At 40.3% G+C, this 144,179-nt stretch overlaps 3 protein-coding genes across 9 annotated transcripts; 2 read left to right on the top strand and 1 right to left on the bottom strand.

Annotated features, from left to right (window-relative positions):
- Positions 1-41,524: 41,524 nt before the first annotated feature.
- On the bottom strand, positions 41,525-58,837 carry Spryd7 (SPRY domain containing 7). 2 transcript variants are annotated; one of them, XM_040740724.1, is made up of 5 exons: positions 58,420-58,837; positions 53,431-53,547; positions 50,347-50,513; positions 46,555-46,657; positions 41,525-41,785 (listed from the first exon to the last, which is right to left on the bottom strand). In XM_040740724.1, the coding sequence occupies exons 1-5, from the start codon at positions 58,523-58,525 to the stop codon at positions 41,622-41,624; spliced, it is 657 nt and encodes a 218-aa protein (XP_040596658.1). In that variant the 5' UTR covers positions 58,526-58,837; the 3' UTR covers positions 41,525-41,621. The 2 variants fall into 2 exon arrangements, with proteins under 2 accessions (XP_040596658.1, XP_040596659.1); XM_040740725.1 differs by lacking the exon at positions 41,525-41,785 and adding an exon at positions 42,484-42,902 and having other exon boundaries at positions 58,420-58,815.
- A 39-nt stretch (positions 58,838-58,876) lies between these two features.
- Positions 58,877-100,305, top strand: Trim13 (tripartite motif containing 13). 6 transcript variants are annotated; one of them, XM_040740723.1, is made up of 4 exons: positions 58,935-58,961; positions 82,535-82,581; positions 92,139-92,239; positions 98,906-100,305. In XM_040740723.1, the coding sequence occupies exon 4, from the start codon at positions 98,912-98,914 to the stop codon at positions 100,133-100,135; it is 1,224 nt and encodes a 407-aa protein (XP_040596657.1). In that variant the 5' UTR covers positions 58,935-58,961; positions 82,535-82,581; positions 92,139-92,239; positions 98,906-98,911; the 3' UTR covers positions 100,136-100,305. The 6 variants fall into 6 exon arrangements, with proteins under 6 accessions (XP_012972660.1, XP_040596657.1, XP_021085892.1 ...); XM_013117206.3 differs by lacking the exon at positions 82,535-82,581 and having other exon boundaries at positions 58,877-58,961; XM_021230233.2 differs by lacking the exon at positions 58,935-58,961 and having other exon boundaries at positions 82,506-82,581.
- An 85-nt stretch (positions 100,306-100,390) lies between these two features.
- Positions 100,391-103,565, top strand: Kcnrg (potassium channel regulator). The gene is given in 5 exon segments (XM_021230232.2): positions 100,391-102,563; positions 102,566-102,712; positions 102,715-102,971; positions 102,973-103,046; positions 103,048-103,565. Coding segments are annotated over 5 exon segments (540 nt in total). The 5' UTR covers positions 100,391-102,529; the 3' UTR covers positions 103,076-103,565.
- The last annotated feature ends 40,614 nt before the right edge of the window (positions 103,566-144,179 follow it).

Below are 144,179 nucleotides of genomic sequence, written 5' to 3'. Positions count from 1 at the left end.
CCGTGGACAAGGACACATGGTGACTTGGAAGGAAAGAGTGCTTATAACAAATGTACTCCTGAGGAACATGAAAGGAAGTCAGGAAACCTCTCTGGAGGAGTCAAAGGAAGAACGTGCCCACACAATTCAGAACTATTCAGTTTCTAAAAGACAGTAGCTTTCCAGTTTGTCAGCCAAGTGTTCACAGGCAACAGGATGTGAATGCTTATTGTAACTACCCACTCAAGATAGTGTCAACCACGCTGATTAAGCCAATTAACCTTTTTAAGTCCCTTTCACTGATGGCCAGAGCAAGAGTGGGCTTCTGCCTCTGGAAAGTCTCTTGGTGCCTAAGCTTTTTAAAATGCAAAACCACACAGACCATAATTTACATCAATGTTACATGAGTGTCACAGAACCTTGAAATCTTCACTCCTGGCAAAGTATAGTTATTATTTTAGACTAACAGGTTAATTCTGGTTAATACATCTGAACCATGGTCAATTCATGAAAATCTCAAACGTGTTGCCAAGGTGGATGTGACGTTAGAGGGAGGAGAGCGTAGAGGATCGAGACCTGTCTAAGCAAACTCAAAATGGAGTCACAAGAGTATGGTGTTACCTTAGTCATTCTGCTTATTACTCAAACAGTATTAGTCCTAGAGTTAGGAAAAATATTTTAAACAAAACACCAAAGTATTAGGTTGATGTGGTAGTACACGAATGTAATTCCAGCACTTGGGAGCTTGGCCTAGAGGATCATGAATTCAAAGTCAGACTGTATTACATAATAAAAAAACTGCTCTGTGTGTGTGTGTGTGTGTGTGTGTGTGAGAGAGAGAGAGAGAGAGAGAGAGAGAGAGAGAGAGAGAGAGAGAGAGAGAGAGAGAGAGAGTTTGGGATGCAGGTTCCAAGGAAAGGAGACACACCTCCCCACTGTCACCCTCCGCAGTCCAAAGAGGTGCCCTAAGGACAGGACCTTGACTGAGGCTGAGCCAGGGTCAGGCTTTGGTGATGAAAAGAGTTCAGTAAAGCAGTAGTTTAGCCTTGTTGAAGGTGTTAACACAGTTGAGAAGGAGAATGAGGAGAAGCCCAGACTTGAGAGTGTGGTCTTTAAATTGGTCCAGGACTTGGGTGGGGTTGGAAGTCACTGTGTTCCTGGTGGCTCCTGAAGGGCGCTTGGCGTGATAACAATCCATAACATGAAAGTCTAGCCCACCAGGGTACAGGTGTTGTGCCCAAATTCTGAACCCCCAAATCACCAAGAGTCCCATTTCTATGCAAAAGCAAAGAGTCTTTTATTGTTTAACAAGCTAACCCCATTAGCTTGGGCCTTTCATCCATTCACCGTCGTGGATGGCTGGAGAAAGCAGAGAAACCATGAAGCAAGGACACTAAAGGGCAGCAGAAGGGGAGTGTCTAGGGTTATGAAACAGTTTTAGGATTGGTGCACTTCCAGGTTTGCATGACCTGCGCTGTGTTGATTGGTCAACTGGTTGTTATGGCCCATAGGCCCTCCCAGGGCGGTTGCTATGTTCTGTTGTGCACTTGAAAGCACAGCTAACTTCTTATTGGTTCCTTGCCACAAGGAGGGCATCTGACCTCCTAGTGACCAGAACAGGAGCAACAAGCTCATGTAAGCACATGTTAACCTGTCATGGCTGCTAAAACGGGGTGGGGGAGTGGGGGGCAGGTGAGTGGGGGTAAGGGAGTAGGGGGTGGGGGCTGGTCACCTCACAGGGAGGTAGGCTGTCTTGCTGTAGACGGTTTTTGTTTGAGATTCTCCTGAAACATCACGGGTTAGGAATGAGGCCTACCCACGCTCTATACTTCCAGGTCTTCAACTAGAGTCATTGCTTCTTCATCTTACATATCTGTACATGTGGAGAATATTAATGCTAGCAGGGGCCTCTGTGGCGAGAGTTAGTTGTGCTGGAGCTCTTGTTTCTCTGCTGGCAGAGGCTTCAGCCACAGTCTGGGATGACAGCTCCCTCCCACCCCTTAACTTCCCTGTCTTTCTGTCTTGCCTCACAGCTAAAAACATAAGCCAGTGGAAGAGGTGGCAGAAGAAGTTTTCACAGATGAGGCAGCACATGACAAACATCCGAAGAGATGTTTACCACACTTAGGAAGCAGGCGGTGTGAGCCAAGACTGGAATAGCCCACAGCCTCACACCCACTCTGCTGGTGGCAATCCCGACAGCCTCTTAATGCCAATTTTTAAAAAATTAATCACACACATTGATTTAATGTGCGTGTGTTTATGTATGTGCTGGGAGACATGCATGCCACATGTAGAGGTCAAAGGACAGCTTGAGGGAGACAGGTTCTTCCTTCCACCCTATAAGTCCCGGTGATTGAACTCAGATTATCAGATTTAGTGTCATGTGTCATGTAGCCAAACTTTAAGAAAAAAAATCTGACATTCACACATGCACATTCATGTGGTATATCAGGGCAAATGTGGAGGTCATAGGACTAATTTGTGAAGTTAGTTTCTCTTTACAGCTTTATGTGGGTGACAAGGATCTCTGCTTAACCATCTTGCAAGTCATCAAGTCATTACAAAACTGTTTGGGACATTTTCTCCTAAATTTGGACATTTACATTCTGATTATGATTTGAGTCTGGTTCCCTCAAAATAAATGTTAAAATATCAACTCCTGGAACTGGATTTGGATAAATGAATCTAAGACAGAAAATTCATTAAATTGAAGTGAATTGAGATCAGCTATGAGGATGGGAAAAAAATAAAGAAAAAAGTAAATTGGGTGGTGGTGGCACACGTCTTTAATCTCTACACTCAGAAGGCAGAGGCAGGTGGATCTCTGTGAATTAAAGGCCGGCCTGGTCTACAGAGCAAATTCTAGGTCAGTCAAGGTTATACAGAGAAACCACTGCCCTCAAAATGTCAAATTTAGTTTCTATGAAAAAGAAAAACCTGGACTATCATGGCCATCTAGAGATGAACAGGCAGCAGTTAGCTTTGACAGGAAGCAATACCAAAAATAAACATTAATCAGGGACTTACCTCAGAGATTTGCAAGATCCAAAAAGAAAACAAAAAACATATAATGATATATAATGATAACAACAAGAAAGGTGGTGGAGGCAGCTTTCCTGGACAGTTTCATGTCAACTTGACACAAGCTGGAGCCATCTGAGAGCAGAGAATCTTAACTGAGAAATTGCCTCCAGAATATCAGACTGTGGGTCAGCCTGTAGAGCATTTTCTTGATTCATGATTGATGTGGGAGGGTCCAACTCAAAGTGTGTGGGGCCACCCCTGGGCTGGTAGTCCTGGGTTCTATAAGAAAGCAGGCTGAAACAATGAATAAATGGGACCTCCTGAAACTGAGAAGCTTCTGTAAAGCAAAGGACACGGTCAACAAGACAAAACGACTCCCTACAGAATAGGAAAAGATCTTTACCATCTGACAGATGACCTATCTCCAAAATATACAAAGAATTCAAAAAGTTATACATGAAAAGACCAAATAACCCATTTAAAAAATGGGGTACAGATCTAAACAGAGAACTCTCAACAGAGGAATCTCAAATGGGTGAAAGATACTTAAGGAAATGCTCAACATCCTTTGTCATCCATGCAAATCAAAACTACTCTGAGATTCCATCTTGCACTGATCAGAATGGCTAAGAACAAAAACACCGATGACAGCTTATGCTAGAGAGGATGTGGATGTGGAGAAAGGGGAACACTCCTCCATTGTTGGTGGGAATGCAAACTTGTACAGCTGCTTTGGAAATAAGTATAGTGGTTTCTCAGAAAATTGGGAATCAATTGACTTCAAGACTCATCAATACTACTTTCTTACATATACCCAAAGGATACACACCCATATCACAAGGACATTTGCTCACCTATGTTCATAGCAGCATTATTCCTAATAGCCAGAACGTGGAAACAACCTAGATGTTCTTCAACTGAAGAATGGATAAAGAAAATGTGGTACATTTACACAACAGAATACTACTCAGTGGTAAAAAAAACAATGACATCCTAAAATTTGCAGGCAAGTGGATGGAACTACAGAACACCATCCTGAGTGAGGTGACCCAGATCCAGAAAGACAAATATAACATGTATTCATCATAAGTGTTATTAGACATAAAGCAAAGGACAACCAAACTACAGACCACAACCACAGAGAACCTAGGTAACAAAGGACCCTAAGAGAGGCATACATGGATCCACCTAGGATAGGGAAAAAGAAAAGATCTCCTGAGTAAATTGAGAACGTGGGGGATAGGGGAGAGGGAAGGATTGGAGAGGAGAGGAGGGAAGGGAAGTGGAGAAAAATGTATAGCTTAATAAAAATAAATTTAAAAAAGAAAGAAAGCAGGATAAACAAGCCATGGGACACAAGGGCAGCACATCCCTTCATGGACTCTGCGTCAGTTCCTGTATCCATCAGTTCCTGCCCTGTTTGAGTCCCTGTCCTGGCTTCCTTCAGTGATGACCTGTGCTGCTGAAGTGTAAGCCAAATCAACCCTTTCCTCCCCAGCTTGCTTTTGTCGTGGTGTTCATCTCAGCAATAGTGGCCCTCAGACTGCAGCTGAGAGGCAGCCCAGCAGTTAGGAGTGCTTATTGCCTTGCCAGTGGGCCTGAGTTTGGTTTCCAGACCCATGTCAGGTGCCTCACAGTTGTCTGTAATTCCAGATCCAGGGAGTCCAATGCCCTGGCCTCTTCCAGCACCTGCAGACAGACAGACAGACAGACAGACACACACACACACACACACACACACACACACACAGATAATTGTTATAAATGAATTTTTTAATATAGGATCTTATTCTATAGCACTGGAGGGCCTGGAATTTTCTATGTAGGCTAGACTTGAGACTCACCTTGAACTGACAGAGATCTGCCTACCTCTGCCTCCAGAGTGGGGAATTAAAGGCTTGCACCACCATGCCAGCCCTAAAAATGAGGTCACTCTTTAAACAAAGTAAAACACACACACACACACACACACACACACACGCATGCATGAGTGTGTGTGAGTGCATGCTTATGCGTGTGTGTGTGTGTGTGTGTGTGTGTGTGTGATATGCATGCATGAGCATATGTTTGTGCTAGAGAACAAGAAATCCTGCCTGTGGCCAAAATGTAATGTTAGTTTTTTTTTCTCTGCAAACATCTCTACTTCTTTCTGGTTTTGGAATTTTGTTAACAAAGCATTTCAGACAGCTCACTTTTCTAAAGCCAATGTGCAGGTGGGATAGACAGCACAAATTGGCTTCAGTTGCACACACTCAGAAAGTTGTAGGGAGCTTCTCACAGTCAGGCATGCCAAGGGCAGCTCATACCCAGGAGAAGAGGTTCCCAGGACAGGAGCACTGAGCTGTCCTTACTCTGGAGTTCCAGGGCAGAAGTTATTATTTTTATTTTATTTTTTAATGCTAGGCAAAATGTTACAGGGAGAGAAAACATCACGTCTCCCAGATTTCTTCTCTCTTCTAAATAAAAGTTCAAACATGACGCTTCAGGAAGTTTGCTTTCTCTCATGCTTGGAGAGTTTGCAGTGGGGAGACTCATTGCTGCTGTTCACAGTAGATGTTCCCACCCTGCAAACGAATAGGAAGTTTTCTCTGCTGAGGTCGCTCTCCTGCTTTGCTTTTGAGTACGACCTGTCTAGAGCTGGGCATTCTTCTGTCTGAGTCCCCAGGAGCTCCTTCCAGCAGAGCCTTTGCTCTTTAAGATACTTGCCCATCAGAGCAGTGCCAAGTATGCTTTGCTGCTGAATTTGGCTCTAGTGGGTAAAGGCTCCAAGAATGTTGATAAAATAGAAGGAAAAGAAATCAGGTCTAAAAAGTTTGAGTGTGTACCCAAATTTATGAGAAGGAAATGTATGACAGTATTGGCAGTCCTCAAAGGAAAGATATGCAAATAACACAGGGAAGGGTCCAAGTCTTCCCTGGCTTCCATCCCTCCAGAGAGCACAACCCGTGAGACACCAACTTGTCAGTGTCTTCTGTCATGCTTCAAAATGATCAGATAGTCCTCACCATTATGAAATATCATTCAATCGAGAACAAAGCCTCGGAAACGGTCTAAAGATTACAGTTCTCACAGCTGCGGAGATGGCTCAGCAGTTGCAAGCACTGGTTAGAGTCCCATCACTCACTTGATGTCTCACAAACACCTGTACCTCCAGTCTCCAGGTACCCAATGCCCTCTTCTGGTCTCCTTGGTACCAGATATGCATGTGGTATAGCCATACACACAGGCAAAACATCTATACACAATAAATAAGTTAATAAATAATTTAAAAAAGATTACAGCTCTCATCTTGCTGTTGCTTAGTTCCATCTCAGGCCCAGAATTATTGCTCACTGCAGCAGAAGAAATGTATTGAGCTAAGCAGCAGACTTCACAGTTGTCCAGGAAGATTGTACAGCCTTGAACATCGACACATCTTCCTAGGGATGGGAGCTCAGACTGACAGGAGTAGCAGCCACAATCAGCAAAGGTGAAGAGGATGCCTCTGCTTTAAGGACAGCTTGGCCTACAGAGGTCTGTAAAGTGGTCTGTACGCTATCATGGTATTACAAGAGCAAATACAAGGGGTGCTTCTAGAATTTTGCCTGGTCTACAAACGGAAACCCTTCAGGTCAAGTAGCCACACACCTGGCCTGAGTACAGTGGACAGTCCTGGCATCTTCTCCAGATCAGACCAGAGTCTCCAAGTTCCTTGAGTAAAGAGGCATATGGGGGCCTTCTAGGGAAGACCCTTATGACTTCCCACAAACCTAGAATTGTGAGTTCAGAATCAAGGAGCTGTGGGTCAAGCTCTTGCTGCTATTGTAACCAATAACACAATTACAGAGGATTTTCACGTCTCCTCCTGGCAACCATGAGCTCTGCTGAGTGTTAGTTTCCAAAGAGAAAAATCTCTCCACTCTGTCTCAGAATGGTATGAGGGGCAGCCACTTGGTCGTTAAGGTTCCTTGTGCTATTGAACCAATAGGCAGAAAGGGTTGGCTGATCTGATTATCTTAGTCACCAAAGAGAAATGTGCACAAAGAGAAGTATGTCTTTCTGGGGTTTCTTTTAATGTTCCCATGCTCAGTAGCCATCATAGAAACAAGCGAATAAAACCCCAAGGCATCAGAGTCCCCAGTTCTCTGAGAGTGAGGGGTTGGGGAAATACAAAATGGGTAATAAAAAGAAAGGAGCTAGAGACAGCGGTAGTAGTCTCATAACCAATTAAAGTAATGAAAACATATTTACATTGCATGTTTTCTCTGTGCTTGTTATATGTACATGCACATGGAGACCAGAGGCTGACATCTCCTTCAATCACTATCCGACTTTACTTTTTTAAACGTCTTTCAGTGAACATGAAGCTCACTAATTCAGCTAACTGGATGGCCAATGAAATTCAGGGTTCCAGCTTCAGGCATCCAATTCTCTCCACTCCACCCAACCATCTTGTTCTTGGGTCTTATATAAGATTAAAAAAATGTTCATCCACACAAACTGTATTGTTCCATTTATACTCAGTCCTGGAAAACAGAAGCTAATGTATGCATGCAGACTACAGATCACTGTCTGTGTAGGGGTCAGGTTGCTTAGAAACAAGCTGAAGGAAGGGCTAGAAAAGCGACAGAGACTTTAGAGATTTTGGATGTGTTCAGCAATCTCCTTTGTGGTAGTGGTTTCTGGTGATATATATTCACCAAAATTTTTCCAAAGGCCTGCTTTAAATCTCTTCAGTTCAGGACACAAAATTAGCATCAACGTGGTTTTTAAGTGGTGAGCTACAAACACTGGTGTGGGTCTCTTCATTTCCTAGAAGAATGTCCTCAATCAACAAATTCTGCCACATAGAAGATCTCTCTTGACCACTTTCCTTCCAGAGGCACCTGAAGGGTCCTCAGTCCAACTGTCTGGGTAGATGCTGTCCTATTGGAAGTTAACGGGCATGTGGGATGGTATAATCACAGACTCCTTTTTGCCAGGTTTAGAGGTTTTTTTGGCACCATGGTACCCTTAAGTCTTTCTTGATTGGTTCTTTGAAGAAAGTTAATGAGCTAGCTGTGCTAGGATTCTTCATGAGCTATGGATGTCGAATCAGGATCCAACTTTGAGGTTTTCTCACCTCAGTGACAGTGTAGGAACATAGTTTGTGTCATTTCCTATAGATGTCACCTCAGACTACATGGTGTAGAAACCAGGTGCAATGTGTCAAGAATGTACCTTCTACTCCTGGGCATTGAGAGTAGGGCAGAGGCTTGCTGCTGTCATAAGCAGTAAGGAAGGTTGGGGCTCTCGTCTTGTCTCATCTCTGTGTTAATGTCTTGTCTCATCTCTGCGTTAATGTCTTGTCTCATCTCTGTGTTACTTTCAGGAGCAGGAATGTATTGGCAAGTTCCATTGCTGTGACAAAATACCCAACAAAGGCAACTTCAAGAAGGAATGGCTTATTTTGGCCCACAGTTTGAGTGTGCATTCCATGAAGATGGGCTGAACACACGGTATCCACAGTCATGAAGAACAGCAAAGAACCCAGTGCTCTGCTTCCTTTCCTATTTACACAGCCTAGGATCTCACTCCCCTCCCCAGTGTTGGCTACATTCAGGGTGGATCTTCCCTTTCCAGTTAAGCCCTTCTGAAAACACCCCTATAGAGTGTGACAGAGATATTCTTCCACAGTTACTCTAAAGCCAGTAGGGTTGACAAGGAATATTGGCAATCAAAGGTACTATGACATTTTTATTTTTGAAAACATAATTATTACTCTTATTTTGTGCATGTGCTTCACTTCCTTCTGTGCATGTATGCTGTGGGCATATCTGGTACCTGCAGAGCCAGAAGAGGAAGCCAGATACCTGAGAGCTGGAATTCAGGATAATTATAAGCCTTCGCATGGTCGCTGGGAACTGAACCCTGATCCTCGGCAAGAAGAGCAAGTGCTCTTAACTGTGGAGCCATCACCTTTCTAGTCCTTTATTTTGAATTTTCTGTGTGTGTGTGTGTGTGTGTGTGTGTGTGTGTGTGTGTGTGTGATGTGCACTCATATATATGCTGTGTGTTCACACACGTGTGGAGGCCTGGCTTAACATGGAGAGTCTTCCTCAATCACTATCACATTATTTGTTGAATTGGGGTCTCTTGGTTGAACTAGAGCTTGCTGATACGGCTAGTCTGGCCAGCCAGCCTGCTCTGGGGAGCACCTGTCTCTGCCTCAGCAAGTGCTGAAATTACAGGCTGTATTCTTACCTGCATTTATGTGGGTGCTGGGGGTCCTCATGGGTGCCGCTTTCCCTGCTTGCCCAATGACACCTTGACTACTATATCCCCCCATAGGGAAGAGCACCTGTCCTTGTATTACAGAAGAGCAGGACATACAGGAAGGAGACTTACCTCTCGGCCCACAGCAGCATTAACCTGCTCACAACCTTATGATCCATGTACCTCTTGGTTAAAAATTCATCCCTCAAGACAGCTGCACTATTGATTAAGCTTTTAATGGTTAAATTCTGAGGAGATAAAAATGCTTAAACCTGAGGTAAGCATGGGACTGTTTCCGGCCCGCCTTCTGTTGCCCTGCTTGGAGGCCTGGGAACTGTGCACAGGGGAACCTGTCCCAGCAGACCAGGCTATCCACAGTCTACCAGTATCCTAGTCCCGCCTCCACCCATGGGAGGAAGTAAGTGTGGGCCTGTTTCTGACCTGCCTTCCGTTGCCCTGCTCTTAGCCTCCTGAGGCCTGGGGACTGCACCCATCCCGGTGGACCAGCCCATCCGGAGTCTGCCAGCATCCTAGTCCCACCTCTACCCAGGGGAGGAGTCCTGCCTCCACCCATGGGAAGAGGAGAGCCATTGGAGTATTGAACCTGCTTGCACCCACTGGAAGAGAACCTTGAACCCATACCCACCAGGAGAGGAAGAGACTCCACCTGTACCCACTGGAAGAAGGAATGGGAACAAGACAATATAAAAACACATTAACAACAGAAAAACCAATATGACACCACTAGAGTCTAGGGACTCTACACCAGTAAGACTTGAACATGTCTTCAAGACAGATGAAGCAGAAGAGAATGACTGTGGGGACACCAGACCTTGAGCAGAAACCCACTTCCCCTTTGGCCTGGGAGCAGGCAGCTGTGTAATGTTTACTGAAAACAATTCAGTGCTTTAAAGCTCTTGATAGGGCTCAGATAAGGGCTTGCTCACTGAGATACCATGACTTTCACACCCCCTATGGCTAGATGCCTCTTCATGTCCCCCCTGTGGTGTCTCCCCGATTCTGGGGCCGGAGATTAAACCACCAGCCAGGAGGGTGAGAAGTCTGGAAAGAATTGTATGGAGATGGATGGCAGAAGTCCTTAAAAAGGGAAGCTCTTTTTTCTTAGAGAGACTTCTCCTGAGAGCTCTTTCCTAAGCAGACTAGGGTCTCCTCCTAAGCTGACTTGGGAAGATAAAGTTTTCTTAAAGCAACCGACCGGTCTCTGTGTCATCTATCCCGACCACCTCGCTACATTCTCGGATGCAGGCCGCACAGCAGGTGCGACAAATGACCTTAAAAACAACTTCATGAAAATGACAGAAGCCCTCAAAGAGGATATGAGAAAATCCCTTAAATAAATAGAAGAAAAAACAAACCAAAAAATGCAAGAAATCAACAAATCTCTTAAAGAAAGTCGAGAAACAAAAATCAAACAGATGAAGGAAACAATTCAAACAGTTCAAGACCTGAAAACGGAAATAGCGACAATAAAAAAGACACAAACTGAGGGAATGCTGGAAATAGAAAAGCTAGGTAAACGATCAGGAACTACAGATGCAAGCATAACAACAGAACACAGGAGATGGAAGAGAGAATCATAGGCAGAAGATACACTAAAGAATAGATTCATCAACCAAAGAAAATCTTAAGTTCAACAAATTCCTAACACAGAATACCCAAGAAATATGGGACACCATGAAAAGCCAAACCTAAGCATAACAGGTATAGAAGAAAGTGAAGACACCCACCTCAAAGGTGCAGAAAATATATTCAACAAAATCATAGAAGAAACTTTCCCAACCTAAAGAAAGACGTGCCAATGAAAGTACAAGAAATTTACAGAAACACCAAAAACTGGACCACAAAAAAGTCCCCTTGCCAAATGGTAATCAAAACCCCAAACATACAGAATAAGGAAAATTAAGAGCAGCAAAGGAAAAAGGCCAAGTAACATATAAAGGCAAACCTATTAGAATTACACATGACTTCTCCATGGAAACTTTGAAAGCAAGAAGGTCCTGGACAGGTATTCTACCAACACTAAGAGACCACGGATGCCAGCCCAGACTACTATACCTACCAAAGCTTTCAATCACTATAGATGGAGAAAACAAGATATTCCATGACAGAACCAGATTTAAACAATACATATGCACTAATCTAGCCCTACAGAAAGTTCTGGAAGGAAAACTCCAACCCAAAGAAGATAACTACACCAACAAAATCATAGGCAATAGATAATCCCACTTTACCAATAGCCAAAAGAAAAAAGGGGGCTGGGCGGCAGTGGCACATGCCTGTAGTCCCATCACTCTGGTGGCAGAGGCAGGCAGACCTCTGTGAGTTCGAGACCAACCTGGTCTACAAGAGCAAGTTCCAGGATAGCCTCCAAAGCCACAGAGAAATGCTGCCTCAAAAAACAAAACAAACAAAAACCAAAAAAAAAAAAAAAGAAAAAGGTGGAAATCCACACACAATACCACCACCAATTCCAAACCAAACAAGAATGAACAATCAATGGTGAGTAACTCATCTATAAAAAGACACAGGCTAATAGAATGGATTTGAGACAGAATCCATCCTTCTGCTGCATACAAGAAACATACCTCAACTTCAAAGACAGTACCTCAGAGTTAAGGGAGTCAAGGGAAAAGATTTTCCAATCAAATGGACCTAAGAGACAAGCAGGTGTAGCAATCCTAATATCTAACAAATTAGACTTTAAACTAAAATCAATCAAAAGAGATGAAGGAGGTAATTTCATATTCATCAAAGAAGAATTCCATCAAGATGACGTCTCAATTATGAACATCTATGCCCCAATTACAAAGGCACCCACCTTTGTAAAAGAAACGTTACTAAAACTCAAATCACACATAAAACCTTGCACACATATAGTGGGAGACTTCAACACCCCACTCTCACCACTAGACAGAAACTTAACAAAGAAACAAAGGAACTAATAGAAGTTATGACCCAATTGGGTTTAACAGACATCTATAGAACATTCCATCCAAACACAAAAGAATATACCTTCTCAGCGCCACATGGAATCTTCTCTAAAATCAATCACATACTCGGCAACATAGCAAACCTCAACAGGTACAAAAAAATTGGAATAAACCCCTGTATCTTTGCGACCCCCAGAGGGGACCCCCGACCTGCAGGGATGAAGTGATGAGGGTTGCTACTAATTTGGTGGGTCTTCACGAGCAGATCCGATCTTAAAAAGCAAACTTCAAGAGGTTAAGGGAAACAGACTCAAGACAACTTTTGCTGATCAAGAGCATTTATTCTTTGGGGTTAAATAGTTTTTATAGGTAGAGCATCTCAGGGGGGGGCGGTACAAGCATGTCAATCAAGTCTCAACTCAAATATACACCAAATAAGGTAAAGACGAAGCTGTAATTTTCCATCAGTTGCATTCCGCAAATGCTTGTCAGCATAAGGCAGGTGCGGGAAATAGGAAGGGGTAAAAAGCATTCAAAGGAACACATTAACCTTTTGCCAACAAAGGCAATTGTTCTATAAGGGTTACTTCCCCCTGGCTAGGCGGGTGGGCTGCCCTGTGTAAATTTAACTTTTGTGGTTAGCTATTTCCTTTGTCTCAAGGGCATGTGTGCCCGCAGTCACGTAGGCAGAAGGCCAAGAAATGGCTGACAGACTCCATTTTGTTCAAGGTTCTTAGCAGTCCCCCCCATATCTTATCAGACCACCATGCTTTAGAATTAGAATTCAACAACAACACAAATTGCAGAAAACCTAAAAACTCATGGAAATTGAATAATGCACAATTGCACCATTCCTGAGTCAAGGAATAAATAAAGAAAGAAATTAAAGACTTCATAGAATTCAATGAGAATGAAGACACAACATACCCAAACTTACCGGACACTTGGAAAGCAGTGCTAAGAGGAAAGTTCATAGCACTAAGTGCCCACATGAAATAGTCACACTAGAGAATTAACAGCACAGCTGAAAGCTCTAGAACAAAAAGATGCAAACCCAACCAGAGGAGTAGACACCAGGAATTAATCAAACTGAGGGCTGAAATCAATAAAGTAGACACTAGGAAAACAATACAAAGAATCAATGTAATGAAGAGTCGTTTCTTCAAGAAAATCAACAAAATAGACAAAACGTTATCAAAACTTACAAAGAGTAAGAGATGAAATGGGGACATAACAATGGACACTGAGGAAATCCAGAGAATCTTCAGGTCATGTACTCCTCAAAATTCAAAAATCTAAAGAAAATGAACAATTTTCTGGATAGATATCCTTTACCAAAATTAAATCAAGAACAGATAAGCAATTTAAATAGGCCTATAACTCCTAATGAAATAGAAACAGTCATCAAAATTCTCCCAACCAAAAAAAGCTCAGGGCCAGATGGTTTCACTGCAGAATTCTACCAGAAATTCAAAGAACAGCTAATACCAATTCTCCTCAAAATATTCCACACAATAGAAGCAGAAGGATCATTGCAAAATTCTTTTTACAAGGCTTCAATTACCTTGGTACCCAAGCCACACAAAGACACAACTAAGAAAGAGAACTGTAGAGTGTAGCCTTCCCTGCCATCTGCCACAGTTGCAGTTCCCAAATAACACACAGGATGCTATATTAATTATGAAGCTGTTGGCTGTTTGCTTGTCTCTTACTGGCTAGCTCTGACTTATGTATTTAACCCATAAGTGTTCATCTAAATATTTCTCTTACTGGAGAAAAGGGTCCAGACCTCTTATTCCTCTGGCGGGCTACCCGTGTCTGCCTGTGTCTTTCTTTCCCAGAATCCTCCTCAACTCCTAGTCCCACCTATCTTGTTTCCCTATTGGCCAACAGTGCTTTATTGACATATACACAGGACTTCCCCATCAGAGAACTACAGACCAATATCCCTCGTAAACATTAATGCAAAAATACTCAGTAAAATACTGGCAAATAGAATCCAAGAACCCATCAGAAAAAGCATCCACCATGATCAAGTAGGCTTCATCCCAGTGATGCAGGGATGGTTCAACATATGAAAATCCATCAATGTAATCTACCATATAAACAAACAGAAAAAGAAAAATCACATGATATTCTCACTAGATGCTGAAAAGGCCTTTGACAAAGTCCATGACCCCTTCACCATAAAGCTCTTGGAGAGATCAGGGATAACAGGAACATACCTGAACATAATAAAAGCAATATACAGCAAACAAACAGCCAACATCAAACTAAAAAATGAAGAGAAACTCAACATGATTCCTCTACAATCAGGAACAAGGCAAGGCTGTCCACTCTCTCCATACCTCTTCAATATTGTACTTGAAGTTCTAGCTAGAGCAATAAGACAACAAAAGGAGATCAAGGGGATACAAGTTGGAAAGGAAGAGGTAAAACTTTCACTATTTGCAGATGATATGATAGTTTACATAAGTAAATCAAAAAAAAAACTACCAGGGAACTCCTACAGCTGATAAACACCTTCAGCAAAGTGACAGGATACAAAATTAACTCAAAAAAATCAGTATCCCTACTATATACAGATGATAAATGCATTGAGAAAGAAATCAGAAAACATCACCCTTTACAATTGCCACAAGCAACATAAAACATCTTGGGGGTAACGCTAACCAAACAAGTGAAAAATCTGTATAGTAAGGACTTTGAGACTTTAAAGAAAGAAATTAAAGAATATACCAGAAAATGGAAAGATCTCCCATGCTCTTGGATGGGTAGGATCAACATAGTAAAAAATGGCAATCTTGCCGAAAGCAATCTACAGACTCAATATAATTCCCATCAAAATCCCAGCACAATTCTTCACAGACCTTGAAAGAACAATTCTCAACTGTATATGGAAAAACAAAAGACCAAGGATAGCCAAATCAATCCTGTACAATAAATGAACTTCCAGAATCATTACCATCCCTGACTTCAAGCTCTATTATAGAGCTATAACCCTGAAAACAGCTAGGTATTGGCACAAAAATAGGCAGGTAGACCAATGGAATTGAATTGAAAACCCTGATATGGGCCCACACACCTATGAACACCTGATTTTTGACAAAGAAGCTAAAATCATACAATGGAAAAAAGAAGGCATCTTCAACAAGTGGTGCTGGCATAAATGGATGCTGGCGTGTAGAAGACTACAGATAGACCCATGTCTATCAACATGCACAAAACTTAAGTCCAAATGGATCAAAGACCTCAACATAAATTCAGCCACACTGAACCCTTTAGAAGAGAAAGTATGAGGTAACCTGGAACAAATTGGTGCATGAGACCACTTCCTGAACATAACACCAGTAGCACAGACACTGAGATCGACAATTACTAAATGGGACCTCCTGAAACTGAGAAGCTTCTGTAAGGCAAAAATCACAGTCATCAAGACAAAACAGCAGCGCACAGAAAGGGTAAAGATTTTCACCAACCTCATATCTGACAGAAGGCTAATTTCCAAAATATACAAATAACTCAAGAAGCAAGTCTCCAAAACACCAAAGGATCCAATCAAAAAGTGATGTACAGAACTAAATAGAGAATTCTCAATAAAGGAATCTAAAATGGATGAAAAACACTTAAGAAAGTGCTCAGTATCCTTAGCCATCAGGGAAATGCATATCAAAACAACTCTGAGACATCATCTTACTCTTGTCAGAATGGCTAAAATCAAAAACACCAAAGACAGTTTATGCTGGAGAAGATATGGAGAAAGTGGAACCCTCCTCCACTGCCGGTAGGAGTGCCAATTCCTACAGCCACTTTGGAAATCAGTATGGTGGTTCCTCAGGAAAATGGGAATCAATCTACCACAAGATCCAGCAATTCTACTCTTAGGCATATACCCAAAAGATGCACATTCATACAAAAGGACATCTGTTCAACTATGTTCATAGAAGCATTATTTGTAATAGCCATAACCTGGAAGCAATCTAGATGTCCCTCAACTGAAAAATGGATAAAGAAAATGTGGTACATTTATACAATGGAGTATTACTACTCAGCGGAAAAAAAAATGGAATCTTGAAATTCTCAGACAAATGGATGGAAATAGAAGAAACTATCCTGAGTAAAGCAACGCAGTCACAAAAAGCATGGTATGTGCTCTCTCACATATGAATTTTATACATTAAGCAAAGGATTACTACCCTACAATCCACACTACCAGAGAAGCTAAGAAACAAGGATTTTCCTAAGAGAGACATACATGGTCCCCCGGAGACGGGGAAAGGGACAAGATCTCCTGAGCTAATTGGGAGCATGGTGAGAGGGGAGAGGGATTCAGGAGAAAGAAGGGGAGAAGAGGAGGGGAGAGGAGGACATGAGGGAGCAGGAAGATTGAGTCAGGGGAAGAATAGAGGAGAGTGAGAAAAGAGATACCATAATAGAGGGAGCCATTATAGGTTTAAAGAGAAATCTAGCACTAAGGAAATGTCCAGAGATCTACAAGGATGACCCCAACTAATAATCTAAGCAATAGTGGAGAGGCTACCTTAAATGCCCTTCCCCTATAATGAGATTGATGACTACCTTATATGCCATCCTAGAGCCTTCATTCAGTGGCTGATGGAAGCAGAGGCAGACACCCACAGCTAAACACTGAACTGAAATCCTAGAAGCCAGTTGCAGAGAAGGAGGAGTGATGAGCAAAGGGGTCAAGACCAGGCTGGAGAAACCCACAGAAACAGCTGACTTGAACAAGGGAGAGCACATGAACCCCAGACTGAGAGCTGGGAAACCAGCGTAGGACTGATCCAGACGCCTTGAACATGGGTGTCAGTCAGTTAGGAGACCTGGGCAATCTATGGGGCCTCTAGCAGTGAATCAGTATTTATCCCTAGTATATGAATGGACTTTGGGATCCCATTCCACATACAGGGATACTCTCTTAGCCTAGAAACATGGGGGAGGGTCTAGGCCCTGCTCCAAATGATATGACAGACTTTGAAGGTCTCTCATAGAAGGCCTCACCCTCCCTGGGGAATAGAAATGGGATGGGATAGGGGATCTGTGGGGGGCAGGAGAGGAGGGGAGGGAAAGGAAACTGGGATTGACATGTAAAACAAACTTGTTTCTAACTTAAATTTTAAAAAATATATAAAAAGCTTAAGCTGATAAATTGAAGCATGAGATCATAGAAAATAGAATTCATACAATTAAGATGGAACAGATGAATTACAGTTATGTGATTAAGAGGTGAACCCCATACAGAATGTTGATAAGGATGCCAGAGTAAGTAAGTAGTACTTGTCTTTGGGTGAGAATGCAAACATCAAATGCTTTTGAGGCACTGCTCATGTTCTATTTTGAAGTGTGTGGTGGTTAAATCTACATATGTACAATATGATCATTAATAAAGATATTTACCATGGGGATCCCTGAAACTGCCATGGTGGGCAAAGTGACATTTGGGGGAGGCAAGAAGGCAGTTTGGTTCACCATGACTCAGGAGCACTTGTGGGTTGAAACTGCCAAAGTCTGACCCCAAATAGTTTGTTTTAGGCACATTTAAGCACAGCACAATTTGGTGAAAACCTATTCTGGTGATTATAATCCAATCCTATGTCCACAACAAAACATACATGAATCCCTTTGAGGAACAAATTCACGTAAACACAGATCAGACGTGACTACATTGAAACTCTCTGCGAAGTTCATAAAGATGGGTTCTGTAGCTTGACTGAGAAGAACAAGCTTATAGTGAGCATCTTGGGGGAAGGTCTGGTGCTAGAAAGACCTCTGGCCACACAGGTAGAGCAAAGGTCACCAGGCTAGTAAACATGTGTGCTCCAGTCTTCTGGGTGGGTGGCAGGTATAGCATCTCTTTCATTGAAAGAACAAGCCTGTATATCAACATCCCAGGTTCTCCTCCTGCTTATCTATGAGCACAAAGACTTCCATGGCTCCTACAGTTTACTTTTAAAACTGGGGTTAACTTAATATGATATAAACTAACAATCAGCCCTTTGAAAGTGGACAATGTGTGAAGACAGTCTCTGTCTAGTTCCGAGATAGTCCCATCATCCCAACAGGAACCCTTCCCACCGAGCAGTCTTTTGCCCTCTCCCGATACTACAATAGGATTTTATTTCAAAATGACAGTTTATGTATTTGGTTTTTTTGTTTGTTCATTTGTTTGGTTATTTTTTCTTTGTTTGTTTTGGTTTTGGTTTTGTCTTTTCAAAACAAGGTTTCTCCGTGTAACCCTGGCTGGAACTCACTCTGTAGACCAGGCTAACCTCAAATTCACAGAGATCCTCTCATGTCTCTCTTGTGGAATGTGGGAAAATGACATAGGAGGAAAATGAATAGCAAGGTCATCTACCACTCAATTCAGCCATCTACTGGTGGGCAGTGGATTCCAGGAGTTCAGCTCAGTGTTTAGCTGTGGGTGTCTGTTTCTGCTTTCACCAGCCACTGGATGAAGGCTCTAGGATGACCTATAAGGTGACAAATGAAGGGAGTGTCCCCAGAGACAGTTATTTCCATGCTCATAGCAGCATTATTGTTTGAAGTAGTCCAAAACTGACAGCAACAAGAGAGTGAATAGTAATCCACCAGATGTGTAGCATGAGCTATGTGTAGCCTGCCCTCTATGATTAACTAGTGGCTAACTCCACACGCTGATCTCCACACAAGCTTTATTTGTTACAGCACAAACAAAATAGCACACACTGGTCTCCAGACGAGCTTAATTTGTTACAGCACAAACAGAACAGCACACACTAATCTCCAGACAAGCTTTATTTGTTACACACAAACAAAATAGCACCACACAGATGCGGTGTAATACTACTCAGCAATAAAAAGAAAGAACTATTAATACATTTAATGTCAGAGAATCTAATAATCGTGCTGAATGAAAGAAGCCAGACTATTGGGAGAACACTATGTCAGAGACAAACACAAACACCTTTTGTGTGTTGTTCCATAAGGTCACAGTTTACCGAACTGCAAGAAATCCCCAAGGTTTAGCATTTTTTTTGAGACAGGGTTAGGGTTACAAATCATGAAACCACTACTAAAATTATGAGGTCTCACTAAGGCAACTTTCTCCTGAGCAGAGCATGCTTAGCAGTGTAAAAGCAGTAGAAATGGCACTCATCTTTTATCCCAACACAGGGGGGGACCTGGATGTCCCTCGCTGACTGAAGTGTAATTTTATGACCTATTAGCCTTGAAAAAGAGGGGGAGTGGGGCAGCTCTGCCATACTCCAGAGTTCACGGAGAAAAGATGATTGACAGGTGGGATGGGAAGTGGAGATGTGGGGGGGGGGCAGATGCACACCTGCAGAACTCATTTGGCAGCAAAGACAATTTCTCCCGCAGTTTTGGTGACAGAAATTTGACATGCAATCCTGCTTTCTTTGGTGATCTGACCAAGGCAAATGCAAGTGCTTTTATTTCTATCTTAATCACTAACATTAACCCTCATATCACACATCACACAGTAAAGATCCCTAAATGCACATACATGGTTTATAAAATTAATACACCCTGGAGAAGCTGTAGCAGGGTTTTAGGAGTTCTAAGAGCTGGCTGAGAGAATCTGCTTTAATAAGATAATGAGGCAGACCTGGCCAGGAGGGAGCTGTGGGATAGAGTGAGTGCCTGGAGTCAGAGTTTGAAAGCAATGCTGCAAAATGCAGCTGTGAGGTTAAAGGTCACGCCAGGGCCTGAGAGGAGGAAACATCTGGTTAGATACAGAAGGACAAGCAAGGCAGGCAGTTGAGTCAGTTACATCAGCACTCAGGGGCCAAACTGAGCAGAGCTCTAGGTAGCTGGGGAGTCCCCTGCTTGGTACTTGACACACACCAGGCATCAGATGATAGGAGATGTTGAACTAGGCTGATCCAGTGTCAGGTGTCCATCATTTTATGAGGTCCAGGGGGGAGTGACACCTTTGTGTGTGTGTGTGTGTGTGTGTGTGTGTGTGTGTGTGTGTGTGTGTTGTCTGATCAGTTCTTGGGCCTTGTTTCCCTGATAAGGTTTTAATATACCAACATGTCCCTACACTCTCAATTCACTCCTCTCCCCCCCCAGTAAAGAATAAGGTGGATCCCTTTTTATTTCAGGCAGTTAGTCATTCATTAGTTCATGCTGGACGGATGATGCCTGATATATGGTGCAGACCACCCAGGACTGCTCCCTTCTCTCTCAAAGCAGAGCCAAAAGCTGATTATAAAATGGGGTCTCCTATGGCAAGGCACAGTCTGAAAACCCACCCCTTTATACAGTATGTTTTATTCAATAACTTGGAGAAGGGGATAGCCTGATCTCAATACAGATCTTTTCCATTTAAAACAAAACAAACTAGTAAACAGGGCTGACTAATAGCTCAGTCAGGACACTGCCATGAAGCATGGGGACCTGAGGTTGGAACCCCAGCTCCCACAAAAAAAATCTGTGCCCTCGCAATCCCAGGATTATGGAGGTGAAGGCAGAGAACCTCTGGAGCTCACTGGCCAGTGAGTGTAGCTGAACTGGTAAGTGCATTAGCACCCGGGAACGCTTGTGCATGCATGCACACACACAATCCACGAACACCTTTACACATACAAGAGTGTGTACACTGTGATTCCTTCTATGAGTTCCATAGAATTAACACTAATCAGTAGTGTCAAGGAGCCGATCAATGGCTATAGGCAGGCAGTTTCATATTTTTCCTAACAAGTATTTCTGAAGGATGGGTTTGATTGCCAGCACTGCATTAACTGGGCATGGTGGTAGACACCTGCAACCCTACTTGGGTAATAACGGAAAGAAGATCAATAGTTCAAGGCTATCCTCAGCTACATAGTGAGTATGAGTCCAGCCTGGGTTAGCTGAGAACCTATCTAAAAAAGATAACATTATTATCATCAGACATCTAGCCAGCATTCAAAAAGTCCAATTATCTCATTCATGTCTGGATGGATTTTCCACAGTTACCTTTAAATATCAAGATTCGGCCCAGTGCACACCTGTAATCACAGCACTCTGGAGGCTGAGATCACCAGAAGTTTCAGGAGATCCTGTCACAAACCAGCAAATGAAACAAATCAAGACTGGAATAAGCACTGTCACTGTGGAGTTGTAGCCTCCCAAGCACCCATGACGCCTCGTCTCTACAGTTCTTTTCTCCATTTAGCTATTAGTGATCAACATGGATGACATGTTCTGTGGGACTTCTAGGGATCTGTCCCTCCTCCCTGGAGGCAGGGGTATTGTTTTCTTCAGCTCTTGAAATTTCCTACCAATCGGGTGAAGCCTGGAAGTCTGCCCAAATTCAGGTTCCATATCTGTGGCAATGTCATAAGGTAGTGGATGTCTGAAGGAACTGATGCCACCCAAAGCAAATATATTTGCTGGACCCTCCCCTCCCTGGTCTGACTCTGGGAAGCCACTGAAGCAGGTCTCTGTGGAAATCCTAATGTGAGGCTGCCTGTAACCCTTTCAACGTATTAAAGTCCTTCATTCCTCTGCTTGATGACTCGAGTCTCATGGGAGTGAAACGCTACAGTTCTTGCTAGACCGTGCCCTTTCAGGTCTGTGGGTACTCTGTCAACACAACCACAGGTCACATATCTGGGCAAAATGTACAAAAATAAGACTTAGCCACAAGCAGCAAACGATTGCGTCTTTTCCGCCCCATCTTCCCTGTCTCGCTGACCCTTGTGTCGGGTGGTGGTGGAGTGGTCAATGAAAGGATGTTCACCTGGGGAATTCTGCTTCTTACTCTTCTCATCATTATGACTAAACACTTGGCACAAACGGCTTAGGGAAGGAAGATTAATTGTGCTCATGCTCTCCCAGGTGTGGGAGTGGTGGGACACAGTGGCTCCCACTGTGACTGGTAGAAGGCAGAGGAGGGGAATCCAAGAAGGGGACAGCATAAGAAAGAACCCCAAGGACACCCCCCAGAGATCCTCTTCCTCTGGGTGGGCCACCCTACCACCTTTAATCATTTTCTAATAATATTGCCATGTTATGACTCCATCAAGCAGTTAATCCATTATTTTGATCAGAGCTCTTATGCTCTTGACTGTCCCTGGATATTCCTCACAAACAGGCCTACAGGAATATTTGCCAATTACATGTTTCTCAATCCAGTCGTGTTGGCATTCAAGATCAGTTAGGATTTCCTGGGATGTAATAGTCCAGATTATACATATATTCATACATACATCATACGTGTGTGCATATATGTGGGAATGCATATGCATGAGACTATATGAGACTGTATATATGAAAATATATCCTATCATATCTGCATTTTCTCAGTGTCCCAACCTTCTCTGACATTCTGGAACCCTAAATTTCCAATGTGTCCTATAACTTTATGAACTCTTATTTCTATTTGGAATTTATCACACACATGTGGCTTTCATGCCTTCATGAGTGGGTTCATTCTTTGCTCTATGCTGCATGGCTGACTGCCAACAGCAGCACTGTGGGCCAACCTAACAGCCTTTTCCCACAAATCCAAGACACCGTGCTCAGAGAGAACCACACAGCGGAGATGAGAGTCCTCTGAATTTCCCGTGACACCAGAAACTGCACCTCAGCTAGCACGACCCTGGCCCTCGTGCTTAAAGAATGGTAATCCAGGGTTCTGGCCATTCCCATCATGCCTTTTACTTTCCCAGACTGTTTCCATTCTTATAAGTTAAGTCACCAACGTTTGCCTGCACGTCTTGTCACTCTGACCAGACACGTAGCAATTTAAGGGAGGAAATGCATACTTGGTTCATAGTTGGAAAGGGTACAGTCCACCACGGCAGGACTTCAGGGCTGGGATGCCGAAGCTTCTTGAGTCTTGGGAACAATGAGTGGAGACAGGACATAAAGCAGAGTCGGTTATAAACCTCAAGGCCTGATCCTTTTCCTTCAGCTGCCAGGCCTGCCAAAGGTCCCACAATTTCTCAAATCAGCACCACCAGATGGGGACCAAAAATTGATACATGAGACCCTGTGTGGACCACAGTGTAAACCCCAAGCCTCCAGCTTCCTTTCTGAGCTTCATATTCTCTCACTGAGGACTAGGACTGGGTGGGTCAGTAAAATCAGAAGGTTTACATAAGACAGAAATGTATTTGCTCCCATGTACAGGGCAGATGGTGAGCAGCGCAGAGCATGAGCGGTAGCTCCATGGTGACAAGGACCTTTTGCATTGTTGATACTGTGTAAAGTACCTGTGTCTGAGATGACACCACCCCTTAAGGTGGCCGCTTCCATTGTCTTCTCCTTCCAGCCATAAGGATGATGTTAGCAAGAAGGCAGATGTCCCGCCCTTTAAGAAAACACCAGGTATATATGCCTGGTGAGAAGAACACAGTAATGCATGACTCTGGACGCAGTAGAGGTTGGCAAACACCCCCATCGCTCATGATCAGCTAAAATCTGAAAATTCTATTTAAGAAAGGGAAAGAAGTGGAGGAGGAAGAAGGAAGAGGAGAGGGAAAAGGAGCAGGGGAAGGAGGAGGAGGAGAAGGAGGAAAAGGAGGAGGAGAAGGAGGAGAAAGGAGACCCATAGAAGTCTCTGGCACAGCACCTAAACATTACTATTCCCTTTACTGAAGTTCTAAGTACTAGAGAGCAAGGTCAAAGTTCAACTTTCACTTTCCTTTTGTTTGAATAGGACTGTCCTCTCCAAAGGCTCCTGTGCTAAAGGCCTGGTCTGCAGCTGGGGCTCTATGAAAGCTTGACAGGGTGGGGTGGGAGGTGTGTGCAGGGGGATGCAACTCAGGACCGGGCTGGAGGAGGCAGGTCTCTGGAAGGAGCATCCCTGATGAGTGGCTGGGACTCAGGTCTTCCTCTGCTGCTCTTCCTGGCTGCCATGAAGTGAACGGCTTGCTCCTCCATATGTTCTCTGCCTCACTGCTGCCCAGCCACCATGGACTCAAACTGAACTAAACCAAACCTTTCTTACTCTCCAGTCTTTCTCTTGGGTATTTTATCACAATAATGGAAAGCTAACATGTTACCAAGTATTAGAGAAGGTACCTGCACCGATGAGCTAGGAAGGTAAGATTGCATCACTAACCCAGTGATTTTTTTTTTTTGTCTTCTTTAAATCCAGTTTTCAGGGGTTGGAGGTGTGGCTCAGTTGGTAGAGGAATGCACGAAGCTTGGAATTTAATCCCCAGCGCAGTATGATTACAGAACTCTGTAATACCAGCACTTGGGAGGTGAAAGCTTGAGAATCAGGAGTTCAAGGTCATCCTCTGCTACACAGTAAGTTTGAGGTTAGCTTGGGAAGCATGAGACCCTCTCTCAAAACAGAACAAAACCTTTCCATTAGTGGACAATGTTTTGGGGACTACAGAAATCACATCTTTCAGTGAACTGCTGAAGCGAGTTGCAGGCTTGTTTGTTTTTCCTTCTCTTCCAAAAACTGAGGGCACTGGCAAAGACCCTCAGCATCTGACTGACCTGGCCTGCACCTGCTGGCATTGCGGCCTTCTTCTCTCTCCCTGCTCCAAACCATCACTCCTTTTGCTCATGCACTTACTAAACACCTTGCACAACATCTTTCTTTGATCTCTCCCCATCAACAGGATGAAGAACACTTGCCTGGCTTGCCGTGTAAGCCCCTCCCCTGCTCCTGGTCTCTTGTTCCATCCACCACTCACTATTCTTTGACCATGATATCTTTATGTACATCATCTTCTCCATTTAGAATGGCCCCATTTTTGAACTGAAATTCTCCTTTTATTTCAGTATAAAACTGCCTGGGTCCAGTCTATATCAGTCCCACACTTCAGAGACCATCTATTCCTGACTGATGTCTTTGGGGCTGTGATCAGAACCAGCCAAACAGCCCTGGGTTGGATCCTGAGTGGGGGAGTGTGGATAAGGGAAAGCTTAGCTACCCAATGACATTAAGGACAAGACAGAGATATATGGTCATCTCAGGAGGGCTCTCAGTCAATGCTGGAGACCATGGTTTATTCAAGCACTCTCTTAAATAGCTTTCCAAGAGTGGGGTACTGACAGAAGACATCTATTATCATGTATAGAACTGATATCAAATATTTCCTTTAATCCTAGAGACAATCCTAGGCCTCAAGTACCCACTAGCCTTCAGGGTGGATGAAGACTTGCCCAGGCCTAGGTCTTTTGTTACACAAACTAGGAGCCATTCCCCACCAAGGCACCTGGAGGTAATCCGTTGGCATCTGAAAGATAATAGTCCTGAACTCTTAGAATTCTTGGCATTACATTTGGGCCCCGACATAAAACAAACATTTCTGTTTGTCAATTCACTACAAGAAAAAGAAACCCTCCTGGGTTCCTCTGGCACTTTCTTTGTGTCATCAGTGGTCTCTCTCTCCATAAAGCTCTTGACCCAAGGAATTTGTGAGTTCTTCAGAGCAAAGAGCCTCCTGTCTTCATCCAACCATCTGCATCCTCAGGATCCGCCCGGTGTGTTGTGGGAATCCGCACGAAGGCAGCCACACGGTGAAGTAGTGATAGAAATGAAGACTTCCTCTCAAAAATGGCTGAGTCGCATTTGCTGTTTGCAGCCAAACTGAACTAAATACCTATTGCAGGCAGCATCCTGAGGGCTTAAGACATACTTGGTACTCCCTTATCCCCTCCAGGCCTGATTAGGTGCCAGAAGGGACGCCATCAAACAATGGTCTGGGGAGAAGTGAGGGTGGATTAGCCACCAGAACTAACCAGGGAGCTTCCTGGCACCTCAGGTTTGCCAGTAGTCAAAGTGCCCTGCTCCTTTCCGTTGCACACTAATTCCTTCTGAGCCATCGTACACATTTTCTTGAGAATGAGGAAGGCTCAAAGACTGGGTACTTGTTTGTTTGTGATGGGTTTTACTACATAGCCCTGGTTGGGTTGGAACTTTAGATACATACATACATACATACATACATACATATGGCTGGCCTTGAATTCAGAGCTCCATCAGCCTCTCAAGCACCACCATGGCCTGAAGGACTTAAAGATCTTATGGGCCCAGACAAGGATGCTGAAGACTCCACTACCCGGCCCCCATCACTAGACTTAAATATCTCACTTCCTGCAGTTCCCAGGCTCCATACTGTCCTATCCATAGACTGGAAGAAGATCAGCTGGTGCCCATCCTTCCCAGCTGTGACTCGGTGATGGAATGGTTCCCGGGTTTTTGCTTCCAGATAAGCAGGTATGATCTAGAGTAACTGCTCTTCTTTACCAATGGGTGTGTGCTGGAGATGGAACCTGCCTTTGCTCATCCAGACCAGGCAGGAGTTCTAATGCTAAACTTAATCCTGAACCAACAACTCTGCTTTAAAGATCCAAAGAAAATAGTTTGTTCCAAGCTGAACTGTGAGTGACTGTGCTCTGGGAAAGTAATTCAAGTCACCCAGAACATCATCAGCTAGACAGGAAGTCAGAGGCAGGGAAAGCTCTTCATTGGGGTCTTGTCAAACCCACTGTGCTGGCTAGTCTTGGGTCAACTTGACACAAGCTAGCGTCATCCGAAAGAAGGGAACCTCAGTTGAGAAAATGCCTTTCTCTATAAGACCCTGCTGTGATATGGGATGTCCTTCTGTATGCTGTGAATATGCATTGCTTTATTGGTTGATGAATAAAGCTATTCTGTCCAATGGCTAGGCAGAATAGCTAGGTGGAAAATCCAAACAGAGTTACAGAAAAAAGGCAGAGTGACGAGACACCATGTAGCTGATGAAGGAGTAACATGCCAGAATATTACCAGTAAGCCACAGCCCCGTGGCAATACACAGATTAATAGAAATGGGTAATTTTATAAGAGAGAGAGCTAGTCAGTAATGTGTCTGAGCCATTGGCCAAACAATTGTAATTGATATTAAACCTCAGAGAACATAAGCAACTGTGGGAACTGATGGGAGAGACCGAAAACTTCCAACTACACTGTTGTAGGGCATTTTCTTAGTTAGTGATTGATGGGGGAGTGTTCAGCCTACTGTAAGTGGTGCTATCCCTTGATGGTGATCCTGGGTTCTATAAGAAAGCAGGCTGAGCAAGCCATGGGGAGCAAGCCATGAGAAGCAAGCACCCCTCCATGACATCTGCATCAGCTCCTGCCCCCAGGATCCTGCCCTGCTTAAGTTGCTGCCTTGATTTCCTTCAAAGATGAACAACAGTGTGGAAGTATAAGCCCAATAAACTCTCTCCTTTCTTATTTCCTATTTTCCTATTTCCTACCAATAAAGTTTACTTTGATTTGGAGGGTGGAACTATGTACTAGCTGGCCAAAATTAGCCACAGAGCTTTTGGAGGACCAAGCAAGTATAGATAGATATAGGAAGTAGTAGGGAGGGGCTTAGAAAGAGGCTCGGCCCTTCTGGCTTGAGTAACAGGAGAAAGAGGAGGTCACTGGTCCCTTCTCTACCAACCACTTCTCTGATCATTCAGGTTCTTACCCAGAAATTTGACTCCTGATTTTTGTTGTTGTTGTTGTTTGTTTGTTTTTCGAGACAGGGTTTTCTCTGTATTGTTTTGGAGCCTGTCCTGGAACTCGCTCAGTAGACCAGGCATGGTCTCGAACTCACAGAGATCCACCTGCCTCTGCCTCCCGAGTGCTGGGATTAAAGGCGTGCACCACCACTGCCTGGCAACTCCTGATTTTTCATTGATAAAGAATAGGTAAACACTTCACTTCCCAACTTGCTTTTTGGTCATGGTGTTTTGTCACAGCTATAGAAACCCCGACTGAGACAGTCAGGAAATCTTTACGAGATGCAGGCATTTCCACATCTTTAGGAATGGTAGAGACTACAGGTCTGCAGGCTGGCTCTCCATGCCAAGAGTTTATCTAGTACCATAAAGGTCAGAGCGGAGCTTGATGGTAACTGTCTATTGAATGGGGTTAATGAGGATCCAAGATGATTTTGACTTCTTCATATTTTTAAACATTTTTTACATTTGTTATCTACTGTATATGTATATACATGCACATGCAGTACAGTGCATGGCATGTCTGGCGGTCAAAGGATAACTTTTGGGAGGTGGATCTCTCCTTCTGGATCCCAGGGATTGAACTCAGGCTATCAGACTTGGTGGCAGGGTGGCAGGGTCCCTTATCTACTGAATCATCTTGCCGGCCCAACTCTGTCTACTAGATCTGCAACATGGTATCTCTCCATTCTCACAATGCCCTAGCCAGCCAGGGGCAAATGGTTTGCAGGCTCCCAGATTCTGATACATCCCCTTGGAGGACTTGGTTCACTCACACTTGCCTTTAATGTGTTCCCTGTTTGCCCCTTCAGAGGAACAGCAGGTGTGGTGATATCTTGTACAAATAAAGCCTATCTGGGGGGTCAGAGAATGGAGCTTTCCACTAGCTAACCATAGAGGCCTGGAGGACTGTACAGACAGACAGGAAGTGAGGTAGCTGGGCAGAAACAGGATATTAGCAGGGAGAAACAGGACATTGCTCTCTTGTCTGCTAAGACGGTTAAGTGTGCTGCCTGCGGCTTGCTCCTTCCTCAGTAAACAGGAAATCGACAGTGAATGCTCTTTAAGGAGCCAGACCCCTCAGGCTAAAAGGATCAGAATCCCCTTAGCTTCTAGGGGATGGAGAACTGTGCTGTGGCCTAACAGCAACCCCTGAGTTTTGCCTCTGATCAGTACCTGGCTTCTCCACAATCTTTGTCACTTAGGCTATACTAAACTAAATTACACAATGTGAAATTTCCTGCCAATGTGAAATTGATGCCAACAAGCAGAGGTCACACCCATCTCCTGCTGAGCATCATTGCCAATGCTCTCAACTTGGAGACGATCAGGAAAAACTAACAAGACTCATAGTGACTCTCTCTCTTATCTCCCTATCTTTCCTGTATTCTCACTCCTGATGAAGCCACCCTCCAGGTTTTTAAGGGCTGCCATTTTTAATATATTGTACTATTTCCTGTCTAACGTTCCTCCCATACATCTTGAGGTCCAGTCATGGCTTGCAGGCCATTTGTCCTAATAAACCTCTTTCTGAAAGGAATGAAGTGTCAGGTGGTTTCTCCTGCAGCCACAGTGCTGCTTTCTTATTCTATCATCAGAGTTAGCAAGATGCTCCATTCTCTGCGGCGCCCGCTGCGCAGCCTGTATCCGAGAATGTGGCGAGGATGTCGGGATTGATGACACAGAGACCAGTCAGTTGCGTTAAGAAATCTTTATGCTCCCCAAGAAGGCTCAAGAGAATTTCCCAAGAAACGCTTCCCTCCAGAAAAACTTCTGCCATTCATACACCCACACACGCACACCCCTTCCTCCTCCTACTGGTGGCTAAATCTCTGACACCAGAGTTGGCAGCAGGGGGCAGGAAGAGGTGGCTAGCCATTAGAAAGATCAAAGTCAGGGTGTTTCAGTGAGCGAGCCCTTATAGAGCCCTTATAGGGAACTTATAGGTCCGGTAAACATTTCTCAGGGCATTGGATTGTTTTTAGTAAACATGTTTTCAGTAAACATTGTCTCCCAGCTGCCTGCTCCCAGGCTGATGGAGAAGTGGGTTTCCGGCCAAGGTCTGTTGTTCCCACAATTCTCTATCTCCTTGCAATGTCCTGTCATAGTGGACACTTGGGAGAGGCTCACTGGTCACTGTCCTCTTACAGGCATGTAGGCCAGGAAGCAACCAGAAACACCACTCTTACTACCCCCTACTCAGGTTAGTGCATTTAACTGTCAAATGGAACAAGTATTCTAGTGGGGAAAAAAAGAAAAAGAAAAAATTCTACTGGATGGGGCTTTAGCAGGACATTCCAGAATCATCCTGAAACCCCCTAGTTGTAAGTGAAGTCTTCACGTTCTGCAGTCCTGAGTATGTGGAGATGAGCTGAGAGCTGCCTAAACTGCCCATTCATCACCCTTTACCCCGCTTCCACACGTCAAAAAGGCAAAGGCTACCCCCAACCTTCCCTAGCGAGTCTACCCACTGCACACAGAAAATGCTGACAATATTTGCCAAATGAAGAATCCTACGGAAACTTACTGTGGGGTGCTGGCAGCCTGTCTCTGGTACTCTCTCATCTGTCATGTCAGGCGGGCAGCCATCTTATCTTTCAGGATCCTATCAGACTGCCAGGAGCTTTGCATTAGTGCTTGGAAATGTTTCCATGATGGCTCTAGAAGCTTCCCTGTGATGGCATTTTCATTATGCTCAAAGAAGTGCCCTCCAAAATCGAAACATAAGAAGACACTTTAGAGTTTGAATCTGAGTTGGTAAAATTCAGCACATGGCAAACCTTTCCCTAAAGATCAGTTTAATGGAAGAAATGATCTAGGAGAAATTTTAATTATAGATGTGGACATGTATTGTAACAAACTTATTTAAAGCTTCTGGATTGTAAGATATTTTCAGACACTGGACAGTCCAGCTGGAGTATGGGAGTACAAATACAAAACCCAAATATGTTCTCCTTACCTGCCTCTGAGCCATCCCTCGGACCAAGAATAACAGTGAGTAATCAGCTGTGTGTATCTGTGCTGACCGAGAGACATCGCACAGACAGAGCACAGGTTTGGAGACTCTGGGCACCACAGGACCAGGTAGAGCACAAGGAATCAAGTGCCATCTCTGATGGTCTTTCCTGGCTCTGCTGTGGCCCCAGTGGTCATGTGAGGGATTGTTTTCTTAGGGTTATGAATCTGTCCATCAAACTGTCAACATTAAAAAAGAAGATACTCCCAACTTCCTAGTTTCTATGGAGACCCTGTAGGAGTTACAGATGGATTTATGTAATCACACAGCAAGGTCAGATGAACCCTAATGGTGCAGCAGATTCTATGTGATAAACATTGGAATTCCTGGAATTTGCTGTGTCACCTTGGGCAACATACCTACCCTCACTCAAGTTACTTTTCTAATTTGTGAAGTGAAGATTTGGAACAAACTGTAGCATGGCTTCTTGCTTCACCATACACTCTCAGAACAGACTAGAAATGTAACTCAATGGTGGGATGTTTGCTTAGCATGTGTGAGGCCTGGGTCTAGTCTCCAGCACTCCAGACAAAACTACTGTCTTTTCCTGCCAGCCTTGGATGGAACAGTTCTGTCCCTTAACACACCATGAAAGTAACATCAGCCTCCAAACATTCCTTTGTATTTGGAGGGGGTGACAGGTACACGAATATTGTTAGGTCTTAGAAACCCAGGACAAATGGTTAAGTGAGGTGCCCGTTTACATAAGCCACTGGCCAGCTCTCCCGACATTATTCCGTATCTGGGGCTCCTCCCAGCATTTCTCACCGTGCCCCCTACCCTAAACCTCTCCCTCTCAGGAGCTGGGTTTCCACTTCCCTTTCCCGATTCTATATAACTCAACCATTTTGGCTCTTGGTGGGCGTCTCCTTTCTTGCTCTCCTTCAGATTTAGTCTGCTGGCTTGGACTCTTCCCTCTGCCTGCTTTCCCCCTCATGGCTACAATAAAATTCTTGCAGGTGCCCATGAAGGCCAGAGAGTGTTGGATCCCCTAGAGTTGTAATTACAGGCCATTGTGAGTCACCTGGCTGAGAACTGGATGTCAATCCCCTGCAAGGGCAGTATGTGTTCTCAGCCACTAGCCATCTCTCTAGCCCTAAGGCATGGTGTTATTTTGTTTACGATCTGGCAAATAAGGCTTGCCTGAAGATCAAAGTGCAAATCTAGCTGTACTAGCTAGCCATAGAGGCCAGTGGTGGCACACACCTTTAATCCCAGTATGCAGGAGATAGAGGCAGACAGATCTCTGTTAGTTCAAGGCCACCCTGGGCTACAGTAAATTGATCCAGCCTAAAAGAAAGAAGAGCTCACACTAAGGTGACCCCAGAACTTGGAGTGACATGGCCTTTAATCCCAGTACTAAGGAGGTGGAGATAGGAAGGCACATGGCTGGGCGGAGAGAGGAATATAAGGCAAGGGGAGACAGGAGCTCATGGCAGTCTGAGGTTTCAGAGAGACAGAAGTAGTCTGAGCAGTCGCTAGTCCGAAGCAGTCAGTCCGAAGCAGTCTGAGGATGCAGTCTGAGGACAGGCTCGCCCCTTTGGTTTGAGCATTGGTAGAGGTGAGAACTCTCTAGTGGCTGACTGTTTTGCTTCTCTGAGTTTCAGCGCCACCCCGATAGCTGATCCTGAGTTTTCATTATTAAGAACAGTTAGAATTTGTGCTACACCAAGATTTGCTACCTTTTTAGTTTCAGGAATTTGGTAACTCTAAGTTCATTCATTCATCAGCGCTTACAGTGGTGAATTCTAATGGCCAATCTGATTGGAATAAGGAAGAACAATGAGGGCATTAGTTCATCATACTGTTTCCTGTGTCTCTCCAGGGAAGATTAGTCAAAGGGGAAGTGCCTGCCTTGAGTGTGGGTGGCAATGTGTCATGGCTGGAGTCCCAGATGGGTAAAGACAGCCAGCCGAGCACCAATATTTCCCTTTGTTTCTGCTTCCCTGAAAGGAGACAAGAGCTTGTGCTCATATGCCATGCCGAGGAGTCTCCTTGCCCCATACCTCCCTCCCAGGATGGATTGAACCCTCAAATACGAGCCAAAATAAGCTCCTCCTTTCTTGTTTCTTGCCTGGTGTGTGGTCATAGCAACAGAAAAGAAATGAATTAATGCACTCATAGGTTCTCATAGATCTGCTCAGAATCCTTTTGAGTCTTGACACTCAGACAAAAAGCTCTGCCTGCCTAATGGCCCGCAATTTCTTCAATCATTTTGATATTTTCCCCCTGGGTTTTCACTGGAAATGCCATAAACAAAGTCCAGAAAAACAAAGTTGGGAAATGTAAGTTTATGTATCGATGCTTATAATGGTTAGTAAGATTCTCTACTTAATTTACAAAATTCATTCCTAATTGTGTTCCATGGATACTTTGGATGGCCATTACAAATTGTACTGTTAGTTTCGGGACCTCCCCCTAAAGTCAGAACACTTGAGAGACCATCTGCGTTACTTCTGCATTGCTCTAACAAAAATACAACTTATAATAAGGAGGAAACTGCTGTAAAATAATCCTTCTGTACACTGTGTGAGTATGTTTCACTATGATTGGGTTAATAAACAAACTGACTGGCCAATAGATAAACAGAATAAAGTTCTTCTGGAAAGCCAAACGGAGAATGATGGGATGAGGAAGGTTAGAGTCAGAGGAGTCACCAGCAAGATGGAAAACAAGTCAGACACACAAGATGGGATAGAGGTAAAAGCCACGAACCTTGGGGCAGAACACAGATTAATAGAAATGGGTTAAGTTGTAAGAGCTAGGTAGTAACAAGCTTGAGGTATTGACTGAGCATTTGTAATTAATATTAACACTGAGTGGTTATTTGGGAAGCTGCTGCAGGACAGCAAAACTTCACCAACAGGAAACACTTAGTTGGGTTCATGGTTTCAGAGGATTCTCATTTTAATGTAGCACACACTGTACCAACTGAACTACCTTCCCAGCCCTTTTTATTTCTTAAAAGTATTTTCCTAACTCAAAACAAGTGATTTCAGGGGGCTTGAGAAATGGATTAGTGGTTAGGAGCCCTGCCTTTTCTTTCAGAGGATGTGGGTTCAATTCCCAGTACCCACACTGTGGCTCACAACTGTCTCTAACTCCAGTTCCAGAGGACCTGACACCCTTACACAGACATGCATGCATGCAAAATACAAACACACATAAAAATAAATAAGTAAACAAAAATCAAATTAAAAAACTGAAGTGGTCTAAAATATTATCAGGTAACAAAGGAGAGATCAGCTAATAAATGAGCCTGTATCTCATCAAAGATAAAATATTTTGGGTCAAATTACTTCATCCTATTTCCTATGCAAGAGGCTTTAGGTTTTCAAAACATGGTTCAGATTTTACATACTGATATTTAACAACTTGTACTTTCATTTACTTATATAACTTGGAAACTATAATCATATTTATGAATGAATTACAGTTACCAAAATTCTTTGAGAAAAGACCATGCTGTGGTAATTTATGAAACACTGTGCATAGCTAATTGATAAATGACTTCATTGTGATGACTTATGAGGAACTACAGATTACACATTTCAACTAATCATGGAATAAGTTTTCCTTTAAATTTCCACATTACTCTTAGATGTTGTGTGATTGTCTACACTGCTAACATTTCATTTTATGCTGTTACTGATTTAGTTCCAATTATTGACAAAAAGTAGGTTGAAAGGAAACTTCATATCTGATCCAGCAAATGGCAGAATGATGATTCTACTATTGTTTTCACTCACTAATGTGAATAGTCCAGTCAGCTCTTACCAGTGTTGCCTGCAGATTTCATAAATAATACCAATTAATATAAGTGACTCTGACACTTGACTATCTATATAAAATACAATTCTACTTCAATTCTCCATCCTACAATGTTACTGTATTATATGTTAACAAAAGAAATGACCAATTTAATGGCACATCAGTTTCACTCACATTTCTGTACTTCTGGCCTGTACATAGATTTACATTAATAAACATGCAGAAGGACTGGAGATACAGCTCAGCAGTTAAGCTGCTCTTGTGGAGGACCTAAGTCAGCTTCCCAGCACCCATGCTGGTTGGTTCACAACCACCCATAACTCAGTTCTAGGTGACCTGATACCCTTCTTTGTCCTTCACAGGCACCTGAACTCACTCACACACAGGTGCACACAGAGAGAGGGGGGGAGAGGGAGAGAGGGAGAGAGAGAGAGACAGAGGGAGAGAGAGAGAGAGAGGGAGGGAGGAAGACGGAGGGAGAGGGGAGGGGAGGGGAGGAGGAAGAGGAGGAGGAGAAGAGGAAGAGGAGGAGGAGGAAGCAGCAGCAGCAGCTACAGTCACTTCCTCTCCCTGCTCTTGACTGTGGATGTGACTTGATGCTTCCAGTTCCTGCCCTGACTATGACCTGCAACTGTAGGCTGAATACCATCCCCCTTTCCTTAAAGCTGCCTTTGTCAGAGTTATTTGTCACAACAGGGAGCAAAACTAGAACAGAAATTGGTAACAAGAGTAACATGTGCCTCTTATGCCACTCGAATAATATTTTGTCTGGCATAGGAGGCATTTGGTACTTTTGGCTAGAAACATTGAAAGCTGGAAGGAGAGCTTAACAGTCATTCCGCAGGGAACTGAGACAACAGTGCAGGGCCAATGCACGAGGTTTCAGAGAGGAAAGGGGAACTGGACTAGTACCCACTCACATGGCATTTTGATCAAGAATCTGGCTGCATCTTGTCTACGTCCTGAGAGCTTGAATGTGATTAAGTACAAAGATGATAGACAGGAAAATTTTATGGTGACAATTTCAAGACAGGTGGTATTTGGGCCAGTGCTGAGAAGCAGCTGTAATTGAGATCAGCACCACTGTAGTGAAACCTCCTTTGCTGTACTGAGATAACAGGAAAGGTGTTCCATGCTGTGGGGATCAGAATTCATACAAAGCAAGAAAATGTAAGCTGAAGGAGTTCCCTGCTCCTCAAAAATAACTGCCTAGGAAAGTGTATCTGTTGGATCAACAAACAGCCAGAAGCTGATACAGCTTTGGTTCAAGGGTATTGGGCAACAACTCCAACAGGCAGCAGAACTTAACCTGACAGTGTCTTAAGCATGAAATATGCAAGGGAAAACAAACATAAGGATGATGGAAACGAAAATGACAATCCAGGCCTTGAGAATGGAATTCAATAAGGCAACAGCAACACTGAAGGGCAATTAAGTCGAAATGAAGATGGAATTGAAAAACCCAGTAACCCAATGAGAAAACTCAAGGAAAAGCCAACACTTAGAATGAATTAAAAAGACAGAATGTCAGGACTGGAAGATATAGTATCTATGCCAAATAAGCAAAGAATATGAAAAATTAAAACACACATACAGGAAAGGAACATAACAGGAAATGTGGGACCCCCATTTAAAAAACAATAAAATCTAAAACAAAATGAAAATGTTTGAATTATAAGTATAGATGAAGGAGAAATTCCCAAGTCAATGGCACTGACCAGAGAGACCATCAACAAGATCATAGAAGAAAACTTCCCCAAACTAAGGAAAAATATTACCCATACAGATACAAGCAGCACATAGAACACCAAACAGACAAGACCAGAAAAGAAAATCCACATGGCATATCATAGCTAAAACACTAAGCATAAAAAGAAAGTGTATTAAAAGCTATAAGAGAAAAAAAACATAAGTCACATATAAAAGAAACCCTTCAAGAGTAACAGATGATTTCTCAATGGAAACCTTGAAAGCCAGAACAGGTTGGAGCAATGTGTTACAAGTCCCAAAAGACTATGAAGACCATCACAGACTAATATAGCCAGCAAAACCTATCTAGCATAAATGAAGGAGAAAGAAAAACTTTCCATGACATAAATACCCTAAACATTTTATATACAACAAACTAAAACCCAAAGAAAACACAGGAAGCAGTCTTTCAGTTGAAAAGAGGAATGAACATAGCAGAGAGACTGTGAAAGAAATATGAAGCCACAATTATTATTACCACTGAAAAGAGAAACACCACCAAAAATCAACACCACCATGACCACAATTAACACACATATTTCAATAACTTTAAATATCAATGACCTCAATTCTCCAACCAAAAGACACAGACTTACTGAATGGATCAGGAAACAAAATCCATTAGTGTTTACAATAAAGACATCTTAGCTTTAAAGATAGGCAAGACCTTAGAGTAAAATGATGAACAATGGTTCTCTAATCAAATGGGATCAGGAAGTAAGCAGGCATTGCTATCCTGATATCTGACAAACCAGACTTCATATTAAAACTAATCGGAAGACATGAAGAGAGATACTTCATTCTTATAAAGGGTACAGTTAACCAAGAAGACATTGCTATCCTAAACATAAACGCACCAAACTCTGATGTACTCAATTCATAGAAAAATCTACTACTGAATTTAAAGACAGATTAGCATCAACTCTTTCTTCCACAAAACTTCTAGAATGATCAACAAATACAGCAATGTGGCAGGATATACAATCAGCTTGCATAAATCAATAGCTTCTCTACACATCACCAACAAGCATATAGAGAAGAACATGGACACACACCCATTCGCAAAAGCATCAAATAAAACAAAATATCTAGGAATAAACCTAACCAGGGAAGTGATAGACCTCTACAATGAAAACTTTAAACCTCTGGGAAAAAAAGGTAGAGAAGACACTAGAAAATGTAAAAGCATCTAATTTTCATACATTGGTAGAATAAATATTGTGAAAATGACCATCTTACCAAGAGCTGTTTACAAAATCAACACAATTCCCAATCACCAAAATACTCTTTTCATTCTTCAAAGAAATAGAAAAATCCACCAAAAAATGCATATAGAATCACAAAAGACCCCAGAGAGTCCAAATGATCCTGAACAACAGTAACACCAAAATAATGCTGGAGGGATTGCAATTCCAGATCATAAGATATATTACAGTGGGACTGCTCTTCTAGAGGTTATGAGTTCAATTCCCAACAATCATGTGGTGGCTCACAACCATCTATAATGAGATCTGGTACAGTCTTCTGGTGTGCAGGAACACACATGCAGGGAGAATACTGTATATATAATAAATAAATAAAATCTTTCTTACAAAGATATATTACAGAACCATAGGAAAAAAAGCAATATGGTACTGGCACAGATATGTAAACCAATGGAAGATCCAAGCATGAGTACATGTAATTTCAGCATTTAATGCAAAAAACATAAGTTGAAGAAAAGAAAGCATCTTCAACAAATGGTGCTGAGAGAACTGAATGTCTACATACAGAATGAAATTAGACCAGCATCATACACAGAAACTAACTCCAATTGGATCAAAGACCTAAAAGTAAAACCTAACACACTGAAACTGTTAGAAGAAAATAGGCGATATCCTCCATGTTACATGCAGTAAGGGGTTTCCTGAGTAGGACTCCACTTACCTAAGAATTAAGGCCAACAACTGACAGGACTTTTATCCCAGTAGTCAGAATGGCAAAGATCAACAAAACAATCAATAAATGCTGAAGAGAATATGGGGAAAAGGGAAGCCCCATCTACTGTTGGGATGGCAAACTGGTGTAGCCACTATGGAAATCAGCATGGAGAGCTCTCAAAAATAATCCTAAAATAAATCTACCATATGATCCAGTTACACCACTCCTTGGCATATGCTCAAAGGACTCTACATCCTACTCTACTGATACTTGCTCAGGCATGTTCACTGCTGCTCTATTCACAATAGCTAGTATATGGATACAACTTAAATGCCCTCAGACAATGAGTGCATAGTGAAAACATGGTACACTATGGGAACACTATTCAGCTGTAAATAAAATGAAATCATTACGTTAGTAGGTTAAATGGATGGAAAGATCAAGCTGAGTAAGGTAACCCAGACCCAGAAAGACAAATTTTGCATGTTCTCACTTATTGGAGGCTCCTAGTTCTAAATCTTCAGATATTAGTACAGTCCTCATTCATTGGTGGAACTTCTCTTTGCAACAGTTGGAGACCATTACAGAAAACTACAATGGAAATGCAGTGTTGTGGAATACAGTCCCAGTGGATATGTATACATTTACAAGACAACTTCCACATCTATGGCTTAGTGAACATTGTTCTCTGAGAGAGAAGGGAGTGAAAAGATTGTAAGTTGGAGGATCAAGGAGTTTGCTGTGGGACTGTGTCTCCTAATAATGTCAGAAGCCACACCCTGAGATTCTCATCAACATGACTGTGTGTTGAACAAGGACAATAGATATGCCAAAGTGAACAAGGGAAAGACCATATGGCCGCATCCCTACACAAAGAACTACAGGCAACTAAGGAATGCTGAGTGTGGGAGAAACAAGTCTTCCCCAAGGAAGAGCACACCAATTGGTTATTCAGCGCCAAGTGGTCAGTGCTGAAAACATGCACAGATGAGTTAGCATTATACAAACTGAGTGGGTAACATAGTTAGGAATATATGTATATATATGTACATATATATATATGCATGTAACAATTAATGAACAATAGGCCATGAATTTGAAAACAAGCAAGGAGGGGTACACGGATTTGGAGAAACAGGAAGGGGGAAAATGATATGATTATATTACAATCTTAAAAATAAAACTGGTAACAAAGATACATTGTATATATACATCTATAAAATTGTCAAAGAATAAATACAGTATTAAAAAAAGAGACCAGAGACCACATCAAGCTGCCAGAAGTCTGGATTGGTGCCTAGCTCAATCATCATCAGAGAGGCTTCCACAGACAGCTAATGGGGGCATTAGGTGAAGAGAAAGCCAAAATTGGAGATCTCAATCAAGTCTCTCCCCTTGGAGTCTGGGGAACCTCGTGGAAGGAGGGGAGGAAGAATTGCAGGAGCCAGTGGGGTGGCAGACACCAGAACATGGCCCACAGACATCAACTAAGTAGGGCTTATAGGGGCTCACAGAGACTTGAAGCAGCAGTCACGGAGCCTGAATGGGTCTGCACTAGATTCTCTGCATAGATGTTGATTTGTCAGCCTTATGTTTTTGTGAGAATAGGAGTATCTCTGACTCTTTGGCCTGCTCTTAGGACATTTTCCTCCTACTGAGTTGCCTGGCCAAGCCTTGATATGAGGGTTTTGTGCCTAGTCTTACTATTGTATCTTGTTAAGCCATTTTCAGTGACTATACCTGGGAGGCCTGCTCTTTTCTGAAGGGATCAGAGGAGTAGATCTGGGGGTTGGGTGAGGTGGGAGGAGTTGAGAGAAAACTGGTTAGAATATTTTGAAAACAATAAATAAAATAAAAAATAATATAATAATTTTAAAAAGTTAGCTTTTAAAATTATAACTAAGAGTTTGGGGCTGGTCAGATGGCTTAGCCATTAAAAGCACTAGATCCACAGCTAAGCACTGAGTCAAACTCCTGGAACCCAGTTGTAGAGAGGGAGCAAAGGGGTCAAGACCAAGCCCACAGAAACAGCTGACCTGAACAAGGGGGAGCTCATGGTCCCCAGACTGACAGCTCAGAAACCAGCATAGGACCAAACCAAACCAAGCCCCCTGAACATAGGTGTCAGTTAGGAGGCCTGGGCAGTCCATGGGTCCTCTGGCAGTGGAACCAGTATTTATCCCTAGTGCACAAATGGACTTTGGGAGCCCATTCCCCCATGGAGGAATACTGTCTCAGCATGGGGGAGGGCCTAGGTCCTGCCCCAAATGATGACAGACTTTGATGATCCCAGATGGAAGACTTTACCCTACCTGGGGAGTGGGTGGGTGGGGGTCAGAGGGGACATGGGAGGGTGGGAGGGAGAGGGAACTGGGATTGATACTTACAATAAGATTGTTTCTAATTTAAATTAACATATTATACATATATAAAGCACTTGCTGTTCTTGCAGAGGATTGGGATCTGGTTGCCTTGACTCACACTGGGCAACTCACAACTGCATGTAACTGTAGCTTGAGGAAATCTGATGCACTCTTTGGACTATTGTGGGTACCTTCGTGCAAGTGCACAAGTGCACACATATACAGGTACACACACACATAAATCAAAAGAAATTAAAAAATATAACTAGAAGTGGGTATAAGGACCATGGAAAGGAGTATACAAAATAGAGAATTCTCTTTTCCACATACTTTTTTTTCTTTTTTTTCCTTTTTGCCGGGAGGGTGTGTGTGTGTCTTTTTTTTTTTTCTCGAGACAGGGTTTCTCTGTGGCTTTGGAGGCTGTCCTGGAACTAGCTCTTGTAGACCAGGCTGGCCTCGAACTCACAGAGATCCACCTGCCTCTGCCTCCCAAGTGCTGGGATTAAAGGCATGCGCCACCAACGCCCGGCCTGTGTGTGTGTCTTTTAAGACAAGGAGAATTACGTAGTCTAGTCTGGCCTTAAATTTGTGAGTCTCCTTCCTTAGTTTCCCAAGTTCTGGGTTACTATTTTGTGTCACTATACCCAATTAAACATGTTCTTTGGGATTTTTTGTTTTGTTTTGTGAATCAAAATTCTTAAAACAGGAAGTCAGATGAAAATAACATGTACCAATCTGAATTCTATATGTCTTCAGAGGTAAAATGTGGGTTTAGTAAATATATGTTTACAAAACACATTATCAACTGTTTGTCTAGCAAATACAAATATACACTGTTCATAACTCAGTAGCTTCTGGGATACAGCCTACCTTAAATGTCTGGAAAATTTACATCATGTAATCCCTCTCCAATCTAGTACGCACAGGTTCCTGAATGCCACCCCTAAGTCTCTGCTTCAGGCGTCTGGGTTGCTTCTGAGAATGTCCCCTCTTCTAATGCTTTCCCCAGTGATCCTGCTGGTGTGAGACACCATGAAAACCACCGCTTCACAGCAAAGGCAGCTATGTTTTATTAAGCGTCCAATAATTAAAGCATTTTATACAAATATCGACTAGTTACAGGCGCTCAGCAAATCAGCATGATTACCCATTGTGTAAGGTGGGAAAACAACCGAGCCCCAAGGCTCTAAGAAACTCAGCAGAGGGCAAGAGATTGGGCAACTGTTCTCTGCATTCCAGCACCCATGCGTCCCTTGCTCCACGAACATGCCATACTACTTGTTGTGATGCACACGGACTCTGTTTATCTGAGAAAAAGAATATATCCAGAGATGTGGTTAGTTCAGAGTGTTGACTAAAGGACAGGGACTCACTGAAGATCAAAGGCTCAGAGTCATCAGGACTCATTCACCTCAAAACTTCTATAATTATTACCATGTAATTAACAAAGCAGAAAAAATGTGTTAAATATAATACTGCATAATCCTTAACAAGTATTTATTATTCCTTACAGCAAACATACAATTAGATTTTTTGGTAGGATCTCCCTACATAGCCCTGGTTGTCCTGGTACTCATATTCACTATACAGACCAGGCTAGCCTCAAAATTACAGTTATCTGTCTGCTGTCTCCCAAGGGCTGTGTGCTGCCACACTTTAGATTGAAAGCATCACAACTCTTTAAATGTCTGTCAGTGTCCTATGCACAATCAACCATTAGCTTGATGGTCTTCAACAAGACGGTCTGATAACTAGAGTCTCACCTTTCAAACAGCAACAGACAGCAGTGACACCACACAGCAAAAGAAGCGGTTTCAGTTTTAAGAAAAGTTGTCCATGAACAGAGGAAATATGTTAGCAAAACTAAACTGCCAGGTATATAAGGTCCTGCCAGCTCAGTTTATCAAAAAGGACAAGAAACACAAAATTATTGGCTTACAGATGTGATGACTCGAGTTCAGAATGACAAATAAATAAATAAATAAATCACTCAATTACACATCACTGTCAAACAAATACTTTATATAAGGAAAATTCCCTTTAAATATTTATATACATGTTACCATGTAATACTGTTAATCAAACCCATGGTTTATTTGTTTAAATAAGATTAAATAAGTGGTCCCAAATGCTGATGTTTTTCTATCACAATGACTAGATAGTTTAAAGCAAACTTCAGTATGGTATAATGAATACATGGGTTCCTTAGATAACAATAAGAAGAGCAATTTTCAGAGTATGTTCTCATCTCTAGGTCAGGGAGAGCTTTATTAAGTGGCAAACACTTTGTAATGATGCAGAGTGCAAGTTTGGAAAACAAACACACTCAGAAGATCTGCTGCTCAAATAATATTTTTTCAAAACCAGGTGGAGGAGTATGATAAAATTCACTGAACTGGCAATCCAAAATTGCACTGTCGTCAACTAGAAGGGAGAAAAAGAAATTAAATTAGAAGGACATTCAAATACACACATAATTAAAAAGCATACTGTTTTCAGGCAAGGATGTAACTCAGTGATAGAGCACCTGCTTAGCAACATTGCTGAGATCTAGCACCACAAAACAGTTTAATTATAAACCATTTTTCTAATGTCATAATATTTTTTCTTTCTTTTGTAAAAAATATTTTCTATTAATTCTGCAAGAATTTAATCAATGTGTTTTGATCTTATTTAAACCCCTCCAGCTCTTCCCAGGTCCAACAACCCTTCTCTACTTGCTTAACTTTGCATCCTTGTTCTTTCTGTTGCTTTTAAAAACGTTAACTTAGTTTTAGTCAAAGACTCACGTATGTATGTGGTGTCTTTAGAAATAAGGTCTTGCTGTCACGTTGTGGAAGGTAACCAAAAGCATTTGCAACAGCCTGCATTGTTTGGAGAGCTATGGAACTTTACTGTCTAACAACTTCAAAAGAGGTAACCCATTTTTGGCATGAGGCTTTTTGTTTTTTAGCCTATGATGTCTACTAGGGGTATAATCATATATTATAAATAGACACCAATTGTCTTATCTCCCTCTTACCTTCACTGAAAAGCAAGAAGAAACACCCAAATAATACATAGACTCTTCCCTGCAGACCTAGTAAAATAAGCCCACACTAATAAATCCTAAGGCAAACTACTATTTGTTACATAGAAGGACATAAAATGAGCTATTCTTTTAAAACAGGATCTCATTGTGCAGCTTTGGCTGGCCTGGAATCCTTGATGATTATGTCATAATATTTTAATTAAAAATTTTTTATGTGCATGGCCATTGGCTTACATGTATGTCTGTGTACCACTGTGCATGCCTGGTGCCTATGGAGGCCAGAAGAGGGCACTGGATCCCCTGGAACTGGAGTTACAGATGGTTGTGAGCTGCCATGTAGGTGCTGGGAACTGAACCAGGTCCTAGCATGAGCAGCAGTTAGTGCTCTTAAACCCTTAATATCATATTAATTGTCAATAAGAGTAAAAACACCTGCCATCTGGGTTATAAAGTCTTCAAAAATTTTTTTTCCAGTGTGTGTGTTCATGTGTGCATGGCATGGTACACACTCAAGAGGTTAGGGGAAACTTGCTGGAATCAGGCTCTCTCCTTGTATCAAGCGGGTCCTGAGGCTCTAACATCACTGTCAGGGTTGGCAGCGAATGCTTTCATCCACTGAACCATCTAGCTGGCCTTGGGTTGTAAAATCTTTAGGTAAAGACACCCACAACAAAATCTGCCAAAAACATATGAAGGAGGTTATCAAAACATTATTAATAATGATCCCAGCCATACACAGTGGTATATGTCTGCAGTCTCAACTATGTGGAAGGCTGAGGCAGGAGGATCTCCTGAGCTCAGGAGGTTGAGGCCATCTGAGGCAATGTGATACGGACTTCATCTCTCCTCTCCTCTCCTCTCCTCTCCTCTCCTCTCTTCTCCCTGCCCCCCTGCACCCCCTCAGGGTTTCTCTGTGTAACAGCCCTGGCTGTTCTGTCCGGGAACTCACTATGTAGACCAGGCTGTGAAAAGACAATATGCAAATTCTGAAGAACTCCATTATCCACACATGGAAAGGGCTCATGAGTCCCCCATCTTTCCCTGAATGCTGAGGAAGGGGAGGTCATTCTTCAGTGGTGTTCCACTGGCAAGTTCTAACTTATCCCAGTAACTAATCCACATCCCATGCTCATGTGAACACTCTGACAAAACTCAATGGGTCACAAAACAGCAACAGAACAAAAGACACGAAAGTAAGAAGTAGAACTGTTGGGAAAAGGGGCTCAGTGGGAAGGGATTACAGAGGGTAATGGGAGTAAAAATGACCAAATGTACTATACATGCACATGAAATCATCAATTAACATAAAAAAGAAGAAAAGCATATACACATTTTGCACACAGATACAGAAGGTAAACAAAAGCCACCAGTTTTGATTATCATTAAGTATTTATCCCCATGACTGCACCGCTTCTCACACACTAGCCTGCCATTATTATAAAGGGTTAGTAATAGCTTTTATTATAACCCAAATCTATGAATTTACATAACTAAGGCAGTATTTCAGACAGTAAACCACAGGCAGAAAAGTCATATATTTATTGATCTGAAGTTGTCAAGATAAGTAGTAAAAGCAGAATAGAATGATAAAGGCATTAGTCATGTTTTTTTTCAAAGAGACAAGGTCTTTCTCTGTGTCTCTGGCTGGTCTGAACTCAGAGACAGAGTAATCTGCCTCTGCCTCCCAAGTGCTGGGATTAAAGGCCTGTGCCACCATGCCTGCCTGAAGACCTTAGATTTTAGAGATAAGTATAAAATGTTTAATAACAAAATAATGTGTCTGACATATGCCTCAAAATAACCCACATAAGGAAAGAAACGCTGGGTGACCAAGTACCTAGGCTCATTATAATATTCTCTTTTCCTCTGTGAAAGTTTGAAAATTTCCATAATAAAAAAATTAAAGGAATTACAAGAATCATTTACACTGCCTGAGTCTTACGAGAGTCACAGAGAATGCGAATCTCTATGCATTTGAGGCCAGCCTGATCTACACAGTGAGTTCCAGGTTAGCCTTCAAAGCTACATGGGGAAACTGTTTTGAAAAACCAAAAAACCAAAAAACCAAAAAACAAAAAACAAAAAACCAAAAAACCAAAAAAACCAAAAAAAAAAAAAAACCAAAAAGAAAAAGTCAACTTATACAGAAATGATAGTTCTTATACATACCCAGTTATCAAAAGCAAAGGCGTTAATCTGAAACTATTCTAAGTTAAAATTTCTCTCAGAAGAATGATTATGTTTAGGTAATTTTATGAAGACAATGAATGCTCAATTCACATAAAATTCCCTAGTTCCAAAATATTTGTTATAATTTCATTTCCTTGTCATCTAATCTTCACTAGTAATTAGTAGAAAAAGCTTTGTAAATTCAGAGAAGTTTGATCTTTCTAGAACATAAAACTACACCATAACGGCTGGAGAGATGGCTTGGTGGTTAAGAGCACTAGCTGTTCTACCAAAGAACCTGGGTTCATTCAGTTCCCAGCACCAACTGGCAGTTCACAGCCATCTGTAACTCCAAGTCTTCTGACATCCTCTAGCACCGGGCACACAGGTGGTGCACAGACACTCAGGCAAAACACAGGTCACATAAAATTATAAACAAACAAACAAATGATATGATAAGAGTACATGGTCATGGATAGTTAACAACAACCATTATATTTAACCAACTTTGTTAATATGTAGGGAATAAAGCTGGGTGGTGGTAACACACACCTTTAACCCCGCATTTGGGAGACAAAAGCAGGCAGATCCCTGTGAATTTGAGGCCAGCCTCGTTTACAAAGTGAGTTCCAGCACGGGTTGTTACACAGAGAAATCCTGTGTGTACACGTACATGCGTGTACACACACACACACACACACACACACACACACACACTAATTATCTTTAATACTGCAGAGATAATGCAATGGTCTGAGTACATTCCATATGAAATGTCCTTATTAGCAACTTCTGAATGATAACTACATAATTAACATAAATACCAAATAACAATTAATATGTATCTATTGACAGATGAGTAACATATTAGCTTACCATATACAACTGGATACACTGTCCCTCGTATACCTGATGCTGGACAATGCATGTTTTTTCCATTCAAATACACATTTAATTCTACATGGTCATATGTGATACCCTAGGAAGGAAAGAAAAATTTTAAAGGATAAAAATAAGCCGGACGGTGGTGGCGCACGCCTTTAATCCCAGCACTCGGGAGGCAGAGGCAGGCGGATCTCTGTGAGTTCGAGGCCGGGCTGGACCGATAGCCTCCAAAACAATACAGAGAAACCCTGTCTCGTAAAAACAAAAACAAACAAACAAACAAAAAAAAAAATAGAAGCGCTGCATAAAACCCTGAATAAGCCAAAGCACTAACGGAGAAGTGAGCAAACAGAAACTAAGTGTGGGATCACAGCAGCTTTATCAGGGCTGACAATCTGGCAGACCACTTTAACTAAAACATTACTAGTGATTATTGGGGAGGGGGACTTAGAATGTAAAATATCAATTAGAGGCAAAACAAAGAGTTTAAATTATAGTATTATATTTGGATAACCTGGATTTTATTATTTAAATAGTAAAAGTAGCCCATATGTCATGAAGACTATAAAGAACTTATAAACCCTGGTCTTTCTCTAGAATGTTATCTAATGGAAAAAACACTGTTCTCCATTAGGGACTACCTGTCACTCTTTTCAAGCTATGAAGAGATGAGATGATACTTGTTTTTTTTTTTTTTAACTTTAGTCATTTTTTTTGGGGGGGGTGTTCGAGACAGGGTTTCTCTGTGGCTTTGGAGGCTGCCCTGGAACTAGCTCTTGTAGATCAGGCTGGTCTCGAACTCAGAGATCCACCTGCCTCTGACTCCCGAGTGCTGGAATTAAAGGTGTGTACCACCACTGCCCAGCTTAACATTAATCATTTTTTAAACTTAGAGATATTATTATTTTTTTATCTGGTTGTGGATGCTCACACATGCAGGTAGGTATCCAAGGAAGCCAGAAAAGGGTATTGAATCCCTTGGGGCTGTAGTTGTAAGCCACCCAACATGGGTACTAGGAAATGAACTCAGGTCTCTAGAAGAACAAGTGCTCTTACTCACAAAGCCATCCCCAGACAAGTTGTTTCTAAGAAATCATACATTTCTCTCTTTTTACTCTGGTCTCATGGTAAAATCAATCTGTACAATTCAATATGAATGAGGCTGAGTATCCAGTTAAAAAGAATAGGTTAAAAGTAAGAAAAAAAAAACAGAATAAAATGCATTGCTGTATACACAAATAACAGCTAAAAAGTGACATTAATCCTATTGTTAAGGTGCTGGAGGTCACTTGAGGCAGCCTGCACTGTGAAGCATTACTGTAGGTATTTCATACTTAGTCATGCTTACAAGACAATTATATCCACTTAACAGATGAAGCAGTTGAAGGGGTAACTTATTTAAGGTTGCACAGCTAGAAAGTGGCAGAACTGAAACTTAACCCATAAGGTTATCTTCAGAACACTATTACTCATTACACCATACACTACTTTTCTTTAAAACTTTGTACAGGCCGGGCGTTGGTGGTGCACACCTTTAATCCCAGCACTCGGGAGGCAGAGGCAGGTAGATCTCTGTGAGTTCGAGGCCATCCTGGTCTATAAAGTGAGTTCCAGGAAAGCCTCCAAAACAATACAGAGAAACCCTGCCTCGAAAAACCAAAAAAAAAAAAAAAAAAAAAAAAAAAACAAAACCAAAAACTTTGTACCATACATGTTGGAATCCCTAGTCAGAAATATGAAATGCTCCAAAACGTGAGACCTTCTGAGCCCCGAGGCTACACTATTATGCCACACATGGAAAATTCAGAAACTGATCCCATATGATGGATCAGAGTCAAAATAAAGGCACACTAATATATATATATATATTGTGCAAATTAGGACAGCAAAGTGGAAAACATACTTGCCACAAAACCTGCATCTGACCCTGGACCCAAATGGTAGGAGAGAACTCTTACAAATTGTCTTCTGATGGCCACCAGTTCTACATGTGATGTGCCTTGAACTCACAAAGATCCGCCTGCCTCTGCCTCCCAAGTGCTGGGATTAAAGGCATGTGCCACCAATGCCCGGCTACAAGTGGCATTCTTAGATCTGTTAATTTGTGATATCAGTCATCTTAATGAATGAAATGGGACAGGAAGACAAAATATACACCAGTTCAGTATTACAATGAAGAAAACATCTGTTTCAATTTCATCTTTTATTATAACTAGATTGACAGCCTCAACTTGACAGCAAAATTCTCTTTTAAGAAATAATCAGGCCAGGCATTGGTGGCACATGCCTTTAATCCCAGCACTCAGGAGGCAGGCGGATCTCTGTGAGTTCCAGGACAGCCTGGTCTACAGAGCTAGTTCCAGGACAGCCTCCAAAAAAACAATACAGAGAAACCCTGTCTCGAAAAATCAAAAAAAAAAAAAAAAAAAAAAAAAAAGAAAGAAAGAAAAAAAAGAAATGCACAATTTAAAATAGTTTATGCTTTTTGTCTCCTTTTCTTTAGCAGGCAACTTATTTCTCTTTTGAGGCAGGATTTTGTTATATAAGTCAGGTTGTCCTGAAACTTGCTGAAACTACAGCACCAACAACAACAAAACCGGAAACAAAAAAGCTTCTATAAGCAAGTTTTGAGATTGTTTTCTTGGATGAGGTCTTACTATGTACTGCTTGACCTGGAACTCACTATGTGAGTAGGCTGTCCTTAAACTCATAGAGACGCCCACCCCTGCCTCTTTGCCTCTGCTTGAGTGCTGGGATTAAAGAAGTGTGTCACCATGTTCTGTTTTAAACCTTGGGATTTTTGAGTTCAGTTTTTTGAAAGGTTCTAAAAGTAGAGACATTTAGTAAGACGAACTTAAACAAGGATCAGTACTTACAGTAAAATGCTGTAAACATTTATTGGGGTGGCTTACACTTTCAGAGTTTTAGTCCATTATCATTATAGTGCAACATGGTGGTGTATAGGCAGGCATGGTGCTGAAGACTCTCAGAGTCCTGCATCTTGACTCAAAGGCAACAGGAAGTGGTCTGAGACACTGGGTGTGGCTTGAGCATATATGAGACCTCGAATCCTGCCTCCATAGTGACATACTTCCTCCAACAAGACCATACCTACTCCAACAAAGCCACACATCCTAAACGTGTCACCCCCAATGAATTTGTGGGGGTAATAACATTCAAACTATCACAGTTCCTAATATTAATAAAAGTGAAATATTTTGAGAGATCTCTGGCTTCAAAAATACCTAATATCCTATAAGATGATCAGAAAAACTTTTAAAATTATGTATCAAGATTTGCCTGTGACTGGGTGTTGGTGGCACATGCCTTTAATCCCAGCACTCAGGAGGCTGAGGCAGGCGGATCTCTGTGAGTTCCAAGCCAGCCTGGTCTACAGAGCGATTTCCAGGACAGCCTCCAAAACAATACAGAGAAACCCTGTCTTGAAAAACTAAAAAAAAAATAAAAAAATAAAAAAGATTTGCCTGTGACAGTAGGATATTGCTTAGAAGCCAATCTGTAAATGATCGTGCTACCTGGAGATATAGGGTCAGTCACCCTCATGTCCTGGTCTGCCAGCAATTCCAGAAAGGACAGGGCAGTGAAGTGGGGTAGCAGTATCTGACAAGTGTTCTCAATGGAAACAGTACTACCTTACTAGACAATCCCAGGACTTTGGATATTTGAAATAAAAATTACAACCCGGCATGTAAAACCATGTCTAGTCAAAACAGCTCAAGTTTAATAATTGACAGTGGACAGGAGCTCTACCAGGACACTCACCACTACATCTCCTTCCTGAGGAAGGTTGTTTGCTGGCAGCCTGTTTTTTTCTTCGTTGTTGTGGTATAGGGCTCCATCATTTCTCATCACCAGACTGTGCATGTCTCGGCCAAGAGGAATCTGGTTCAAGTTAACTTTCTGAGTTGCAACACCTATACCCCAGATTCCTAAAAATACAAGTTTAAATATACCATAAATCTGAATTATAAGAATTATTTTAATTATTTTTCCTCCCCACCCCCTTCCAGTCAGTTCTCACTTTGTAGCTCTGTTGGCTTGGATTTAGAACTTACTACCAGGTTGGCCTCAAATTCAGAGAACTACCTGCCTTGGCTCCCTGAATGCTGTGATGAAAGATATATCCTTAATCCTTAATTAAAGGTATATCCTTGTTTTTGTTCTGTAAAACAAACTTTTTAGACAGCAGATTACAAGGCTAGTGGCTCAGCAGATAAGGTGACAAGCTTTGATCCTTAGAACCCAAGTGAAAGTGGAAGGACAGACCCACAGATTCTGTAAAAGCTGAGCTGACTTTCACATGCCCCACCAGAGTCATATACACACACAATAATAACGTTTCTCTGAAGTAAGCTGCAATGCATACTATGTTCTCTATAGGTAAACTAGGAGGTTAAGAGTTGTATTACTGAGATTTAAGCAATCACAGCTATGTTATCTTGGTCCAAGTAACTTAACTTCCCTATTTCCTCATCTGTTGAGTCTAATAGTACTTACAAGGTGTGGTGGTTTAAATGAGAAGGGCCCCCATAGGCTCATATATTTGAATGCTTGGTCTGCAGTTGGTAGACTGTTTAGGCAGGATTAGGAGGTGTGACCTTGTTGGAGGAGGTGTGTCACTGGGGGCAGGCTTTGAGGTTTCAAAAGCCCACACCAGTCTCTCTGTCTTTGCCTCCTGCCTGTGGATAAGATGTAAGCTCTCAGTACTGCTCCAGCACCATGCCTGCCTGCCTGCCACCATGCTCCACTCCACGATGATCACCCTCCAAAACTGTAAGCAAGTCCCCAGTTAAATACCTACTTTTATAAGTTGCCTTGGTCATAGTCTCTTCACAGCAATAGAACAGTAGCTAAGACACAAGGTAAGGAAAAGATACAGGACTACCCAAACACAGCACTTAGGATAGGTCAAGAAGCTTTTTGAGCAAGTAAAGCACACACTGAGTATTTAAAAAATGCTAGCTATTGCCATTTCTATTTTCTCTTAAGTTTTTTTTTTTAAAGCACTGTAGGGCTAAGGGTAGGAGTACAGATTTGTGGTAGTCTTTGCCTTGGGCCTAATTCTCATCAAAACATACTTTGTCTGTCTGTATGTCTCTCTCTGTCTCTCTCTCTCTGCTCTGCTCTGCTTCTGAGAAATGTGAGATTACTGTCTTTAGTTATATTTATAATGAGTAACAAATATATATGCTATGAATAATAGCAGGAATATTAATACTGGGGATCTAAATCCAGCACTTCATACATGCTAGGTAAGTGCTCTACCACCAGCCTGTATCTTCAGAAGCAGGCATTCTCTTCTCTGGCCAAACAAAATACCTACTGTCCTGGACGTGTTCTCAAGCTGCTACCTTTCAGTTTTCATTAAAATCAAAAGAAATGCTACACATGGAAGGGGGTTTGAATTCTATGCTGTCAATACTCTTTCTGAATTGGTTGAATCCATCAGAAAGTTGCACACATGTCTGGATTTGACTATCTTGACATCAGAAATACTTTGACCTATGTATAGTTCATCTCCCCTAAGAGACAACTATGACAATGACGACAGCAGGTGACAATAATAATCTCATAACATTTGCAGATAGGGTTCTGCAGTCTTCTTACTCCGAAAGAATTGTGTACAGGATTACTAACACTCCAATAACCAACCCATCTGTGCAAGGGATGGCATCATGGAGTATCCCTGACAGAAAAGTCCACATCTAATTTTTTTATTAAGTTTAAGGGTCAAACATTATTTCTCCTTTTTAGAAGAAAATATAGGCTAGAGAGATGGCTCAGCAGTTAAGAGCACTGGCTGTTCTCCAGAGATCCTGAGTTCAATTCCCAGCAATCACAGGGTGGCCCACATCATCTATAGTGGAATCTGATGCTCTCTTCTGTCATAAAGGCATGCATGCAGACAGAGCACTGGCATGCAAAAATAAATAAATAAATCTTTTTAAAAACAGAAGAAGAATATATATTTGAGAAGACAACAGTAATTAGGATAGTTCACAGCCAGTGAGGTAACTTATAATAGCACAGTGGACAGACTTGGATTTACGCTTCACAAAAACAAAAAACAGTATTAAACCACTTTAAGAAACCAGCTTCAGAAGTACCATACTGTCCAGGGAACAAGATTCACTTATTTCATTACAGTCTTCTTACTCTATACTTATGTCACTCAAGATTTCAGTGTTTACTGAAAACAGAACACCAATTTCCCCATATGTAATACTACTACAAGTTATGATCCTTCAAGAAACGCCATAAAATTGCAAAAGAAAAGTCTATGGCTTAGATGTGAAGTGTCCCTCCCAAAGGCCCATGGAAATCCCTACTGGTGGATTCAATCACAGAGAGGTGACTGCATCTGGAGGGTTCTACTTTCTTCAAGGGGTTAACCCTTTGGTGTACTCATAGTATGATGGGAGTATTAGAAGTGGGACTTGTTTGGGAGGAAGGAGGCTATTGAGAGGAAGCCTTCGTAGAGCCTATCTTGTCCCCAGCCTCTTCCATGTCATTACTGTTTCCTGACTCATGAGGTGGGTAACTTTGCAACACCATGATCTTCCCCCATGGTTTTCTGCCTCACTATGGCTGGGAAACAACAGAGCCGGTGACCACGAACCTTAGAAATGAGAACCAAAATAAATTCTTCCTCTTTAACCTGCTTTCTGGGGTGGGGTGTTGCAAAGCTACAGTTTAGCAAACTGACTAATTTAACCTGGATCACAAGAGGGAAGACTTGGGCCCTGTATATAAGAGTTTGGGACTTTTCCTTAATCATCTTCTGAATTTTTTCCTAATCAAAATTATCTTTGGTGATAGTTAAGTACGACTATAAATTATACTAACCAGTAGACTGGATTTTGAACTCAAAGTAGCTTTTGTTCTGATGTAAAGGTGCACTGGCTAAACAGCCTCCAGTGCCACAGATTCTTCTTCCGTTCTTCACAATGACAACATCTGTTCCTAAACAAAACACACAGACATCACAGCACGGTTAATTTGTGTATGTGGAAAAGAGGGGCCAGCAGTGGTGAGAGGGAGGTGTGTGCACGGTGTGGTTATTAAAGGTCAGTATCAAGAGTCTTCCTCCATAGATACCCACCTTATTTTTTGAGATGGAACCTGGAGGTCACTGATTGGTCAGACTGGCTGGTCAGTGAGCCCCTTAGTTTTCAATTACAGACATGTACTGTCATGCTCAGTTTGTTGTGTGGGTGCTGAGGAGTCCAAACACCCAGTACTTTACCCATGAAGCCCCAGGCTCTGTTCAATAATTCAGTCAACAACAGCAAAAAAACAGGAATACTGTAAGTCTTTTCAAATGTGGGTAATATTGATAGATTGTTTTAAATACTTAATTTTCTACTTTTTAAGATACTAATTATATATAATATTCACTTGTATCAAAAAGTCTTTGTGGTGATATTTTGTTTATGATACAATAAAGCTTGCCTGAAGATCAGAATGCAAAGCTAATCACACTAGTTAGCCATAGAGGCCAGGCAGTGGTGGCCCACACCTTTTATCTCAGCAGCTATACAAGTTAGCCATACAAGAGGCCAGGCAGTGGCGGTATACACCTTTAATCCCAGCACTTGGGAGACAGAGGCAGATGGATCTGTGTGAGTTCAAGGACACCCTGGGCTACATGAGAGTAAGTCAGTCTAAAAGAGAAACAGAGCTCACACCTTTGATTCCAGCACTTGGGATGATGCGCCTCTAATCCCAGCACTAAGGAGGTAGAGACAGGAGTGACATGGCTGGGCTGGGGAGGAGACAGGAACTCACTGCAGTCTATGTAGTCTGAGGAGCAGTGCAGTAGAGAGGACACGATTACCCCTTCCATCTGAGCATCGACAGAGGTAAAAACTCTCTAGTGGCTGGCTGCTTTGCTTTTCTGGTGTTCAGCTTTAACCCCCAATATCTCTCTCTGGGTTTTTATTATTCATACTACAAGTCTTTTTCAATTAAGTTGTTTCAAATAAACCAAATTATGTTGAATATTTAAATTATTTGTAAGGGGGTCAATGAGATGGCTTACATGGCAAAGGCACTTTCCACCAAGCTCGATGACCACCTGAGTCTGACCTCAGGAACCCACAAAGTGAACTGACTCCCAGAAGTTCTCCTTGGACTTGACACATAAGTCATGGCATGTGTGTGCCCCATAAATGCACACAAAATAAATAAAATGTAAAACATTTATAAGGTAAAGGGAAGCTAACTCATTTTTTAAATCAATAAACAGATTAGATAAATTAACAATTTTCACTTAAGTCAAGCCTTAAACACTTAAGAAACTTAGTATATTGGTACAATTCCAATTCTAATCAAATGGATTAAGACAATCTATTAAAGACAGCCAAGGGTCTACTATGTAGAAGCCATTATCACCAGTCTAATACTACTGCTCACACTGGAGTGGTCAGGTAAGAGCAAAGGAGTGAGTTCATCTATGCCGGGAAGGGACAGGTTGGCTGAAATGGCTGACACTGAAAAGTACTTAGCTTTACGATCGTAACATGTTCACTAAGAGAGCTTCTGTTAGGCACATGGCAAAAACATAAGCACATGTTTTCTTTGTTTTGAGACAGAGTCTCTCTGTATTGACAGTACTAGCCTCATCTCCTATATGGGAATACAGATATGTGCCACAATGCCCCACTCTAAATAAGATCTTAACATCATTAAACACACTTGATTTTCATAAAAAAATTTAGTTTCATCTCTAACAACTTCATAGATGACAGTAAGAAAAATACTGCTTTTGAAATGAGAACCTATTAGCACCTGTTTCTGAATTTTGGCTTAGGAAAGCAAGTCCATCAGAGATCATGAAGAGCCAGCTCAATTCCTATATGTAAGAAAATTTTAACATTATTAGTACGCATGACTCCCAAAGTCTATGGCCATTATTACCTCCTCACCTGTAATAAAATCATAAGGTAAGCAGACACAAATATTAGGACTAGGTGGCAGTCCTCCAGAATGGTCTAATAAAACTAGACAATAGTAATAAAAGAGTCAGTCCCTACTTAAACAAAACAATCACTCTAAAATGATCGTCTTAAGATCATACAATGCTAACATTAAGTACATTTTTGTTTGTTTATTTAAAGATTTTAAGGGCTGACACATGTCACAAAGCCTGAGGAGACCTGAGTTCGACCCCTGGAACATGCAAGGTAGGAGAAAGCTAACTCCTTTAAGTAGTCCTCTGACAAGCCGGGCGTTGGAACACACCTTTAATCCCAGCACTCGGGAGGCAGAGGCAGGCGGATCTCTGTAAATTCCAGACCAGCCTGGACTACCAAGGGAGTTCCAGGACAGCCTCCAAAGCCACAGAGAAACCCTGTCTCGAAACAAACAAACAAACAAAAAATGTCCTCTGACCTCCATTCTCAAGTGAGTGTGTATGTATGCGGGCGCGGGCGTGTGCATACACACACACACACACACACACACACAGAGTTTTATAAAATGTTAAAACCCAATTTCTGAGCTGGAGAGATGACTCAGCAGTTTCAGACACTTGCCACCAAGTCTAACAACCTTCCATGTGTGGGAAGGAGAATATAGTTCCACATCACAAGTCATGTAAAAGGAAGACAGGCAGGTCCTTCAGGCAGGAACCTGGAAGCAGGAACTGAAGCAGAGGCCATGGAGGAGCTCTGCTTACTGGCTTGCTCCTACCTATTTGCTCAACCTGCTTTCTTATGCAACCTGGGACAACCTGTCCAGGGATGGCATCACCTTGCCATGGGCTGGGACCATCCACAACAATCATTGGTCAAAAAACAAGCAATCTGGATGGAAGCATTTTTTCAACTAAAGATCTTCCCAAGTAATTTTAGCTTATGTCAAGCTGCCAAAAATAAGTAACAATAACAAAATGCAAACAGAACAAGTACTGTCCCTTTCAAAATAGCTACCTTGAAAGGCATCTGTTTCTGAAAGACTAATTTACAATTAAAGGAATCAATGAAAATATTTACAAAACTCCAACATGGCTTTAAGTAATGCAACATCACTGTTTGTATATGTTCTTAAAAAAAAAAGCAGGAAAGCAGGTTGGACGTGGTGGGATACACCTGTAGTCATAGATATATGAAAGGCTGAGATGGTAGGGTGCCTTGAGTCCAGGAGTCATACACAATCTGAGCAGTATAGAGACTGCTCCCCTTTAAAGACAAAACAACAACAAAAAAAACCAGGCATGAATCAAACAAAAAGGCCCAAACATATTCTTTAGATTGTGTGCTATCATTTTCAATATCCAAATACATACAGCATGTTTCCAACTTAAGATCAATTCATGTTTGAATCACTCTTCTAACTCAGCACGCCTTTCTTTTTATTGTGGTTCTCATGCCAAGCTTTTCAGTGTTTGAAGAATTTGAATTTATTAGGAGACAAGTTAAAAAAAAAACTTCCACAGAAGGAAAGAAATTGGGAGATGTTATCACTGTACTACACTCAGTACCTGAGCGTGCTAGACAGCACTGGAGAAAGGGAAACAGAAGAATGATACAAGGTATTAGTTCTTCCTACAGAAGACAGAGACCAAAGATAAAGAATGTTCTACAGAACCCACAGCACAGCAGGGGCTGTCTTGTCACATTTGTTCAGTGAGTGAGTAAACTAAATAGAAATGTTTCCTGAAAGAAAGTACAAGGTCTGAACATCCACTGTCTATAGTGATGGGTAAGAAAGAATTTAGCAGGGCAGTGGTGTTGCACACCTTTGATCCCACCATTTGGGAGGCAGAAGCAGGTGGGTCTCCATGAGTTCAAGGCCAGCCTCGTCTACAGATCCAGTTCCAGGACAGCCAAGGCTACACAGAGAGACTGGAAAAAAAAAGAAAAAAGAAAAAAAAGAAACAAACGGAGTTTAAAGGTATTTAAGTACTGAGGTTCTGTACTACACTAGAGACTTAAGAATTAAAGCACTGTAAATTTGTACTGGTATTGTACAAGGTACCAAACAGTGACTGTTACTGCAATAGAAAGTAGAATACGAAATTTTCCAGAATTGCAGATTATCTGTGCAGAAGAGAGTTTTGCTATAAATCTTAAGAATGTATGTGTTACACTGTCCTTTAGACAATGAGTTATTTGGGGAAATCAAAAGTTTATTGTATAATCCACAAAAAAGACGGTACTCTGATATAATCATATGGGAAATCTCTCCGGCCTGGACAATATTCCAGAAGCCTGGAAATGTATGGGGGGGGGGGTTAATCTAAAAGGGAAGTAATAGTATGTGGGAAAAGATGCTACAGAGGGTGTGGATGAGAAGTTATTAAGTCATTGGCAACTGGAAAGAAAAAACGTGGACGAGAAGGAGCAAAGTGCTGTTCTGTTTTGCAATCGCTTGATCCGATGGCAAGAGGGAGTCAGATGAAATTACAGCGATCCCAACAGTGACTAAGTAGTCCGGCAATGGCGATTCTCGTGGAAGTGGTGTGTTAGGATCCGAGGTGCTACCCCTGGCTTCTGCGACCGGCCTTGTTTGGACTTCAGGAAGTGAGGGGGGAAATTACTCCCCCAGAAGAAGCTTCAGCCTATATCTGACAGTGCTGACGGCAGAATTCTGCCAACACAGAGTGACACCCGACACCCGGACACGGATGGCGGGCGCCCCCGCGTTCCTCACCTGGGAGCACCTGACTCCTCAGGAGGAGCCGGAGTCAGCCTCCCTCTGACGCTGACACGGCCCCGGCCTAGTGGCCGCAGGCAGCCAGGCCACCGGGTGTCCCGGCGGCTGCGTGGTCACGAGGTCCCGCCCCCTTCCCGCGGCCCCCAGGGCCGTTGGGTCCGGTCGAGAGGCCCTTACCCATGTGCTGCGTGTCCAGCTGTACGGCCGGCATCTCCTTGAGAGGAATGTGGCCGGTCCCGCCGTCCCTGCAGCAACGCAGGCAACACCACGCCGACGCGGACATGGCGCAGCTCCACAGCCCCGCCACTCCGCCCGCGCCCGAGGGTTTTGGGGTCGCGGCAGCTCCGCAACCCGCACAGAAATGCCTGGGGCGGGGAGGCGAAGCCGAGGCTGAGGCAAAACCCCCGGCGAAGAAGCGAGGACCGCCCGATGGGGCGGGGCGGGGCGGTGGCGGGAGGTGGGCGGGGCCAGCTGCTGACTGATTAACAGGGGGCGTGGCGGGCGGGCAGGGCGGCGGCGGGGGGCTGAGCGGCAGTGGCCTGACTTACTGGGAGAGGGCGGGGCCCGTGGCCTGACGGATGGGAGAGGGCGGGGGCTGCTGTATTTCCGGAGGTAGGCGGGGCCAGTGGCCTGACGGACTTAGGGCGGGAGGGGCGGCGTGCGCCTGCGTACTGAGGCGTTCCCCTCTGCGGCCTCGCGGCCGTCCCTAGCACTAACAGGTGAGCAGATGGGAGTCGCTCGGGCTCTCCGGCTTCTCCGGACTCTCAGAGGTTGTGATTCTGTTGGTTTGTTTTTTAGAAGGGGCCTTGCTGTGCTGTCCAGGGTCTGGAACTCGCGGCCACCATGGTAGCTCCATACATAGTAGCTCCGTGCGGACTTGGTGTTCAGTACTGGTAGCTGGGCGCAAGGTGTGTGCCCAGGGTGTGTGTGTGTGTGTACTTGTAGCTGCAGCTGCCGGGTGTGTGTGTGTGTGTGCGCGCGTGCGTGTGTGTGTGTGTGTGTGTGTGTGTGTGTGTGTGTGTGTGTGTTGCGGCTCCACAGTGATTTCTTTTTTAGGATGGATTGACAGTTGCAGATCTGCTTTGGGGAAGGAGGTAATAAAACGCCCGGGTTTTTTCGTGTGTGTGTGTGTGTGTGTGTGTGTAAAACTCGGCGAGCGCTCGGCTCTCTCACCTGCCACGCTGACTCGGACCCACGGCCCTGTGGACTGCACTGTGGATGTGCGGCTGGGATCTCCGTTGGTGTCGCAACACTTTCCCTGCAAAGGCGCTCATCGCTGGGCTTGTTGCTGTGCGGACCTAGGATTCGCAGGCGGCCACCCACAGAGGGCGGGGGACAGGGCCGGAGGACACCTTTTTAGAAAGTCGCCAGATAGATGTGCATGAGTTCAGGCGCTCTCTTGCCACGGCGAGGTCAGAGGACAACTTTCGGAAATAGGTTTTCTTTTCCCGCCTTGGGGATCCGGGGATGGAATTGAGGCTTTCGGGCGGGCTTGCTTGAGCCGGAGAGCCATCTTGCCGCCCCTGATAGGCCACTGCCATGCTCAGGTCTCTTGGGCACCGAGGATTACTAGAGGTGTGAAAGGAATACCAGGACGCTGTGAAGAAAACCCGGAGTTCTTCCTAGGGTTTGCTGCTTCCTGGTGCCACATAGAAGGCCCCAGTGGTGGTCACCTCATCCCCCTTATCACTTAGATTACCCTTCAGACACCGTCAGGTGACCAAAAGAATCAGGCTCAAACTCCTGTGCCAGATGATGCTTCTACCCTGAAAGTTTTCCCAGGCTCTCTCAAATCCCCGGGGAAACTGAACATAAATTCTCAGTTTTATTTATTTTTGAGACCGGGTTTCTCTGTGTAACCGTTCTGGCTGTCCCTGGATCTCACTCTGTAGGCCATGCTGGCCTCAAACTCATAGAAATCTGCCTGCCTCTGAACTGGAATTAAAGTCCTGCACCACCACGCCCTGGCAAATTCCCAAGTCTTGTTTTGTTTCTCGAGACAGGGTATCTCTGTATTGTTTTGGAGGCTGTACTGGAACTCACTCTGTAGACCAGGCTGGCCTCGAACTCACAGAGATCTGCCTGCCTCTGCCTCCTGAGTGCTGGGATCAAAGGCGTGCACCACCACCCCAATTCTTAAGAAATGGTTTTCCCATACATAACTGTTTAGTCATCTGAGTATAAATATCCTTTATGGAGATATTTATTCATAGAATGAGGGAAATTTTCAGGCTTTGGTCTGTTTTCTATTTATAAAAATACTTTCATTGTAATACTAAGAAAACTGTCCAAGGCTTGTACTTTGAGATTTAGTTACCACAGAATTAATATCCAGAGTAATTGCTAAAATTATTGAGGGCTACCCTGCCTTTCACTGCCTATATATCTTTCAAGTACTCTCTTGGTGATCAACACACACACACACACACACACACACACACACACACAGAATCCTTGCAAGATTTCAAGGCAGATACTGCTCCCCACTTTATAGGTGAAGAAATAGACTTAGATTAAATGACTGTGCAATTTCACAGTGGTATAAAATATACACAGTAGGGTTAAAAGCCTGTATTTACTTCTCCAGATGTTGTTGCTTCTGGAATTATGAAGTTGGAACTTACAATTCAAACTACAACCCTCTGGAAATGTTCATTTTAAAAGGCAGGTCTGCACTTCATCTTCTGTGTGTTTTATTAGTCTCCACTTTAGCTAATCTGCCAGAATAAAATTGTTTTATAAACTGAACTTGTTTGCTTAGAAGTGTTATTAAAAGTTGTACATTTACAGAGAAACCCTGTCTAGAAAAAAAAGCAAAAAAAGTAGTATGTGTATTAGATAGGTAATAATCTGTCACATCTTCTATTAAAAACTGTTAACTAGCTGTGAATAGTCCACTAATGTTGAGAGGCAGAAATCCCATAGTCTTTCCTGGCTGGAAAAAAATTTGTTAGGGCGTTGCCCAACATACTATACCCTTAACTATCGAAACTCAGGTGTACTCAGCAGGATGAAGCAAGCAAAACTGCCTGGAGCAGACTTTCCAGTCTTGGCAGATTGAATGGCGATGAGCTCATAGACTTTCTTATATCTGACTTCTATTCTTTTTATTACTTTCAAAGGTATTACTAGTTCTTTTTGAAAATCAGGTGTTTTGACAGTCTTCACCATCACTTTCAATAACAATTACAAATAAAATCTACAAAAATGTTTCCAGCAGTTAGAAAGTTGTTCATCTAAGTCAAAAGCAGTAACAAAGAATGATAACCAGGCAAAAAAATTCTATCTGTCTCTGTCTGTCTGATGTGTGCCCCTAACAGGTGAACTGATAGGATAATAGTGTACAGCATGTGGCTGAAAGTCTAATTTAAACATACGCAGGGTTTTCTCTGATGGGTTTTGTGGAAGGTAAACAGATATCTATTGAGTTCCACACTCTGTACTGGGCCATACAAAATGTTTTCATCATTTATCAGTTTTTAACTTTGTGGGCTAATCCAAACTATGTTTTAGATTCTTAAACATTACAAATAGTAACAAACAAACCCCTACTTCTGTAAACTAGCATGTTTCTGGTGTCTGTGACCCGTTTCACACTTATGTTTTGGAGTAAGGTTAGCTGACCTTTATCTAGTGCTTCGATTGTTAGGCACTGATGAAGTGCTCTCTGTAAACTAACCCTTATAACAGCCCCTTAAGGGGGAGCTATTCTTTATTACACAGATGAGGAGTCTGGGAAGCACACCCAAAGCCCGTTCCCTGAGCTTAGCACTGCATTCAGACCATGCAGCGTGGCTTTCCTGCCTTTATTCCTAGTCACCTTTCAGACTGTCTCCCCTACGGTACACATTCTATCACTGGGCGGTGGTGGTGCATTGTCTTTAATCCCAGCAGTTGGGAGGCAGAGGCAGATGAATCTCTGAGTTCAAAGCCAGCCTGGTGTACAAAGTGAGTTTCAGGACAGTCAGGACTACACAGAGAAACTCTGTCTCAAAAGAGAAAAAAATGCATTCTATCATTGTTTGAATATGAAATGTACCCCCACAGTCTTACACTCCTGCCCCCAAGTTGGGTACTCCATTTTGGGAGTGTGTAGAGTCTTTGAGACTTCACCTAGCCAACAGGTGGGCTGCTGTGGGAGGCACTTGAAGGTTCCAGCTAGAGCTGTTCTTTTCCTCCTGTCCTCGGACTCCTGCCACCACAGATGGAGCTGCCCAGGCCTGTACCTTCTGTGTCCTCCTGAACCATTAGCAAACTAAATCCTTTCACTCTGAGTTGTGCCTGTCAGAGATCTTGTCACAGCAACATAGGAGGTGGCTAGTATGACATTTTTTTATCTCTTCAAGTCTTTACCCCAAATATTGACATTTAAATTTATCTGGTTAATTATTCTCATTTAATTCAAATATATAGTGATACACACACACACATATATATATATCAAAAATATAAATTTGACTTTTGGTTGTGAGCCTAGCCTTTAATAACTGTGCCAGCTCTCCAGTCCTAAAATATAAATTTTAAAATGAAAATTTTTGCTGCAGTGAATTACTATCATTAATTGGCTTGAAAGTGCCAATTAACAGCACCATTGAACACTACTCATTCTTCACAGGATGTCTTTAAAGGTTACTTAGATTTTTAAATGCTAAACCACTAAGAAAGGTTGGTGGCTTGGAAAATCCAAAGATTAATCACTAGGAATAAAAGAGAAGATTGGGTAAAAACAAAGGAATTTGAAAAGGGCACAGAAAAATTAGAGGGTATCATAAAATGTTTTTAGTATAAAAAATAAGAAAGCAATTCATGGGGGATGTCCTTCTGTATATATGTTTCTCTTATTGGTTAATGAATAAAACACTGATTAGCCAATAGAGGAAGGAAGATAGGCGGGGCTAGGAGATGAGGAGAATGCTGGGGAGAGAGGAGAGAGAGGCTGAGAAGAGACACCATGCTGCCCAAGGAGTAGTATGCCAGATTATGGGTAAACCACAGCCTCGTGGCAATACATAGATTAATAGAAATGAGTTAATAATTAAGACAGAGCTAGCCAATAAGAAGCAAACTCTAGCTAACAGTTTTATAATTAATATAGTGTCCGTGTGTTTATTTGGGACCAGGCCAAACAGAAACCTCCATCTTCAAGCAATAGCAAAGACTCTTTAAGGAAGGCCCTATGAAGTTTTTTATAATTTCATTTACTCAAGACTTTAAACTATCTTCCCTCCAGTGGAAGGTAAAGCAGGTTGTTACAAACCAAAGAGAACTGTGACATCCCTGCCCAGCCACCAGTGCCTTTATTCTAAATCGGCTGCCTCTTAATGTCTTTCTTACCATTTTTTGCTGAGCACTGTTTCTAGAATAAGACTCATGAACAGACTATTGAGGAGACAGAAGGGAAGTGTGGTGGGTAGTCTTGGTTGTCAACTTAACTACATCTAGAATGATCTACAGTCTAGAAATTGGGGAATACCTGTAAGAGATTTTTTGCTAGGTTAGAAGTGGATGAGTCCACTTCTAGTCCAGACCTTTGAGGTGGAAAATACAGGCCTTTCACCCAGATCTTGAAGCCCGAAGACATGCCTTTAATCTGAGCCATACCTTCTGCATACAAGCAAGAGAAGAAAGGAGGTTTGTTCCTGCCTTACTAACACATCCATTCCTTCACTGGCATTAGAACCTACTTCTTTGGGATCCCAGCATATACTGAAGACCAGATGAGACATCCAGCCTTGTGGACTGAGCAACTACTGGATTATTGTACTTTCTGTTCACAGCCCTTGTTGGATTAGCTGGACTGCAGCTTGTAAGGTGTTCCAATAAATCCCCTTTATATATATAGACAGAGATTCATTCTATAAGTTCTGTTACTCTAGAGAACTGTGACTAGTACAGGAAGCAAAGTAAAATAATTCCAGAGTTGGTTTTACATTCAAAGAAGAGATAAAGGTGATTAGGTGGGGCTCAGTAACGCTGATTCTCAGATCCGCATTCCTTGTCTATGGGTAGAGGAGGTTTCAAACTGTGGCTTGCCTGCAAAGGGCAGATAATGTTCTGGACAGCTTTCATAACAGATAAAACAGCATATATAATCTAGCATTTCAGGGAAATCTACAAATGCGCCAAATAATCAAGGGTTTCCCTAAGTAACTCAAATATTCAAGTGACATATTTTTGACCTACTTTAGGACGAGAGAGCAAGAGGTCACTATGTCCATGTGTGTAACCTAGTACTTAAAAAGCTGAGACAGCCTGGGCTACATAGCAAGATCCTGTCTCAAAAAATGTTCTTTTGATATTTGCAAACCAAAACCAAGCAAGAAAACAAAAAACTTCTTGGTGGATATATAATATTTACAACAAAACAAAATTATGCATAGATGAATAAGATTGTGAAAAAAATCTTAAAATGTCTCTAATAACAAAGAAGGGCGTGTGTATTATAAGTTAAAAGCATATCAAACAAAGCTAATTTAAGATATGTAACAATGTCACCATCTATAATTCTATTTTTGGAAATGTAAAAAAAATACAGATTATCCAAATTATGAGGGTTATCAGAAGCCTGGTTTTGTTCTGAGAAGAAACTGTCATGTGTTAGTGGAGACACTTGTCTGTTGTAGATGCGCTGGATAGGGAAGTGCAGTTTTGTGAAACTGTGGTCACTACATTCTTATAGCCTGAGTCAGAGAATGTGAGACTACCGGAAATTGCTGAATGTGTATTAAACTGTTTTGATGCACAAGGCCCTAGGTTTGATCTGTAGTATTCCAAAGGCAGAACACAACAGAACCATAACTCTTACCATGTTTGAAGCACCCAGGCACTGCCAACAGTGGAGAGATGCTCTGGGGATTGACAAGAGCTTTAATGTGGTGAGCGGGACTGCCAAGAACGGATGCTATTAAAGCTTCTTATTTTTCTCGTCCTCATCCTCTTCCTCACTGCTGCTGGTCTGGTGTTCTTGTTGTTTGTTTGTTTTTGAGGAGGTCTCTCTATGTAGCCCTCGTTTGCCTGGAACTCGTTATGCAGACAAGAATGGCCTCATAGCTATCTGCCTGCAGCTGTGTCCCACATTCGAAGAACTTTTCAGTGGCAGAGTGCTTGCCCAGCATGCTCTTGGTCCAGTTTCCAGTAACACATTTTTCTATTCTAAAATTTAGTCACATGCTTTAGTAATTATTGTATAGCCTGAGTGGAGATGTAGCTCAGTGGTCAAGTTCTTGCCAATCATGGTTGGAGCACTAGGACTGGATAAACAATAACAAAACGGTATGCAAGGGGCCCACTAAAGAAACTGCCAACATGACCACTTTGTAACATGAATTAATAAAAGACCCAGAGACTGATATTGGGGTTCAAACTTCAAGCTGACTGTCAGACTGTTACCTCTCCTAAGCATGACTGGAGAATGAATGCCTCCTACTAATGGCTTGCTCCTGTCTTTTACACCCCTCTAGTGATGGGATTAGAGGTGTGAGCTATAGTTCTCTTTTAGACTGATTCATTCTTGTGTAGATCTGGGTGGCCTTGGACTCAGAGATTCATCTACCTCTTAATCCTGAGTCCTAGGATTAAAGGTGTGTATCACCACTGCCAGGTCTCTATAGCTTGAGGCTGACTTTGCTTTTCTGAATCTTTAGTCAAGCTTTAATAAATCATAAATAATATATCACTACACCACTCTATTATGGGGAAGGTTTTTACTGTAAGAGAGAGAAAATATCCAGAGGCACTTGGAGGAGTCCGGAGCACAGAAAGGAAGGCAGACTGGAAAGGAAAGGATAGTGGAGATACCAAGAGACAGAGCACAGTAAGAGCAGAGACAGACGAATCATGTGAATTAAAAGGATGAATAGCTGGGCAGAGGGACTTCTTTGGGGACTGAAAACCCGTTTCAGTTCCTGAGGAATGCTGGCTTTTATCTAACTGCCAGAAATTCTTCCATAGTCTAGCTAGAGCTCATTTATGAATACATGGACTTCCTGAGACCTAACAGAAACCCCAGGGCTTCTGATTTTTAGAAGTAATGGCTAGTAGTTAATGTAGACATCTGTAGGGCCGTGGACAGTATTGTGGGCTCACCCCTACAGACATCAGTTTCCATTAAACGTGTAGTACAGTCTATAAAAAGAGAAGGGAAGAGAAAGGAAGACACTTGAAGTTTCCTACTTTTTGAGGAAAAAAAATGAACTGCACTTTTTCTATCTTAATTCGTTGTTGCCTATTGTGATCACTTAATAAATTATTTACTTTAGAAGGAAAACACTGAGTACTCTGTGAGGGGGCAGCAGGCTGAGCAGTAGCTAGAGTGCTCACCTGTAGCAGTGGTAAGTGTTAAATGAAGTCATGAAGCCCTAGATAACTAAACATGTTTCATTTCATCTTGTATAGCAAAGTAGCATGTGAGCAGATTCTTAGAGACTATATTAAACACACTGAGACAAGTTGCTATATAAAGGAATCCTGTATACAGAAAAATTAACAAAAAAAAAGATTTCATTGAGACACAGTCCCCATGCTACAGAATTGAACCTGATTTCCAGTATTGTCATAGAGTAGCATACCAGGTACTCTCAGCCTCCAAGACTCTACCCATCAGTAGTTACTCCCTATTTTCCCTACTCTAGCCCCAAGTAACCACCAATATACTTCCAAACTCAGAAGTTTAGATCTTTCTTGAACATTTCATATAGTCTTTTAAATACTTGCTTATTATTATAATGTTTTCATGTTTTTTTTCTTCGTTGTAGCATGGCTCCTTCCTGTTTATATTCAAGTAATATTCTACTGCATGTAAAGACCACATTTTTGTTTCTCTATTGTATATTCAAGTTTCTACTTTGGGGTAAATATGAATAATATTGCTATGAGCATTCGTCATATAGGTTTTTGAGTGAACGTATGTTTAAGTTTTCTGGATCATATACCTAAGAGCTGAATTGCTGAGTCATGGTATTTTATATATAAATGTTTGGAGATCTGCAGAACTATCTTTCTAGTGTAGTTGCATTATCTATAATCCCACGAATGACTTATGGAGTTTCACTCTCTCTGTATGGTTGCTAATGCTTATTATCATCTTTTTTTACAATTTTAGTCACCTTGGTAGCTATCCAAGAGTATCTCATTGTGGATTTGCCTTTCCCAAGTGACCAATAACACTAAGTAGCTTTTCATGTACTGACCAGCTATTCATATATCTTTGGAATAATTTCTATTTGGGCCTTTTTTTTCTTTATGTATTTTCTTTATGTACTATGTAGCTCTTGCTGGCCTGGAACTTGCTACAGGTGTGTACCACCACACTGGCTATTCAGATCTTTAGACATTTAAAAACTGGGTTAAATTTTGTTCTTAAGTGGCAATAGTATTTTTGTTTTGTTTTGTTTTTGAAACAGGGTCTTATGGATCTGAGGCTAGCTTCTAATATATCTAAAAGGTGGAGGAATAATAAGTTTTATTCTGATATATACTTTCTTTTGCCTTTAAACTCCAGGATTGTCCTGGCTAGTTTTTTGTCAACTTGATAGAAGCTGACAAAACCAGGGGTTACATGGAGAAACCCTGTCTTGAGAAAAAAAACAAAACAAGCAAGCAAACAAACAAACAAAAAAAGAGCCCCGTATTACTGAGGCAAAAACTTGTGGGAGTATTTCCTCAAGGTCAGCACACAGAAGCTGTGGCCCAGAGTAAGCCAAGGCTGCCGCTCAAGCATAAGAGTCTCCCGCATGGCACTGATTTGAAAAGCATGAAGGGTCTTGAATAGTCACTGAGGCTTGGCACTCTGAGGGTCCAAAAGAGGCCTGTAGCTTGAGGCTTTTGTGTGCCCTGCCCAGTCCCGAAGCCACTTATAAAAAATCACTCAGAAGCTTAATACTGATTATAATTGTTTGACCAGTGGCTCAGGCTTATTTCTGGCTAGCTCTTACATTTCAAGCGACCCATTTCTATCAATCTATCTATTGCCACATGCCCCTTGGGTTACCCGTAATGCTCACACATCTTTCTCCTTTGGTGGCTGAATGGCATCTCCTCGACTCTGCTTTCTTTTTTCCTTTATCTCTGCTTGAATTTCCTGCCTGACTATATTCTGCCTTGCCATAAGCCAAAGCAGCCTTGTTCATCAACCAATAATAGCAACACACATTTGCAGCGTGCAGAAGGACCTCCCACATCAGAGACCACTGGTGAAGACAGCAACCTCTGTTGTAGTGGAAACCCAGGATTTAAGGTATCAAAGACAGAAGTTGAGGCTTGATACCATGCGGCAGAGTCAGAGTCCCTGAAGAGAACCCAGGAGAGGCTGTTGGCAAATTGCAAAACCTGTTTCAAATGTTTAAGAGAAAGTCATCCTTACAATTTTGTTTCTCTAGAACCACTCCTGGTACTACAACTGTATTAATCAAGTAATAGCAAAATGTAAGGTGAGTTTAAGACTGTTAGACAAATTCAGGTAATGAACCTGCTTTTATGCACAACTTACAGTAGTCTAAAGTGACACTTTTTTTAAAATTAATTTTTAAATTTAAATAAAAACAATCTTATTTTTAAATACCAATCCCAGTTCTCTCTCCCTCCAGTCTTCCCATTTCCTCCACAATCTCCCCATCCACTCCTCAGGGAGGGTGAGGCCTCCCATGGGGGATCATCAAAGTCTGTCACATCATTTGGGGCGGGGCCTATGCCCTCCCCTGTGTATCTAGGCTGAGAGTATCCCTCCATAGGGAAAGGGCTCCCAAAGCCCATTTGTGCACTAGGGATAAATACTGGTTCCACTGCCAGTGGCTCCATAGACTGTCCAGGTCCCCCAACTGACACCCATCTTCAGGGGGCCTGGTTCAGTCTTATGCTGCTTCCCCAGCTGAAAAGTGATACTTCTAAAGCAGCATTAAGTTGTGTGTATATGTGTATACATATATATGCTTATATATGTATGTTTGTGTGAATATACATTATGTGCATTTATGTGTGGTATATGTGTGTGTTCTATAATCTGTAGGAAATGAGAAATTGTTGAATAATTTTATTGGCTTCTTCCACTGCCCACCCCAATACTAAGGAGTGACTCCACATTCAAGATGGGTTTCCCCGCCTCAGTTAGTCCTTTCTAAAAATGTTGTCATAGTTGGATCTGTGTGTTTTCATAGTGAGACTAAACAAGCCAACATGGCAAAGAAAGCTAGCCACTGAAGGAGCTCTTTCAGTTACTGTTTTATTGCTGTGGAGACACCAGGACCACAGCAGCTTAGAGAAGAGTTTATACAGTTTCAGAGTGAGTGAGTCCATGCCCATCACGGCGGTGGGCATGGAAGCAGACAGGCAGGAGTGGGACTGCAGCAATAGCTAAGAGCTTCCATGTTGAGACAACACCATCAAGCAGACACAGGACTAACTAACGCTCTTGACACCTTAGAGCTCACCCCCAGAGACACACCTCCTAATCCTTCCCAACCAGTTCACCAGCTGTTGACCAACATCCAATACATGAGCCTGGGAGAGTCTTCTCATTTAAACCACCACAGTGGCATTTCACATTCACAAAGAGTCCCACTGATGTAACAATCTGAACATAAAAAGTGGCGAATGAGAGGAATTGATGGAAACATGAAGTTTATAAACTCCTGTGTGTTACTGTTCATAATGATACTGAAAAAGAGTCACTGCGCACAAAGACTGTTGTTAGGGCATCAGCTTGTTATTTGTTTTGCGGTTGCTGGATTTTGTTTGTTTGCTTGCTTGTTTTTGGTGCTGGAGATTAAACTCAGGGTCTTGTGTGTACTAGGCAAGTACACGTCCACTGGGCAACCTCCCTAGTCCTCACCACTGTTGAAGAAGCCATGTTTCCTGCCTTTCTATTAAAATGTTTTTCAGGCAGGGCTAACTCCAGGGGATGTGAGGCTCTGGGTAAATACTTTGATGGGACCCTGTCTATATAACATAGAACATATAATACAAAATCCATGGGCCCACATGAGGGATAGCAATGTATTTATGAAGATGAAGAACAATTGATAGGTAATAGGTACTTATATATTTTATTCCTAGTTAATATATATGAAGAAATTGGGGGTGGGGCTTTGAGACAGGATCTTGCTATAAAGGTCTTCCAACTCACTAGTCCAGGCTGGCCTGGAACATGCAATCCTCTTGCCTCAGTCTCCCAATTGCTGGGATTGTAGGTGTGCCACCATACTGAGCTTTCTTGTAGATATTCTGGTTAGAGGCCAAATGATACTTTAATAATTCATTAAAGTATTTTCTATAAAGAAACATTAATAAAACAATAGCTCTTTTTATAATTTCATGAAGGATATTCTGTGCTTACTTAATAAATATTATTCAATACAAAATAGTATTATTACTGGGCTGGAGAGATGGCTCAGAGGTTAAGAGCACTGGCTGATCCTCCAGAGGTCCTGAATTCAATTCCCAGCAACCGCATGGCAGCTCACATCTATAATGAGATCTGGTGCCCTCTTCTGGCATACAGGCATACATGCAGGCAGATCACTGTATACATAATAAATAAATACATCTTAAAAAATAGTATTACAGCCGGGCGTTGGTGGCGCATGCCTAAATCCAGCACTCGGGAGGCAGAGGCAGGCGGATCTCTGTGAGTTCAAGGCCAGCCTGGTCTACAGAGCGAGTTCCAGGACAGCCTCCAAAGCCACAGAGAAACCCTGTCTCGAAAAACCAAAAAAAAAAAAAAAAATAGTATTACATCAATACATGCATTTGCATAATGTAGATATTCACTTAGAGTAAAAAATAAGAAAGAAGTGTCAAACTGGGAGGAGCAAGAAGTTGCATTTCTTCCAGTGCACTGAGCTATCTGACTTAGGGTCACATAAAACATAAATCCTTCCAAAAGAGACACTCTGTTTGCATGGAAACTGGTAATCCATACAGTAGAATACTAATTGGCAATGAAGAGACAGATTAATTCACCTGATATATGTGAATCTTAAAGGTATCAAGACCATTTTAGGGGCTGGAGATGGGAATATGGGTTCATTGTCCTATTTTTTGTATGTGATTGAAATTTTTCAAAATGAAAGTATTAAAATGGTATTTTAATGACATCATAATGTCTAGGGGTCGCACAGATGTAACAGCTGAAGTTCCATGTTCTAAAGCCAGAAACTGCACCTTAAATGAAGACAAGTATGTTAGTGTAAATAATTTTGTTATTTTATGAGGGATGGTCAGGAAACATTTTTTAATGATTTCTAATACAACTTTAGGAGAAATGGCCCATTGCTCTTGAGAATTTAACTTGCCTGAGTAGTAGAAAAATCGCAGAAAACACCCCTACCCAGGAGCCAGCTCCTCATAGCCTGAGTGGGCAAGCGGACGATGGGAGCGGAGCACTCGCTGGAGGACAGGAGTGGAGCACTCGCAGGAGGACGGGGTGTGCTTCCTTCTGAGTGTTGGTCAGTGGAGGGTGGGGAGGGGGAGGGCTCCGCTAAAGCTGAGGGCTCACACTTGTCTTTCCTGTAATCTGACACTCTCTCTCTAAGTAAGGTCTGAGAACAGCAGTCAGCTATTTGCCTTGATCTAGTGACTTCAGGTTATTTCTTAAGACAATGTTGTCTGTTTGCCTCTAATGTGACACTAACTGTGAATTCCCCTAGATGTTTAAAACTTTACTCCAAACACAATGAAATTTCAAAACTTTGTTGTCCTCCTACACAAGAGCATGCCTTCTTAAAAGTTAGGGAAGGGCTGGGTTGTGGTTCTGTGCAAGAGCACTAGCCTAGCCAACTCTAGGTTTGATCCTTAGCACTGCCCAAATGCATGGATGGATAGATGGATGGATGGATAGATGGATAAAATTACAGGGATTTTCAGATGTGATAGTAATACCATTCAGTGTCTTATCAGGGATTTGGAATACACAGATACAAACATTTATTATGACTTGAGAGTTTACACTTAAGAGTTACACAATTAGGTATATATAAATATAATTTTAGAAGAAATAATTAGCACATGTTTAGCTTTAATTTATAACATACATAATTATTTAGGGAAATGTCTGTTGGTGATTATAATTTACTTTTGAATGTGTAAAAATAATACGAATTGATGAATGCAGAGGGAAATTAATAGATATGATGATTCAAAAAGAATTACATTTATAGGCTAGATGGTAGGCACAATAAAAATCCTTCAGCTATGCCTGTTTGTAACTTTTTGTTTGTTGGTCTTGAGACAGGGTCTTGTGTAGTCCAACCTGACCTTGAACTTACTATATAGCCAAGGATAACCTTGAATTCCTGATCCTCTTGCCTGTGCTGCCCAGGTGTTGGGATGTCATGTGTGTATGACTGAGCCGGGCTTGTGTTTGCAAATTTTCATTTAAGTGTTGGGAAAAGATCTAGAAATATGCTGTCACCTTGGGTGAGCAGGAAGAAGAGGTCATGGAAGCTTGTAGACTGTCTTCTGCTTACAAGGACTCTGGACATTCTATACTTCGTGAATTCCAAGTGCTGGTCTCTTATGACAAGTATAGTTACCTTCTCCCCTTCTCTGGGTTTTCTGGTTTAATCTACTGGTTGTTAATGGTCAAGTAGCTCTTGACCATTAACAGGATCTTGGGTATGTGTTAGGGGTACAGTTCTCTTTGTATTCCCATAGAGCCTCTGTCTATGGCTTATCCAGTGAGTAGTACCACTGACTCCTTAGAACCGGAGACATGCTGGTTTCTACATCTTTGAATGAAGCTGTGACAGACAAAGCCATTTTTTAAACTAAATTTATTTTATTTGGGGCTGGAGAGATGTCTCAGTGGATAAGAGCACATTCTGTTCTTGCAAAAGACCTGAGTTCAGTCCTCAGCGTCTAGTTATGTATCTAGAACTGCTTGTGATGCCAGCTCCAGCATATCCAATGTCCTCTTCTGGCCTCTACGAGCATCTGCACATACTTGTGTTTATGTGTGTGTGCCTGCTTGTCTGTATGTGCACCACCTGATTCCCTGTTCACCAACCAAGAGCCCTTCTGACTCCCAGGATGCTATCTGAAAAGTATTCCTTGAGTATGTCTGGTCTCTGTGCTATGGTGGCTTCTCAAGCAGCTAACAAAGTCTCTGTGACTGACTGCTTTGTGAACTACAGAGGTTTAGCTCTAGGAAGAACAGTTCTGGTATCCTTTTCCTGCATAAAGGAGACTAATGACAGCTTCTTAAAATGCCAAGTCAACTCTGAATCTTCATGAACCTTTACACCTCTATTCTTCTGTACTCATTTGAATGACCCACCCCATTTCAAGCCTGGATAAAATGAAAGGTTTGGGTTCACCACCAAAGGAAAATAGAAAGGTATCTTTGGTGTTTTGGATAGAGGGTTTTGTTTTTGTTTGGCAATAGGTCTCAGCTAAGGAATAGGTAAGTGTTTTTAGGGGCAGGAAGCCACTGGCTACAAACACTTGGTTTTAGCAGCATATGGCTAGCTGCTCTGGGGCTGATCAGTGTGCAGGTTGCTGCACTGTGAGTTGTGGTATTTGAATGGAATGGAGCTTCATAATCTCATAGGGAGTGGCACTATCAGAAGGTGTGACTTTGTTGGAGGAAGTGTGCCACTGTGGAGGTGGGCTTTGAGGTTTCCAATGCTCAGAATACTGCCCAGTTTCAGCCTACTTCCTGTTGCCTGCAAGATGTAGGGCTCTCAGCTACTGCTCCAGCACCATGCCTGCCTGCGTAATGCCATGCTCCCCACCATGGCGATGATAATGGACTGAGCCACCCCAATCAAATGTTTGCCTGAGTTACTGTGGTCATGGTGTCTCTTCACAGCAATAGAAACCCTAGGACAGGTGTGTTCCACCTCCTCCTGCTGACCCTGACCTCTGTGCATCACCTACTGGGTGTGCTGTGGGAGTCTCTGACAGACTGCTTTATGTTTTACCTTACACTCTTTCATAATCCCTGCCTTCTTAAGCATATGCATTTCTTACATTTGAATTGTAAATTTAAGATGCTTCTGAGTAGTGCAATCCATAACAATATGTATCTTCACTTTTCTATTTCCCAATACTCTCCCTCCTTCCTTTCTTCTTTTTACTTTAGGTATCTATATTTACCACTCCTAGTTTTTCAGCCCTCTCCTTCCTTCCTACTTTAACGATGCTTGGACTGGATATGTCCCATAACACCAAACGACCTTTTAGGGCTGGGGAGCTTTCATTTGTATTTGTATACTCAACCCTACCTGCCTTCCTAGCTTTGGGAGCCATAAGTCACTGTTGCTTGAATGCAAAATGCAAATTCTTTGCTCTCCCAGGCCCCTTGCTGGCCAAGTGTGTGCTTGTGGGCAGCAGAGGGCGCACTTGCACCAGTAGCAGAGTAGTTACTTGAGCATGTTAAATCCAACTGACGGAAGAAGCTGTCCAGAAATTTAGTGTAAAGCTTCACAACTGCATCAGTGTACATAGCAAACACAAATTGTGGTTGGTCTAAAAGACACAAGATCCTTTTTTGTTTTGTTTTTTGAGACAGGGTTTCTCTGTATTGTTTTGGAGGCTGGCCTCGAACTCACAGAGATCTGCCTGTCTCTGCCTCCCGAGTGCTGGGATTAAAGGTGTGCGTCACCACTGTCCAGCTAAGACACAAGATCTTTATAGGACTGATTATCTTAGAGACAGAAAGCCATGACATCTCACAAAGTGCAATATAAAGTTTCCAGGTCACTCTCCCTGGAGATTTTAATTTTTAAATTGGAAAGTTCTTGACATTGTCTTAATGAACCCCTTCATCTTGCAGAGGAATCTGGGGTAACTCAAAAATATGTGGCTACAAAATAAAAAAGAAAGAAGCTGCTCTCTGAAGTGGGGAGAGGGGGTTAGCAGGAGAAAAGGCCACTCAGTCCCCCATTGCTGTTTCTGTATATATGTGCATTTATGTAGAAAGATTTAGGACCTGGATCCCAGCATCAGTACTGAAATACGAATGTGTGTGTGTGTTTTATATATTCAGATGTGTAATTTTCAGGACCTTATCCAGTGGTTCCCTGCCTTCCTAACACTGTGATCCTTTAATACAGTTCCTCATGTGGTGGTGACAATCAACCCTGAATTATTTTGTTGCTGCTTCATCACTGTAATTTTGCTACTGTTATGAGTCATAGTGTAAATACTCTGGAGATAGAGGTGTGTTGAAGGGGTCACGATCCACAGGTTGAGAAGCCATTCGCTCTATCTGGCTACAGTTGTGATTTGTCTTAAACTTTCTGTGCCTTTATCTCCTTCCTGTCTATGAGGTTAACAATTACCCACTTCACTGGATTATTTTTAAAGGTTAAATGAGTTAATCGTTGTAAAACTGTGTCATGTGACAAGACTTCCTGGAGAGAAGCGACACTTGTGTCTACTCGTCCTAGATAGGCAGCCCATGACAGTCCAAAGCACGGATACAAAAGTCCAACTTGCTGAATCAATGAGTTTTATGGGGTTACTTACAGGAATGTGTGAGATGGGTTACTTAAAGGAGCAGCTACTACTCAAAGACAGATTAGCACAAAAGCCCACCCCAGCATGGCTGACAGCTCAAAGGCAGAATAGCACCAAAAGACACCCCAGCATGAGTGACAGCTCACAAAGCTGGGAACCTAGAGAACACTGCTCAGTTTGCAGGTAGCTCAACAGGTTGGAGAGTGTTCCAGGTGACTCAGTTGGTCTAACCCTCATCGAGGCTGCTTGGAGGGTTCTCTGCTTCTCTCAGACAGCTGGACTCTGATAGAGACTCTTTGGCTTTACTGCTTATTCTTGGAAGGGAGGGGCCTAGTGAATCTGGTCAGTTCCAGGAACGAAGCAATTTTGAGTTGTTTATTATCCTGCTTTCATGCTGGATAGAGTGTTTCAATCTCGGAGGAAAATGGCTACACAACAGCTATCAGGACAGTGATATTATTATCATTATTATTATTAATTGACTACCAAATAAAACACACAAAACTTTGGGAAGACACTATTTTAATCAATACAGTCATTATTCCAAGGATACTGTTTAACTTGAATATATGGTCAAGAGAATGCCATGGGAATTCAGCCCATGAGAGGCCCACAAGAGCACACATCCTAGAACTAGGGACTTCAGATTCAGGGGCTCAACTCCAAGGCTCTCCTAATCAGACTGAAGTAGCTCAAAGATAGGCCACAGAGGCAGTGATTTGGTTGGTATTAGAAGTCCTATATGGGCCGGGCATTGGTGGCGCACGCCTTTAATCCCAGCACTAGGGAGGCAGAGGCAGGCAGATCTCTGTGAGTTCCAGGCCAGCCCGGTCTACAGAGCTAGTTCCAGGACAGCCTCCAAAACAATACAGAGAAACCCTGTCTCCAAAAACCAAAGAGAGAGAGAGAGAGAGAGAGAGAGAGAGAGAGAGAGAGAGAGAGAGAGAGAGAGAGAGAGAGAGAGAGAGAGAGAGATGAGTTTTAGCCTGAGTGGGGGAGTCAGAAGCAGCCTGCTGGGAAGGAATGGGATAGGACAGAGAGAGTGCTAGAAGGAAATGACTCAGAATTCTTTGGAAAGCAAGGGCAGTGAGGCTGGAGATTAAGGGGACTTAAATAGGACAGGTGTGGTGGATTGTATAGGTATCTATAGACTCATTTGTTTGAATGTTTGACCCAAGGGGAGTGATACTATTAGGAGGTGTGGCCTTGATGGAACAAATGTGTTACTGTGGAGACAGGCTTTGAGGTCTCATATATGCTCAAGTCATGCTCAGTGTGACAGTTCACTTCCTGCTGTCTGCAGATCAAGATGTAGGATTCTCGGCTCCTTCTCCAACACCTGTGTACCTGCTTGCCACCATAGACTAAACCTCTGAGCCTGTAAGCCAGCCCAAATTAAATGTTTTCCTTTATATAAGAGTTGCCACCGGGCGTTGGTGGCGCACACCTTTAATCCCAGCACTTGGGAGGCAGAGGCAGGTGGATCTCTGTGAGTTCGAGACCAGCCTGGACTATGAAGCGAGTTCCAGGACAGCCTCCAAAGGCACAGAGAAACCCTGTCTCGAAAAACAAAAAAAACAAACAAAAAAAGAGTTGCCATGGTTATGGTGTCTCTTCATAGCAATAAAAACCCTAACTAAGACAACAGGTTATAAGAACCCTTTCTACCAGGCAGTGGTGGTACACACCTTTAATCTCAGTATTCGGGAGGCAGAGGCAGGCGGGGATCTCTGTGAATTCAAGGCTAGCCTGGCAAAGGAGGATCTCTGTGAGTTCAAGGCCAGCCTGGTCTACAGAGTTGAGTAGTTCCAGGACAGGCTCCAAAGCTTCACAGAGAAACCTGTCTCAACAAAGAACCCTTTGTGCCAGTTGGAAGAGAAGGCCCTGTGCCATGACCTGACCTTTCCTGACATACCTGTGATGTCCAGGAACCACCTAAGGAACTTATTAAAATCTTGTAAGGATTCTGATTTTTTTTTTTTTTTTTTTTGGTTTTTCGAGGCAGGGTTTCTCTGTGGCTTTGGAGGCTGTCCTGGAACTAGCTCTTTTAGACCAGGCGGGTCTAGAACTCATGGAGATCCGCCTGCCTCTGCCTCCCGAATGCTGGGATTAATGGCATGCACCACCACTGCCCGGCAGGATTCTGATTCTCTAGAGCCAGAATTCTTTCTCCAAGGCTGCCTTGCCACAGTCTACGAGGAGGTTACTGGTTCTTAGACTCCTGTTGTCCTACCTCACAACAGAGAGAACTGAACAATAGAGGCCACTGCCAGGGATTCCACCATGAAACAAATATGTGAAGGCCTTGCAGCACAGATTCAGGCCTGCCTTTCCAAGGTCCCAAGTAGTAAATAGCATAGCAGGAGTCTTAGCGTGTACAGGAGTCTTTAACTGCCATTAAACAGCAGGTTGCTAGTGAAAGGTCAGCTGTTTCTGTGGGTTTCCTGTTGGGGCCCATAAAGATGGGTGCACTTCATCTTGCCTCAAGGTCAGAGAGTTCAAAACTGTCTTTAATAAGCCAAATGACCTAATGGTCTAATGCTCAGCTACTGCAGGATGTTTCAGCCTTGGTAGGAAATGTCTTATCTAAATAACAACAGATTTGAGCTCAAGTGTGTTTATTCTTGACCCTGAAGGCCAGATAACAGGTGTGGCTACCAAGTGTAGCGCCCGTAAGAGCTATCGAAACACTTAAGGATTCAGTCGAAGAGCCTGGGGATTGAAATGAAGACAAAAGGCAGTGGCTCATTCTTGTAAGGAGAATGGCATTTATTGTAACAAGAGTGGGGCATTATGTACTAGTTAGCAGGCACGGTGGTGGAAAACTACCAAGGTCAGAAGCACACATTCCCAGGGCCTTCTGGTAATAAGGATGGGTGGATAATAGAAACTTGAATTCAGACAATAAGGATGGGCAGAAAACAGGAACTTGCATACAGGTCTAATTGGAAGGAGGGGAACAGGATATGCTCACTCCTAGTCACAAACTGGTTAGCAGTCCAACAACCAAATGCCTGGAGGATTAACGGAAGAAAGTCTGTTTGTTTCTCTTTTGGTTGGGTACTTAAGAATGTTGAAGAATAAACTAGAGGCATTCAGTATTCACTAGATCCCTTCTGACTCTCTCTTGTGTCTTTGTCTTTCTCTTAATGTCTATGCCTACCCTTTTTTCAATCCACACTCCCCCTCTCAGGTATGAACCAGGCAAGTCAGTTGGCTCCAACGGTAGCCCCACAAACACAGCATCGCACACTTTCCCCATTCTGGTCTTGACCCTTTGCTTATGTTATCACTCCTGTCTCTCTTCTACTGGTCTCTGGGAGCTCAGCCCAGCGGTTAGTTGTAGATCTCTGCATCTGCTTCCATCAGTTACTGGATGAGGTTCTATGATGGTAGTCCTCAATCTGACTATAGGGGAAGGCCACTTCAGGAACCCACTCCACTATTGCTTAGAGTTTTATCTGGAGTCATCCTAGTGCCAGGTTTCTGGATAGCCCTGTAATGGCTCCCTCTATCAAGATATTTCTTTCCTTGCTCTCCCTCTCTGTCCCTTTCCCAACTTGACCATCCCGTTCCCTCATGTTCTCCTCCCCACTCTTCTTTCCTCCCCTCTCCTATTCCTTCTTCCTCTCTTCCTTTATACTTTCCCTCCTCCCTCCCACACTTCCAATTTACTCTGGAGATCTTGTCTTTTCCCCTGTGTAGGCAGATCCATGTATATTTCTCTTAGGGTCCTCTTTGTTACCTAGCTTCTCTGGGGTTGTGGACTGTATGCTGGTTATCCTTTGCGTTTTGCCTAATATTCACTTATGACTAAGTATATACCATATTTGTCTTTCTGAGTCTGGGTTACCTCACTCAGGATTTTTTTTTCTAGTTCCGCCCATTAGCCTGCAAATTTCAAGATGTCATTTTTTTTTCCACTGAGTATTACTCCATTTGTAAATGTACACATTTTCTTTATCCATTCTTCAGTTGAGGTGCATCTAGGTTATTTCCAGATTCTGGTTATTATGAATAATGCTGCTATGAACATGTACTTGTGATATGAGTATGTATCCTTTGGGTATATATCCAAAAATTATATTCCTGGGTCTTGAGATAGATTGATTACCAATTTTCTGAGAAACCGCCATAATGATTTCCAAAATGGCTATATAAGATTACACTCCTACCAGCAATGGAGAAATGTTCCCCTTTCCCCACATCCTCTCTAGCAAAACTGTCATCAGTGTTTTTGTTCTTAGCCATTCTGACACGTGTAAGATGGTATTTCAGAGTTGTTTTCATTTGCTTTTCTCTGATGGCTAAGAATATTGAACAATTCCTTAAATGTCTTTCAGTCATTTGAGTTTATTCTGTTGAGAATGCTCTGTTTAGCTCTGTGCCCCATTTTTAAATGGGATTATTTGGTATTTTGATGTCTAGTTTATTGAGTTCTTTGTATAATTTGGAAATCAGCCCTCTGTCAGATGTGGGGTTGGTGAATATCTTTTCCCACTCTGTAGGGAGCCATTTCATCTTGTTGACCGTGTCCTGTGCCTTATAGAAGCTTCTCAGTTTCAGGAGGTCCCATTTATTAATTATCGATCTCAGTGTCTGTGCTACTGGTGTTTTATTTAGGAAGTTGTCTCCTGTGCCTATGTGTTCAAATGTACTTCCCACTTTCTCTTCTATGAGGTTCAGTGTGATTGGATTTATGTTGAGGTCTTTGATCCACTTGGACTTGAGTTTTGTGCATGACATAGATATGGATCTATCTGCAGTCTTCTACTTGTCCACCTCTACCAACTAGAGCTCTTAAATAGAGAAGACGGGCAGGGCAAGAAGAAGTGTGCATAAATAAGCAGTCCTGCTGAAGTTGTGGATACTTGGCAGGTGATTGATTCAAAGAGGTTGTTTCTGTCATCACTTGGGGGGGGCAGTTTGGTTCCCATAGGATGACTGCTGCTGTTTGGGTGATCTGTCTGTGAGGTTGTGCTTCTCCAGACTGCAAAGTAAGTGCAGGCCTGAAGACCCTGAGGCACCTTCTCAGTGTCTGGAGTAGGACCTTGTAAAACAGATATAAAATGTCTGAGTTACTCTCTGTGCAATCAGCCTAGAAGAAGGATGAGCTAGGACAGGCAGCCCAGCTTTCAGAAGCACAAATCAGTGGTCACCATGCTATAGGCAGGTGACTGACTCTAAATAGAGACAGAAAATGAAGGCAGCCATGTCAGGTTTTCAGCCTTGTGGGTTCCTGTGAGGAATCAGCACTTTCCAGTCAAGGCTGTTTCTAACTGCTGTTTTCAAAGGATTTGAGAGGGCAGGGCAATTACAAGAAGGGATCATAGATTTATTGACTCCCTCTACTACATCTCTGGGACTGAAAAGAAAAATGACTGCTTTCATTGTAGTGGGGGCCCAGATCTCCAATAGTCGGGGAGATTGGGTGAAGCAGAGAAGATTCTAAGGGCCAGACATGGTAGCTGGTATCTGTAATCCTGGAGAGAGGAGCTGAAGCAGGAGGATTAAGAGTTTGAGGACAGCCTGGACAGTAATGTGAGACCCTGTCTCAGAAAGAGGCAGGGTAAGCCCTTCAAGGATCTTCTTTCAGAAAGAAAGAATGGAAGAGAAGATAGGTCTCTCAAGAGCCCAAATACTGCTGTAAGTCCACACAGGCAACAGTGGGGAGGTTTGAAACTTCCAGGGTTACCCAGTCAAGCTCTTGCCAAGCTAGATGGCCTCCTGAGAAGCAGCGAATGGCAGCACACGCTGCAAGTTATTGCACTAACTTTAGAACAGTGTTCAGGGGGAAATGAGGACAAGCCAGTGCAGCCAGGGAGGGCTGGGTGATGGAGCTCAGAAGCCAGCCATCCTGTGGGGAACTGGACGATGTTCTGTGTTAGCTTTTACCTACTCGATGCAGCGGATACCTGTTTTCAAGTCTCATTATCATTTCAGATGCACTTTATCTTATATTTTGGTTGATTTTTTTTAATCAGCAAAAGTTTGTAATTTCAGCTTTTAGTTATTCCTCCTAAGTGCTGAATGAACAAATATGACCTGAAAGAGCCTGCAGAGTCTTCTGAAATATGAGCAGGCCTTTATTTATCTGTGTGAAAGTTAAATGTCTGAAACTACTGTTGAATGCAGTAGGAATGTACTCCCCAGGAGGAGAGGACACACATAACAGCAGAGAGCTATTCTCGCCTCAGATGAGTGGGATGAGTGTCTCTGTTAGTCCTGTTTACTGAAGAAGGGGAGACACCTTTCTCTTTGGGGGAACAATGGCTATGGAAGATTTTCTACGTCCTTTCTCACAGCAACCAATCTCATCAAGATTCAGGATTGAGGCCCAACCCGGAAGATGTCATTAACTCTTCTCTTAGGCCCCAACCAACTTCCTAACAAGTCCTGTCAGTTGCCACCTCAAAATACAACTTGAAAGCTTGAGCTTCCTCTCAGTCCAGATCAATCCTTCCTTCTCTTTCTTGCTGCTCCCCAAGCTGCTCCTCCATGCTGCCCTCAGCAGCATCTGCCCTCCAGTGCGGCCAGAGAGGCCTTTCAAACTGTAAATCTGATCAGATGCTCTGATGTCTTCCTTCGAATGCACAGTGAAACCGGTCACCAGTAACAGGACGGCCGGGTGAGAGACACAGCTCTCTGCTGTCTGGTGGCCTGAGAAGCCCATGCAATCTTTTAGGCCCTCCAATCAAGTAGAGCTGGATCCTTGGCTTGGACACAGTATAAAGTGTGAAGTATGTTGGGGTTTATTAAGATTTTTTTTCAGGTATTTATTTTTATTTTCCTTATATGTTTGTTTGGCCTGATGTGTCTGCGCACCACATGTATGCAGGATCCCCAAGAAGTAAGAAGGAGGCATCAGAATCCCTGGAACTGGAGGTACAGAGGGCTCTGAGTGGTCATGAGGGTGCTGGGAAGCAAACCTAGGTCTTATGCAAGGGCATCAGTTGCTCTTAACTGCTAAGCCATCTCTCTAGCCCCCCTAAAAACATGTTTACTATAGATTTAAGCATGAAGACTGGGAGAAAGAAGCCTTGGGAAGAAGGTGAAATGTCGGAGCCTGGTGTGGGCTTCTCTGGGACAGAGGCTTATAAAGGATTTGAGGCACTTGTCTTCAGTGATTTGTTAGGAACCTAAATGACATCAAGGGTGGTTCTAGAGGTGTGCCTGGTAGAGTTACAACTGCTAGAGCAACACTCTAGGTCACAGGGATGCAGAAAGGAGACAGCTCCACTGGAAGCAGTCTCGGGCTTCACAATGTGTTCAGCAGGTAAAGCTACTTGCTACATAAGCCTGGCAGCCTGAGAACTTGTATGAAGCTGGGAAGAGAAAATTGACTACACAGTTGCAAAATTCCCAGAAAATCCCTGGGGAAAGGAGTGAGGGCCCACTCAAGGTTGTGTGCATCTAGGCATTAAACCTGGTTCATTGGTATTTTAATATAAAATACCTATATATGAAAGAAATATCTGTCAACAACCTTCACAACAAATGATAATTGTATGATTATATGGATTTTTTCTAATCTACTACTGTTCTTTCTTAATTGACAAAGTTTCCGTGCAATATGTTTTAATTATGTTCCCTCCCCAAGTTACTCCCAGCTATCTCTCACCTTCCTACCCACCCAACTTTATGTTGGTTTTTTCCTCTCTTAAAAAAACCAGACAAATCAAACAAACACATACAAACCACTAGGAGAACTCAAAAACAGAAATCAAAAGAAATAAGTTAAAGAAAAATAAGATTAAAAAAATGACCCCAAAAGCATATGAGACAAAAAATCTACAGAAATACCACTGAGTTCATTTTGTGTTGACCATCTCCTGCAGGACATAGGGTCTGCCCTCAAGTCAATATACCCAGTGAGATTCCATTGCAGAAAATGGAGTTTTCCTTTATGAGTGGGTGTCAATTGCAGACAGCTTCTTGGTTGCGGTGGGACACCTTGTCTACTTCCCGCTGTGCTAGGACCTGTATAGGCCTTTTGTGTGCTTGCCATAGTCTCTGTGAGTTCATATGTGGATGAGTCCTGTTGTGTCTGGAAGACACGGTTTCCTTGGAGTCATCCATCACCTCTGACTCTTTTTTTTGTTTGTTTTGTTTTTTACGAGACAGGGTTTCTCTGTATTGTTTTGGAGGCTGTCGGTCCAGCCTGGCCTCAAACTCACAGAGATCTGCCTGCCTCTGCCTCCCAAGTGCTGGGATTAAAGGCATGCGCCACCACCGCCCGGCTCACCTCTGACTCTTAGTCTTTCTACTTCTTCTTCTGCATAGACCCCTGAGCTTGGGGAGGGCTTTGATGAAAACATTCCATTTTGGACTGAGTGCTCCAAAGTCTCTCACTCTCCACATTGTCCAGCTGTGGGTCTCTGTGTTAGTTGCATCTATTGCAAGAAGAAGCTTCTCTGATGAGGGCTGAGTAGAGCACTAATCTCTGGACATACCAGACTGTCATTAGGAGTCATTCTATTGTTATGTTCCTGAGGAACCACCATACTGATTTCCATAGTGGCTGTACATGTTTCACTCCCACCAGCAATGGATAAGTGTTGTTTCCTTTTCCCCACATCCTTACCAGGATGTGATGTCATTTGTTTTAGTGACCTTGGCCATTCTGACTAGTGTGAGATAAAATCCCAAACTAGTTTTAATTTACATTTCTAGGATGACTAATGATGTTGAACATTTCTTTAAGTGTTTTTCAGCCACTTGTGTTTTATTTTGAGAATTCTGTTTAGTTCTGTACCCTATTTTTAAATTGGGTTATTTGTTTTTCTTGATGTTCATTTTTTTTAGTTCTTTATATATTATAGATACTAATCATCGGCAAGATGTTTAATTGGTAAAGTTCTTTTCTCATTCTATAGGCTGCTGTTTTGCCTGAATGATGGTGTTCTTTCCCATACAGAAGCTTTTCAGTTGCATGAAGTCTTAGTGTCAGTGCTACCAGTATCCTGCTAAGAAACCCCTTTCTTGTGCCAATGAGCTCAAGACAGTTCCCTACTTTCTCTTCTGTCAAATTCAGGGTATATTGTCTTATGTTGAAGATTGATCCATTTGGAGTTGAGTTTTGTGCAGGGTGATAAGTATGCAGTTTTTTCAGATACTTCTACATGCAGCCGTCCAGGTTGACAAGAACCATTTGGTGAAGATGTATATTTTTTTCTTTGTAAGAAAAAAAGAAAGCTGGTGTCCATAGGTGTGTTGACTTATGTGTTGGTCTTTAATTACAGTGATCTGTGCATCTGTTTTTATGTATATACTATAGTATTTTTATTACCATAGCTTTGTAGTAAACTTGGAATCTGGGATGGTGATACCTCCGTTAGTTCTTTTATTATTCAGGAATGTTTATGCTATCCTGTTTTTTTCTGTGTGTGTGTATGTTTCCAAGGGGAGTTGAAAATTGTTTTATCAATTTCAGTGAAGAATTGTGTTAGAATTTTGTTGGGGCTTGTGTTGAATCTGTAGATTTCTTTTAGTAAGATGGCCATTTTCATGTATTAATCCTACTGATCCATGAGGATGGAGGATCTTTCTATCTGGTGTCTTCAATGTCTTAAAGTTTTTATTATATAAATCTTTCACTTGCTTGGTTAGAGTTATTCCAAGATAGTTTTTGAGGCTATTTTAAAAGGTGTTATTTCCCTCATTTCTTTATCAGCATGCTTATCTCTTATATAAGAAGGCTACTGAGCCGGGCGTTGGTGGCGCACGCCTTTAATCCCAGCACTCGGGAGGCAGAGGCAGGTGGATCTCTGTGAGTTCCAGGCCAGCCTGGTCTACAGAGTGAGTTCCAGGACAGCCTCCAAAACAATGCAGAGAAATCCTGTCTCAAAAAACCAAAAAAAAAAAAAAAAAAAAAAAAAAAAGTAGGCTACTGATTTCTGTGAGGTAATTTTGTATCCTGCTACTTTGATGCAAGAGTTATCAGCTATTGAAGTTTCCTGGTGGGATTTTTAGGGCCTTTTATGATCTTATCATCTGCAAATAAAGAACCTAGATTAGAAGATTAATGTAGCATGAATTCTAATTGGTCTTAATAATAAAAACTCAGTGTCAGCTATCAGGGGCTAAAAGCGGAAGGATCAGAGAAGCGGTGTGGGAAGCCACAGAGTTCTTACCTCTACAAACCTCAGATTGCTTTCGTCTCTACGAATCCCCACGCTGACTTTTCTCTATGAAACCTCAGACTGACCCCTGAGCTCCTGTCTTCTCCTGTCTTATATTTTTCTCTCTGCCTAGCCATATCACTTCTGTCTCCACCTCGCTAGTGCTGGGATTAAAGGCATTTCATCCCAGTTGCTGGGCTCACCTTTGTGTGAGCTTTGTTTCTCTTTTAAACAGATTCAATCTCATGTAGCCCAAGGTAGCCTTGAACTAACAGAGATCCCTCTGCCTCTCCTGAGTGTTGGGATTAAAAGTGTACCACCACTGCCTGGCCTCTGTGGCTAAGAAATGTGGTTTAGCTCTACACTCTGATCTTCAGGCAAGCTTTACTTGTTATAGCAAAAACAAAATATCACCACAGATTAAGGCTGCAACCACCCCTGCTCCCTGGCCTGCTAGGACATCTTCAGCTTCCTCTGGGGTGAGTGTGGGTGACTTGAAGGCTGCTCTTACTGCAGTGAAAGCCTACTCCAGGTGCTGTTTGCCATGTGCTGTCAGCTGGATGCACTCGAGTCCTGTCTCTGTAGACTTGGCTGCTTCCTTTGGAAGTGGCTCTTCCTTATAAGAGGTTTCAGAGGCCAGAGCCGAGTGCTACAGCTGCAGAAAGCACATTTCTCCTTCCAGATTGAAGATGAAAACCATGACTATTCCGAGGATTGCTTCCATATTGAAACTGACCAACTTAGTTAAGTTCTATACATAGAGGAGGCTGAGTAGCAGGTGGGAAAGTGGAATTCGGGAAGGAGGAATAAGTGGTAAAATCATTAAGGAAGAAACTTCTGGATTACATCATTAGAATCTATTAGCATTTATGATCCAGATCTTATTCTTAATTCTTTTTATTTGATATAACAAGACATACATTAAGAGTAATATACCAAGAGTTAAAATAGTCAAGAATACTGCCTGGCCTAATGGAGTGAAAGTAACATATAAAGGAAACAGGCATTTAAGGAACTACAATTTACACTTAAAAAAATAAATAAAACAATTAGATTGAGAAGATAGAGAGAGTTTTGTTCTCAGTGCCCGCACAAGGCCAGCCTGGTCTACATGAGCTCTAGACTAGAACAGGCTACATGATGAGACTGTCTGAATCAAGCAATCAATCAATCAAAAACTAAACTCCGTAAGAGACAAGACTATCTGTCCCCTGTCATGTATTGTAGTCACATGCACTCCATGACTCCCTCTAATGCTGAACCATGATGTGGAAGTATAAACTGAAATAAGCGGGTTTGGTGGCACACACCTTTAATCCCAGCACTCAGGAGGCAGAGACCCTGTCTCGAAAAAACAAAAAAACAAACAAACAAAAAGCTGAAATACACCCTTTTCCTCCCCAAATTGCTTTTGGTCATGGTGTTTATCACAGCAATAGAAATGCAACTAAGGCTGGGTGCTGGTGGTGCACACCTTTAATCCCAGCACTCGGGAGGCAGAGGCAGGTGGAACTCTGTGAGTTCCAGGCCAGCCTGGTCTATAAAGCAAGTTCCAGGATAGGCTCCAAAGCTACAGAGAAACCCTGTCTGGAAAAACAAAGCAAAACAAAAACAAAAAAGAAAGAAAGAAAGGGAGGGAGGGAAGGAGGGAGAACTGCAATTAGGACACATAAGGATTTGGCATTTTGTTGTTGTTTTCTTGTTTTTAATTTTCCGAATGTTTTTGTATCTTGGAATTCTCAGTGGCCTTTGCCTCCCTCTTCTTTTACCCTGAGGGCAACTAACAAGAGATCATCTTGCTTATACTGGGGTATGCAAACAACCAGTTAGGTTTTCATTTTAGTTTTTCTTTTGTCCAGCTTGATCTTACAGTTATAACTACATGTGAAATGGCTAGCTCTAACTCTTTCTTTTTTTTTTTTTTTTTTGGTTTTACGAGACAGAGTTTCTCTGTATTGTTTTGGAGGCTGTCGGTCCAGCCCGGCCTTGAACTCACAGAGATCTGCCTGTCTCTGCCTCCCGAGTGCTGGGATTGGGATTAAAGGCGTGCGCCACCACCACCCGGCTAGTCTAACTCTTAGACAAAAAAAAAAAAAAAACCCAAAAACTAGTCTTTAAAATTTAAATATCTTAATTCTTATCTGAGGATACTGATTTGATCTGTTGTTCTATATTGGTATTATACCAGATTTCACTTGGAAAAGTGGAAAACTACACTGTAGAAGAAATTAGAGAAGAATATAGTATTCTTCTTTTTTCTTTTTTTCCGAGACAGGGTTTCTCTGTCTTGTTTTGGAGGTTGTCCTGGAACTTGCTCTGTAGACAGGGCTGGCCTCCAACTCACAGAGATATGCCTGCCTCTGCCTCCCGAGTGCTGGGATTAAAGGTGTGCACCACCAACGCCTGGCTAAATATAGTATTCTTTAAATTTCATTAAACAAGGTTATCTTTTATTACTATGACAATACAAATAACAGTGATAGAAACAAGAGCTCAGCCTATTAGAAGTTAGAACTTTATAGTGCTTAGAGACACAACCAAAACTTATTTCTTATTTTAATGCTTAGAATTGGAAATGGGGTTTGAGGAGTCACTTCACGCCTGGTGCCTGAGAAGTTCAAAAATGGCTGTCAGATACCCCTGGAACTGGAGTTACAGATAGATGGTTGTAAGCCACTATGTGGGTGTAGGCATCAAACCTTGTCCTCTGTAAGAGCAATAGTGCTCTAAACTGCTGAGCCATCTCTCCAGCTATGTATCACCGAAGAAAAGATTTTTAAAATTTAAATTTAAGAACTCATGCTAACTCCCCCAAAGGATGTTCTAGGACCATTAGCCACCGCTACTGATTTTTACCAAAGTTGTCATATTGATTATTGTGATGGCTGTTCTTGGTTGTCAACTTGACTGTATCTGGAATGAACTACAATCCAGAGATGGAGGGCCCACCTGTGATCCGGATTTTGAGACAGGAAGACAACAACACACACCTTTGATCCAGATCTTGAGATAGGAAGACATACCTTTAATCTGGGCCATACCTTCTGTTGGAATTCTATGTAAGGACAATTCCGGCTGGCCCTCACCTTGACAGCACATCTATTCCTTCACTAGCACTGGAGTCTACTTCATCTGGATTCCAGGATACATGGAAGACCACTGAGACACCCAGCTTGATGGGACTAACAACTACTAGATTCTTGGGCTTTGTATTCATAGCTAGCCACTGTTGGATTAGCTGGACTGTAGTTTATAAGTCATTCCAGTAAATCATACACACACATACACATACATACATACACACACATACACACACAGTGAGGGAGTCATTCCACACGTTCTGACTCTAGCGAACCTTGACTAATACAATTATCTTTTGCTGTTATTTTACCCATTTAGTTGGTATATTGGACATGTGACCAAGCTACTGAGCCTGTTTGGACAATTGGGGTTGGAATTTTTCCCCCCTTAAAATTTTACTTTACTATAAACCAAAAGGAAGCAAGACCAATTTAACAACTTTTGTTTACCTGGCACCTGCAAACTAATTTAGCATTGAATAAATGATATAAAAAACCATAAACATATTGATTGTTCAAATAGGCACAATCATATATAAGGATAGATTTTTTTATATTATCAGTTTTATATGAGGAATGTATATATGTGCATATATATATTAGAACCTCAGCCACCACTGAGTTTATTAAGGAAAGGACAGTACTCTGGGCTGGGTCAGGGGAGGTGGCTCTGTTGCTGACTCATGCAGTCCCTTGGGGCCGGCCTTTACTATAAACACTATGATGCCCTATATGTCGCCATATGTTGCTGTCTCTCTTCTGCTATTCTCCCAGGAAGGGCATTCATATTCCGTGTCTTGTCTCTATGTCCTTAATCATCCCTTGCTTATGGAATACAGAATGGCCTGTGTGATTGAGTAGGCCAAGAGGCTTTCCAAACGGTTTCCCCTGCTGGGACCTCTAGGCAAGTACAGCTCGCTGCAGCCCTTGTCTGTAGTGAGCTTGTCATGTCATGTTAATACTTCACAGTCACGTCCCCATGTCTAGTCTCAGTTCCAGACATGGATTTTTCTTTTTCCAAAGCCACCAGTAACATAACTGTAAGATTTTAGTCATTTTTAAAGTGCAATTTCCTTCTTTTTGTATTTTTAATTTTTAATTTAAGAAGAATACATCTGTGTATGTACATATTCCTGGGGTGCCTCGTGGTGTTTTGATGGATATACACACATCAGTAAGTACACCATTCTCCTTAAGCATTTATGGTAACAGTCTCCACCCTTTGAAGTTCACACTGTGTCACTGTTCTCTGCAGTCTCAGGCTAGAGGGACAGAGCTCGGCTCCTTATTGTCATCATTGAGTCTACCCTCAGCCCTGGGCATTCTGCTTCTTTTCCTACTTTATGCTCCTTCTCCTGTTTCTTCTCTCAGGTTCTAAGATTATTCCCAAGCCTACCCAGCAGATAGTCATTATGACTTTTAAATCTTTGCCACATAAGTGAATTTTAAGACTATATCAATGCTTTGTTTTGCACATGATTATCAGTGATAAAGAATTGCTTTCCTCATGATTATTGGTGATTTATATTTTTATAGATTTATTTTTAAAAACTTGGACTTGGTTTTGTCAACCATTTAGAAAATTTTGATATATACTATATATTTATTCCATTTGAGTTTATCTTTTTTCTTTTACAAATTTGCTTTCCTTTCTTTTTTGTTTAAATTGCTAAAGTAATAGATTCTGAATGCAATTTTTTAAAATGTGTGTCTCACTATTTAGATCTGACAGGTCTCAAACTCAGAAATGTGCCTGCCTCTGCCTCCTGAGTGCTGGGATTAAAGGAGGTGTACCCCCATGACTATATTTAAACATAAGAAACAGATCAGGTGGTAGTGGTGTACACCTTTAATCCCAGCACTCAGCAGAGACAGGCAGATGTGAGTTCAAGGCCAGTATGGTCTACAGATCAAAACTACTGTTCTAGGACAGCTAGGTCTACTCTTGTCTTTTTGTTTGTTTGTTTTGGAGACTATCCTGGCACTCACTCTGTAGACCAGATTGGCCTTGAACTCAGAGATCCACCTGTTTCTGCCTCCCCAGTGCTGGGATTAAAGGCCCGCTCTTGCTGTCATTCAGGAGACCAACTCAGGGCCTGAAATCGCTGGAAGCACTCTATCACTGAGCCACACCCTCATCCTCAAGCCTCCAAGCCCTGGGATCAAAGGCGTGTGCCACTATGCCCTGCTGCCAGCATATTTTGTGCTGGTCTGGGATGAAGTTTTCTTTTTGCATTGACATTTTTGGTACTGTAGAAAAGAACATGTGCATGGAATTTGATGTTCTCCGAGCTGCCTCTTGTTTTTCCGCCTTGTAGAAAATGTTCGTTTAAAGGATAAGCTCTTGATTCCACTGTACTGTGCTCTCATGAGGACTAAGCTAGAAATTATAGGGATTGTTCTGCAAAGTGGTGCAGCCTGGGATCCACACAACGGCGTGGGACGTGGAATGAAGAGGGCATTTTTATTGACTCGAACGCGCACTTTTTCCAAATTTGCCCTCCTAAAGCCAAGCAGGAGTGAACGTGCTTCTCTGGCACACTCGCCCTACACTACCTCATTTCCTCAGGCTTTCAAGTTTGGATAGGAGCCACTTTTTTCATTCTTTGTAACCACAATGACGTCCCCACTCCGGAGGCGGGCATTAAAATAGTCAGGGTAGTTGCTACCTGCAGATATTTAAAAAAACAAAAGTTCTTTCTTGCCCCCGCGGGGAACCGCAGTAGTGTTTTTTCCTACAATTGGGTCCGCAGGCCCTGAGAGGCAGGCAAAGTGGTGTGGAGGGTTGGGCTTTGTTTTTGTTGTTCTCCCCTAAGGCTAGGACCGGCAACAAAAACCACAACAATCCAAACCCACCTCCTGTCGGGTCACTGAAGCACTTCCCCGTGGTGGGGCGACCAGGACGCTGCGCAGGCGCAGGGCGGAGGGCGATAGAGGGCGTGGTCACCTTGTCCTTTTTGCAGCCTCGCTGCCGGGCCGCAGCCGGCAGAAGTGAGCGGCGCTCGCAGCGGCGGACACCTGCGTGGGCGGAGGCAGGCAGCCCGCTTGGCGGCAGTGGCCCGGTGTGGCCGCCAGGAAGGTCCGCGCGCCGCTGGGGAGGCGCCCTGACTAGGAAGCCAAGGCACCGCGAGCTGGCTTTTTTTTTTGGAGGGAAGTGTTGGGAGGGAAGATTGAAAAAAATTTTAAATGGAGGGTAAACAATGCAGATCTCTGAATAACACTCGTTCTCCTTTCTCTACAGCATTCTCTAGTTTTACAGTCAAGACGTGGGCGATAAACAAAAATCGGCTTTCCCAGAGAAATAGTGACGTTGCCGAAAGCACCTGCTTGCCCCGGACAGAGGTAAACATTAGTATATTCCTTTATGTCTGGTATTTATGAAGGAAAATGTCAGATTTTATTAGTCTTAGGACCATTCCAGATCGGACTACAGAGAATATGCGCACATCCACCCTCCGTCAGTAATAGGTGGTCCTTTGTTCTTTGCATATTTCAAAACTCAAGACAGAATCCATGCTGCCCGTTGCTTTCTTTGGCAATTACTATACATAATATAATATACTTATGCTGTAAAGGAAAAAAAGGGATATGGCAGCATTTTCTTTTGTGGTTTGTCTAAGTTTTGCAGTTGTGGGGCTGTAGAAGGCAAGTTCCTTGCTCTTCTCTAGACCTTTGCATGTGGGGTACTGTAAAAAGAGTGCCATTATATAGGCATTCGTGCTGCTTAGAATTCGATGCACTTTTGGCAGATTATGCCTCTTTCATATTTTTGTTTTATTTGGTGCTGGGGAAAGAACCCAGGACACCAGCCAAGTACCCTACCATTGAAGTACACCCCTGACCTACTTAATACTGAGTATCAGTTTGACACAGCCTAGGGTCACCTAAAAACAGCCCCAGTCTAATTGTTTTTCAGGTTGGTCTGTGGTTATGTCTGTGAGGGACTGTCTTAATTCACAAAGAAGGGGAGGGCCCAGCACATTGTGGGCAGCCCTACCCCTAGGCAGATTAACTTGGGCACCATAAGAAAGCCAGCTAAGAACGAGCCTGTTGTGGACCAGAGCACAGCCAACAAGCAGTCCATGTGGATTTTTGATGGTGTCTGTTGTACTTTACTGAATGTGAGTGGGTTCCAAGGTAGAAGGCAATGTTGTGTAGAATAAAAAGCTGTTTTGCCTTGAGTTCCTGCCCTGACTTACCTCGGTGATGGGCTGTGACCTGGAAATGGCTAGTTGCTTTTGGTCAGTGTTTTATCATAGTGATAGAAGGCTCAGAAGATACATTTCTTCAGGCCTCCTTCCTCCCCTAGTACTTACTTTTTTTTTTTTTTGGTTTTTTCGAGACAGGGTTTCCCTGTGGCTTTGGAGGCTGTCCTGGAACTCGCTCGGTAGACCAGGCTGGTCTCGAACTCACAGTGATCCGCCTGCCTCTGCCTCCCGAGTGCTGGGATTAAAGGCTTGCGCCACCAACGCCCGGCTAGTACTTACTTAATTTACCTATTTCTTTATCTACTTTGGTACCAGTTGACTTAATTATGGACACATCTTTTTATAATACACTTTCATCTGTGTGCTTATGTTTTGGTGGTGCTGGAAATTGTTCACACTATGCAGGTGGTTCCCTCAGCCCTGCCCTGTGCATGTGTGGCAGGGGACCAGGCCTCCTGAGGTCATGCTTCATGTATCTGGTGCCCAATGATTTTGCTTTGGAGTCATTGGCCAGGAGAATTAAACCCATTTGAGTCCTATTCTCACCCTCTAATAGAGCACCTTAAATATGTATTTATAATTTACATAGTATTTGTATACTACTTAAAGTTTGTTATGAAATTTGTATTTATTTTTCAGAAATATAAAGATAGCAATAAAAAGATCCTCATTTTATGAAAACCATAGAGTTTTAGAAGATATTTTTAGAAGTTTATGAAACATTGTTTTATAAATAAAGATACAATTATCGCTTTGTTCCCAGGAAGCTAAGCCAGTACCATCAACATGCTAAGTATATGGTCTGCCATTTGCCATACTTTCAGCTGCTGGAATATGAAATTACTTTCTTTTTTCTTTTTTCTTTTTTCTTTTTTCTTTTTTTTTTTTTTTTTGGTGTCTCAAGACAGGGTTTCTCTGTGGCTTTGGAGGCTGTCCTGGAACTCGATCTGGAGACCAGGTTGGTCTCGAACTCACAGATCCACCTGCCTCTGCCTTACCAGTCCTGGGATTAAAGGCGTGTGCCACCAACGCCCGACTTTTTTTTTTCCTTTTGGTGACAACTCCCTGCATAGACTAGGCTGACTTTGAACAGATCTGCCTGCCTCTGTAATCCTGAGTACTGGGATTGGATTAAAGGTGTGTAGCGCTATGCCTGGGTTAGATACTGAATTCTTGACTGACTTTCTGGATAGTGCTGCATCCTACAACTTTGAAAACTCAAGGTCTATACTTCGGTGGCGGAAGGGCAAAGTAAATTGGGCTCCATGTTTTTACTTATGAACTTAAGGGGACTAGCTACTTTGGTTTTGAGTCTATAACTTACAGTTCATTCCTACCCTTTTGTTCTCAAGATGTATAGAATACTTAGATGTATACTAATGGGAACTTATTTAAATTGTTTTAAATTTTAAATCCAGGTGAGTATTCTAATTGCTGGGATTAAAGACATGTATCATCATGCCCAGAAATACACACCCTCTTTAGAAAGAGGCTTGGTCATCTTTACAGTTTTAAAATGGCTCAGCCAGCAAAGGGTTTGCTATCACTGTTGGCAGGACCTGAGTTCCAGCTACAGGATTCACATGGTAGATGAGGAGAACCAACTCCCATAAAGTGCCCTCTTATCTCAGTACATGTGCAACACACACACACACACACACACATTTATTAAAATAGGCTCATTCCTTGATCCAGTATTGCCTCTATGGGAACTATTTAAGGAAATGGTCAGAAATTAAGAGGTTTTAATTAAAACTTGCTATAAAGCTGTTGAACAGAACCATTCTAAAAACAAAATGACAATTAGAAAGCATATCTGTAAAGTGAGCTATCATATGTTTGAAGAACAGCTACTGATAGGAAAAATGTATATTTGTAAGTAAAAACAGTCACAAAATTGCATCATGCTTAATATTAAATAACAAGAAACAAAGGTGGTCAGGATGAAAAGAGAGGGTACCATAGGCAAAGAAACTTAGGGAATATGGAGAATGTAGTAACGGGACCAAAAGTTTTAAGGCAATCAAATAAAAATATAAAATGTAAAGTAGAAATAGAAACATAAGAAAAAAAAGAAAAGAAAAAAGAAAAAAAAAGGTCACTTCTCAATTCACTAGTTAATCTTATTTTCAAATCACATACTATATACTTACTATTTACTATGAGATTGCCCTAATATATACTAACTATTGAATCTACTTTGGGGCATGCTAATACAGTACCTGCTATCCCAACATTCAGTAGCCTGAAGCAAGGGAATTTTTGTGGCTACCACACTACATAGCAAGATCCTTCCTCAAAAATGCAAAAAGTCAAGCTGGGCAATGATGAACACCTTTAATCACTTAGGAGGCAGTCTGGGGTCCACCTGGTCTACAGACGAGTTGCAGGACAGCCAGGACTACACACACTAAAAAAGAAAAAAGGAAAGAAAAATCGACCAGGCGCCAGTCAGCCCAGCCAAGTCAGTGAGTTTCAGCTTCAGTAAGACCCTCTACAAGAAGTAAAGGTGGGGGAGGACTGAGAGAGATGCCTGGAGATGACTTTGGCCTGTAGCGAGTCTTTCTCTGTCCTACTAGTCAGCTCCTGAATAATGACATGGAGACTTATTAAAAATGAAAGCTTGGCCTTAGTTTCGACTTGTTTTCCGAGACAGGGTTTCTCTGTGTTGTTTTGGAGGCTGTGGGTCCAGCCTGGCTTCAAACTCACAGATATCCGCCTGCCTCTGCCTCCCGAGTGCTGGGATTGGGATTAAAGGCATGCTCCACCACCACCCAGCATTCGACTTGTTTTTAAGTAGCTCTTATAACTGAAATAACCCATTTCTATTAATCTACATTCTGTCAAGTACTATATGTATATCCTGCTTCTTCTGTGTCTCCAGGCATCTCTTGAGTACCTAGATTCATCTCTGACTCTTTTCTGTGCAGCCTATACCTCCTGCCTATTGCTGTTCACATCTTTATTAAATCAATCACAGCAATGTATCTTCACACAGTACAAATATCTCACAACATTGGCCCCTGACAGGCACTTGCATGTGTACCTGCACACATACACACAGAATTACTGAGGCTGGGCATACGTGGGCTGACTGATAGACTCTGCTCAGCATGTCCCTACCTCCAACCCCAAATTATTATCTGATGGCCATAGAGTACAATCCTACTTTATTATTTTGGTAGTATTTGTATCCCTGAGTAAACTTGAATAAGAACTACGGATTAGCTGGCACTTGGGAGGCAGAGGCAGGAAGATCTCTGAGTTCAAGGCTAGCCTGGTGTACAGAGTGAGTTCCAGAGAAACCCTGTCTGGAAAAAAAGAGGAAGAGAGGAGGGAGGAAAGGAAGAAAAGAACATTGAGAAAGTGTTTTCTATATTAACAATCAGCACCCTCAAAGACTGAGGATCCCAAGAGCTTTGAGATATGTATGTATGTATATATGTTTGTATGTATTCTAGTTGCTTGCTATATTAGAAATGAAAACTGAGGACTTGAGGACTTTAAAACACATTAACTCATTTAAAATAACACTGGTAAAATCATTGTTACCAAATAATTCAGTAAAAATACCCCCAACCCCCCTTTGTGATAAAAGTGGCATTCTTTATGTATCTATAGCTTTGTCTTTGGCGGAGTCTCGGGGCCCTTGTGTATGTAAAGTTACTTTTTACCAACTCCTGAGCTATATCCTAGCCATGGATGCTTATATTATTGAAAACAATTGTTCTAATTACTTTGACACATACAAAAAAATTGGCATTATACGGATTTGTGGTTGGTAAAGGATGTAGTATTTTAGTAACTTTTGAGATAACTTTCTCTTCAATACTGTGCCAAACCTCAACAAATAGTTTTTTTTATCATGCTGTAGTATATGAGATCATTTATTATGAGCCTGCTTGTCTGTTACTTTTTTATTATTATTTTTTGTTTTTTGAGACAGGGTTTCTCTGTGTAACAGCCCTAGCTGTCTGGGAACTTACTGTGTAGACCAGGCTGGCCTTGAACTCACAGAGATCTGCCTGCCTCTGCCTCCCAAGTGCTAGGATTAAAGGCGTGCACCACCATCTGCCTGGCTTGTTACTTTTTTATGTTTTATTTCTGTAGTGTTAGGAATTGAACTCAGGGTCTTGGCAAGTGTTCTACCAGTGAGCTACACTTCAGCTCTTTCTAATATTTTAAAAGTCTTCTCTACTGAATGATTTATAATATTGACTGAAAAAGCACTAGTTCAGCCAGGCTTGGTGGCACATGCCTTTAATCCCAGCACCCAGGAGGCAGAGACAGGCAGATCTCTGTGAGTTCAAGGCCAGCCTGGTCTACAATAGCTAGTTCCAGGACAGCTGCCAAAGCCACAGAGAAATCCTGTCTCAAAAAAAAAAAAAAAAAGAAAAAGCACTAGTTCATTGTTTTGTAGACCTCCAAATATTGACATATTTCATTTTATAGTAGCCTTCACGTTTATTAACTTCACCATTTTTCAGAATCTTTAATGGGAAGAGTAGATACATTTTGCAAAAAAAATACAAATTTTAACTGTTTTCATTGTCAGAAAGTACTATTCTGTAAGTAGCAAGCTCATTTTACTCATTTTCAAGATGTCTATCAGCTGCCTAAATCTGCATAGTGCTAGCTTACAGTGTTTTCCTAATAAAAACAGCTGGCTTCTCCTGTAGCTTAGTCACGTGAGCTGCTCCCTTTAGACAACTTTTGTTGGCATGCATGAGTGCTTCTGTATGTAGTTCTTATTTTGCCACACATTTTTAAAAGACGTGCATACAAGAAGCAGGATTTGACAAAATGAGTAATCTTTGCTTCATCAGGACTTTATTATTGTTTTTGAAATAGGGTCTCATAGTTCAGATGGGGAGGAACTTGCTTTATAGCTACATTGCTTTGAACTCATATCCTTCCTTCTCTGTCTTTTTTCGAGACAGGCCTTTGTCTTTCTGAGTGATGGGGTTGTGGGTGTGTGGTTTAGTCAGCCTGGCTCAGAGCACTCCTTCCCTTGCCCTCCTGTGTGCTCCTGAGGAACACTGAGTAGTGGCACAGCTCGGTGCTTCTTACAGCTTGATTCCTGTTAAAGTTCCAGCAGAGTATACCTCCTGTTGCTCTTGGCTTCACTAATTCTCTGAAAGAGGGACATTTTAAGTTTCTGCCCCTCATAGAGAGAATTACTGCGGCAGTATAAAGGATGAATTTGGTTGTTTAAAAATCACCAATTAAAAAAAAGTCCCCCCAAACAGCAAAAAATCTACCTCATTTAATTCCCTAGGCAAGGTTGAATTTCAGTTCTTTTGTGTTTTTTTAAAACTAGGATTCTCTTAAATAATTGTAATTATGTAATTGTAATATGCCAATTTCCAGTAAAAGTTGGACTAGAGTTCACGCTTGGATTTATGTTGTGCTTCTTTCTGTCTTTAAGTAGCATACCATTTCATACTTGTGGGCCCAAAGTAAAGAGCCCATTCTATTACAGACACTGGTACTCTTTGTTTCTGACATCAAGTAGTCAGCTCTGTTTAAAACAATGTTGGGTCCTGTTGGCTCAGTTTGCAGTTGTCCCAGTCCTAACCCTGTCTTAGCAAAGGCTGTTGTTGGGAAACCCTCACAAAGGCCTTGTGTACAGGAGTGTGTTCTTGTTGCAGAGATAAATATGTGTTAGTATGCATGCCTTCCCCAATTTTCTTCCCTGTATGCTGTGATTATGTCAGTAGGAGATGGTTCTATGGGGAAGATGGTGTGTTGTGATTATTACAGAGGCTCACCAGATCTCAACATTTCTTTTTCTGTGCAGGATGTGATGGAGCTGCTTGAGGAAGACCTCACATGTCCAATTTGCTGCAGTTTGTTTGATGATCCCCGAGTTTTGCCCTGCTCACACAACTTCTGCAAAAAATGTTTAGAAGGGCTCTTAGAGGGGAATGTGCGGAATTCATTGTGGAGACCTTCTCCATTCAAATGTCCTACTTGCCGTAAGGAAACTTCAGCAACTGGAGTCAATAGTCTACAAGTTAATTACTCCCTAAAGGGTATTGTGGAGAAATATAACAAAATCAAAGTTTCTCCCAAAATGCCAGTGTGCAAAGGACATTTGGGACAGCCTCTCAACATTTTCTGTGTAACTGATATGCAGCTTATTTGTGGGATCTGTGCTACTTGTGGCGATCACAATAAGCATGTTTTCTCTTCTATTGAAGATGCCTATGCTCAGGAAAGGGATGCCTTTGAGTCTCTCTTTCAGAGTTTTGAGACTTGGCGCCGGGGAGATGCTCTTTCCCACTTGGACACTTTGGAAACAAACAAAAGGAAATCCCTACAGTTACTCACTAAAGATTCAGATAAAGTAAAGGAGTTTTTTGAGAAATTACAACACACATTAGATCAAAAGAAGAATGAAATCCTGTCTGACTTTGAGACTATGAAGCTTGCAGTTATGCAAGCCTATGACCCAGAGATCAACAAACTCAACACTATTTTACAGGAGCAGCGGATGGCCTTTAACATTGCTGAGGCTTTTAAAGATGTGTCAGAACCTATTATATTTTTGCAACAGATGCAAGAGTTCAGGGAGAAAATCAAAGTAATCAAGGAAACTCCTTTGCCACCCTCTAACTTGCCCACAAGCCCTTTAATGAAGAACTTTGATACCAGTCAGTGGGAAGGAATTAAACTAGTCGATGTGGATAAACTTTCTTTGCCTCAAGACACAGGCATGTTCATTAGCAAGATTCCCTGGCGCTCCTACCAGTTTTTCATGGTGGTAGTTCTGCTGGGTCTCCTCATATTCTTTGGTCCTACCATATTCCTGGAGTGGTCTCCATTTGATGAATTGGCAGCTTGGAAAGACTATCTTTCAAGTGTCAGTTCTTACCTGCCTAAATCAGCTGATTTTGTAGAACAGTCTGTTTTTTTCTGGGAACAGATCACAGATGGGTTTTTCATTTTTAGTGAAAAAGTCAAAAATTTTAGTTTGGTGGCACTGAACACTGTGGCAGAATTTGTGTGCAAATATAAACTGCTATAAAATCTTTGAACGACACAGTTGTTTCTTGATGGAATTGTTAGAGAACACAGCAATGATTCAGATCTGGTCAAGATTCCAATCCAGTGTGTTTCTTTTAAAAGTATGCCTTTAATGTCTTTTATATGTTCCCCAAATATCAGCATAAAGATAAAAGTGTTTAGTAGTTTCAACCCTTTCCTTCCTTTGTTAAGGGAGTTTTGTTTTGTTTTTTTTGGGGGGGGGGTTTTCGAGACAGGATTTCTCTGTGTAGCTTTGGAGGCTGCCCTGGCATTCACTCTGTAGACCAGGCTGGCCTCAAACTCAGAGATCCACCTGCCTCTACCTCCCAAGTGCTGGGATTAAAGGCGTGTACCACCGACACCCAGCTGTAAAGGGAGTTTTAAAGTAAGTACTTGCTGGGGCTGGAGAGGTTGAGTTAAATTCCCAGCAACCACATGGTGGCTCACAACCATCTGTAATGAGATCTGGTGCCCTCTTTGGGTATGTAGGCAGAACACTGAATGTGAAATAAATAAATCTTTAAAAAAAAGTACTTGCCCCTTAGTATTGACTGAGTTTGTCCTGTAATAATGGCATATGAGTATACCTTATTTACTCAGGGCTTTCTTGATCCTGGGACTTTGAGACCAGCCTGGGCAAGAAGTAAGCAAGCAAGAAGTAAGCACAGGCGATTTAACATTGCTTCCCTGGCATAGGAAGCACATGAGCCAGTACCTCATTGGCACAGGTAATGTAGTGCTGAATCATCAAGCTTACCGTGAAAGGAGCAAAGTAACTTTTCTGTCTGAATACATTGGATTCCCAAGTTTGTTTAGAGGCTGTTTCTCATGACAGTATAAATGTTGTAATTTTGGAAACCAAATCTCCCCTATTTTTGACAAACCTGACCTGGTAGTCCTACCTCAAGCCCCCCAAGTATTGGCATTACAGTGAGCTTGTTCTTGTGAACTTTTCACTAAAGGTAGCTGTGTATACTTGAAGGCAGGAATTGGGAAACCCGGTTTTTAACTGGTACCTAATGCTGTGTTTGTGCTCACAGCAATTGTACAGCCAACCCAATTCACTGGTGTGGACTCATCTTGAATCTGACAGCATAAGAGACAAATTGTTAGCATGCATAGATAAAGCCATCAGGTGAAGACTCAATGTCCTCTGCTCATAAGAGAAAGATGGCCACAGGACAGAGTATATTTTTTCAAGAACCTTAGAATTCAAATGAGCACAAACCTTAAAGCTGCTTTTAGTCACCTTGCTTCTGTTATGGGAAAATGGGCTCTTTTTTTTTTTTTTTTGGTTTTACGAGACAGGGTTTCTCTATTGTTTTGGAGGCTATCGGTCCAGCCCGGCCTCGAACTCACAGAGATCCGCCTGCCTCTGCCTCCCAAGTGCTGGGATTAAAGGTGTGCGCCACCACCGCCCGGCAAAAATGGGCTCTTGAAAGAAAGCCCATTAAGTGAAATTGGGTTTTAGGGAGCAGTGTCTTCACCCTTTGGTTTGATTTAGAAGAACTAAAGTGATCAGGAATGAGAAAAAGCAGTAACAGAAAATGTGGGCAGTGGTAGCACATACGTTTAATTCCAGCACTTGGGAGGCAGGGAAAGGTGGATCTCTGTGAGGCCAGCTTGGTTTACGGAGTGAGTTCGAGGATAGCCAAGGCTACACACAGACTATGTCTTGGTGAAAAGGGGCTGAAGTGGTGGTTCAGGTTCCCAACACCCACATGGCTGCTCACACCTACCTGTAACTCCAGTTCCAGGGGATTTGACATACTCACATAAACACATGTAGGCAAAACACCAAGCATATAAAATAAAAGCACAGTGTATTTCTCAGCTACCAGCTATGAGATGGTCCAGATGAAGGTAAGGTAAGGGTTATTCTTAGCATAATTCATGATCTAGCTATATTTCTAAGGAGTTCTAAAATCATATTTTCTATAAGTCTTACCTCAGCCATGAGGGCTTGGCAAATGTTTGTGGAGAGAGTAGTTTTCTGTTTGAAACACAGATTTATGTTAGGATTTCATGGAGAATGATCTCTTCAGTGCTAGAGATAGAACTCTGCCTCACATATGTTAGGCAAGTACTCTACCCCTGAACCATTTTTTTCTTCCTTGTTTTAGTGGATTACAGTAAAGGGATCTATTTGACATGAGAGCTATATTGACATTCTGTTTCACTTATTGTTTCCATTTTATACACTGAAAGTTCAGTTCCCAAGCAACTAGCACTTACAAACATAGCTATGGATACACTGTTTGTCTTGGTATTTAGGTCTAGTTTTCTACTTCCCTATTTCTTAATCATATAAAACATTCATGGTAGTAGGTTGAATTAGAGGGTTTCTATAAGTCTATGTTAATGGTTTGTAGCCTCTAATGAGAAGCTAGGAAGAATGTGTAGTCAGGACCTGGTCACTCTGAATGTGGGAAGATATTCTCAAGACTATCCTCTCAGTTGGCAGGCGTGTTAGATGGCAGAGACCAAGAAGAGATCAAGACCGTTGATGGCTAGATTTTTGTGGATAGAGATGGTGCTTTGTTTACTTTCATTTTAGATTTTCTGAGAAATCATGAGCTTTACCCTATCTTAGGCTTCAGAGAGAAGCTCTTTTCTATGAACTTGACTCTCTTATTGATCACTTAAGCCAGCACCTGCTACAATCAAGACCTGCTGGCATGGATGTGCATTTCCTAAACAGAAATACTCAAGCCTACTTCAGGGTGTTTAGCTCTTGTAGCAAAACAATCAAACTGCTAACTAGGAGGATTACAGTGTTTGTAGAGCAACCTACAACACTGCCAGAGCAGTGACCCCTTCCCTCCTCAGATGACTCTACTTCCGCTGCCTCCACAAAGACTTTCTCACCATGACCTGGTTTTCCGCTGTGGCTCTGATGGCACTATTGACAACCACAGGAGGCAGGTATTTCGAGTGCTGAAGCACCTCTTTTATTCCAGTTTTCTAACATTTTATCTCAAAGCTTAAAGTTCTTTATGCCTAAAGCTCTTCCTGGCCAAAAAAAAATGTTTATTCAGACTAATGTTTTGTCCAGCTAGAACAAGTAGCTATTTTCTAAACTTGGGCACTTTGAGACTAAGAAGGAATTGTGGGATAGGTAATAAACCAAGACTGCCCAGGGAAAATAGAAACTAGTGTAGTTATAAGAGGAACTCATTCTGTAGATTGTATTCCACTGCTAATGAATGACTTGGAATGAATCAACTTATTTCTGGCTTGAACATTGGAGAGGTTCAGTGGTATGACTGGATTCCCTCACACACTATGCATTTATTCTTCTAGACATTAAAAATGATGGCTGCTTTTTTATTTTTATTTTTTGGTTTCTTAAGACAGGGTTTCTCTGTATTGTTTTGGAGGTTGTCCTGGAAGTTGCTCTGGAGACCAGGCTGTCCTGGAATTCACAGAGATCTGCCTGCCTCTGCCTCCCGAGTGCTGGGATTAAAGGCGTGTGCCACCAACACCTGGCTTGCTCTTTTATTTTTATTTATTTATTTTTTGAGACAAGGTCTAATTACGTAGCTATGGCTGGCCTGGAACTCTCACTACCTCTGCCTCCTGAGTGCTGGGATTGAAAATGAGCACCACCACTGCACCTGCCTGGTCTCTTGCTCTTGGCTGGATCCTAAGGCGGATCTCTGCCCTACAGTTAGGGACATACTACCTCATCCCGTTAAAAATGTCTTAATGCTCTGTGTGATTATTACCAACTGGGAAAGCGGTTTTTAACTTTTAGGAAGGAAAAGAACTTTTTTCGTCTTCTTTCCTTACAGCATTTAAAAGCAATCACTTTTGAGAGATAGGCATATTTTAGAGTTCTTAGCCTTTACAGTAGCTATCAGGAAGGAGTCCAATAATTATGTCTCCCACAACACATCCCTTCGTCTCAGCTACCAACTGGAGGACAAAGAGCAGTACAGCCAAGTATGACAATAAATCTATATAATTATTTCCTGATCTTCCAAAGAAGCTGAAATGTCATTTTAGAAATGGTTATCAATCAATTAAGCCATGAAGAACATCCAAGGTCCTGTTGTTACCAAACTGCTTTAAACTCTGTTCTTTATTTTCATTGGGGGAGGAAGTACTTAAATAAGAGGAATAATGGAATTTTTATTGTTTTAAATTTCAATTAAATGATAATGATCTTTTTGGCATTTTTCAGAAAGTTAAAAACCTAAGGAAAAAATGATATCCTCAATTTTAGGAAGACACATGATAGATGAAAAGATGTCTTGGAAATATTAAATGTTCTTTTAAAATTTAGATTTTGGAAGAACTAATTATAATCTTAAAAAACAGTGTTAGAAACTGAAATTGGACCATTCTTGTATATACATATCAGGTGACTCCCCCCTCTTTTGTTACATGTTTCATAAACAGCATAGATTTTTTTTTGCAACTTTAAATCTGAGAAAGGCATAATTAATTTCCATCACAGATAATTTTAGTTCAGAGCTATTTCTTTAGTTCCAATTTTTATAGGGTCTCATGTGACCCTGGCTTGCCTAGAACTTCTGATTCACTTGTATTTGCCTCCTGAATGCTAAGATTATAGGCATATGATACCTGACCCAGCTACTATGTGGTGATATATTTGGTTAAGTTTGGAATTCTTCTTGTGTTTAATTTACATAGTGCCAGTTTCAGAATAGAGATATATAGTCTATTTAAAGTGATATGAAAATAAGTGGTGATTGGGTGAAAACTCTGGGCATAACTACTTTTGAATTTATAACTAATTATTTGTGATTTTTGCTAGTCTTTGGTCTGAATCTGTCTATTCAGATGTATTTTTGATGATGGATATGATAGAATAAGCCTGGCTTCCAAGCTTCTTCAGCATGTTTTTAGCATTCTAAGTTGCTTGGTTATTCTCTCTTGGGCCCCTGGCTTGCATCTTTAGACATCCATTCATGTGACAACACACTACTTAGTTCAATTTATGGTCTCAGGATTCAAGAGTTTCTTTTGTACTCATTTTCTGATTTTTTGTTTTCAGATTAAACTAGGCCTTAACTTTTAAAAAATAAGGTGTGGTGATGGAACGCACTGGAAGAGTAGTTGCCTGACATGCACTGGGAGACACCCTGGGTTCTACCTGCAGCACTGGAGAGAAGTGCAGAGTTTCCGTTAGGTCATCCTTTTCTTATGCTTTGAAATCCCTTTCAGTTTGGCTTCACAGGGAGTCATTCGTAGTAGTTTTGCTTGCCTCAATGGTTTATTGAAGTACATTCTACTTTTTTTTTAAACCACCTATTACTTTCTATTTGTATCTTAATACTTTCATTATATTCTGTAATTTTGTGACAACTGTTTCTAGACTGTATAATTTAGATCCACACTTGGGAATAGATGAAATGCTTTACTACTGTTAATAATTTGTATCAAACACAATAAACTTTTTTTGAGATGTGCTTTGTAGTTTGATAATTTTTAGTTATTAACTGTTTTCTTTTCCAGTAATGATTTCCTGTACATGACCTTCAGTAACCATTTCAGCATGACCTCAGTTAATAATGATTAGAAGCCAGGCAATGGTGGCTCACGCCATTAATCCCAGCCTCAGGAGGCAGAGGCAGGTGGATCTCTGTGAGTTCCAGGCCAGCCTGGTCTACAGAACTATACAAAGAAACCCTATCTCAAAAGGGGGAAAAAAAAAACTAGGAATGTGCTCAAACATCATTTTACACTTATGAGACTACACAGCTTTGGTGTCTGCCTGGAACCAACCAACATTTTTAGAACAAAGAGTGGGAAGACACAAAGGTATCCTTGATGACAGCTATTCTTTGTGCTATACTGCCATTATTAAAGCAAACATGGGTATTTTCTTTTTTTGTTTTTTTCGAGACAGGGTTTCTCTGTATTGCTTTGGAGCCTGTCCTGGAACTCACTCGGTAGACCAGGCTGGTCACAGTCTCTATTTTAATATTTAGAGTTATTGATTTGAATTTGAAAAGGAAATCTGTTAAAAAATGTCGTGAGCCCGGCATGGAGGCATAGGCCTTTAATCTCAGCACCTGGGAAGCAGGGGCAAGCAGATCTCTGAGTCTGAGGTCGGCCTGTTCTATATAATGAGTTACAGGACAGCCAGGGATAAAAAGTAAGACTCTGTCTCAAGAAAAAAAAAAAAAAAAGATCCAAGCCTGTAATCCTAGCATTTTGTCTGAGGTAGAGAACCATGAGTTTGAGGCCTGTAAGATTTCAAACCTGGAACAAATGGTTTAGGTATCTATTTAACATATCAAAATGAATGCTGGCCAGTAAGTTCTCCCAGCAACCCTCAGTCTCTACCTGTTACAGGGTCCTCCTGGCTGTCATACCCTACCCCGTACTCTAAACTTCTCCAACCCAGGGTTAGGCTGCCCTTCCCTATATAACCCAGCCATTTTGGCTATCTGGTCCTTTTTGTCTACTTCCTTTGGGCCTCCTGGCTGCTCTACCTGGTTCCTCTGTGTCCACTCTCCCTTCTCCAACCCCCTTCTCACATGGTTCGGAGTCACGTGCATTCTGAACTCTCCCGGATGTCCCTGCCTCTAGCTAAGTTCACCCTTTTATCTGTGATAAACTCTCTCCTCTATTGTACCTAGGAGCAATCATGTTCCTTTCCTTTCTATTTATTTTTTTCATTCAGGGTCCTCGTGGGCCTCTGTGTACAAACCCTGTCTTAAAAAAACCAAAGAGAGCCAGGTGGTGGTGGCGCACGCCTTTAATCCCAGCACTCGGGAGGCAGAGGCAGGTGGATCTCTGAGTTCGTGGCCGGGCTGGACCGACAGCCTCCAAAACAACACAGAGAAACCCTGTCTCGTAAAAACAAAACAAAACAAAACAAAACAAAACAAACAAAAAAAACCCAAAGAGAGGTATGATGCCTTTATCTGAGGTTGTAAATAAGTTTATATGTGTAGATGTATTAGTTATTAAAGGAATGCTTTGTGATTAAATACTTCTTTGTATGTCTCATATACATATCCATAAAGCCTGATAACCAAAAATTGGCAAATAGAACAAATGTCTTCGGTTTGCTGATTGATACTTTATCAAAGAAAGAGTTTTATCTGGTCAGCAGTAGAATACCAGCCTTTGGAGACAAAAAGTGAATGCTACATCTTTGAAAGGATAAAAAGTCCTCAAGTCCTTGGGGGGGAATAAAACACCAAAACCAGAAACTACCACCCTCCCAGCATCATCTCAAAGGTGACACTGCTAGAGAGACAGTAAAGGGAAAATGCTCTTCTTGTTTGGAAGTTCCATACCTGGAGCATGTATGTCAGCCAGAGTTGTACTTAGTTTGACTTTGGCTATTCTCTCCTATCTGCCATCTTACTGCTGGGCAACCAGGTCCCAGCAGTGCTCAAAGCTGCCCTGCGTGCTCTGTCTGAACAGCACACACCTTGCTCCTTCAAAGCCTTGGAGCTCACAGCTTTTAAAAATGGGCTGTGGACTTGGACTGTGTCTGATCCCAGTTTAGTCATTTATTAGCTATGTGACTTAAGGCACTTAACATTTCTGTGTTTCACCTTTATCTATTAACTAGGGATCCCCTCTTAGGTTATGAGTGTGGTGGTCAAAGGGAACAAAGTTCTTACTATGTTGCCTGGTGTGTGGTAGGTACTCAGTAACTTCACAATGATACTGGTCACAGGTCACTTAATTTCAAGCCCAGCTCTTCTGAGGCCTTGCTTTCTCCTTGCCCTTTTGTTTATTTGCAGTGTCAGGGATTAATGTAACTATCCCTGTTATTCATGAGAATCAGCACAAACAAAAAGTAAAGCTGAAGTTTGTCAGATGCAAATAGGACAGAAGAAAAGTCAGACACCAGCAAACTAGGTAATTCTCAAGTTTGTCCTAAACAGTTTTCTGCTACTCGTTCACTTGGTCTCACATGTGTTTTAAAGACAGCTCAAATTGGTCTCCATTTTATCACAAGGTAAGGACTCTTTGTAGATATAGCTTGAATGTTTAACTCAAGAGTAAAATTAAGTGCTAATAGCACCTTTAAGATAACTTTTACAGGAAGAATTTCCAATCAATTTTATGTTATTGAGGTTCAAGAATAATCAGAAGCTAAAATTATTCAATGCCTAGTCAGAAATAAAATTAGATGATGGAAAGAAACTTTAACACAAGAAAATACAATTGGCCCATGCACCTATTAATGGTGCCACTATGATGATTATACATTAGATGTATTGATAGTATGTGGGATTTTTTAGATCATGGTATTCAGGGCAATGATGTATATACAGAGGCATGCACATAAATAAAAATAAATATTTAAAAGATAAAATAAGAGTTCATTGGTCCCCATATGAAAATGTTTTGAAATCTTTTGTTCTACACAAGAATATTGACTTTCCTGCAGCATCTGTAGACTACCCCATTTTATTCAAACTGTGTGTAATGTTTGTTTCTTTTTCTGAAAGACCCATATCTAGATATTCCAGTTAGTGTCCTACTCAATACAGAGTAAATCACAGGAGTTCACTGAGATGACAGATGTTTCCAGATGGGATAAATGCTAAAATAATGAATTCTGCTCACTCTGAAAACACACTTTCCCTAATGAATAACATAGAATATTCCTTTACACTGTGCGAATATGTCACTGTGATTGGTTTAATAAAGAAGCTGACTGGCCAATAGCTGGACAGGAAATGGTTAGATGGGAGAACCAGACTAAGGAGACTGGGAACAAGGTCAGAGTCGGGAATCATAGGCAGATGTAGAGAGAAGAAAGTTGATTGTGTTGTGCTAAAAGAAGGCATATGTGGCAGAGATAGATAAAAAATATGGTTTAACTTAAAATGTAAGAGTTAGCTAATAACAAGCCTAGGCTATCAGCCTAGACATTTATTAAGTCTCTGCCTTTATTGGGCAGCCGGTGGTCCTGACAAAAACTCCACATACAAGTAATATATATTTTAAAATTATCGTCACCTCTCCTTTTAAAAGGTACTGAATTATAATCTCACGAATTTAGAGAAACCATTTGAAATGCTTAATTTAATTCACTGCCCATATTATAAATTGTGCTAAGGGACAATAATTTTGTCCTATAGAGTAAGCTTCTTCAGTGCTGAGAATAGTGCTTAGCACACAGTAGATATCAATAAATATTTATTGAGCCAGGCAGTGGTGGTGCATGCCTTTAATCCCAGACTTGGGAAGCAGAGGCAGGAGGAACTCTGTGGGTTCAAGACCAGTCTGGACTACAAGAGCTAGTTCCAGGACAGCCTCCAAAGCCACAGAGAAACCCTCTCTCAAAAAACCAAAAAAGAAAAAAAATATTGAACAAATGCATATTTCCATAGATATTATATCAGCTCATTAAAATTCTATTTCTCATCTCAAAATTGTCATTTGCAAATATGACTAAGAACACATTAATAACTGCTTAAATATTTCCTGTTTTAGCCCTTGCTAAATTGAGAGGGAACATTGTCTTTTAGTTTTTGTTTTTTAAGATTTATTAGGTATACACTGTTCTGTCTGCACACCAGAAGAGGGCACCAGATCTCATTGTAGGTGATTGTGAACCACCATGTGGTTGCTGGGAATGGAACTTAGGACCTCTGGAAGAGCAGCTAGTGCTGTTAACCTCTGAGTCATCTCTCCAGCCCGGTCTTTTAGTTTTAAGTCTAATCAGCAAACAGCATAAAAAAAAAAATCAAACAGCATTATATGCATTATATGCACTAGCCAAATCACATGCATAGCAAAAATTTATCAAAGGTATTGTACTATAAAGTGTACTACTAGCAAGAAAAGTACACCAAACCCATTCTTTCCTAAACTAAGACAGAGAAAACTAGAATGGCTTGTCCAATATTTGTTTTTGTTTTGGTTGTTTATCAAGGCAGGGTTTCTCTGTATTGTTTTGGAGGCCTAATGTTTGTTTTCTGATAAGACATTTATTTTAGGTTATACTGGTATTGTTTGTTTTGGTTTGTTGAGATAGGGTCGAACATAGGTGAGACTGATGCTACTGCCTTCACCTTCAAGTGGTAGGAAAGTTGTATTTGTAATATGGTAAGAATTGGGTTTTATGTTCATTACACATATTTTTTGAAAAGCCTATTCCTGTTGGTTTAGATTTGATATTAAAGGTGGTTGACATATACTCAGGTGTCAAACCAATAAATAGTTTCTGTGGCAAAAGAAAAAGTCTCCTTGCTATCTTGATTTGCTTTATGACTTGTTTTGTTTAAAACCATGGATACTACACACCTCCTCTCCACAAAAAGTGCAGGGGGAAGAAATGGCCAAACTGCTTAGACCATGTGGAGAAGGAACTAAAACTGGAAACAGAAAGACACTGTACAAGACAATGTCTGACAACAGTTCACTTGGTATACAGGATAGGTGCCACATGAGATAACCCCCTCAGTACAAAACTGTAAGTAATCTGCAGTACTTTTAGGGAGATTGGACAGTTACCAGTAGAGAGTCTTTGGGGCTAGGAATGCGACTCAGCTGGCAAAACGCCTAACAAACACAAAGCCCCTAGTTTGATCACTATCACCATATAAAACTGGCTGTGTTGGTACATGCCTAGAATTCTGGCACTTGAAGAGATAGTGTTAGGGCTGGGTGTTGGTGGCTATTGCCTTTAATCCCAGCACTTGGGAGTTCGAGGCCAGCCTGGTCTACAGAGCGAGTTCCAGGACAGTCTCCAAAACAATACAGAGAAACCCTGTCTGGAAAAACAAAACAAAAACAAAACAAAAAAGGTAGCGTTAGAAGGAAGAAAAGTTCGGCTCATCCGCAGCTATATGAGTATGAAATTAAACTGGATTATAGGGAAACACTGCCATGCACACACAAAAAGGCTTTGTGGTGAGAGGGTTTCACTTTATAGCTTTGGCTGGTCTGGGACTCAGTTATGTCAACAAAACTGTCCTGAATTTGGTCTTATGGCAAAGAAACTTGGTATGAGTATTGTAGGATCCTAGTAGTGAAGAAAATCTAAACCAAATAGTAGCAGTAAGAATGGAAATGATCATGAGGCAAGGTGATGCTTGCCTGTAATCATGAGGCATGGGGATGCTTGCTTGTAATCCTAGCCATTAGGAAGCAGGCAGGAATACCACAAATTTGAAGCCCATCTGGATTATATAGTGAGATCTGGTATCCAAAAAGAAAATTCATCGTGGAAGAATAACTGTAACATTTCAAGAAAAAAAAAGTGGAACATATGATTGCTAAGATAAAAGGGAAGTATAAAAATCACATTTTTATTTTGGAAGGCGGTGTTAATATTATTGAAGGGTGACACGCTTATGAGGAACCATCTGAAAGACTGTGAGCTCCTTTTTTTTACAATATTACATTTGAACTGATAGGCATTTAGTCAAAAATGCTTTGATTAAAAGTCATTGGCTTTACCAAGACAAGACTGTGAAATTCAGGCTAAAGAGGCAAATTTGGCAATTATTCACATAAAGCCATTAAAAGTAGACAATTTCACTGAAGCTCTTTAGTGAGGACAATGAATCCTTTTCTTTAAAAAAATGTGTACAGTTAAAAGGGATGATTCAGAGGTTTAGCACGCTTGTCATTCTTGCAGAAGATCAGGGTTCAGTTCCCAACACTCACATGGTGGCTCACAAGCATCTGTAACTCCAGCTCCAGGGGATTTGATGCCCTCTTCTGATCTCTGAGGGCACCAAGCAAGCATGTGATACACAGACATACACAGGCAAAATCCTCATAATATAAAAAATTTTCAATAAAATTTAAGTTATATCTATATAAACAAGCTATTTTGTTTGGCATAACATACTACTTAGTATTCCCCAAACTGAATTAAAATACCTTCTTTTTTCCTAAGAGGGTCCCATCTCAAAGTCTGTTATTTGTAGAAAAATCCCTACCCTTTTGTCAGTTTGGAGGGTCAGTGGCTGAAATGTGCTAATACTATTGAACTTTACCTTCTTCTTTAACAAAACAAATATTTTCCCAGTATTAGACAGAAGGAAAGAAATTGAGGAATTAAAATCTAAATTTGGTTAGTTCAAATGTTACAAAAATTTGCATAGCTTTAATTTCTCAAAAGAAAAGCCAAATAATGGAAACTGGGGAAGTGTACCAATCTCCAGTTTATTTAAAAAACAAAGATATGGCATCCTGACCAAAGAGCTGTAACAAAAAAATAGATTTAGCTGGGCATAGTAGCTCATACTTTTAATCCCGGTACTCAGGAGGCAGAGGCAAGTGGAGCTCTGTGAGTTGAGTCCAGCCTGTTATACAAAGCAAGTACCAAGGCAGCCAGGGTTGTTACAAAGAGAAACTCTGTCTGGGGTTTACAAACAGAAATTTGAAAACCAGGAAGAGAAGTTGTTCAAGACTACAACTGTGGAATTTCTTTTTTCTTTTTGGTTTTTCAAGACAGGGTTTCTCTGTGGTTTTGGAGGCTGTCCTGGAACCAGCTCTTGTAGACCAGGCTGGTCTCGAACTCACAGAGATCTGCCTGCCTCTGCCTCCGGAGTGCAACTGTAGCATTTCAAAAGTTTAGCAAAAAATTCCAGAAGATGGTCAAAAAGAGATTTAGATAATTGACTTGTTAAATATTTTTCTCTATCAAAAACAGGTTTTAAAAAAGCTCAATTATCTAAAGCAAGATGCCAGATTTTTGTGACTGAAAAGATGACTCAGTAGTTAACTGTAGTTCCAGGGGAATCCAGTGTCTTCTTCTGACCTCATGACACTAGGAACGCACATGGTACCCAGACATACATGCCAGCAAAACACTCATATATATAAAAAAGTAAATCTTGTGCTTTAACCTCCCAAGAAGCTAGTGTGATAGGCTGGTGACAGGCTTTTTCCACTTTGTTTTTTTGAGACAGGGTTTCTCTGTGTAGACCTGGCTGTCCTGGAACTCACTTTGTAGACTAGACTGGCCTGGAAGAGATCGACCTGCCTCTGCCTCCCAAGTGCTGGGATTAAAGGTGTGCACCACCATTGCCCAGGATTTCAGCCACTTCTTACAAGCTGATTTTTTTTTTCTTTCAAAGCATCACATCTTGGCTTCTGAAGGGCTGCATGCAATCCTGAAATGAGGGCATCTTATGCAAAAGTAAAGTCTCAAAGTGTCAATCCTCATTTCTCTACTTCCCAGGGCCCACTTTCTTTGTTCAAACTGCAGTGTAAGTTTACATGCCTTGATTCCTGTTTAACGTACTTCACCCATCAGTCTCACTGCAGACACTGCTCATCTCCCACCTCCTTTAAGTTCAAATCCAATTTCCCTTGAGCTATTAGTCATGTTACATTCCATTAATCTGGTTTTGTAAGGTTTCTTATTTACATAGATCATCTTTTATAGACAAACAGTGAAATATTGGGTGTAAAATATGCCCATAATAAAGATTATCTTGCTTGAAAAATGTTAACAGAAACCTTGCAAGGTATTTTGTAGTATTTTAGTAAATTTGGTTATTTTTGAGACAGCACTGCATTATGTAGAATTCATTGGCGGGTCTGGAGCCTGCTATGTGCACAAAAATGGCCTTGAGTTCACAGAGATACTTACTGCTTCAGTCCTGTTGTATTTAGTATTTCATTTTGGTCTTTTGAGACAGTATAGTGCTATGTGTAGCCTAGGCTGTCCTTGAATTTGTGATCCTCTTGTCTCAGCTCTGAGTGCCTAAGATTACAGTTGAGTTCTACCGTATCATCACACCTTTAGCGCAACTTTTGATGGAAACAAAACTACATTCATTTTAATAGAATCTGAAACACCAAGTTACCACATCCTCAAATTGTTTCAATAAAAATACTCTCCTTTTCCATCACATAGAAAAGCCATAGTCAAAATTAGTAGTCATCCTTTCTGTTTAGTGCTACTGGGGATTGAACATAGAGGCCTCTATCACTAAATTATATATAAGGTGCTTTATTTTGAAACTAAGTCATGCTAAATTGCCTAGCTGAGCCTTGGACTTGTTTTTGTAACTCATCCAAGAATTGAACTTCAGATAGTCCTATCTTAAACTATTAAGTAGCAGGGATTCTAGGTCACTGACAATAGTCATTTATTTGGAGCAATTTTGCAACCAATAAATTTTAACTGAAGTGCTTGTAATTAGAAATCTTTAGTGTGCATCTTTCAAATGAATTGTGAAATTAATACAATTATGATTGAAACAAAGTGAATTTTTGCTTTAAGGAGTAGAATTCTTCAAGTTGAACCTTTATTTATCCTCAAATTAGTGACTCACATGGGGGGGGCACAAGGTCTCCTGTATCTGAGGTCTCAAACTTGGTATGTATCTGATGATCATAAAGCAGCTCCTCCTCAATTACTGGGATTATAGCTATGTACCACTAGGCCCAGCTTAGTGAAATGCTAAAAATTAAACCTCCAGCTTCTTCCATGCTAGCCAGGCACTTTATCAACTGAATTACAGCCCCAGCTTGTATTCTTTTTAAAAAGGTCAAAATAGTCAATCAAGTGTGGTGGTGTACACCTTTAATCCCAGCACTCAGGAGGCAAAGGCAAGGTAGACCTCTAAGTTCCAGGCCATCAGGAGTTTCAGTGGGATACTGTTTTATTCTTTTTTTAAAGTGATCAAATACAATTCTTAAAGTTTCTATACATGCATAATACTTTATAAGGGTTTATAGTAAGGTCTTATTCATAAAACTAATAGTACTTTAAGATGGTGCACTAAAATTACTGGAAATTCTATTACTGCATTAGACACCTGAAGGTTAAATACTGAATGTAAACTTCAGTTAACTGCACTGCACATTCCTAATAATCAAATATTTTATCTGATAAAAATTTTAAATTATTTAGCTTTTTTCTTTTACATGATTTTGTTTTGAGACAGGATCCAGTTTTGCTGACTAAAAAAAAAAAAAATCACAATTCATCTACCTCTGCTCCAGAGTATTCGAATTACAGGTGTACACTAGCAACAGTTTGTTCTCATTTTGGTACCTATTCTCCTAGGTGCAGTAGAGATCATCTTTCTCTTTTGTTAAAAAAAATAATCAAATGCAAGTGTTGTATAATGGCCAACTTAAAATTCCAGAATTGCACAGTGACATTGAATTTTCCATGTATCTTCAAGTTTAGCATACTTTTAAGTATCATGTTATTATATTAAATATTAATGTGGTTTTTGGAAGTGGATCCTTGTCTAAAACTACAAAAATATCAGGACATGACAGTTTAACTTCTCAAATTTGGTTACGCTTCCTAGTTAGCCAGCAGCACAGCCAATTTCGAAGTCCACACTGAACTCTAGGATAGAAAAGTTTAAACTTTGTTTACATTGTTATTCCCTGGAAAAGCTACAAAGCCAACTAAGTATTTCTTTAGCAAATTACTTTCTACAAATATGACTTTTTAGTGCTTGGGAATAAATCCAGGGTCTTGTTCATGTAAGGCAAGTATCCTACTACTGAGCTACAACTTCAAGCCCCAAATGACTTTTTATTGTATTATGCCCATTCCTCTTATTTTTATGTCCTTCCTTACTAGTGAGAAATTTCAAACTTCTCATACATGCTCAATTATTATCTTAATGAAATACATTCTGGTGACATTAAAGAGACTAGTAACACAGACAACTGCCTTTGAACAAAGTAACTTGTTAGATCAAAGAATAATATACATATTGCTGAATGAAAATGGAAACTACATTACCTGGGACCTTAAAAATGAAAGTAACTTACTGATCATTATGTATAGAATAATGGGCATTTGTTGTTTCACTTTACATATTATTCTGCGGATTCCTTAATTAATCTTAACTCCAATTTTCTCTAAACCTAGAATAGCTTTTCCCTCCAAAGGAACAAACAATAGTTGAAAATAGTATGAAATAAGTTAATTTAAAAACCTCATTTTAATATTTTTGTAAAAATTTTCATGTTTTCAGTTATGAGCAATTAAAAGCAAAAATACCGATTAAAGTAAATTTGAAAAGAAGTTACGGTTATGACTAATACAATTTCAAAACTCATGACTTGCCTTTTAAAGTTACTGTTAAACATTTGAGTATTAGGCATTAATATCTACTATGTATGAAATATAACATATATTCTTTTCCCTATGTATTAAAGAACTGTTAGAATTATTACATAGTAATTTACAGAATGAATCTATTACATACATGAAAATCAAAGCAGAACATTATCTTATTACAATGATTACAATAACAATCACTGTACTGGTCTGCTCTTGGAGATCTGACAGGATATGCCCTCAGCTGCAGCCACTAAGAGCACCACCTGTGCATATTCACTATATTCCCTTTTTAATGGGCCCTGCCCACCTTCCATCCTCCTTTCCTCTTGTCTGTCCACCTCTCCCCCTTTCCTCTCTCCTCTCTCCTGCTGCTCCTGTTTCCAGAAGCCAGTCTCCCACACTTCCCTTTCCCCTTTTTATGATCCCTTTCCCTAATTAAAGAAACAAAACAAAAAACCCCAAAACAAAACCCTCTGCTTGAATCCTGTCCCATGCCATCCCTCTCCCTCTCTGCTTTTAAATGACAGCAATAACAAGTATAATTTGGGAGTAATCAACTATAAAGAAAAGCCATATGAAATCAAACCAAGATATTTCATTTATAAGTAGAGTGAGCCTTTTTTCATAATAAAGTTTATGAAATGATAAAAAAGCAGAGTGATTAAGGTTAGAGCATCAGTGAATTTGTACAGCAGGGTCCTAAAACAAAAGCAGAGTCCAGAAATGAGATTATTTCTAAATGCAGGGCAAACATGAGTGCTATATACAGATTGAGGCTGGTAAGATCCAAACTTGGGACTTTGGGGTTGGTCAAGCAGGTTAAAGAACATAAATGAGGAGCTGGAGAGATGGCTCAGAGGTTGAGAGCACTGACTGACTGCTCTTCCAGAGGTACTGACTGGATTCAATTCCCAGCAACTACATGGTGGCTCACAACCATCTGTAATGAAATCTGGTGCCCTCTTTCGGCCTGCAGGCACACATGCAGGCTGAACACTGTATACATAAGAAATAAATAAATCTTAAAAAAAAATGAGTATTGAGGAGCCACATTGTACTGCTGCAAAACTGTTTCTTGGTGAGGCAAACAGAATTTCTGGTTTCATTGTTATGAAAAAGTTCATTAGCCTAAGCAAGCTTGACTCAAGAGTATAAAGCTGTTTTAATAGAGAAGCCACAAAGTCAATCAGGATGAAATGAAAAACGCCAGCCTACTTAAATATATTAATACTCTTAAAGTACTTAATCTTGAGGTGGAAGAAAAACTGGCATTCCTTCTCTTCAAAGTGCTTCAACATTTCAGAAAGAACATCTGTGAATACATTTTATTCTGCTATACTTTTCTGAAGGATTAAAATAGATACATATTTCCACAGATCCTCTTAGTTCTGTGAATTTGCCATTTCTATGAGAAATAAAACTCTTATAAGTCTTATTCCACACATGTCATTTCTTTAATCTTGTCTTTCTAAATTGTGATGTTGGTGACCTAAAATTTTACTTAATTGAGGCCTGATAACGCTAATGAAAAATCATTTTTGGATATCTGATCAACAAGTTGTCCTTATTTGGCTAGCCACTGTATTCTTGTGAATAACAGAATGAACATATTTTCTGATGGTGCATAGAATTAAAAGCCCTATTCATAACACTGATCATCAAATGAACTAAGATACCCTAGGTTCAAGACAATTCCTCTAACAGGCTAGTAGAAGAAAAATACAGAAGCATATTATCATATTATGACATAGTAAGCAGGATTAAAAGTAGTTGCACAATAGATAAGGTGGCCTTTCTGAATCAACACCCAAGAAAATTTCTATAGGTTATGTAGGACTTAGCATTTAGAATTACTATAAAAGGCAGAATGAAAGCAATTAAGATTTTTTAGAAAATGATTTGTAAGTGCAGATTTTGTATACATTGTTGTCTGCACTCCAGAAGAGAGCACCAGATGTCATTATAGATGGTTGTGAGCTGCCATGTGGTTGCTGGTAATTGAACTCAGGATCGCTGAAAGAGCAGCCTTTTAACCTCTTTTAAGCTCTTAGACATCTCTCTAGGCCCAAAATGCTCTAGGCACCACAGTTAGCCTTTTGTCCCCAGTTTCTTTTGAACCTGGCAACAAGTATTTAAAATCCTTACAAAGTTTTCTTGAGTTATAGCAACACAGAACTTCTAGAGAGAACAAGTTGTTATATTTAAAAGCACTGCAAAGTTCTCTTGAGTTACACCAACAAAGCACTTCCCAGAAGGAACAAGTTATTGATTGTATTTTCCTTTTTCAGAACTCAGCCCAATCTCAAACCTGTGCTCTTCCTGCTAAGTACTTTCAAATACTAGGATTACAGATGTGCACCAATGTGGCCAAGTTATCCATTTATATAACTACAAAGTGCTTACAAATTTTGGAGACTTCTAAGAAAGTAAGAATCACTAATTAAACAACTTTTATGCTATTAAGGATTGCAAAGATTTACTTTTGGGTTCTTTTCTTAAAGGAGACTAACTTGAAATTCAATTTAAAATTGATTTTTTTAGGGGCTGGTAAGATGGCTCAGCAGGTAAAAGCAACTGATGCCAAGCCTGACAACCTGAGTTATTTAGGGATTCACACGGGAAGTTGTTCTGTAACCTCCACTTTCTCACTGGCATGAGAACAACAGAACATGCTTGGAGAACTTACAGTAATAAATAAGTAAATAAAGTTAAATTGAAGCTAATTTGAAGTTATTTGTCTAGTTCTAATAGCTAATTCTTAATTATCACTCTTAAAATTCCTCCACCGGCAGGGCGTTGGTGGTGCATGCCTTTAATCCCAGCACTCGGGAGGCAGAGGCAGGCGGATCTCTGTGAGTTCAAGGCCACCCTGGTCTCCAGAGCAAGTTCCAGGACAGCCTCCGAAGCAATATAGAGAAACCCTGTCTCAAAAAACCAAAAACAAAACAATAAACATAAAAAAATTCCTCCACAGTAATTCCCTTTCTATAAATTTCCAAAGTAGGGGTGATTGTGTGGTAACAACACTACTTCAAATGATTTTAAGTTTCAAGGATTTCTCTCTTCCTTCCAAAATCATTTATAATAAAAAATAAGACCTTTTTCATTCCTAATAAAAATTCTCTTGCTCATAGTAAACCAGTGATAAAACTAATGAATCTGTTTCATAATCTTGGATTTATTTACCAACAATTTGCTCATTTACCTATACTTCAAAATGTTGCACAGTATATTAACTTGAAAAACTTTACAAATGCTTCCAATTGTTCCATTATAAGCAAAACAAATACACAGGAATCACTTGAGATCTACACATTCAGATAGCAATTTGTTCGGACCATGAGAGGAATAGTTAACTGCATGGTAATGAAGAAATACTTGGTATACAAGAGTTGGCTTTGATTTAAAAATGTACCAGAGATAGGAGACTAGCAAAATGGCATATTTAGTAAAGGTACTAGCTGTATGACATTGGTGACCTGAGTTTGATCCCTGGAACTTTTGTAAACACTGAAGGAGAGAGCTGATGGCACAAAGTTTGTCCCCTGAGGTCCACATAGATGTTGCAATATACATGCTCACACATAATAATAATAAGGAAAGGGGGAGCTTTAAAAATAAAAAGCTTAGAATTAATCATCTGAGGGAAAGAAATGTAACAATTTAGGATGATGCAAGATCATGATGCAGACTTTGAATTCCACTTTGTCGGAAAAACCAGGGGTATTTATGGCAGATGATAAATTTTTTAGATTAAAACAGATGCAAAGAAATACTTGGTTGAGATGCTGCTGAAAAGGGGGTGAGAAGTAACTGGGAACTACTACAGCAACTCCAACACTGGAGGAATTAAAGGTGGCTGTTGACAAACATGAACAAATGTTGTGTTTCTTGGAATCATTTACTCTGATTGTTGCTAAACTGACGAAGAGGAAAACAATTTGAGAGCCAACAAAGTACTATTAATAAAAACCTGGTTAATCACTCATTTAAATGCCAACCACTTCTCTCTCTCTCTCTCTTTTTTTGAGACAGGGTTTCTCTGTATTTTTTTTTTTTTTTTTTTGGTTTTTCGAGACAGGGTTTCTCTGTCTCAGGTTTTGGAGGCTGTCCTGGAACTTGCTCTGTAGAGCAGGCTGGCCTGGAAGTCACAGAGATTCGCTTGCCTCTGCCTCCCGAGTGCTGGGATTAAAGGCAAGCACCACCAACACCCAGCCCAATCCCTTCTCTTAATTGTGTGAGATGGAGGTTCTTGAGTCAGAATAAAAACACTGGCTGCTCTTCCAGAAGACCTGGGTTCAATTCCCAGCACCCAAATCCCTGCTCATAACTGTTTGCAACTCTAGTTCCAGGGGATCTGACACCCTCACACACATACATGCAAGCAAGCAAAACACCAATGCACATAAAATAAATCTATAAAACAAAACAAGCAAACTAAAACCATTCCCTTCCATCTGCAAAATCCAAACAGGCTGGGGCATACACAATTGTCTAGGTTGTATTAAAGTACTAAAAACTGAATTTTATATTAAGTCAAAAACTACTCTAACAACAGACTTCTAAATATATCATAGTCCATAGCTTGAATGTGGTCAGAGGTGACTTGTTTGCTTTCTGTACCTTGCAGGTAGGTCCCAGGGACTCAATTTACTCAGGTTATTGGGATTGACTTTGCAGGAATCTTTAGTAACAGAACCATCGCACCAGTCCCAACTTCTAAAATGTTTAAATGTTAAGTATAACTCTCCATTTTGTCTCATACACATAATCTGCTGTTCATGTACACACCACAAATGTATTAGTTTCAAAAATCTTTACATTTGCTATTTCAACTACTCAGAGGCTCTTCTCCTGGATACCTTATATGGTTTTACTATTCAAATGTCAACTGTAGGAGGCTTCCCTCAAACATACCTTTAAAAGTATATTTTCAAATATACTTCCAAATAACAGTAACTATACCACTTCTATCTTGCCTACTTCATTTTTTTCCACAGAACATAGAATTGCCAATTTTTTTGTCCTTCACCCCAGTATTCATTCACTATCCACCAGTACTGTAAAATCCATGAAAGCAAGGGATTTTATCTGCTTGGCTTTGTGATGACCTCTAATATTGAAATAGAATAAGCTTATGTCTCTCAGCACATAAATGGTACAAATCTCATCATACCACCTAGGCTGTATTTGAACTCACAGAATTCCACTTGCTCTGCCTTGAGAGCCAACTTTAAAGGTGTGTGCAATCATGCCTGGGTATTTTTTGTTTTTTCTCTTTTTGGTTTAATGAGACAAAGCTGGGATTACATGTGGGTACCACATCTGGCTTCAAATATATTTTTAGTGCTATCTGACAAATATCTAACATTTTTATACCACCACAAATGAAAATATAAATTGATATAAACTTATTAAAATCCACAAATTCTCTAAAGAAACAACATAAACAGCATGATACTAGACTTCATTGATTCACACTAAAATGGCATTTTAAACTTTGCATATGGAACATTTACATAAGCACTCCTAAATATAAGACCAAATGTCAAAGTAAATGAAAGTACAATTTTCTAGAGATTTAATAAAATCACCAAAAGCAAATGGGAGAGTGGGGAGAAACCTCATTAAAGGATGATGCATAGGACACATCAATAAGTTAAAGCTGAGGCACACTTAGCACAAAATAGTTTCAATCGTTTTCTTTTTGGTATTGGGATGTTTTAGTAGTAGAGCCCTTTTGGAGGTCCCGAGTTCAACTCCCAAGAAGTAGAACGAACAAGCAAGCAAGCAAGGAAGCAAGCAAACACTAAGGGGGAAAAAAAAAAAAAGGAAAAAGGAGAACAGAGAAAAGTGAAATGCCTGGGATCCCTTAAATTTCTGATGGATGAGCAATCTGTGTATTAAAGGGTTCAACATATTAGAAATAAACATGTTTTAAGCTATCTTCTCTTTGGTAGATGGAATGTACTGACGATGGCCATTCATTTCTTCTCCAAGATATACTAAGTAGCTAAATCTAGAACTAAATCTTTAAAAAAAATTTAGACTATTTTCTTCTCTATTTAATGAGAAACAACACTTAAACAATTTTATTTTAATTTATTCATTTATTTTTGTTTTAAATAGTATGTTAACTTGTAAAATTGTGTGCAAAACATTAGAGCACAAAATACCTATATGTAATTATTTCTTCTTTGAAAGGTGACTATATTATTAATGTAGATGGGTATAACTTTAATTTTGCTACCTCTGGTAATTTTTTATGATCTAACAAATAAAGCTTGCCTGAAGATCAGAGTGCAAAGATAGCCACACTAGGCCAGTCAGTGGTGGTACATAGCTTTAATCCCAGCACTTGGGAGACAGAAGCAGAGGGATGTTACTTCAAGGCCACCCTGAGCTACACAAGACTGAATTTGTCGCCGGGTATAGGTGGCTCACGCCTTTAATCCCAGCACTCGGGAGACAGAGGCAGGTGAATCTCTGTGAGTTCAAGGCCAGCCTGGTCTACAGAGCAAATTCCAGGACTGCCTCCAAAACGATACAGAGAAACCATATTGGAAAAAAAAAAAAGACTGAATTTGTCTAAAAGGGAAATAGAGCTCACATCTTCGATGCCAGTCTTTAATCCCAGCACTAAGGGGTAGAGACAGGAGTGACATAGCTGGGCAGAGAGAGGTGCAGTCCTAGAACAGTGCAGTTTAGGCAGTGTGAGGATGCAGTGGTCTCAGGACAGGATCGATCTTTGGTCTGAGCATAGGTAGAGGTGAGAACTGCCTAGTAGCTTGCTGTTTTGCTTCTGTCATCTTTAATTCCAATATCTGAATCTGAGCTTTTATTATTGAAAACAATTAGAATTCATGCTATAGCTACAATTTATGTCTTAAAATTAGTTACAAAGATGGAAATTAACTCTAGATTTCCAAACAAGTACAAATATACTTAAAATATATGCTTAAATGTATATTTTGGTATATACTGGCTATTTCTTCTCTATGAAAAGAAGTTATGTACAAGTAATGCTTAGTGATTTTTTTTTTTCTTTCTTTCTGAGACAAGTTTCTCTGTAGCTTTGGAGCCTGTCCTGAAACTTACTCTGTAGACCAGGCTGGCCTCGAACTTGCAGAGACCCATCTGACTCTGTCTCCTGAGTGCTGGGATTAAAGGCATGTGTCATCACCACCTGGTGCTTAGTGGCTTTTCTACTGCTGTGAAGAGACACCATGACCAAGACAAACTTATATGAGAAAGTGTTCAATTTGGGGCTTACAATTTCAGAGGGTTAGAGTCCATGACCATCACAACAACAAGCAGACTGGCAGGGCACTGGAACAGTAGCTGATAACTCTTTATGTGCAAGCAGCAGCCAGAGAGGGAGCTAACCTCAGACTTCAAAGCCAGGTCCCTAGTGACATACCTCCTCTCCTATGCCACACCTATAATTCCTAACAGTTCCACCAAATGAGGACCAAGTGTTCAAACACATGACCCTATGAGGCCATTCTTGTTCAAAATACCACAAGTCCCTGTCCACCCCCTTGAATCAAGGATCAAACAAACAGCACATGTTATATCACCAGGTTACAACCTAGTCTGATTAAACTGAGATTTCTTTGGTTCTTATTGGTGTGTTGGTTAGGCTGAGTTGGAGCTGAAGATGACTTCCAACTCCTGATGGTCTTCTTGCATCCACTTCCCAAATGCTGATATCGTAGGGATGTGTCACTATTGTCTTTCTGGACATATTGCTTAAAAATTACTTTAACCATTTTTAGAACTGAAAACAAGAATTAAAAATTTAATGTAACTATACTAGTCACAAACAGTCCTTCTTTACATCTGAAATATAAATATGCATCAACGAATGTAAAATGCAGGCTTCTTTTTCTTGCCATTTGGAAGAAATCTTAACCTGACACTTTTAGGATTATACATATACAAAAGAAATCTAATTTCAGGATTATTGTGGAAAAAATTGGACAAACTATAAACTTATTCAGTGAATACTTCTAAGCATGTTTTAATAGAACAAATTATGTATCTGTAATTATTTCATAATTGTTTTTCATACAATGGTTAAAATGAAAAAGGCTGAGTTCAGTGATTAAGACAAAACTTTATTACGATTTCTATGGAGATCAAAGAATAATTTTGTAGAGCTGGTTCTCTCATTTCGTTTTTATGTTGATTACAAGGATCAAACTCCAAACTGCCATGCTTACCTCGGTCCACAATGATTTGCAAAAGAACCAACATTATTTTCATGTAAAAGGTAGCATTCAAATTCTAGCCACAATATGTATCTCTTACTGCTTTAGTTACAGACAGCTCCACCAGAAAGTGATTGCTCTTAAATGGGGGTCTTATAATTAACTACATAAATTAGTTACAACTAATTTAATTTTGCCTTTAAATTAGAATTGAGTAGTAGTTCCTTTGAATACAATTCCTAAAAAATACCTCTGAAATACTTTTAGGATTTCCACAGCATATAATACTAATTAGAATCCATTAAGAACTTTTCATTTGAAAAGGTTAAGACTTAAAAAAAAAAAAAGTAAGATGTTCCTTGTAGGAAATAACGAGTTAACATTTTTAATAATTACTTAAACACTCCAAATAAGGAATACAGGATAGTAAAAAGAACATTTCCTTTGTACTGTAATTAAAATATTCTGACTATATTTACATTTATAAAATTAATAACTAAACTACAACTTAGCCTAAATCTGAAGTTAAATATTAATAAGGTACAGAAGCCCTTCATACTTTGACTTGTTAAAAAAACTTCTGCTAAGAGCCAGGCAGTGGTGGTGCATATCGTTAATTTCAGCACTCGCGAGGCAGGGGCAGGCAGATCTCTGGTAGTCCGAGGCCAGCCTAGTCTACAGAGTTAAGTGCCAGGACAGGCTCCAAAGCTACACAGAAAAACCCTGTCTCTAAAAACTAAAACCAAAACAAACTTCTGCTAAGAACTTAAGAAAATGTTTTAGTAAAAATAAGAAAAACAGTAATTATTGTAAAGTTAGAAGACATAAGAACCTAGTATATTATTTTTTGCAAACTAAACTGGGTTGTTTCCTCAGTTACCCAATGAAAAGATTGGTCATCTCTAAGGATTTTCCTACAATTAAAGTTTAAAATTCAACAAGTTATTTTAATTTTAATGTCTTTCCTCCTTCATTTAAAATGAAATATTTAGACACATTATACCAAAGATTATCTTCTAAATTCTGTTCAAAATCTGCAATATTTTATACTTTATCTAAGATAAAGAAAACTTCAAGAGGAAAATTAATATTTTCTATCTGAAGTAATAATCTGAATTCAAATTCATATAGAATATAAAACACATTAAAAATAAAATAAATTCTATGGTGCTTCTAAATTCAAGAAACTTTTAATGGAAATGTGGGGAAGAGATCTCAGGACTCATCTGTACGAGGTATATATATACTCTACCCCTGTAGTTCAGAGACTCTTGAAGATATCCAATAGTTAAAATTATTCTTAAATCACAGTTACAGTCAGTGCTCCATCTGTGGATTCAACTAACCATAGACTGAAAACATTCAGTGGCCAGGTGTGGTGGTCCACACCTCTAGTTAAAGCACGTGGGAAGTAGTGGCAGGAGGATCTCTGTGTGTTCCAGGCCAGCCTTGTCCATATAGTAAGACCCTGTCTCAAAACATCAATCCAATGAAAAAAAGATTTTGGGTGGGTCTGCATTTGTACAGGTTTTTTTCTTGTCCTTATGGGAATAAGCTAAATAATACAATTTATCTGTGTCACATTACATTGCATTACACAGTAAAAGCAATTAGAGATGAGTGTAAGTATAAGGGTGTATGCACTGGTCACAAGCAGACATTATACCATTTTTTCTTTGAGACAGGGTTTCTCTATGCAGGACATTATACCATTTTATTTTTTTTTATTTTTTTTATTTTTATCATTTTTTATTTTAATTTTAAATAGCTTGTTTTACATGTCAATCCCAGTTCCCCCTCCCTCCCATCCTCCCGTACTCCCCTTCCCCCCCCCCCCCCTCCCACCCTATTGCCAAATCCTTCCACATAGGGGATATCTAGAGTCTGTCATTTTACTCTTGGTAGGGTCCAGGCACTCCCCTAAGAGTCCAGGCTGAGAGAGCATCTCTCTTTGTGCTATAGGCACATGAAGACAGTTTGTATACCAGGGATAGACACTGATCCACAGCTCAGGGCCCCATAGGTTGTCCAGGCCTTCTCACTGACACTCACATTTGGGGGGTCCAGATCAGTCCCATGCTGGCCTCCCCACTGTCGGTCTGGGGCATTATACCATTTTAAATAGGGCACTCAAGCATGTGCAAATCTGAGTATCCATAGAAGTTCCAGAACGAATTCCTTATAGACACAGAAATAATTACATGCTTTTTTTTTAAGACAAGATTCTCATATAGTTCTTAGACTTGTTTTGTGGCTGAGGATGACCTTAAATCTGATTCTCCTGCTTCCGTTTCCCCGAGTGCTGGGTTTACAGATGTGTGTATGTAGTGGTTAGGTTGGAACCCATGGCTTTGTGCATGCTAGGCAGAAGCATTCTACCAACTGAGCTACATTCCCATCCTCCAGTTACACAGTATTAACAGATACAATACATGTGGAAAGCTATTACTAACATTATTACAGAATTATACTAAAAAAAAAAACAGTAATATAGAAAATGCAATCAAAAACTTGAAACACACCAGCAACATCCATATACATTAAATTACAGTTGTAGAGTATGGCCAACCTTACTTCAGCAGCACAGTTAATACTGGAGATAATTTCAGAATCTTAACGCCAATATTTACGTGCTGCTAAGGCACTGCTGACATTGCTATCACAGAAGCTATGAATAAAAAACATGTATTTTCTTCAGAAGATCAGATCCTTGTATTTTGAGGCAGCACAATATGGCCTGCACCTTTTCAAAATCCACAAACCATTATGTGCTGCTACTTTACTCCAAGGTTTTTTGTTTTTGAAAACACAATAGCACCTAAATAATAATTTACAAAGAGTTTTCTTAGGAAAAAGCAGAATACATAAGATTCCTGTTTGAAAACACTGGTAAATGCATAATTTTATAAGCTTTGAGTAAAATAAAATTTATGTTCATATTATAATTTTAATAGAAGTCTACTGTATACTTAATCCTGTGCTGTAATTTATAGTCATCATAAAAATGAGGAAAGCAAGCTATTTTCTAGGCCAACTTAATAAGAATATGATTTAGTAACTAGAAAAACTTTTGAATGTATTTAACAAAAGAAGCTGTCATAAAAGTTGCTTTTTACCTTATTAAATGCAGCACACCTTTCAAAGTTCAAGTTATATAAGACTTTTATGTTTAAGGAAAAACATGAAACACACAAGAACTCAGTTTCAAGAAATTTTACCAACAAAATACTTAGAGACTAAAAGTAACTTCATACTAAATGCAATTATGTGTGTATGTACACACAGTCTCAAAATATATTATATAGCTCCCCCCAATTATACACAAACCCTCAAGATTTATCTCCATAGTGGAATGGTTACTGTAAATCCAGTGTCATTTAATATATATTACCCAGAATAGCATGTCAATTTGGTTTCCTAAAAGGATATAGAACAGGAATCCTGTAGCTCAAGCCTAAGTGACCATTTGTTTGTTTCTCATTAAAATGGCTATTCCTTTAAAAGCACACTATCATAGGACAAATTTGTACAAACAAACCATGAAACTTTCATCTCTAGTTGTTTATAGGAATCACAGTCATAGTCCATTCAGTCTAATTGTTTATAAGCACAGTCATATTCCATTAAGTTTTATATTTCCTCTACTATTAAAATGTATATAGATCACTTTTGTGCATAAGCAACTATTGTTTCACCCATTTCTCTGAAGTTTTAACACAATTTTAAACATCTACTCAAGATATATCTATACATACTTCAGTTTATCAGAGTCCTAGTTTGCTTTCCATCGTTGTGAAAAACAACTTGGGAAGGAAAGGGTTTTTTTCACCTTACAACCTACATCATGAATTCAGGGCAGGAACTTAAATCAGGAACCAGGAGGCAGGAACTGAAAGCAAAGGCCACAGAGAATGCTGCATACTGGCTTTTACTGCTTTCTTTCTTATACCACCCAGGATCATCTAACCAGTAGTGAGGCTGCCCACAGGGGGTTGGACCCTCCCACATCAAGCATTAATCAAGAAAACACTCACTAGACATGTGCAGAGGACAATCTGATGAAGGCAATTCCACAATGGAGAGTTCCCCCTTTCTAAATGTCAGCTTATAAGTTGCCAAACTAACCAGTACAATCGGTTACATGAAATTTTAGGTTCTTAAACCTATCTCATTACATTTTAAACATACATGGCTATTTTTCACTTACATATTTTATTGAACACCTACTCATGTTACCATTATCCCAATTGTTATACTATAGTTGGTACAGTAAATAGTGCACGAAATATAGTTTCTCTTTAGAAAAGATTTAGAATGATCTAAATTATCAGCCACAACATCATGAACGAACTGTTCAAAACCACATGCTGATTTAAGGCAATGGTAACTCATCCTTATAATACCAGCACTTGGAAGATAAAGGAATGATGATCAAGATTTCAAGGTCATCCTCGGCTACATAGTAAGTCTAAGAGCATCCTGAGCTACATGAGACATTGTTATTTACACACAGACACACACCACCCCCTATATAGTGTTCTTTGTCCCTGTATAGCATATATACATTAAATGATTATTCCAATGTCAAATGAATGATTTCAAAATCAAGTCAATCTTTTGTGTGTAAAATCTATTGTTAAACCAAGACAGTCAAACTTGAAACAGAATGAGGATACACATTCATGTTCATGTTTCATAAATAATAAAAAGAAATTCACAACAAGAAATGGAGAGATGGCTCAGAGGTTGAGAGCACTTGCTGCTCTTCCAGAGGTCCTGAGTTCGATTCCCAGCATCCAAATGGTGGCTCACAGCCATCTGTCGTGAGATCTGGTGCCCTCTTCTGACTTGCAGGAATGTATGCAGGCAGAACACTGTATACATAATAAATAAATCTTTAAAAAGAAATGCCCTATATTTCTAAAAACTGGTCAAACATATGTAACAAAATTTAGCACTTTATGCGTTTTAAGGATTTCTGTTTTTGTGGCATTAAGTGCATCCATATTCCAAACACCATCAACCCTATTACTTGAAAATTTTCACTTCCAATGGATATATCTTACTCACAAAACACCAAGTGTCCATTCCTCCTACTCTTAGTCCTAAGAAATGAACTTTCTGTCCTGTCTCCTGAATTTGCCATATCCTACAACTGAAGTCGAGAGCAATTTATACTTGAGTTGTTTCACTTATACAAATTTTAAAAGATTTACTCTAAAGCCATGTAGTAGAATCTTTTTGTAATTCCTGGGTGTAAAGGTATGTGTTACCATAACCAACTTACCATGTTCCACCAAGTGCTGGAGATTGAACTGAGGTTTTCTTGCTTACACAGCAAGCACTTCATTACTTTCTAGCTCTACTTAAAACAAAAAAACAAAACCCTTTATTTGTGATTTGTGCCTGTCTCTGTATGTACCATGTATAGGCAGGCAGTGCCTGAGGTCAGAATCAGATGTCTAACCCTGAACTACAGTTATAGGAGGTTGTGAGCCACTGATGTGTATGCTGGGAAAGCAGGGTCTGCTACAAGAGCAGGAAGTGCTCTAAGCTTCTAAGCTATTTCTTCAACCCTTTTTATAATTTATATATGTGTGCATCACTGTAGACAAGTGGAAGTCAAAAGACAACCTTAGACATTTGCCTCACCTTCTACCCTGCTTGAGATAGGGTCTCTTGTTTGATGTTACCATGTGTGTCTGGCTTATGTGGGTTCTAGGGATCCAAACCCAGGTCCTCTGTGTAACAAGCACTTTATTCATTGAGGCATTTCCTCAGGCCCCACTTTTAGTCTCATTTTGGAGCTTTATGGAATTTTTCTTTGTAAATGTGTTCTTTTGAGACAGGATCCTATTCAATCAACCCAGGGTGGCCTGAAACTTGCAATCCTGCCTCAGCCCTGCCCCCCAACCTGGCTCTATAGGCATGAGACACCATCTCTGGGGACGATATTTCTCTATGCCTCAGTTTCCTCTGTGTGTGTGTGTGTGTTTAAACTAAATTTATTTGTGTGTAGGTATGAATGTCACCAACATGCACATGTATGGAGGTTAAAGAATGTCTCATGGGAGTTGGCTCTTTTCTACTAATTAATTAATTAGTTAATGTGTTTTTGAGACAGGGCTCCTCTATGTAGCCTTGGTTGTCCTGGAACTTGCCCCATAGACCAAACTGGCTTCAAACTCAAGAGATCTGCCTGCCTCTGCCTTCTTGTGCCTCTGGGATTAAAAGCGTGCACCACCACAGGCCAGCAACTTTAAGTTACCTTAGAGGAGTTTCACTTTCAGACTTTTTGTTGAGTCTTTGACTTATTTGAAATGAATTTTTATGCATGGTAATAAGGTCTAACTAAAGTCTTTCTTGTATGATTACCCAATTTTCCTGACACTATTAAAAGGCTGTATTTTCCCTTTAATAAGGGACTTACTCTAACTCTTGAAAAACTATTTTTACTATTTCATTTCATACCAAATTTTCCATTCAAACTGAACTAGCTATGTAGCAATCTACTTCTAGTGTATCCCAGGCCAGTGCTCCATTTCTGTACCTTAGGTCACTTGAAATATCACACTGTCTTTAAGTCCTCAATTCTCTGTCTTCAAGTGTACCAGCTCAAAGAAAAGGTATGAAAATTACTGTATTGGAATAAAGATAAAAGTTACTAAAAAGATTTTATTCTGTATCTTTATACAATGGCTATAGTTTCAAATTTAGTGGTTTATATTCAGGCCCAAGGACCCTTAATTTTCTTTGCTGGTTTTTGATATAGCTCAGCATTTTACTTACTCCAAAATAAGTAACTACTTTTTTTTATGTTTGGTATACACTCCCAGGAAACAGTCCCTTTTAAAGAAACTACTTACTTAAGATAAGTAAAATTTCCTCCTTAGTAGCATGCCAAACAGCAGTTTATACTACAAGATATTTGTATCACAAATAAATTAAAAATAACAAAATTTTCAGTCCATCTATACACAAAATTAATTTTTACTAAAAGCAAAAAATTTCATCACTTGCCATATCATCAACTCTAACTTTCTCAGTAATGAAAACATTCCTTTTCCCTCTCTAATATTAACCCCCGTATGTATATTATTTGTAATTCAACAACTGACAATACTTTAAAAACTGATGATTGTGTATCACTATTTTCTTGCTAACCCGACGTATTTCCTACATGGGAAGTAGTTCTATCTTATTTTTTTCCTAGCATAGCGTTGAGTAGGTTTCCTGATTTAGGAAGTAACTGGTTTCTGTCATCATTAGATTACAGGATTATCAATACTGACAGAACTGAATGTGAATTTTTCTTCATATTTTGTTTCTTTTCTTTTTTCTTTCTTTCTTTTTTTTTTGGTTTTACGAGACAGGGTTTCTCTGTATGGTTTTGGAGGCTGTCGGTCCAGCCCGGCCTCAAACTCACTGAGATCCGCCTGCCTCTGCCTCCGAGTGCTGGGATTAAAGGCGTGCGCCACCACCGCCCGGCTCATATTTTGTTTCTTTATTAGGTCAGTATCTTTTCTGTTTTATATTTAAAAAGATAGGCATAATATTCTTTTTTTGCTTTGTGTTTCAAGACAGGGTTTCTTTGTGTAGCCTTGGCTGTCCTGGGACTCACTCTGTAGATGAGGCTGGCCTCGAACTCACAAAGATCTGCCCACCTCTGCCTCCCCAGTGCTGGGATTATAGGTGTGTACCACCTCTTCCTGGTGTAATATTCTTAAATGTAGACAACAATGTGCACTCCAAGATTTTAAACTATCAATGATACATATTTTTAAATTATTTTTTCTGTGAATGTATATGTGCAAGTATGCCATAAGTGTTTGGGTGCTTGCAGAAAAGAAAGCGCTGGTTCCCCTTGAGCTAGAAATACTGTTTGTTGTGAGCTGCCTGATGTAGGCTGCTGTAGGTTATGGGAACCAGATATGGGCCCTCTGGAAGAGCAGCAAATGCTCTTAGCCAAAGCAAATCTCTCCAGCACCTCAAATAATATTTTAAATTTGTATAACATTTATGTAGCGAAAATGCAGTGGGGGAAATAAAAAATCACTTACAAAAAGAAAAAGCAAGAGTACTGTAACATTTTGAATTTCTTAAGCAACAAACATTTTCTGTTAGAACTTTAAACTGGAAAATAAACTTAAAATTTCTTTATGCAACTGGGAAAATGAGTAGAAAATACTACCATTATTCAAATGAGAGGACTTAACACATTAGCACCATTATGCCACTTCTAGGACATCCACATTCCACAGATGGAGGGTTAGGGAGGTAAAGTGCTTGTCTAGATTCCTTTAAGGCTCTGGGTTCCATCTCTAGCACTGCAAGAAAACAGAAATTAAAAAAAAAAAAAAAGAAGAAGAAAAAGCCACCACCAACAAAAAACCCTTCTTATACACTATCTGTAAAATAACTTAAAAGAAATTATTGTGTTAAAAGAAAAAATGGTATTAAATAAATAGTAAAAGAGAAAGGTAGACACAGGCACACAAAACCACATAGGCTCGTGTAAAGTGGGCCATAGTAGGAGACTACAGTAGGTAGGAGCATGGTATCAACTGGAAAACCGTCATTTTTAATAAGTTAAAGGCAGGCTGACGCTGGCTTCCAAGGGTTCAATTAAGGAACCCAAGTCGGGACTGCATAGGATTCTCTAGGGTTTTACAAATGTTTTCATTCTAATTTCCCAGAGATAAAAACATGCAGGAAAAAAATTTACAAGAAAAAACAAACAAACAAACAAAAAACAATCTGTAGCATTTTGCTACTAGCAAAACAAAGTTATCAGTATTTATTTATCTTCCCTCTCGTGTGACTGGCTGATCATCTGTAATCATAAGGTCATCTAACACACACAGGTTTTGGATTACTAGTGCAATGTGTGAGACAATGGAAGAGAAGCATCTGAAGCACTAACTTTCATTTAAACGGGGTCACCTAACCCTTAACACCATTAGGAACAGAAATTTCTGAGGGTTTTTTTTTTGAGAGATGCAAAATTTACCTCAAGAAGTAGATGGAAATGAATCTTTTGTTAATTTCAGAGTCTGGAATACTTTCATAGAAATAATTATCTGTGTACATTTAACATGACTTATTAATTTGTCAGTTTTTTCTAGAGATTAGAGATATATAAATTTCAGTGAATCTGCTAGAATCATTCTGTTGTAATTTATAATTTTCCAAATTTAAATGAGTCAGGAAAAAATTTAATGTGTGCAAATGTGTGTAAGTGTATGAATATGTGCTCGAGCATGCAAGACAGGAAAGGGATTGCTTTGGCCGTTTTTCCTATTTCCTGAAGTTTTAAAAAGCTAAACGTAAAAAGTGTCTCATAAAGAAGTTTCAAATTAATGCAAAAACAAAAAATATTTCAAGAGGCTACTATAAGATCAATAAACTTGAATAATGAGAGATGGATGGCTCCCTGGTTTAGAGTACTTCTTGCTCTTGTAGATACCAGGGTTCCTAGCACCCATATGGTGGCTCACAACCAACATCCTAGAACTCCAAATCCAGGGTATCCATTGCCTTCTTCTGGCCCAAGCACAGTACACATATATACATGCAGTAAACAAACATAAAATAAAAATATGTAAGCTTTAAAAAAAGATCTTTACTTATTTGTAAACTCTGGAGGAATGATTTAATATTGTGCTTCTCAGACTTGCAGATAACAGGGCCTTTCTACAAAACACTTTCCACACTAGTAAAGTTGCCTATGGCAATGAAATCATTCTTGTTCTAAACTAAATTAAAATCAAACATCAATGAATAGAGAGCTGAGGAGAGATTACGTTATTCTAGGATAGACAGAAAAATAAAGTGAATGGAAACATGACAGCAAGCCACTGAGGAGGGACCTGGAAGCCAATACTTACAAAATAATTGTTGGGCTACTTAGAGGGCTGTTCTAGTAATATCTTCTTTTTACCATTGTTAAACCTAGGGAAAAAGAGTGAAGACTTTAAAATTTGAGCTTATTACATATGCAAAAACGTTTTCAACTGATGCCAGCAATCACTGTTTTCTGATTCTTACACATTACATAATAATCACAGATTACAATTTACTAGAAGTTAGTCTTTGTAATTTCAATCCAGTGCATTGTCATTAAGTCTGTAAAATGTGCTTTCTCATTAAAACTACTTTCTGAATATTTAAAACTAGAGTATGTCAAGTGTAGCTAAAACTGATGCTTTAAGTGTCTAACTTGGAGTATGCTGAATTCTGAGGACATCTTCTCTCCATTCACAGCACACACAACCCCCACACACAAAGTCTACACACTTCCCTATTACAAGAACTCTAATACAATGTAGAAAACCACAAAGAGCTTAAAATGCAGTGAAAAAAAATCAGTGGGAATAAAACATTATGCTATGACCACAACAAAAGAAAATATTGCTCAGAAATTGCCTGAAGCAAAAACTAAGTGAAAGTAGTGATAAAGAAATTGTTTATATGGCTGCACTTTACTTAAAGATAAAGGATTCAGAGACCTTGAAGCATAGCAGGAAAATATACTACAGATCAGTCTTTACAACATCCTAGTAACTTCAGTTAGTCACAATATTTTACTTCTGTGAGACATTCTATACTGTGTTCCTATTATTGGAAACAGTCTTGTTAATATGGCCCAGCCTGGCCTTAAACTTGGGATCCCCTTGCCTCGTCTTCCCAAGTGCTGGGATTACTGGAATATGCAAACAGAACTACACACAAGTACTTATTGAAAGAATATACAAAATCTTTATGCTTTTACCAGAGCATTCCAAGTGTATATTTATTGCAGATTACTTTCTCACAAAAGGGTGCATTTCTTTTTATTTCAAAATAATCTATTTCAAAATTCACCAATTCCCCCTTCAATAATGCCAACATGAATTCCATACTTCAACATGAATCTCCACCCCAAATTCAGCTCCACTGAACTTTTAAAACAATATCCCAAATATACATGAGATCCTGATATGCCAAGCCCTGGTCTCATTCCTTTAAGATGTAACTACAATCTTGAATTTAGTATTCATTTCCTATGCAAGTTTTTTACACTATAACTACAAATTTAACTGTTATATACATACATTGTTCTCCTCAAAGGTTAATTTTTTGCTGAGTACAGTCATCCAGAATAATATACACAACTCTTATTTTAATGGCTATGCAGTATGACTATGTCACATTATATAATGGGGAGTCTATTACAAGTTCAACTGTATTATTATGACATTGCCAAGAGCTCCAAACTAGAGAAAACCTTGTATTTTCGCCAACATTTGAAAATACATTTAAGAAAAATAGCTACTTCTGTGTAAAAAATGAACGTTTTTATCTTACTTTTGACATCTATTGTATGCATGGGTGCCTTTATCTGTGCACTATTTGCATGGCTGGTACCCACAGAGGTCAGAAGAAGGTGTTGGATTTCCTAGAACTAGGGCTATAGCTGCCATGTGGGTTCAGGGAACTGAACCTGGGTCCTCTGCAGGAGCAGTAAGTGCTCTCTCTTAGCAGCTGAGCCATTTCTCCAGCCAACCGCTCTCAAGTGTGTGTAACATTAACATAGGGCCAAAATTTGTTCCAAAACATTTCACAAAAATAAAAGTTCTGAAAACAGATTGTTCTTCATAAGACTAAGGAAATACCAACACTTACAAGTGCTGTAGAAATGATAAGATTCCTAATTAGATACTGAACTTTATTAGATCCAAGATAACCAATAGCTGGGATATGGTGGATGAGCCAGATGTCATGGTTTGGTATGAACAATCCTTTCCGCCCTGCCACTACCCCACCTTTGTGGTGCTCCGTTAAAACAAAGAGGGGGGATCCTTTAGAGCGGGTAAAAAGCATAAATTCTGGCCATCTAGGACCACAATTTTGATTAAGTAGGTCAGGAAAAATGCTTTATTTTAGCTCATTCTAGTAGTCAGTCCACAGACATTCAGCAGGAATCAATCAGGGTGGCAGGTATTTTCAACAGAGGATTATGCATCTAACTTTTAGGTTAAGCATGTACAATATTAGTATGCCTATCTGTCAAATTATATCAACATATTAAAAACAGTAGTAGCCTAAAAAAGCAATTTCAATTTATAATTTCCTAATACCAGAATAGACTGTGGTCAATTATTAATTCAGATAAATAAACACACAATGTGACAAAAGCCATTTTTGATAGTAATACCAAAGAAATGATATTCTGAGTTTACTATGACTGGTAAAACAAACATTAAGCATGGAGATGGATCAGAAGTGACTTTAGGGCTGGAGAGATGGCCCAGCCATTAAAGGTCAGGCTCACAACCAAAAATATAAGAAGCGATTTTAATGACGATAACCAAGGAGCAATGATGGTTATCTTTTAAAAATACATCGGCAAATGTCAGACTTTAAATTAGGGCACTGACTAACACAAAACTAAACGTCACTTTTAGTTTTCTACCAAAGTCTACCAATGAAACCAGAACTTTAAAGAGATCCAATATTCACTTATCTAGAACTGCAATTACACAGATAAAAGGGGAGAATAACATATGCAGGTAATGAAAGTTTGAGAAAATAGAAGTATACGCGTCTATAAAACTATATTACTTGAAATTACAAAGTAATTTCTAAAAGATGTAGAATTTGACATGGTATGTTTTTAAGAACTCATAAAAGTATGACTAGAAATATAAAATAGTTTAAAGGTTTTCATCTATGGCCTATGTTGGTTCCGATTACTGACAACATGAAGTATAGAATGTTTTTATTATAGTGAAACTAACAATAATTCAGCCTTCTTTATATGAGGTTATAAAAGGAAAATAATATTCCCTCAAAGTGGAAGAAATATTCCTGTATGGCCACAACTTTTCTTTCTCACATATGTATCTGAATTTGTGGCATCAGCAACCTAATTACTAGTAAGTTTTCCTATTCTATTAGCTTAAAAGTAAAAAGTATGGAATAGCAAACATACTTGTAAAAATTTTCAACTTTATCTATAACAGGTGAAACTTCCTGAAGCAGAGGCAGGCGGATCTCTGAGTTTGAAGTCTGCCTGGTCTACAGAGCGAGTTCCAGGACAGGCTCCAAAGCAAAAATAGAGAAACCCTGTCTTGAAAAACCAAAATAAATAAACAAACAAACAAAAACAAATATAACAGCACTGAGTAACCAGTTTAAAAAAAAGTCCATGAACCACAAATATTTACTGTCCTCTTAAGGGCACACTGGGAAGAAAGTATCTTTCAAAGAGACTAGTCTGCAAACCACATATGGAAAACCTTTCCACTTGGGTGCAAAGCTATTACTATACACTGAGCACTCTGCAGAACAGCCAGCTGACAAGCAGCAGTGACCACCCAAATCCACTTCTTTTTTTTTTTTTCGAGACAGGGTTTCTCTGTGGCTTTGGAGGCTGTCCTGGAACTAGCTCTTGTAGACCAGGCTGGCCTCGAACCCAACTTCACTTCTTATAAAGGACAAGAACAACTGCTATGGTGGTGACACTTGCTTCTTCACCACTGATGCTCCTACTATTTAAAAAGCATATGCAACTACCTCCAAGAAGTGCTTCAGAACAATTCACTTGCCAAGTCCACTTGTATCATTATTTAAGAAGGAATTTAAAAAGGGTAAGGTGGACAGGAAAGACAAAATTAATAATTTGGTTAGAGAGGGAACCTACAACGTTATCTAAAGAAGCTAATAACACATAACAATTTCAGCTTTTAAGGCTACATTTAACTATTCAGTTACCAAAACTCTCTGAAGAGTTTTAAGCATCTGTCAAGACTGAATGCAGACTTCCCTAGTTGTACAAATTCCAATCAAGAAATAAATTGCACTTTTGCTCACAAAATATCCCTGATTCCCTCCCAGGCATCATGTACTGAATCACTATCATGTGTTGACTTAGGTACTATTAGAAAAACAAAACAAAACAGAACAATAACAATCCCCCCCCCCACCCTCCCAAAACAAGCAAACAAACCAACAAAAGCCCCAAACCCTGAGACTCTAGCACTGGGTATAGAGCTCAGTGGTAGAGAGTCTGTTAGTAGAAGACCTTTGGTTCAATCTCTAGAACAGCAAATAATAAACAAAGTATTAAGGATTCAGACAATGATTCCTCACCCCTTAGAGTTCAGGAATTGTTCTGGGGCTGTGGCATGCCCAGCCAAGTACTCTACCAAGATACAATACTTCCTAGACCTAGCCTAAAAGAGTTAACAAAAACCACAACTAAGGCTGGCAATATGGCTCAGTGGGTAGGGGTGCCTGCTATGCAGGCCTGACAATCTACGAGTTTCAACCCTGGAACACACTGAGGTGAAGGGAGAGACTCTATACAAGGCTGCTTTCTGAACTCTCTGCATACACCACCCCATCATATACACAATAATAAAATAAAATTTTAAAAATCACAACTAATCAAAAATTTCTAGATGTAATCTATCTTAAAAGTATATTATGTGTATTAGAGGTAAAGCCTTAGTTAAGCCAAAAATATTAATGCTTATTCTGTTAAAATGCTTTAAATATAATAAAATGTTGTCTACAGATCTAAAACTTTAAATGCAAGTCATCTTTCAACCCTTTAAGCATTGCCTCAGAAATATATAAAACAAAATTTGGATGTTATTAAAAAAAAAAGCCAAGTGTTGGTGGCACACGCCTTTAATCCCAGCACTTGGGAGGTAGAGGCAAGCAGATCTCTGTGAGTTCGAAGCCAGCCTGGTCTCCACAGCATGTTCCAGGACAGGCTCCAAATCAGTACAGAGATACCTGTCTCGAAAAAAGGAAAAAAAAAAAAAAAAAAATCAACACAGGTTAGAACTAGACATTAAATTTAATAATAACTAGTCTTGAATGTTAGTTTTAAGTTTAAAAAATTAAAAAATGTTAAATAGTGACAATATAGTATTAGGTATTCTGTAAAAATAATAATAAAAAAATTTTCACTTAGCTATCAATAAAGAATGCTAGAATAAAAAATATACATAAAAAATCCTCACAGGATTAACAAGGTAAGCTTGAATATATTTATTTAGTACAAAAGGAATTTAAAATTTATGAAATTTAGACATAGAAATAGTAATGATTGATCAATTACAGAAATCATATTTGAACATGCCACATGTTTTCAAGTGATTCTATCAGAATATCAAAGTAATATGTCCAAAGTGTGGTTCACAGTGCTGAGAACAGAAATTCTACTTCAAAGTCATTATTTTTAAAAAATTTAAAGCCTTAAAATTAATTAAATATTGCCTACTGAGAAAATGTTGATCAGAAAGGCCTCACTTAAGAAAAACAATACAAATAAATTAGGAATATTTGTTACCTTTAGAAAAACCACAAAATATATACATGTAGGAAACTGCCACAAATAAACAATTAAAATGTTTGTTAATTATGTTTATTATTTAGCAAATCTTTGCAATACTTTAAAATCCCTATCAAAGAAAACTTGATTCCACTAACAAACAGCTTAAAATGTAAGTCATGTTTATGAAGTAGCATTATATAATCACAGTTAATAATTTAAGGCCCCCTTCATCAACAGATATTAAATTACTCCCATCCTAGTTATTAAAGTATTCTTTTTACCCTAAGGTAAATACTTCAGTAAGATAGAAACAATGATGGTACAATTGTACTTTAAGGGCAATTATTTTTCCTGGAACCCTGATTATGCCTTTAACTGAAAGTATAAATATTATACTCGAAATAAAATTCTATCATTGGGAAAAACTTTTAAGAAATTTAAATCAACACAGTAAATCTCTTTCCTCAAATTCTTATCTAATAAACTGTATATTAAAAGAGAATGGGAGAGATTCACAAATTTGAAGTACTTATAATATGTCCTTTAAAGGCCGGTTAAAGAACACCTAATCACACATAACTGCAACAGCTTTTATTATTAGCCAAGTTAAGGTTTCTTACTCTATCAGAAGTAACCAACTACATGAAAACTTTTAATAGCTATACTAATGCTTTTAGAATACTAAATTATTTAACAAACTAAATTCCTATATTCATAAGTCAGTTTATACTTGTAGAGAACAATAACGTGATAATGTCAAATATTTGTGTTCAAACAGTAAATTCTGAAACCCTCAGATTATCATAAATTTTGAACTCTACATTTGTAACAACTGTGCATTTAAATCTTTATCTACACTACAAACTCATATATTGCTTTCTCCTTCATTTAACTCATTAAAGCTCTGTCAACTATCTGGATTAAAAGTAATAAATTAGACCTCAATTTTTTGTTTCAGATACTCCATTTTCATGTTAATATTAAGATAGAGGGAGAGATTTTTATTCATTTTTTACTCAATAAAACTATTTTGTCATAATATTTAAGATTAAAGTTAAAGACATTCCATACTTTGTATTTATCAGAAACAATCAGCATATAATATGATATCAACATAACATAAAGTACCAGAAATGTACCCTTATTTAAACTCTGATTTCTATTTCACCTCAACTATTAACAGATACACATTTCTGGATTATCTATTTCATAATATAAAAGTACCAAATTCCAGTATTTTAGTATTTTAATATTTATTTCAATATTCTAGCATTCTTAAACACACCTGGGAATTTGTTCTAAAATACTTACACTGTTTTAAAGTTAAAAGCAGTTTTCTGAGCAGGAAAATTATAATTTATTCTTAAGATTAAATTACACTTCTTAAGAAAACAAGTCTTTGGGATTTTCTATTTGTTACATATTTTTAGTTAAAAGTGTCTAAAGAAAATTAGTTACATTTTAGCAACTCTCATTCTATTTAGCAAATAGTACTAAAACTTATGGTTAACACTTCAGTAGAAAAAAAACTAATCAAGTAATATTTAGTAATAATGTTCAGTAAATTCATTTTTACTATGCCAGATTACATCTAGAAAACAAAAATTGCTTAAGCTGAATACTATTTGAAATGTTCAACTAAAACTATAAAAATCAAGTAAACATTAGAAAAATGGTCTAGGATAAGTATTTTGGAGGTTAAGACATAGTCACTAGAAGTTTAAGCAATCTATAATTTTATCATTAGACTGCTGTTAATTTTTGATACTAATGATGTTCTGAGTATCTATGAATAAGATACCTGTTTATGCTTAAGTAGGTTTTTCAGTTTCAACCAAATTGTGACTTTTGGTTAGGGCAGTACTTAGAATACTTCAACTCTTCTTAAAATATTTTCATTAATCTTATCTAATTTTTAGGCTCTACTTCTCCACTTGTCAAATGGCCAAGCAGCAAATTCCACTTGACTTAAACACTTCATTTTGTAAGAATAAAGTCCACTACATAATTAAATACCTTACATAGCACACTGCAGTAACACCCTTAGAAAAAAGGAAAGAAAACATCATGTATACTTTGGGGGTGCGGTAGGGAATAAATGCAGGTGAGTCTACTCCAGCACTATAAAAACATCAACTATATTCTTAAAAAACTGAATTTTAACAAGAAAGACACTTAGATTCAGCCAATTTACAGGATTTCTGTGTTTATTCTTTACTTATTGATTTTAGATCACTTAAATGTTTCAGCATTACTATCAAATCCAATTACATTACAAAGAGTTATGATAGGTTTTGAAAATTCGTTAGTGCAAAGCAGACACACTGACATATTTACAACACCAGCACTAAAGAGGAGGCCAGGGCAGGAAAATCAGTAGTTTCAAGCCAGCTTAGGATACATAGCAAGTTTCAGGTTGGCTGTAGAGACAAAACCTTGACTTAAAACAACAAAAAACAAAAAGCCACATTAGTATACCTTAATCCTTTATTGTGTTCCAATGCATTATGCCAGCATTCAGTCAAAGAAACAGGTTGTTTTCCAAAATTGGTTCTCTTCTAAAGGTTAAAATCTGCAATAAAAATGTCATGTATTATTATATGAAGACACACAATAGATAGAAATATCTCTTGTAGTCCTAGTTCATCTCTGAACAGAGTTAAATCTTGAAAATAACCGTCTTGCAACACTTAAGAACCTCTACTATGAAAATGTTTTTCGAACAGAAAATAACTTGATTAAGAACACCTGTGATATGCATTATCACCCAAAGCCTCTTAAAACAAATCAGATAAGTTTCTGCTTTCATTTCCCTCTATGACATTCATTTTCAAAGCAGCATGGATGAGTATGCATATGCAGGTAGCTTTGAAAGGACTAAGGAAGATTATTCTTTGTGTTTCTAAAATCCATATAGCCTAAAAACTATGCAAGGGTTATGGATAAAATTCGACTATCCTTCCCCTAAAATTACTAAATGAATCAATGATGACAAATTATCATTATTCTCTACTTCAGTCACGCTATGCCTGAGTGGACATTTCCAAATATTTTAATATTACAGTTCTAACCAATTTAAAAATTTTTAAATGGACCACTACTACACTAGCCTTTTAATGCTTCCAAACAGAGGTGAAATGCAACTTCATTTTTCTTTTTCTTTTTTATTGTTTCACTTTTCTGGATCTTAATGACTTAACTGATAAGAAATACATTAAAATATCAAATTATTAAATTACTAAAGAGATAAATGTACTATATATGAATCATAATGCTTTGTGGGAGTTTTCTAGTAAGAGCGAAAACCAAAAGTCCCTTTATTCCTCTGTTGCTAAATTTTGTTTAATGGGAAAAATAAAAACTCCACACCATCTTATGTCTAAGAAACACCAGTTCAAATATGTTATCTTCAAAAATTAAAGAATTTTTTGCATAATATTTTTCAAAATATAAAGATATTTTTAATATTTGAGTGCCTTGAAATATAGGATCATAAATTTAAAATGCAAAGAAAATGACAGAAAATTAAATGTTAAACTTTAAAATAGTAATATGTTTTGAAATAATATAAAAATACTAGATACAAAAGAGGTTTGGATACAAAATCTAATGTATAGGATTAAAAGAAAAATCTCCAAAAGTAAAACTCAAATCTATTATAGTTTACTATTTATGCTTGGAAAATATCACAAATCTTTCCTGTGTAACCTTTCTTTGATGAAATAAGATGGGTTTAAATAAAAGCACACTAAATCACAACTTCAAAAAAAGTATTAAGAATAAAATACACACACACACACACACACATTTACTATTAACTCCATTATTTGAAACCTGCCTCAAAGAAAAGTCCTTTAAAACATCTTTTATACAGGCAAGAAAAAATAAGCAAAAAAGTTTCCTACCTGAAAGTGTTATTTATATAATTTATGAGCATTTGTACATACTAACAATCAGATATTGTATTAGCAATAAATTTTAAAATAGACATCACGTTTAAGACAAACCATCAGTTTTAAAGTTCTAATATTGTAACCTCTTAAAATAAAATGTGTAATCTCATTTTCAACACTTAGTTGAAATAAAGTGGTATTTTATTACTGATTTCCTTTGGTTTTATGAGATTTGAGACCACAAAGTTACAGCAAGCCCTACTTTGAAATCTAATTATATGCCAAAATTAATTGCAAAGAGTACAAAGTGTTTCTAAGTTTGTGCAATTAAAAAATAAAAAGGACAAACTATGTATAGCCATACAAGTTTTTCTAAAATGTGTTGTCCTAATTACAATCATGTTAATTATCTGGTTCTCATAAAGGGGGTTAAAAAGAAATCAATGTAAAGATTAAGTGTCATTTAAACTAAAGAAAATAAAAAAAGACAAAAGCATCTTTAAGGTTGGAACCATTTTAAGGTTTGTGATTTTTATAAAATTTCCATAACTGTATCTTTATAATCTAATTGTCAAAGGCTTGCTGAAGAATTACTAAATTTT

Source organism: Mesocricetus auratus, unplaced genomic scaffold (assembly GCF_017639785.1).
Source record: "Mesocricetus auratus isolate SY011 unplaced genomic scaffold, BCM_Maur_2.0 Super-Scaffold_100707, whole genome shotgun sequence".
Lineage (NCBI taxonomy): Eukaryota > Metazoa > Chordata > Mammalia > Rodentia > Cricetidae > Mesocricetus > Mesocricetus auratus.
This window is presented reverse-complemented; position numbering and strand designations above follow the sequence as displayed.

Bases quoted from the DNA above. Each gene is read 5' to 3' on its own strand.
- Spryd7 (XM_040740724.1), bottom strand. From the start codon at position 58,525: ATGTCCGCGTCGGCGTGGTGTTGCCTGCGTTGCTGCAGGGACGGCGGG. The intron at 53,548-58,419 runs GTAAGGGCCTCT...TGTTTTGTTTAG, and splicing joins GCTGGACACGCAGCACATGG to GAACAGATGTTGTCATTGTG. The intron at 50,514-53,430 runs GTTAGTATAATT...TTGTATTTTTAG, and splicing joins GTTCAAAATCCAGTCTACTG to GAATCTGGGGTATAGGTGTT.
- Trim13 (XM_005075285.4), top strand. From the start codon at position 92,084: ATGGAGGGTAAACAATGCAGATCTCTGAATAACACTCGTTCTCCTTTC. The intron at 92,240-98,905 runs GTAAACATTAGT...TTTTCTGTGCAG, and splicing joins CCTGCTTGCCCCGGACAGAG to GATGTGATGGAGCTGCTTGA.